Source organism: Scyliorhinus canicula, chromosome 13 (assembly GCF_902713615.1).
Source record: "Scyliorhinus canicula chromosome 13, sScyCan1.1, whole genome shotgun sequence".
Taxonomy (NCBI): domain Eukaryota; kingdom Metazoa; phylum Chordata; class Chondrichthyes; order Carcharhiniformes; family Scyliorhinidae; genus Scyliorhinus; species Scyliorhinus canicula.
In genome coordinates, this window is record NC_052158.1 from 85,172,202 (window position 1) to 85,316,380 (window position 144,179).

Here is a 144,179-nt window from a genome sequence, read left to right on the forward strand (position 1 = left end):
AACTTGTTAACTTCTTTTTTTTTAAACTTCTGAACTTTCCTGTTTAATTGAAGGTGATTAGTGCAACAGATGCTCCCAGGGAACCCCCTGCAGACTTTCCCCCACCTCTGCACATCAGGAAATTGTCAATTTCAACTCCGTGATTTTTCCCCACTTCTGGACACCTCGCTACAGCTTACTTGGAGTACTGCTTTCTAATAATTGCTTATGTCACAAGTAGGCTTCAATGAAGAGTTACTGGGAAAAGCCCCTAGTCGCCACATTCCGCCGCCTGTTTGGGGAGGCCGGTCCAGGAATTAAACCCGCACTGCTGGCATTGTTCTGCATTACAAGCCAGCTGTTTAGTCCACTGTGCTAAACAAGCCCCAGTGTGATCTTTTAAAAAAGTTTTAAAAACACTTTGCAGCAACTCATTGAATTTTTTTAACTTAAGTTCTGTTTTTTAAACTTAAAGCCAGAGCTCTTGCTTCACAGGTTATTTTCTCTTGTTTTTCTCTCTACGTTTCTTTCTAAAATGTTGACTCTGCTGGACAATTCATGATTGTTCTGCTACTCACAGGTTTTCCATCTGTCCCTCAGCCTCTCCAATGCACTGAGTCTCCCGGACTGCCTTGCCTCCTAGTCTACAATATAAGTGGAGATACGTTTCCACGCCTCACTCACCCTTTTGTCAATTCTGACTTAAAGGTCTTGCCGTGTTCTCTCCATTGCCCATACATCTTGTCCATCCTTTCTGATTCTACATTACTCAGGATCTGGCAATATCTCAAAATCTCCAATGGGTTTATTCGTCCAAAGAGAAGCATTCTGGTGAGTATATTTTTCTAGGGTTTCAATAAAACAGGATATTCACAGGTATCACACTAGGGGCAGTGTCATGATAATTTTATTCTCATTGTCAGATGTAATGATGCACTTCCACAACCTTCATTTGTCAACATAAAAAAATGTATTAATAAGAAAACAGCAGCCTTGTGGTTACACCATGTTCTCTATATATCTCCTTCTTAAGAGGGCTCCACCCCCTGGTGTGGTTGCCCACTCAAAGTCCCAAATGGTCACCCAAGACAGGTGACCCTTACTCTGCTGTGTTGCCCTTAAAGGAACAATCAATACAAACAACGCTCAATAGCACAATGGTTAGCACTGCCATTTCACTGTGCCAGGGTCCCAGGTTCGATTCCCGGCTTGGGTCACTGTCTGTGCGGAGTCTGCACGTTCTCCCTGTGTCTGTGTGGGTTTCCCCCGGCTGCTCTGGTTTCCTCCCACAAGTCCCGAAAGACGTGCTTATTAGGTGAATTGGACATTCTGAATTCTCCCTCAGTGTAACCTAGCAGGCGCCATAGTGTGGCGACTAGGGGTTTTTCACAGTAACTTCATTGCAGTGATAACGTAAGCCTACTTGTGACACTAATAAAGATTATTATTATTATTTGATGCAATGACGCACTGGGTGACTGGTTTTCTTTAAAAAAACAACTCAGCATCTTCCACTAAACTATCGTGAGGCTGGAAATGCCAAACAGGAAAGCTCAGCAGGTCTGGCAGAAGCTGTGGAGAAACTCATGTTTTGAGTCCAATGTGTCTCACCTTCGAAACACTTCAGAACTGTTCTGTCGAAGAGTCATATCAGACATTAAATGTTATATCTGCTTCTCTCTCCACAGATGCCGCCAGGCCTGTTGAGTTTTTCCAGCCCTTTCTGTTTTTATTTCAGATCCCGAGCATCTGCAGTATTTTGCTTTTATTTTACTGGAAATTATTTTGTTTTGTTAATTGTTCCACTTTTACCCCCTTTTAACTTTGCACTGTCAGCACTTTTGTCATTTAATTAATCACAACTAAGCACCCTATCACAGACATTCTCCTTTGTTCTTTCCATTCCTCTCCCTTCCCACCATCACCTCCAGACACTATACTGGCTTAAAACTATTAATTTTTAACATCTTGTTGTTCTGAGTACAAGCCCTCACTGTAAAACGTTACCTCTGCTTTTCTCTCCCCAAATATTGCCTGAATTACTAAGCATTTTCTGTTTTTATTTCATATTTTCAGCAGCAGGAGACTAATGAGCTGCTTCTGGCATTAATTGCATCAACTGCCCTGCAAAAGCTTGCCGTGATCTAATTGAATAGCAGAGCAAGTTCGAGGGGCTCTGTAGCTTAGTCCTGATTAATTTTATATTCTAACATTCTTAGATATCAACTTAGGGTCAAGCTGATGAACTCCCTGCTTTTGGGATGTGAAACATTTGTGGAAATTTGACACAGGCTAGTCCCATTTTTCCCTCTTTGTCAGACAGAAGAGTAGGGAGAAATTCTGGAGTAAGCCTCCGCATCTGGAATGGAAGGCCGAATCTTCTCACTTTAAATCCTTGTGAGGGCATTTTCAGGTTTGGAACCCAACTCTCTGACTAGCTTTTTGTCAGAGAAACTAATCATTATCCGGCTTTCCAACCAATTAGGGAGAGTGGGCAGGTTATGCCACCATTCTGTCAAAAGAAGTGTTTCTTATTACACTGTTTTTCTCCCTCTACATCTCTTGCCAGACCTGCTCCAAAATTTCCAGCAATTTTTGTATTGATTTCTAATTAAAGAGACCATGGCATGGCTTACATAAGCTCACCAGCACTGAGATATTTGAGGCTTCAACAACTACAAGAATGAGGAGAAGACTTGGGAAGGCTATTCTCTTGGACTATCACAATTACCTGGATGGCTTGCTGAGAGACGACAGTAGGAGGAGCTCTCCCCAGGATGGTGTGTATAGAAATTACTGGGGAAGCCGGAAGCTGGAGTGAAGTGCCTCCAAACCGCAAAGGATCTAGGACTTCAGGAGGATGGGAAAGATGAGTAGCTTCCAGATGCCGAGCCCCACACTCTGACCTGGCTAGCATGCTACTCTGCAGCATAACTCAGGCCAATGCTTGTTTCCCTCATCCCTCTCTGAAAAACCAACATTCACACTCATCAGTAATGGGCAGCACGATAGCATTGTGGATAGCACAATGGCTTCACAGCTCCAGGATCCCAGGTTCGATTCCGGCTTGGGTCACTGTCTGTGTGGAGTCTGCACATCCTCCCCGTGTGTGCGTGGGTTTCCTCCGGGTGCTCCGGTTTCCTCTCACAGTCCAAAGATGTGCAGGTTAGGTGGATTGGCCATGATAAATTGCCCTTAGTGTCCAAAATTGCCCTTAGTGTTGGGTGGGGTTACTAGGTTGTGGGGATAGGGTGGGGGTGTTGACCTTGGGTAGGGTGCTCTTTCCAAGAGCCGGTGCAGACTCGATGGGCCGAATGGCCTCCTTCTGCACTGTAAATTCTATGAAAAATTCTATGATCAGCAACCTAATGCATCTCACACCCATGACTCACAATTGCCATCTACAGATGATGTCCTTCTCTCCTCTTCATGAAAGGATTCAGGGCTAAATTGGCTCCTCGCTGGCTTTTCAAACTTCAACGGCTTTTTAATTACCTGACAGATTGCTGGGAGCTCTTTGCTCTGTGTCAAGGTGGCCTCAGGCAAAACTGGAAGAGAGCGGGTTCATGGTGGCATCCTGGTCAGACATCAATCTCTGCCCTATTCTGAACCTGTCTTTACTAGGATGGGGAAAAATTTGCCGGGAAAGTCTTAAAAATTCCCTGTTTCAGTTCTCAGTATGTAAAGTGATTGCTGATCTTAGCTCGGGACTGGCATACGTTCCTAAGTCAGAAAATGAAAAAAATCAGCCAAGTTGTCTTCTCCTGATTACTATCCATCTATGTGTGTGTGTGTATGTACATGTGGGTATGTACATGTGTGTATGTACATATATGTGCGTACATGTTTGTGTGTACATGTGTGTGTGTACATATGTGTACGTGAGTGAGTGAATTGTGTGTGCATATGTATTCCTTCTGACATACTAATCGTATAGATTGTCAGAATTTATTATCAAGGATACTGTATGACTAATGCATATTTGGGCAAGTTGCTGAAGGTTGCCTATGTCATCTGTGCTCAGCTTCTGAGAATAGAATACAATGTAATGCGATACAAAGAAACAGAAGTACTATTTGCCTCAAAATGAGCAATCGGTGGATTGAAACCCCTCTCGAGATTTCAGCACATCATTTAGGTTGATACCTCAATATGTACTGTAGAACTACCATATTACTGGAGGTGTCACACACTGAGACCCTGTCTACCCTCTCAGATAGTTGAAAAAGATCCCATTCCACTATTTTAAGAGGAGCAGAGGAGTTCTCCTGGGATATATTGGCCATTTTAACTGGCTATTCATTTATAATAATAACCTTTATTGTCACAAGTAGGCTTACATTAACACTGCAATGAAGTTACTGTGGAAAGCCCTAGTCGCCACATTCTGGCACCTTTTTGGATACACAGAGGGAGAATTCAGAATGTCCAATTCACCTAACAGCACGTCCTTCGGGACTTGTGGGAGGAAACCGGAGCGCCCGGAGGAAACCCACACAGACGCAAGGATAACGTGCAGACTCCGCACAGACAATAACCCAAGCCGGGATTCGAACCAGGGACCCTGGAGCTGTGAAGCAACAGTTCTCTTGCTATTATTGGAAATTTGTTGTGTGTAGATTGTGGGCCAGGCTTACTTACGTAACGATAGTGAGTAAACATGAAAAATAATTAACTGACTCTGAAATGCATTGGGGATGTTCTGAGGATGTAAAAGTTAATATATAAACGTAACTTCCTGCAATTATTGAACTAAATGTCAGTGTAAAAATAAACAGGGGAGAAAGAGGGAGGGAGGGAGGTTCATTGGGGGAAAGACTGTACAGAAAATAAGAAGCTGTAGGGCGCAATTTAATGCAAACATTTCTGAGAATGATTTTGTGTGCAATAGGGTGTTTATTGACGGCGGATTGGCGAGATCATGGCCCCTAATTAACGGCACTTAGTGCTGGGTATAAGCCCCGATGACTGGCTGTCTCGCCATCTGATTCACCAGACTTGTGCCTCAGTGTCTCGCCGCCAAAAAGAGGGAGCTGCTGTTAAACACTCCCTCACCACTCATTCCCAATCAACAGTCAAGCATGGCAGTGCAAAGACCTGCTCCTTGCTTTGGAAATGCCGACCTGGCTAGGATTCACAACATTGTCAATGCGAGACGGGACCTCTTGTTCCCCTGAGGGGGTCGGAGGCCCAGCAGCAGGGTCAGCAATGCCTCCTGGGAGGCAGTGGCAGCGTCTGTCAGTGCAGCATGTCGCAAGAAGACTAATGACCTCCACCCAGCTGCAAGGGTAAGTTGTAACCTCTCTCCTGGCATCTGTTCCACCCGTCACCGCTCAGAGTCCCAAACCACCCCCCACAAATCACTGGCTGACACCTCACACTTTCCCCACATCCGAGGTGACATTCTCTCCAACCTGGCGGGGCGGGAGGTCCCGGCATAGCGGAGTGGCGCCAACCACTCCGGCGTCGGGCCTCCCCAAAGGTGAGGAATTCTCCGCACCTTTAGGGGCCAAGCCCTCACATTGAGGGGCTAGGCCCGTGCCGGAGCGATTGGCACCACACCGACTGGCACCCAAACCGGCTCCAGCGGCCTTTGACGCCCGCCACCTGGCGCTGGGGCTGGCCGAATGGCCTTCGCTGGTTCGCGCATGTGCCGGTGCGTCAGCTGCAGCTGACGTCACCACCGGCGCATGCGTGCTGGGGGATTCTCTTCTGCCTCCACCATGGTGAAGGCCATGGCGGCGGCGGAAGAAAAAGAGTAGCCCCACGGCACTGGCCCACCCGCCGATCAGTGGGCCCCGATCGCGGGCCTGGCCACCGTGGGGGCACCCCCCGGCGTCTGATCGCCCCACGCCCCCCAGGACCTCGGGGGCCCACTCGCGCCGCCGATCCCGCCGCCATGGTTTGAACCACCTCTGGTGGCGGCGAGAGGCCTCCCAGCGGCGGGACTTCGGCCCATCGCGGGCCGGAGAATTGCCACAGGGGGCTCGCCGATCGGCAGGTGGTGTTTCCTGCCCCCGTCAATTCCCGGGTGGTGGAGAATTTCTGCCACGGTGGGGGCGGGATTTTTGGCGGCCCCGGGCGATTCTATGACCGTGCGGGGGGTTGGAGAATTTCGCCCCCGATCTTCATGCATGCTCTTCAGAACCCTCTGGCACCCACCAACACAACCCCTTCAAGTCCAGGTGCAGTGCTATAGACCCCCTGACCCATCAAGCGTACGGCTCACAATGCTCGCTCTTTGTCCCCACAGGAGAGGATAGCCCATAATAAGTGGGAAAGGGTCAAGACGGGGAGGGGTGTGGGGATGTGAGGGGAGATGATATCCCAAGGCTGTCCTAGGAGGGAGCAGTCACTAACAGCGAGGTTGGCCTGCCCTGCAGAGGTGAGGATCCACTGTCCCTTTGCCCAGGTGACCTGTCTCAGGTGAGTTGTTCATGTCAGACAAAATGGTCCTTCCCTCTCACTGACCACCTGTCCAGGACCTCCATTTAATGGGGCCAGGCCATCCAAAGTCGGAGTCATAACCTCCCTCCGCCCCCCCCCCCCACCCCCACCCCCCACCCAAGAGACCACCTGGGGGGAAGGAACTGAGAATGCCACCATCGAGAAGTCACAGCTATCACACGTACCTACACCAGCACAGAGATGGGACACAATCTGGTGAGCAAAGTGTCTAATACAGGTCTGGTGCGGACTTTTGAAAAGTAATCATTATCTTTTAATTTTAAATTCAATTTTGAGTCGTTGCCCTGCCCTTGACCAGCCCTTCCCAATTGGGGTCCATTTTCTTGCTTCTGGAGGCTAGTGTACCTAAAGTGTACCTAATGTGATTCAACCTAGCAGCCTCTTCATTATTCCAGTTCCTGTATAGGTCTGGTATGTGAGATTTCCCACTGTAGATTTGCCTGTCCCTTTTATGTCACCAGCCCTGTAAAGGAAGGACAAAGGCTCAACACCTTACACGGCTGAGCAGCAAGCCCTAATTCAGATGGGGTTCAAATATATATGAGTCCTGGCCTTTCTTTGTACCATTCTGCCTGGCTCCCATCAGAGTTAGAACAGAAAATTGATGGAATGGTTGAAGAAATTCAACCCCAGATTATTAGTGTTGGAACCTACTGCAGGGTATGACAAAGGCGACTGTTTTAGCAGGAACTCTGGGGATAGATGCCTGTAAATTAAAGCACTAAACTATTAATTTTCCTGAGTTAAGGCAAATACACATTGTTCAGGAAATGCACATTTTGGCCATTAATTCAAAATTTAGTTCCTTAATCGCTCCACCGTTGGTGGTTGTGCCTTGAGCTATCCAGGCCCTAACCTCCTGAATTTCCTCCTTAAATCTCCCCATGTATCTGCCCTGCTTTCCTCCTTTAAGATACTCCTTGAAACCTACTTCGTTGACTATAGTTTTGACCTTCGGCCCTAGATTTTCCTGTGTGGCTCAGTGTCAGAGTTTGTTTCAATTGCAAGTTGCTGTTGTATCAATGCTAGACTGCACTTGTCATTGTTAATATATAACGTACCTGCTTGTAATCTGCACCATATTGCATTTAAATAATGCTCCCGCCATAAAAGTGAGATATGAAGGGTATGAACTTTACAATAGGTAAGCATTTGTAATCAAGAAACTTCACCCAAAGTCTTAAGCTGTATCAGCCATCGGCTTTGCAATGAATAGTCATTTTCCTTACTGCTCAGTCTTTAAGTTTCAGGGTGGTCACTGCTTCAACAGTAAGAAAATTATGGTGGCATTGCGCAAAAGTAAAACAGAGTTTTCTGTTCAATTTGAGTTATCTTTGCCTACTCTTGCCTCACAAAGCTCGATTTAAGATGCTACGTGGTTAACAACTGCTATCTGTGTACAAATGATGCTGCTGATAAAGCAGGTAAAAGTGAACTATGTTCGCAAAAGTACTTTGTCTCAAGTATCCTGACTCCAAAGGTTACAGATACGAGATTGAAATATCACTAATCATCGAAAATTTTAGATAACATAATGGCTAAATTGTTTTGTCTTTCGCAAACATGTATTGATTTGTTAGCAGTGCACAGGCGTTAGTCTTTGATGCAAGTAATACACTTTATTGTCAATCACATTTCGCTCTCAATATGGTCCATAAATATAACAGGCAACTCATGGGAATACTGAGCTTTTAACACCTTGGAGACCTGTGTTTACTTCTCAATCAAAAAGGATGAAGATAATGGTCCTGCCACCATTTGCAAGCATTAGCCAAACATACACATTACTCTGTGCAGCCCGGTTGTGTGGAAGACCAAGGCTGAGATGGTCGCAAGCACAAAGAAGACTGCACCAAGGTTCAACAATGACTCACTTGACACTTTTCTTCATGATGTGTGCCAGCACTAGAATATCCTCGACCTGCGGGGTCATTCCAGGCAGCCCACAACCTCACCTTGCCAGCCTGGGAGGCATTTGCAAAGGAGGTCAGTCCCGCAGGCACACACGCGAGAAATGCGCAGGATGAACAAAGAGGATAAATAATCTCATCGGCACTATCAGGGTAAGTCATCATTCAGCTCACTAACTCCAAACACACGGCGCGATTTAACCAAATGTGAATTATGTCCCATAGCACGCACTTAGCCACATGTTTCCTGGCGCTCACAGCGGCGAGAAACACAACGCTATCTAATCTGACTCCGGTTAGGTACGGAGTCTCAGCGCGAACACATGGCTGTATTCCGTATACTGCATTGAAGAGCCCGGTTCGCCAAAACTCTTCAGTATAGGGAGAATTTGGGATGCCATTTAAAAATGGCATCCCGATCTCTCGAGCCCCCTCCCCCAAGCCCCAACTCACTGTAAGGGGGCTCCCTGGGCTCCGCTCACCCATGCTGGTCACCACCCCACCCAATCACAACCGCATGAAAAATGCCAGTGTGGCACCTTGGCACTGCCAGGCTGGCACCCTGGCAGTGCCATCTGGATGCCAACCAGACACCGCCAAGGCACGCAGGTGGCACTTCCAGGCTGGCACCGCCAGGCTAGCATCTAGGTGGCACTGCCAGGGTGCCAGACTGGACACTACCAGTGTGCCCAGATGGTACCAGCAATGCTAGGGTACCACCCTGCCCAGAGTGCATGCACTTGGGGGCCTCCAATCCACTGGGAGACCCCCACGAGTGTAATTCCGTCTGATCCCCATTTGTGGAGACCTGTACTGCACAGCATTTACCCAAGGTCCGTGAGGCAAAGGGGATAGATCCCAATGCCTAGTTACCTCAGAGATGGAATATATAAGTGAGACCACTGTCTCGCTCTGATATGCAGATTTGGCAAAAGGTGATACCATCCACAATATGTTAGATCTCATGAGAGATGGCGAGCCGGGTAGATCCCGGGAGTGGGGTCACCCGTCATTTACCAGCCACGTTGCACCATGGTGCACTGATTTCGGGCGCAGCATAGCCGATAGATTGCGCCCACATTCTCAGAAAGCTGCCACAAGGAGGGCTTTAATTTCCACCCATAGAATGGCTACAGCACAAAAAAAAGGGATTCGACCTGTCACCTGCATGCTGGTGCTGTGAAATTAATTTTAGATATTTATTTTGGCGTCAAAGGCAAACAAAAGACAAATCATTCTGCAAACTACTGGGCAGATTTAAACCCTTCAATCTCTGGGGAAAAATTAAATACAGTGATACAGCCACAATGACCATGGAGGATCAATAATGGATCTTCCTGTGGGGCTCGTGGAGTATGGGTTTCCTTGGTAACAGACAGAGGCCAGGCCAGCTGGGACTCATGAACTCAGCCCTTTAAACACTGGCCAAACCGGGATCGACTATTCTAGTAACCTGAGGTTTGGGGTTTGTTGTTGTAGGCCACGGTGGAACTTTACTTTTGAGTTAGAATTTACAGTGCAGAAGGAGGCCATTCGGCCCATCGAGTCTGAACTGGCTCTTGGAAAGAGCACCCTACCCTCCACCCTATCCCCATAACCCAGTAACCACACCCAACACGAAGGGCAATTTTGGACACTATGGGTAATTTAGCATGGCCAATCCACTCAACCCGCACATCTTTGGACTGTGGGAGGAGTCCGGAGGAAACACACGCACACACGGGGAGAATGTACAGACTCCACACAGACAGTGACCCAAGCCGGTAATCGAACCTGGGACCCTGGAGCTGTGAAGCAATTGTGCTATCCACAATGCTACCGTGCTGCACTTAAATGAACAAAGTTAACTTTCAAAGCTATAAATAAACAAAGTTAACTTTCAAAGCCCTTTCTCCTGGATTCCTACACTGGCGACCATCAACAAGAACAAGATTCGAGAAAGCCTCGCCTTAAGTCAATTCCGGCAAGAAAAGACAGAGAAAATCCAGAAATGCCGCTATTTGGCGAACTAGAGCCAAATGATGTGGGCGTGGAGGATTGGCCCCAGTATGCCGAAAGAATGCAATATTTATTTTGGACAAACGGGATAGAAGGCGAAAATTGACAGAAGGTGATCCTCCTGACCACTCGCGGAGTCGCAAAGTTATAGCGAACGCTATTGTCTTGGGGGAAATAGTAATTGATTCTCAATGGATGCAAGTTTCAGCCAAGTCTGGTTTCTTTGCACAATACACAGAGGCTGTGTACCTGTCTGTGTTCCAAATTGACCGTAATTCCCATGGTCCTTTGCAGGTGGCCAATTTACATGGCTACCTTCCATTCTCTTGATCCTGAACACGAAGCGTGGTGGATCACAGTCTTGATCCCGTAGTCTACCTTATCAAGCCGGCCACTGGTCAGTCAGTTCAGGTCCTACTCTACTCTGTCCTAGACTTCATTGTACAATTTTACCTAATACCTTATCACATACATTTATTGAAACAATTCACTACAACTGGCTATTTTATATCCAAATTAAATTCATATAAATTAATTAAACTTAAATTCATACTAAACAGTTGGTTGCTAATTAAATTTTCTATGCTACGCTCATGCTGCTGTTTTTACATAAAGGGCGAAATTCTCCACTCTTCACGCCAGGTGGGAGAATCGCGGGAGGGCCAGGCGACTCACGACACGCGATTCTCCCACCCCCGCTTGGATGAATCTCCGCTCGCCATTTTCCACGGCGACCAGCAATTCTCCGGCCCGGATGGGCCGAGCGGCCTGACGTTCCGGACCGGTTAACGACGGTGGCAACCACACCTGGTTGCTGCCGTCGTGAACATGGCACCAAAGTTTCGTTTGTGGCTTGTGGGGGGCAGAGAGGAGAGTGAGCACCACGGCCGTGCTCGGGAGGGGATTTGCCCGCGATCAGTGCCCACCAATTGTCGGGCCGGCGTCTCCAGGAAACGTACTCTTTCCCCTCCGCTGCCCTGCAAGATCAAGCCGCCACGTCTTGCGGGGCAGCGGAGGGGAAGACGGCAACCGCGCATGCGCGGGTTGGAGCTGGCAGCCGTCGTGACGTCAGCCGCGCATGCGCGGGTTGGAGTTGGCCAACCTGCGCATGCGCGGCTTACGTCACTTAGGCGCCGCCGTCGCGTCATTCTCGGCGTGCCGCCTTGACGCAAGCCTCAAGGCCCGGCGGCCGAGATTTACGGAGCACCGCTCCTAGCCCCCTGGGGGGTGAATAGGGTGCGAGGAGCGGCCACCGAGGCCGTCGTGAAACTCGGCCGAGTTCACGACGGCCTTCCCGATGCTGCGCGGGAGCGGAGAATTCCACCCAAAGAACCTATCTGCAACACAAAATCTACAAAACTTAAAAAGCAGCACCACATTCTTCCTTCTTATCTCATTTCATCAGTACAGAGGCACAATGGGTCCATTTAGCAGCGGTTATCAGAGTTTTTTTTGTAAGTTGTACATTCTTAGTAGAGCTCTATTGGATTCCAAGAGGGGGTTCGAACTGTGTATATAGTGGTCCGAGAGGCTTTTGCCTTCCATTTATGGAGTTTGAATGTGAGGACTATGTGGTGATCACAAGTTAACTAGATGCAATACAACTGAGCAAACACTAGAGGGGGCACGGGAGAGCCATATAAATAGACGGGGACAGGAAGTGAGGACACACTTCACTAAGGGCAGAACTTGGAGCAACACAGATACAAGACACACGCCAGCTAGGAACACTGAAGGTCACCTTAGGAAACAGCTCTGAAGAGTGAACGAACTCATAATAAAGCATCTTCTCCACATTTGAGACTACGAGCTTTATTAAGACACGAGTAACAACACATGGTACCCAGGAGTGGCTTCAGACGCTTACTACAGGACAACTCGGTGGCAGATACAGAAAGCTCAAAATGGCATGGAAATCTCCTACTGGACATTTGACTTGGGAAGACATCGCTAATTCGAGGATGTGGATTGGATACCCAGCGCAGCTAGACCTGACTGGCAATGTAAGAGGTGTCTGGAAAAGGTTTAAACAACTGTTTGATTTTGATCTCCTAGGTAATGGGGTACAAGACGCCTCCGACAACATTAAAATAGCAATTCTCACCGCAGGGCCTGTAAATAGGAAAGTGTATAATGGATTTAAATACTCAAAAGATGAAGACAGAAACAGCTTACAAACGTTACTAAACAAATTTGAAGAGTACTGTGAGAAATTTGAACAGCAAGACATACTCAGAGTCCAAACTGCACAGAGACTGAGTGATGCAAAACTTAAAAAATCACGAAAAGAGCAAGAAATCGCGAATGAAAAGTACAGATCAAAAAGAAGAAATAAAAAGAATTTCTCACAAAGCCAAAACGCTGAAACCCTGTCCAAATCGGGAAGAGAAGATAACTTACGAATTTTGGAAGCCCAGTCCTGGTGGGGTAGAAAAATCGCTGAAATCCGCGAAAAACGGCAAAAAATGGCGTTGGAGCACATTTTACAGTCTCCGGTAAGCAAAGAACTACAAATTGCATCTGCGCATGCGCCGGAACCAGAAGCCGCGCATGCGCAGTTTGAAAAAGATCGCGGTGCCGATCGTGATGTCATGCGCAAGCCGCGCATGCGCAGTCAAAAGAAGTTTTGGTCGCGGATCGTAATGCGCATGCGCACGCCGCGCATGCGCAATGGAAACAAAATCGCGCAGTGAAGGAGGAAGGCCGATTTGCGCATGCGCAATGCATTCCTGCGCGTGACGTCATGACGTCTGAGCATCCCGACCACGCCCACTTAAAAGGGAAATGCCCGAAAATTGAAAATAAGACACTTAAAGTGGTAAACACAAATTTTCTTGCCTCAGAACACAGAAAAACGCCTGAACTTACACCAACAGTTAAAGACAACTTGCACAACACCCTGAAAAAAGCAGTCTGCACCACCCAAAGTGAAGAGAACAAAAAGAATTCCGAAACAACAAAAGATGATTTGTTTTTCGAAGAATACTACTCAGACACAGCTGAGTCAGTCGGATATGCTTCTCACAGCATCAGCAACACGGTCGCAAAGTTCAACACGAATCGACTCGTGGTAGAAGAAGCCAACGAAGATGAAATGGGTATCAAGGAATACTACTCAGACATGGAGGAGTTATTTGGACATGCTGATCACAGCATCAGCGACACCGTTGCAAAGCTCAACACGACTCTACTCATGGTAGATGAATCCAACACCATGAGGCCATGGCAGCTCGTCGATACATTGGATGACAGCAATACCCAAGACGAAGACGACGCCACACAGAGAGCACAGGAAGACTCCACAGAGCGAGCGATGACAGGCTCCACAGTGCGAGAAATGAAAGACTCCAAAAGGGATGCAAGCAAACACTCCCTGGCGAACACCATGCATGAACAAGACCATGCAGGTAAACCCGCAGTATCTGAGCAACCGCAAGCAGACTATGACAGTCTACCAAGCTCACAGGAACAAGAAGAAGACAACGTACATCTCACCACTGACACCATGCATGCACAAGACCATGAAGGTCAACCCGCAGTATCTGAGCAACCACAAGCAGACTATGAAAGTCTAACAAGCTCACATGAACAAGAAGAAGACAATGCACCTCTACCCACTGCATGCGAAGACAGTGACAAGATGATCACACTCGACGTACAGGATCACAGCGAGACTGACAGTTCTCAGCTTGTCTGTACCGACGCACAGAGCGAGGACAGTAACAAGGTGATCGCACTCGACGTACAGGATCACAGCGAGACTGACAGTTCTCAGCCTGTCTGTACAGAAGCACAGAGTCGGGCCACCCAACAGTCCAGAGCGACGATGCCGAAAGAAAACATGCAGATTTTGACTCCAGAAGAGGAGCACCTGGAGTCCAGAGAGACCAAGCCAGAAGAAACCATGCAGATTTTGACTCCAGAAGAGGAGCACCTGGAGTCCAGTGAGATAACATCAACGGAAATCATGAAGATTTCAACTCCAGAAGAGGAGCGCCAGAAGTCCGCAGACATCACGTCAATTGTAATCATGGAGGTTTTGACTCCAGAAGAGGAGCGCCAAGAATCCAGAGACACCGCGTCAAATGAAATCGAGGAGAATGTGACTCCGGAAGAGGAGCACAACAAAAGCAAAGACGAGGAATCCAATTCTCCACAAATGATTGAGGTCACCTGCACCGATGCAACATCAGATCATTCGCACCACTCTCGAGACGAAATGCTCAATGACTCAAATTATCCACTCGGGACACGAATAGAGTATAACAAGAAAAACAAAAGTCAAAAGAAGCACAGCAGAAACGGGACAAACAACAGCAAGAACAAAAGCAACATGAAGCGCGACAAGACCAACAACAATAGCAAGAAGCACAGCAGAAACGAGAACGACAACAGAAAGAACAAAAGCAACATGAAGCGCGACAAGACAAACACCAAAGTCAGGCACAAAGATAGCGACAACGACAGAAACAAAAACAGCAACACGAACGGCAACGAAAACAACAAAGTCAGGAACAACGACAGTGCCAACACCAAAGACAGAAATGACAAAAACAGCAACAAGTACGGCAACGAAAACAGCAAAAACAGGAACGACAGAGACAACAGCAATGAAACAACGACTTGTACACAATGGTACTACTCGGCACATGAAGGACAATGCCACAGCACACTGTAAAACGATGACAAGACTACAAACATGTCATGGGATGACAACGAATCGCACAAACTCACGTCTGCTCCAGAACGAGCAAGCACACCAGCATCCAAGGCGGATGAGACAATAAATCAACACCACAAGCACAGAAAAAAGGCCATGCCAGTCAACATCAGTGAGGTGACCATGCAAACACCTCGGGATGATGCATTGGGTACTTAAAATAACAAGGAACACCAACAACATTCACAGCGGACTTGCAATATCAATATCACCACGTCATCAACAACAAAAAGAAAAAAAGCTCTGAACAAATTCATCAAGTTTGGACTCATAAATGTTTTTATTGAGATTGGACATATAACTACATTGGCTTTGTAAAATATGCAATAGCACCATCACCTGTGTAGATACGCATATCATAAGTAACTGTTTTCTACAATTTTCTTTAACGATGTACAGCAAATATGTAAAGAGAAAAAGGGGGATGTGGTGATCACAAGTTTACTAGATACAAAACAACTGAGCAAACACCAGAGGGAGAGCTATAAATACACCGGGACAGGATGTACAATTTTCTTTAACGATGTACAGAAAATATGTAAAGAGAAAAAGGGGGATGTGGTGATCACAAGTTAACTAGATGCAATACAACTGAGCAAACACTAGAGGGGGCACGGGAGAGCCATATAAATAGACGGGGACAGGAAGTGAGGACACACTTCACTAAGGGCAGAACTTGGAGCAACACAGATACAAGACACACGCCAGCTAGGAACACTGAAGGTCACCTTAGGAAACAGCTCTGAAGAGTGAACGAACTCATAATAAAGCATCTTCTCCACATTTGAGACTACGAGCTTTATTAAGACACGAGTAACAACACAGTAACAACACAGACTACACTATAGGTTACTGCAATCAGGAGGGGGGTCTCTATTATGTATGAGTGGGTTCCTTTGCAATGCCTTCTCACAAGTGGTGGTTTCGGTCTCTATCTCTAACAGTTGTTGTGTGGTATCCTGCCTGGAGGTGGTCTGTGGGATGGTGTCGCTTGGGGCTGCCTTAGGTCCTCCTCTAATTACGTGTCTTGCCAAATTACCTTTAGTGGGTGTCCTGGGGCAATTTTGTCCGATTCTTATTGTGTTCCCTGTAATTTTATTTAAATATCGAATTTCAGGGCACCCTTCATTAGTACGTTCCTACCAATCTTCTGATCCAGTTGTGCTTATGTAACATTCTGATGTGAACCCGTTGGGCTTTCTGGAAATTTTCCGCTGGTTATTGCACCCAAATATGACGCTTGTGTTCTTATGCAACCATAGGGTGCCACTCTCACATTCCCCTGCATCTGGGGGACGGTACCACAGACCGCCGGGCTGTGGAAAGTCTTGGGTATCTTGTGCTCAGAGTCCAGTAAGTGCGGCAATTATCCAGACGAAGATCATGGATGCTGGGTTCATCCTGCGGTGTCTGGTTTCTGTGTAATCCTAGGGAATCAAGCATAGTATCATGTCAGTATCGTTGGTTAATATCTGTGTGTGTTAGTCTCTCTCTTAGTTCCAATTTCCCTTTATGATTGTCACCATGTGTAACTCCCCCATTTCGTTTTAAAAAAAAGAAATTTGGAGAGGTACTAATCCAAATGTCTCAATTCAAGTATTCAAGTGTCTCGCAGTTTGTGTGGTCGAGGCAAGGAGTGCGTGGATGCTTTCTTCGATCATTCTCCATCTTTACCAGCAACCAAAGGAGGTTGAGGCTTTGCTTAACCAGCCAAATTTCAGGGTGGCCAGTTTTATAGAGCTTCATCCTAGGGGCTCAAAGGTAGCAGCAGTGATGAGCAACCAGTGTTTTAAGTGTAACTAGCATTTGGAGGTGACCCAAAGGGATCGGAAAGAACAATAGAAGAAACAAGGGTTTAGATTTGGAGTGGAAAGGAAGATTCAAGACCTACCCAAAGCAGCAAAGGGTGTAGTAAACCATTCCAGAGAGCATGATGAGAAACGTGGGGTGCGTGTGGGCCGCTGCAGGACAAGAATGTGTGGGATCCCCGGGTAGGGCGGGGATCAGTGCCGTGACTCCCTACCTGGGTGACTGGGATGAACAGGAAGAATTTGTAGTTGTATTGTAGTGCATTCAACTGCCATTGGTCAGTAGACCGTGTCTGATAGTTTAATCAGAAGAGTAATTATGACTGCATAGCAGAGTGTTGGCCCGACGCAGATTAAAACCATGTTTTGGAGAGAAGAGGAGGTTAAAACAAGAAGACAGGCAGGCTCCATCAGAAATTTGGACACCTTGGGCGCGATTCTCCGCTGCCCACGACGGGTCGGAGAATAGCGGGAGGGCCTTCCCGACATTTTTCCTGACCTCCCGCTATTCTCCCCCCCCCCCCCCCCCCACAGCCGACCCCATGACACGAATCGCTGCTCGCCGTTTTTTACGGCGAACAGCGATTCTCCCCAGGCCGATGGGCCGAGTTCCCAGGCCTTTACGGCCGTTTTCACGAACGCAAACACACCTGCTCTCACCGTTCGTGAAAACGGCCGCAAAGTGCTGTCCCGGACAACCATGGCACCGATTGGCACGGCCGCACCACGGCCATGCCAAGGGTGGCATGGGCCCGCAATCGGTGCCCACCGATCGCGGGCAGCGGGTCCGATACCCGCGCACTCTTTGTTCCTCCGCGGGGCGGTTGAGGGGCATGACGGCCCGCGCATGCGCGGGGGACGTCATCGTGCGCGTCAGCCGCCGTGACGCTTGCCGCGCGGGCTTAGCGACGATCGCTAAGGCCGCGATGCCGTGCTTCATGGGGCCGCGCTGCTAGCCCCGCCCGGGGGGGAGAATCGGGTCCCGGGAGGGGGCGCGGAGGCTGCCGTGAAACACGGGCAGTTTCACGGCAGCCTTTACGACTCTCCGCATTTGCGGAGAATCGCGCCCCTTAATTCTTAGTTGGTGTCTGTTTCTCATCATCTGGACACCTCAAATATTTGAGTGCATCAGTTCCGTTAAGTCATTTCGCAGAAGGGGCTCATCGCTCAAATCATCACCTTCTCCTGGTTGCCAGACTCGTGTCTGCAACTTCGGGGCGATAGCCATGTAGGCCTGTGGGTGGTCCAATTTGCCATGTCTTACCAATCTGTAGGAATTGTCATGGTGCCAAAAGGGAGTATCAGGGTTATCGTGTGACGAAAGGGAGTCAGCAACTGGTGTGCTGGAAGTGGAAGCAATGTTGCTGGGAGTGGGCGTAGGAAGAGTCATTGGGCGGGGACGGTCGTACAAGGGGTCGGAAAATCCAAGGTGTCGTTCTGGGGGCTAGGGTTGCTGATGGTGGGAAGGTCACTGGGGATGGTAGTCAAATCCGAGAGGTTCTCATCAGAGTCACGTTTGAGGTTGAAACCTGTGATTATGGGTGGAGATGATGGGAGAGTGTTGTCCGGAAGGAGGGAGAGTTGGAGTGGGCATCGGGCTGAGTCGTCAGTGGGCAGAGCGTCATCCTCTCCCATTACCAAGGCTAAGTGGTGGGTGTGGCTATGTTTTGATCCGTAATTTGAGTTGGTTGATGTGGAACCAACCAGTCTTACCGTTGGGGTACGCTATCTTGTACACAGAGGGGCTTACTTTGTCAGAGATGGAGTAGGGGCCTGCGAATTTAGGGGCTAGGAAGGAGCTGGGGTTGTGCAGCGAGATCATAACTTGCTGGCCGACTGTATACTCTATGGGGTGAACCTTTTTGTCAAAGCTGGCTTTACTCTGCTTTTTCCTAACGCCTAGTCGGACAGCAGCAGCTAGTTGTGCCGCTTTAATGTTTTCTGTGACCTTTTGCACAGGTCATGGGTGAGCGCGGTTACTGCGGGATTTGCCAAATTGAGCCCGAATAAATATTCAATGCCTTTCATGGGTCTCTCTGACATAAGGGTGTGGAGGGTGAAACCTGTGGAACTGGAAACTGTGTTTCTGATAATCATGAGAGCAAAGGGTAGTACCGTGTCCCAAGTGGAATTGTTCCGCTGTATCGTTTTCCTAATGGTAGTTTTTAAAGTGCGGTTCATGCGCTCCACTACGCTGCTGGACTGGGGGTGGGGGAGAGGGGAGTTGCGGTGATGGCTCTTTACTTTAATGAGAGAGTAGGGGTTTTCTGTCAGCGGATACAAAACCTCGAGATTCCCATTGGGGAAAGAATTCTGTTAGACTGCTGCAAACATACAAGCTGTCTGAGTGTATGTCTGCAGGCGTTGGAAAGGATTCTGGGTGATCAATTACATAAGCTATGGCTGCCAGTTTGGCTGCCTGCGAACCCAGGTGGCCGGGTAATTTTAAAGATTCCTTTTCTAGTGGGCGTCCCTGTGAGTCCTCCATGTAAATCCCCCATTCTGTGATTCTTACTCCATCCCCAACAGTGGAAGAGCCATCTGCATAGATCTTTACCGTGTCCCCTGCGTCTTGGGAACTTTATGTCTCACCGTTTAAGCGTGGTTGTAGCGATTTGGGAACAAAGAGTCCTTTGGGGTGTGTGGCTGCAATTATCTGACGTGTGGGTCTTGGTGCGTTTCACAGAAATATCCCTGCCTTATAATAAGAGTGTCCAGCGAGCTGCTCTGATCTGGCTAACTGAACCATCCTTTAGTTTGCCATCTAACAACAGTTGGGTGGGGGTGTGCTCGGTTAATATTGTGACTGGATTGAGGCCTGTAATGCAGGCAAAGTACTGGACTGCCCAGAAGACTGCACGCAAGTGTCGTTCACAGGCAGAAAATCCTTGTTCTACGGGGTCCAAAACTCTAGAGGCATAGGCTACCCGTCATAATCAGTCGTGGCGTTCCTGTAGGAGCACTGCGGAGAGGGTTTGGTCGCTGGTTGCTACCTCTATGGTATAGGGCAAGTCGGGGTTGGAGACTTGTAAAGCGTGAGCTGTACCTAGGGTGCATTTTAAATTGTCTATGGCATCTGTGTGCTGGGGAAGCCAATTCCATGGAGTGTTCTTTTTCAGAAGCTCTGGGAGCGGGGCGGCATTGGTGGCAAAACTATCGATATAATTTCTGCAGTATCCCACTAAACCTAGAAATGAGTGGAGTGCACTTACATTACGGGGCAGGGGCAAGTTCACAATGGAGTCAATTCGTTTTTGTTCAATTTCACGTTTATCGTGGGTAATAATGGTGCCTAAATAAATTACCTTTTCCCTCAATATCTGTCTCTTTTTGGGGTTTACCTTACATCCGATGGACTGGAGCAGGGTTAGTAATTGAGCCAATAGAGCCACGTGCTCTTCCCTGGAATCGGTTTGGAGGAGCAGGTTGTCAACATACTGAATTAGGCATTCGGGGTGCGAGAATTTGGAAAGACCAGCAGCTAGCTGTCTGTGGAAAATGGAGGGGAAATTATGGAAGCCTTGGGGGAGACACATCCACGTGTACTGTTGTCCTTGAAAAGTGAATGCGAATTTATACTGGCAAGCCCGATCTAGGGGAATGGACCGAAAACCATTGCTGCTAGCCAGCATGGTGAAATACTTTGCTTGCACTCCCTGCTTAAGCATAGTCGCGGGACTATGGCAAAGGTGACGGCTGTTAATGAGGTAACTTTGTTTAGTTTGCGATAGTCAATGGTGAGTCGCCATGAACCATCTGGTTTATTCACGGGCCAAAGCGGGCCATTATTAGTGGAAGCTACGGGTTGAATCACTCCTCGTTTTAACAGACTGTTAATTACATTTAAAATTTCACCCTCAGCCTGCTGTGGAAATCCATACTGTTTCTGTGGTTTGGGGTCGGAGCCTGAGATCATAATCGTACCTGGAATGTGCTCGCAATCGTGCTTGTGCTGGGCAAACGCACCTTTGTGTGTGGCTAATACCCGTCGAATGGTGTCGTCTGTGCTAATTGCCGAAGGGTTAAACCAATAGTCCCCAACTGAGCAAATCCTGTCTTCGTAATCTCCTACTGAGAGCATGGTGGGGCCTCTAGCTGCCTTGGACATTCGCCAGACACACTTGTTTACGGGGTCGAAGGAGAGGTTATGGGAGTTCATAAAGTCTATGCCTAGGATGTGTTCTGCAGTCAGGGGTAGGTCTACCTGAACAACATAGAACATACAGTGCAGAAGGAGGCCATTCGGCCCATCGAGTCTGCATCGACCCATTTAAGCCTCACTTCCACCCTATCCCCGTAACCCAATAACCCCTCCTAACTTTTTTGGACACTAAGGGGCAATTTAGCATGGCCAATCCACCTAACCTGCACGTCTTTGAACTGTGGGAGGAAACCAGAGCACCCGGAGGAAACCCACGCAGACACGAGGAGAACAGCGTCCCCTTAGTGTTGGGAGGGGTTACTGGGTTATGGGGATAGGGTGGAGGTGTTGACCTTGGGTAGGGTGCTCTTTCCAAGAGCCGGTGCAGACTCGATGGGCCGAATGGCCTCCTTCTGCACTGTAAATTCTATATTTCTATATATATCTATATATATCTATATATCTAACATGCAGACTCCACACAGACAGTGACCTAGTGGGGAATCGAACCTGGGACCCTGGCGCTGTGAAGCCACAGTGCTATTCACTTGTGCTACTGTGCTGCCAATGGGGTGGGTAGTGGCTACATTTCCTAGTTGGATGGATATAGGGGCTGTGATGTATCCCTCTTGCATGTGGCCTGTGAATCCACTGAGTGTGATGGTATCTGTGGTGATATTTTTTGGAATAGGTTTGCGGAGTTTAATGTGGTTCGGGATCCTCCTGCGTCCCAAAGCAAATCAACTGTTGTCCCTGGACTGTGCCTGTGACTACCGGTCTTCCGATGTTAGCCCAGCACATGTCACAGACCCATGTTGGAGACTCTGGACACCATCAGTCTAGGGAGTTACAAAGCAAGGTTATCTGATCGGGCGTTTACGTTATGCATGGGGCGAGCATTGCCTTCCAGCTGTCGCGGCTGGTGATCGTGGTCTGGCCTATTGTTTCTGGGTGGGGGGGGGTTGGTCTGTTGGGGTCGTTGGTGGTATGGGGGATTTTGTCTGCAATCGCGGGCAAAATGTCCTACTTGTTCTCACTTGTAACATGAGCCTCGTGGTTCGTGGGCTGGGGCTTGTGCTCTGGGGTACTGTTCTCGAAGGCAATGTTCCTCTCTTCTGCCCTCATTTATCCAGGCGGGTTCCTGGCTAGTTCTGACTGGGTACATTGTGGCTTCTAATCCATTGCGGTCCATCTGATCCTGAAGTGACTGTTCCCATGCCCTGGATAGGTGTCTAAGTACCCAAATCTCATTATGCGTGGTATCTGCTGGGTCATAATTTGCGCAAGCCCTTTTTCCTGCTTCCGTGGCATGCAAAACTAAGGTCCGGGACCATTTCGTGGTTTCTTCCTCATCTAGGTGAGCGCGGTTTAAATTTCTGTACACTGCCTTGAAATGTATCCAGAGGCGACCGGCAAAGGTGGTCGGATGTTTCCCTTTCTTTTGCCTGCATTTGTTCAAACCCTCTACCGGATCCCCTTTGTTGTATCCAATAGCATCCAATATTGCGGCCTTCATTTCCTCTAGGGTTCCTCCTCCTACGTTTTGCGAGTCTGGCAAGGCTGACCGTATGGATTGGCTGAGACTCATTGCAATCAATTTTACTTCCTCCCTCTCATCTAATCCGTACATGACCTTTTGCTGGCGCACCTCCTCGAAGAAGCTATGTGGGTCTGCGGTGGGCTGAAATGGAGTAATTTTACTGCAAGTGTCCCTTAACTGTGTTACCGAAAGTGGGGTGGTGTAGGTGATATCTGGACCTGCTCGGTCTCTAATCCTTCTCTCTGTGTTTATCGGATTCATGGGTGTCGGGACAGCTGTGGGAGTTGGTGCGACCTGTGCAGCCGGTGCTGCCGGTGCCTTTCTTTTTGGGATGCATGGCAGCTGCTTTTGACTTTCCGTTCCTTTAACATACATTTGCGCGCTTTCAGTTAACTCTTCCCAATTTGCCATCTCTTCCTCATCTGTCTCGTCTGTCCCAAAGGCACACATAAACCATTCTGAACTGAAAGTAAAGACTGGAGCGTATCTATCTTCCGCTGGCATTTAACGTGGTCAACGGTGCTCTGCCTTTGTTCTTTAGTGGACTGGTGGAGTGCTCTTAAAGCTGCCTGTAAATCGGCGCGTTTCTTTGTTAATTGGCTGACCTGGTGTTCAGCCTCCGCTCTTATCAAGACTGTGTGTTGTGTACCTTGATAGGCCTTGTCTTACTGGGTCTGGAAGCTGCTAAGGTGTACTATGCAAGACTGGTGGGCGCGTTTCACATCGGCGATTTCCCTGTCTTCAGCGGCTAACCCACGCACACATGGGGAGAATGTACAGACTCCGCACAGACAGTGACCCAAGCCGGGAATCGAACCTGGGACCCTGGAGCTGTGAAGCAATTGTGCTATCCACAATGCTACCGTGCTGCCCTTAAATAAACAAAGGTAACTTTCAAAGCTATAAATAAACAAAGTTAACCTTCGAAGCCCTTTCTCCTGGATTCCTACACTGGCGACCATCAACAAGAACAAGATTCTAGACAGCCTCGCCTTAAGTCGATTCCGGCAAGAAAAGACAGAGAAAATCCAGAAATGCCGCTATTTGGCGAACTAGAGCCAAATGATGCGGGCGTGGAGGATTGGCCCCAGTATGCCGAAAAATGCAATATTTATTTTGGACAAACGAGATAGAAGGCGAAAACTGACAGAAAACTGATCCTCCTGACCACTCGCGGAGTCGCAAAGTTCGGCATCATTAAAAGCCTGACATACCCGACAGCCCCAAACCTGAAATTCTTTAATGAACTGATACGCCTAGCAGCGAACAATTGTGATGCTAAACCATCTGTGATATTGCAACATGATAGATTGCTGCCTTTTTCCTTTTATGTGAACCACAAGCTGTTTCTTATATTGACCAAATGACCACACAACCAGTATGTTAACTCAAAAACATAGTTTATTAATAACTTGTATCTCTATGCAGTAATACATGCGGTTCCATACTAAACGACACCTAACAACTAAGATGACCTTTACTTAACTTCGAGTGACTGGCGCTGTGCGAGATAAGGCCTTTATCCAGGTCCACATGGTCGGTTGGAAGTCGTCAGGTTTGTCTCGGCTGGGTTTGTCCTTCAGGTAGCGATCGCGGGTCCTTGAACTTGGCTAGTTGATATGCTTCAATTGGTCACACACAGGCCGGTCTAGAAGAGAACGATCTCTAGTGCGCAGGACTTTTTATCCTTCGTCTCTTTCGCTCCCTTTTGGGCGGTCCTTACTCCAGGTCCAATGGATCGATAGGGTTTTCAATCACCCTCATTAATCTCAGCCAATTCGGGGGCAGATACATCGATGGCTGGGCGGGCCCTAGCTATCATTGTCCCAGGCACGTAGGCCTTTCCAAATAAGGGGCGTGACGCCAGTTAGTCTGCTGTCATTGATGGTCCTTAATGCGAATGCTATTGTCTTGGGGAAAATGGTAATTGATTCTCAATGGATGCAAGTTTTAGCCAAGTCTGGTTTCTTTGCCCAATACACAGAGGCTGTGTACGTGTCTATGTCCCAAATTGACCATAATTCCCATGGTCCTTTGCAGGTAGCCATTTTACATAGCTACAAGATTCAACACAGCCAGAAGAACCCCTGAAGAATCAGTAATGAAATTCCAGACAAGACTTCAAAAACTGGTGGAACACTGAATATGGGCAGTCCATCCCAGAGTTGCTGCGGGATCGATTAGTATGCGGGATAAATAATGTCGTGAGGGTGAAGAAGCAACTCATCAAGACAACGCATATTAACATGGGATGCTCCTCTTATGGAGTAGGAGCGGTATTATCTCACTGATTGGATGATGGCACTGAGAAACCTATCTCCTATGCATCCAAGACCCTGGCAGATGCAGGGAGGAGATACACACACATTGAATAAGTGGGATTGGCCGTAACAAAATTTCACCAGTGCATCTACAGATAACACTTTACCATCATCACAGACCACAAACCTCAATTGGGCATCTATACAGAAGATAAAGTGTTTCTTCCCATTGCCTCATTCGGGATCCAACACTTGGCACTATTATTGGTGGCATACAAGTCCACTTTTGAGCATCATCCAGGGACGTAAATAGTGAATGTAGAAGTCACCTACCGCTGTCCATGATCCTGCTTCCCGTCCTCATCTTCTCCCTCACTACCGTCAATGATGGACAACGTCATTGTGGCTCTAAATTTCATGGATACCCTGGGCTGAATTTTCTGCCCCGCCGCGCAACATTTCTGCCTTGACCCACCGGTGGGATTCTCCGTTACGCCGGAATAACGGAGAATCACGCTGGTGGAGAATCTTGCCCTCTGTATGTGCCAAAAAGATCCAGACATGGACCCAAAAGGGCCCTAGGCTGGCAAAGCTGAGCCACATCACCCTAAGTCGTGGAGTACAAGGACATCCCACAGAGAAATAAAAACCCTTCCTCACAAAGCACCAAGAACTAAGTGTGGAAGATGGCATTATCCTGTGGGGAGCCTGAGTGATCGCTCCACACCTGATATTACAGGAGCTGCATAGTGGCCATCCAAATGTCTCGAAAATGAAGATGCTGGCAAAGAGCTACATCTGGCAGCCTGGACTTAATGCGGACATTGAGAATGTGGTAAGACAGTGACCATTCTGCCAGAAGAAATCAGAAGAGCCCACCGTTGGCCTCAATGCACCCATGGGAGTGGCTCGAGAGACCCTGGGTCGGGAGCAGCACAGACTTTGCTGGGCCATTCAAGAGTTCTATGTTTTTGATCTAATTTAAGTCCACTCGAAATGGATGGACGTGCATCGGATGTCCTCCACTACCACCATAAAGAGATGCTGATAGTCATTCAACACCCATGGAATACCGGAGATCCTCGTAACGGACAATGGGACCCCTTCACCAGTGGGGAATTCCAGGCATTTATGAAGACTAATGGAGTGAAGCACATGAGAACGGCACCGTCTCACCCATCCTCAAACGACCTAGCTGAACGGGCTCCAAACATTCAAGAGCGACATTAAAAAGCAAACCACAGCCTCACTCAAGACAAATTAGCACAGTTTCTCTTTAATTATAGGACTGTGTCCCATATTAGAACTGTTAGTAATGGTTCGGTGCTTCTGGACTAAACTCAGCTTAATGTTTCCCAACTTAAGTGAGAAGGTAGATTCGAAGTCAAAGGCCCAGAAGAGAATCCATGACAGCCGGAGAGCAGATATGGCCTTTGGCCAGGCAACACTGTCCACATCCTGTAAGTTCAGAGACCACAGTCCTTGAATCATGGAGGTCGTAATTAAGAAAACAAGACCCATATCATATAAGGTCAAAACCAGACAGAAGACCTTAAGAAAACAAGTAAACCACATCAGAAGCAGGGAACCCTCTACTGAGGAAACTACTCCTAGCATAAGTGCCTTCAACATCCTTCATACCGGCTTAGAGACAGGGGACACAACCCATCATGGACTTAAGACTCAGTCAAGCAAGATGGCGCGTACTCGGGCTCCGAAATGGAAGTAGAGGTGACTGAACCCCAGCCAGTAATCACTGTGAGGAAGAAACCCCAGTAGCGGCCCTTCAACGTTCATCATGGTAGAGATGATCCCCCACCTACTATGCGCCCCCCCCCCCCCCCCCCAACCGGCCCCACTGCCAGTTGACACATGACCACATACAAAGTAGCAGAGAAGGTCCAGTGGTCATGGGAGCGAGGGAGAATAGTCGGACTTGGGGGGGGCGGGCGGTGATGCGATAAAGGGAACTAAGAGGAGCAATAATAGACTGCCCTGTGGAGCTCATGGAGTACAAATTTCCCTGGTAATGGGTGGCAGCTCACCAAGCTGGGACTTGTTAACTCACCTCTTTAAATGCCGACCCAAACCTGGACCAGCTAATCTAGGAGCTCTGGACTGAATCTCTATTGTTGTATGCCACGGCAATGGATTTACCTTTGAGTTATAAATAAACATTTTAACATTCAAGGCCGCGTCTCCTGGATTACTACTCATCCCATTGTCTGTTCATGAAAAGAGATACCACACAAAACCTAAGAGCATTAAAAGCCCTCCGCTGAGTAACATTGATTCACAGAGTTCCATTTAAAAGTTTGGGCTATTACATATTCTATATTTCATATTTCTTAAGTTAGAGCCGAGTATTTCTAAGTCTAATCTTTGGTGGTTTCGATGATCGTAGCAGGGTCACAGATGAGGAAAGCTAAAATTATCCTCCATGATCCAGAGTTAGTGAGGTGGAAATCAGTTGTCTTTCAATACTCCTGATCACCAATCAGTGACTTGTGCTGAAAAATGCTTTCCTGGGGACAAATGATGAAGACGAGATCAGCTCGCTGCAATGTAATGGGCTAGCGTGCTGGTTATCACTGTCTAATATCGAATGACCAATTGGCTCAAGTAAGGAGGGCTGTCGACCTCAGTGGAAATATAGCCTAATGAGAGTGTCTACATTCAGCAAGATGGGGAAAAGTGACTCCATAGTACAGGATAGTTCACTCGTATTACCTCAGTTGTTACAATAATAGCTGCTATTTATAAGGTGGCTTCAGTGAAGAAAAAAGTTGCAAAATGCAGCACTGGTTGAGATGCCAAGCCGAAGAAAAGAAGTGTATAAAGTGAGTGATGGGGTTTATGATGTGACCAGACGTTTGGTCAAAGAGATAGGAATTAGGAACAAAAGTAGGCAATTCAGCCCTTTGAGCCTGTTCCACCATTGAATCAGATCATGGCTGATCTCTTCCTGGTCTCAAGTCCATCTTTCCACCTGTTCCCTTTATCCTTTTATCCTTTTTTTTAAATCAGAAATATATCTATCTCCTTCTTGAAACCATTTAATGACACCCATTCCACTACACTATGGTTCAGTGAGTTCCCCAAATTCACCACACTCTGCGAGAAGTAGTTAATTTCAATTAAAATTTCACAAAAAAGGGTTCTGTTATTTAAATTGCTTAAGTTAAATTACAGGACCATTCAAATCTTTTCGACAAAAAATGCCTTTGACTTCAAACATGTAAATCAGCCAGCAGTTGTGTCTATTTTAATTTAAACAAATCAGCAGGCATAATAGAGCTATAAAATCCAAGCTGGATAAGAATAAAGTACAAAGTCTGCTGAACGTTTGTGTCCATTTTATAAGCTGAAGTACCTTTCTGTTTTCTAATGTGTGCCTGTTTTAGTACAGCAGTACATCAATAAGAATATCCCGTTGGTGTTCTGCTGGGTGATGGATCCCTCTGCTGGTATATAGTGGTTGTACATCATTGAAAGCACGGCATGTAAATCTGCAACTTGTATGTCTGCAGAAATGATCATACACATTTCAATTGAGGATGAATTTGCTAATGGGACTGTATGGTGGTTGGTGTGCAACATCCACATCATGTTAAAAGAATCCACGCACAGGCATCTTCCAACCTGACCCCACTCCGCGCACCCAAATGAATTTCGGGACCTCGAACATCAGGGCCTTCATGGACAATCCCAAAAACAGTAGACCTGAACGTCACGTTGCAATCATAGCCCGGGAACACCAATGCCATAACATTGACATCACTGCCTCGAGTGAGACACGACTGGCAGGAGGTGGCCAGCTTAAAGAACAAGGTGACAGATACCTTTTTCTGGAAATGCAACTCATAAGACGAACGCCGTCTATACGGGTAGGCTCTCCGTAAAAAACAAGTTGGTTGAATGTCTCAACGAACCCCCTGTGGGGTGAGTGAATTACCCATGACCCCACATCCTGGCTCAGAAACAGCACATCACAGCCATCAGTGGCTCCGCCCCAACCTTAGATGCAACAGTTGAGACAAAAGAGGCATTCTACTCCAGCCTCGACCAATCTCTGTCCTGCATTCCGAAGGAAAACAAGCCGATTCTCCTTGGTAACTTCAATGCTAGAGTCGGGAAGGATGCAAACCTTGGAAAGGCATGTTCGGCAGGGAAGGTGTGGAGAAACCAAAGGCCAATAAAGTCCTCCTCCTGACAATGCAGTCTTTGGCACTTGAGGAACAGAGTATTTGAAGACCGAGACCTCAAACCCAGGACCAAGCTCATGGGCTACAGAGCAGCCATGGTTCCTGTTTTCATCAAAAACATGGGCAATGTACAGCAGGCACCTCAAATCCTTGGAGAGATATCAGTAATGCTGCCTCCGCATAATCCTGGCAGGATAGGCTTACCAACGTGTGTCCTTTCCCAGGCCAATATCCCCAGTATGAGGCACTGGTCATGCTTGACCAGCTGTGATGGGCAGGCCACATTGCCCACATGCCCAACATAAGACTCTCAAAATATGTGCTCTATTTCGAGCTCTGCAATGGAAAGCGACCACTAGGAGGGCAGAGGAAATGTTAGAAGGGCACTCCGAAAGCCTCCCTAAATAAATGCAACATCCCCACCGACACGTGGGGATCACTTGCCTTAGAACGCACAAGCTGGATAAAAAGCATCCGCGAAGGTGTCAATCACCTTGAGTGTGGTAGGATGGAACACGGGGAGGCCAAGCATAAACAGAGGAGGGAGAGCACAGAATCCAGAGCATCCCACCCACCCAACTCATCAAGCACCACCTGCCAACCTGTGGTAGAGTCTGCAGATCCAGGATCGGACTTTTCAGCCACCGTGGAACCCACCTCCCCGGAGTGGAAGCTAGTCATCCTGAACACTGAGGGAGCGTCCAAGAGAAAAAGATTTAAAACCTTTTTGTATTCAAAATAAAGATAGGTCCAACCATTCTGCAGTTCTACAATCCCAGCATAAGTGCTATAACTTTGTTTGCACTGAATGCTGAATTTGGGTGCATTTGACTGCTACAGTGAGAGTTTGGTGACTGAGGGAGTTAGGTGAGGAGGGAGCTCCTTTCATTTCATTTCCTACATTTTCTCAAAGAGCGTGAAGGGAGCCGGGAGTTTACAGAGAGTGCAGCTGACTGGGATTGGAGTCGGAGGGCGGAGTTCCTGTTGGTCCACAGGGCAGCTGCATTCTGTAAGGTAAGTGTTTTTGGGTTTTTTTAATTTTTAATTTTTAAAGATTTTTTTGTTTGTTTTGTTTTTTGGGGCCAGCAAGCTTTCATTCTTTCTTTTCGCAGAATCATCAATTTTCGATGGTTTACTTGGGAGAGTAACAGCAGTATATATAATATATATACACATATTTTTTAAAGGACCTAACGGGTGTTTCAACTTTCTTTTTTTTTTTCTCCCTTTAAATCACTTTGTGAATTTAGATCAGAGGGGATGGAGGCTAGGGCAGTTGCATGCTCCTCCTGTAGGATGTGGGTGGTGAGGGATACCACTGGTGACCCGCTGACTATACCTGCGGGAAGTGCACCCAACTCCAGCTCCTCAGAGACTGCGTTAGGGAACTGGAGCTGGATGAACTTCGCATCATCCGGGAGGCAGAGGGGGTGATAGAGAGGAGTTATAGGGAGGTAGCCACACCAAAGGTATAGGACAAGAGTAGCTGGGTTACAGTCAGGGGAAGGAAAACGAACAGGCAGACAGTGCAGGGATCCCTCGTGGCCATTCCCCTTCAAAACAAAAGTACCATTTTGGATGTGTTGGGGGGATTGTAGCCACCTGGGGTGGCCACTTCCCGATTCCAAAATGGACACTCGCAAGGAGTGCAGGGAAAAATGGACAACACTAGAGAAAACAAGCAGGTGCAAGGTTTCCTGTATATTAAGATTTGCAGAACCCAAACAGAACTGAAACCAATAGCCATTAGCATATTAATGAGCTATCTCCAGGGACAAAAAGAAACATTGAAACAATCGAGACCAGGACAGACTCCCCGGCGCCAGTGGGAGCTAAACCAAAGGCAGGCCAATGGCCACATAGGGCCCGCCCAACGATCAGGGAACACCTCCAGTATTGGAGAAAATCAATACGAACGATTGGGACATGGTCCAATTAATTGGGACCAAGTCCACGGCCCACCCAGAAGGGCGCGAAACCCCTGGGGACTATAAAATAGAGTCCCTAAGTTCAGTTCGCTCTCTTGGGGGCTCTTGGAAGCTCGTGGAAGATCTCTTCACCTTCACCTGGGCTTTTGGCTCTCAGCGACGAGAGGCCCGCCAAACACCAACCAAGTAAGTCTAAGGTCAACGCACGCTACGAGATAGACGCTCCTAGCTACTATCCTATCCCAGTTGGAAGCCTGCAGTATCAGAACCGGACAACGGCCATTGTTCCTCTGACTGAGTGGGCCACTCGAAGCTAAGTATAGGCTTTAGTAGTAGTTGTAGTTTAGCGAATAGAGTTTATGCATGAGTAATAATTGACTGTGTGTGTAAATAAATGTGTATTGATTTCAAACTTACTAACTGGTGTATCGAGTCATTGATCAGTGCTTTGCTTTGAACCCTGTGGTGGTATCATAAAGATACCTGGCGACTCTTGAGCAAAGGTAATTAAAACAGAGCAAATTAAGGGAGAGCATAATGAGCAACAGGATGTCTAACCATGGGAAGGCCCTAGCGGCCAGGTCCCTGGCGCTGAGTCTGGCTCTGTGGCTCAGAAGGGAAGGGGGAGAATAGAAAAGCAATAGTGATACGAGACTCAATGGTTAGGGGAATGGATAGGAGATTCTGTGGTCGCGAGTCAGACTCCCGGAAGGTATGTTGCCTCCCAGGTGCCAGGGCCAGGGATGTCTACGATCGAGTCTGCAGGATTCGTAAGGGGGCGGGGGAGCAACCAGAAGTCGTGGTGCACATAGGCACCAACGACACAGCTAAGAAAAGGGATGAGGATCTAAAAAGTGATTTTTGGGAGTTAGGTTGGAAGCTAAAGAGCAGGACAAGCAGAGCAGTGATCTCAGGATTGCTACCGGTGCAAGTGAGGCAAGGAACCAAAAGCGAGTGCAGCTGAACATGTGGCTACAGGGCTGGTGCAGGAGGGAAGACTTCAGATATGTGGATCATTGGGATATCTTCTGGGGAAGGTGGGACCGGTGGCTCAGAAGGGAAGGACAGATTGCACCTCAACTGGAGGGACACCTATATCCTGGGTGGGAGGTTTGCTAGAGCTCTTCTGGAGGGTTTAAATTAGTTTGGCAGGGGGATGGGAACCAGAGCTGTGGATCAGAGGATATGATAGCTGTTGAACAGGCAGAAATAGTATGCAGAAAATCTGTGTGGAAGGATAGACAGTTGATAGGGCAAAGTTGCACTCAGTGGAATGGGTTAAAGTGTGTCTGTTTCAATGCAAGGAGTGTCAGGAATAAGGAAGATGAACTTAGAGCATGGATCAGTACTTGGAACTACGATGCTGTGGCCATTACGGAGACATGGATTCACAGGGGCAGGAATGGTTGTTAGATGTTCCAGGGTTTAGATGTTTTCAGAAGAATAGGGAGGGAGGTAAAAGAGGAGGGGAGTGGCAGTTAATTAGGGAGTGCACTACAGCTGCAGAAAAGGAGGTAGTTGAGGAAGGTTTGTCTTACTGAGTCAGTATGGGTGAAAGTCAGAAACAAGAAAGGAGCAGTCACTTTATTGAGAGTTTTCTATAGATCCCCCAATAGCAGCAGAGAGATAGAGGAACAGATTGGGCGACAGATCTTGGAAAAGTGCAGAAGTAACAGAGTTGTTGTCATGGGTGACTTCAACTTCCCAAATTTTGACTGGAACCTCCTTAATGCAAATGGTTTGGATGGAGCAGATTTTGTCAGGTGTGTACAGGAAGGATTCCTGATTCAATATGTAGATAGGCCGACTACGGGGAAGGCCATATTGGACTTGGTGCTCGGCAACAAACCAGGCCAGATGTCAGATGTCTCGGTGCGAGAGCATTTCGGTGGCAGTGACCACAACTCCTTGACCTTTACCATAGTCATGGAGAGGGCTAGGAACACACAGTATAGGAAGGTATTTAATTGGGGATGGGAAATTATACTGCTATTAGACAGGAGCTGAGGAGCATAAAGTGGGAATAATTGTTCTGGGGAAATGCACAACAGTAATGTGGGGATTGTTTAAGGATCACTTGCTGCGAGTGCTGAATAGTTTTGTCCCACTGAGACGAGGAAGGAATGGTAAGGTGAAGGAGCCTTGGATGACAAGAGAAAGCGTGCTTCTAGTCAAGAGGAAGAACAAAGCTTACGTAAGGTTGAGGAAGCAAGGATCTGACATGGCTCTAGAGGGTTACAAGCTAGCCAGGAAGGAACTCAAAAATGCACTGAGGAGAGCTGGAAGGGGGCATGAAAAAGTCCTGGTGGGAAGGATTAGGGAAAACCCCAAGGCGTTGTACACTTATGTGAGAAATAAGAGGATGATCAGAGTGAGAGTAGGGCCGAGCAGGTATAGTGGAGGGAACTTGTGCCTCGAGTCTGAGAAGATGGGGGAAGCCGTAAATGAATACTTTGCTTCAGTATTCACTGGAGAGGGGGACCTTGTGCTCATGAGAACACTGTGAACCAGATTAATAGACTCGAACAGGTTGATATTAAGAAGGAGGATGTGCTGGAAATTTTGAAGAGCATCAGGATAGATAAGTCCCCTGGACCTGAAGGGATATACCCAAGGTTACTACAGGAAGCGAGGGAGGAGATTGCTGCACCATTGGCGATGATCTTTGCATCCTCAATCTCCACTGGAGTAGAACCGGATGATTGGAGGGAGGTGAATGTTGTTCCCCTGTTCAAGAAAGGGAATAGGGAAATCCCTGGGAATTACAGACCCATCAGTCTTGCGTCTGTGGTGAGCAAAATAGTGGAAAGGATTCTGAGAGATAGGATTTATGATTATTTAGAAAAACGTAGTTTGATTAAAGGTAGCATGACTTTGTGAGGGGCAGGTTATGCCTCACAAGCCTCATTGAATTCTTTGAGGATGTGATGAGACACTTTGATGAAGGTTGTGCAGTGGATGTGGTGTATATGGATTTCAGTAAGGCATTTGATAAGGTTCCCCATGGTAGGCTCATTCAGAAAGTTAGAGGGCATGGGATGCAGGGAAACCTGACTGTCTGGATACAGAATTGGCTGGCCGAAAGAAGACAGTGAGTGGTAGTGGATGGAAAGTATTCCGCCTGGTGGTCGGTGACCCAGTGGTGTCCCACAAGGATCTGTTCTGGGACCTCCACTCTTTGTGCTTTTATAAATGACTTGGATGAGGAAGTGGAATGGTGGGTTAGTAAGCAGTGAATTGAAGCATTGTAGGTTAGGTTGATCTTAGATTAGAATAAATGGTCGGCACAACATCGTGGGCCGAAGGGCCTGTACTGTGCTGTACTGTTCTATGTTCTAACTTCCACCACTTCCACCACTTAGGGCAGCATGGTAGCACAAGTGGATAGCACTATAACTTCACAGCGCCAGGGTCCCAGGTTCGATTTCCCACTGGGTTCCTGTCTGTGCGGAGTCTGCACATTCTCCCCGTGCCTGCATGGGTTTCCTCCGGGTGCTCTGGTTTCCTCCCACAGTCCAAAGACGTGCAGGTAGGTGGATTGGCCATGCTAAATTGCCCTTAGTGACCAAAAGGGTTAGGAGGGGTTATTTGCTGGGATGGGGTGGAAGTGAGGATTTAACTGGGTCGGTGCAGACTCGATGGGCCGAATGGCCTCCTTCTGCACTGTATGTTCTATGTAACTATGCTCTATGTAATCTTGGAAAGAGTAAATGGGGTCAAGGGGGTGTTTTCTTGATTTAATTATTTCTGTTGGGTCCCATTCCATTATTGGCACATCTCTTTCACATACCTTTACAGAGGATGTGGCTAGTAAAACTCAAAATAAAGGTGGAAAATTCAATACTTCTCAGGCAGAGCTGATATCAGTGGACGCTTTTCGAGCTGGAGGAGAATTTGTAGTGGAGTTCCCCAAAGGTTGTATTGGGAACATGTTTTTCCTGATGTATATTAATAATCTAGATCTTGGCGTGCAGGGGACAATTTCAAAGTTTGCGGATGACACAAAACATGAAAGTATTATAAACTATGAAGAGGACAGTTTAGAATTTCAAATGGACTCAGACAGGTTGTTGGAGTGGACAGATAAGTGGTAGGTGAAGTTCAATATGACGATGTGTAAGGTGATGCATTTTGGTCGGAAGAACAAGGGCAGGTAATAGAAAATAAGATGAACAATTCTTAAGGGGTGCAGGGACCTGGGTGTGTATGTGTGCATAGATCATTGAAGGTGTCAGGACAGGAGGAGAAAGCCATTAATAAAGCACATTGTATTCTGGGATTTATTAATATGAGCATAAAGCACAGGAGCAAGGAGATTAAGCTGAATTTATACAAAACACCAGTTAGATCTTGGAATATTGTGTACAGCTTTGGGTGCCACACTATAGGAAGGATGTGAAAGTATTGCAGAGAGTGCTGAAGAGGTTTACAAGAATGGTTCCAGGGATGCGAAACTTCAGTTGTGAGGATATATTGGAGAGGTTGGGATTGTTCTCCTGGAGAGAAGAAGGCAAAGAGGAGATTTGATAGAGATGTTCAAAATCATGAGGGTCTGGTCAGAGTAGATAGGGAGAAATTGTTCCCGCTCATAAATGGATTGAGAATGAGAGGTCACAGATTTAAGGTGATTTGCAAAAGAAGCAAATATGATTCGAGAAGAAACGTTTCCACACAGCGAGCTGTTCAGGTCTGGAAAGCACTGCCTGGATGTGAAGTGGATGCTGGTTCAATTGAAGCATTCAAGAGGGCATTAGACGATTATCTGAATAAAAGCAATGAACAAGGGTACGGAGAAAAGGCAGAGTAATGGCAGCAAATCATGATCATTTGGAGAGCTGGTGCAGACACGATGGGCCAAATGGCCTCCTTCTGTGCGGTAACAATTCTGTGATTCTGTGTCTGTGGACTGGAAAATCTCTTTGAAGGGGTGATACTGTCACTGAAGCAGAAGAATAAAACTTGCAGACTCTGAATCTCCTTGATGAGGGGACCTGAAGCATTTTTGTTTGCAAATATAATTCGGGGTTGGTGCCATGTCCCGAAAGCAGCTTTGAAACCTTCGGGCTAGCAAGCCAAGATGTTCCTTCATGTCTGGCATGCAGGTTGTCTGACGGATACAAGGTTGCAGTCATGGAAACTCCCAACCAAGTAACCATGCGTCATCTGATAAGGGTAGCCTTGTTTGAGGTAGGTAGGATTCTGCCCTATAAAATGGCCCAGGACTGCTGGCAGGGATGATTAAAACTGGCTTAATTTTTAGGCCTTCCTGTGAAATTAGCGTTGCCAGCACTCAGATTTTCTTGGAGTCTCTAGGAATTCAAGTTTAATACCGATGCATTGCTGCAAGCAGCTCAGATGAAAAGTTCTTGAGGAATTGTGTGTATTTTATTTATTTTCTTTGACACTTCTATTTCGTAAAACTTGAAAGACTGGCATTTATTTAACATCTTTTATGAATACAGGCATCCCAAAGTGTTTTACATCCAATAAAGTACTGTTTAAAGTGTGGTCATAGTTTTAACATAAGAAATGTGGCTTTGACTGGACCTAGGTCCCACAAGCAGAAATGTAATAATCTCTTTTCAGGCATTGTATAAATCAGTGTTTTTCAAAGTTTTTTTCCAGGGACCCACTTTTGTCAACTAGCCGACTTTTGGGACCCACACCGACCAACGTTCGGGACGCACGTCAGCCGACCTTCGGGACTCACCCGGCCGACATTTGGGATCTACACTGGCCGACCTTCGGGACTCACGGCATGTTTGCTAACCCAGTCTATCCTGATTCAAGGCAGTGTTTGAGACACTAAAGTTCTCTTGTCCAGACAAGGGAAGGAAAATAAATGATCTAATTTTCCTGTTCTTACTCACTATCCAGTAGCTCCTGGTGCATTGAATTTATGGCGACAATAAGTGAGCACAAGATCATATATGCCTGTGATGTCCTCCATTCTACAAAAGTTCACTCTCCAGGGTCACATGTGAAGAATAGCCACTTATAAGAGATACTGCAGAGATGCCAAGACATGTGAGCCTACATTCATCATGGGACACTGCCTGGAGGAAAAAGACTGAGTTGAGGAGAAGAAAGAATGACTATCAGTGGGAGAGAGCCATATGTGGTTCTTGTAAATAATGCAGCCATAAGTTGGTGATAGTAAAATCTTGATTTATAATTGCCTTAAATGCAATTCAATTATTTAATGCAACTTTATTCAACTTCAAAGTCCACTGTTGGAAAAAAGTCAGGCTATCCCTTTGGGGAGGTAAAGTATCCATTTTTAACATGATCCTAGTTCACAAATATTGATGAATGCTGACAACACTAAAACTGATCCACAGACAACTGACAAACTAACTGTTCTGGTTATCATCAATCAAACAAAATATTCATTACCTTTTCACACCTTTTGTTCTCTCTGGGGACTGCCATTCGCACTCTTTCCCCTTGGTTTCTGTTATTAGCATCCCGTTTCCCTGGGTTTCTGTGGCTATGACTCATCTTTCATTCTCACTCCACAGTATAAATATTTCCCACTTTCTCTGTCTTCCCTGTGCATTGTGGATAGCACAAATGCTTCACAGCTCCAGGGTCCCAGGTTCGATTCCGGCTTGGGTCACTGTCTGTGCGGAGTCTGCACATCCTCCCCGTGTGTGCGTGGGTTTCCTCCGGGTGCTCCGGTTTCCTCCCACAGTCCAAAGATGTGCAGGTTAGGTGGATTGACCATGATAAATTGCCCTTAGTGTCCAAATTGCCCTTAGTGTTGGGTGGGGTTACTGGGTTGTGGGGATAGGGTGGAGGTGTTGACCTTGGGTGGGGTGCTGTTTCCAGGGGCCGGTGTGGACTCGATGGGCCGAATGGCCTCCTTCTGCACTGTAAATTCTATGATAATCTATGATAGCTTTGACAAAGGGTCATCTGGACTCGAAACGGTAGCTCTTTTCTCTCCCTACAGATGCTGCCAGACCTACTGAGATTTTCCAACATTCTCTCTTTTGTTACATTTTCCTCCAAGTCATTTATACATATTACAAACAGCGAGGACCCAGCTTTGATTGCTTGTGGCGGCCTCTTGTTGATTTGGTCGCCCTGGGGCAACTTAATAACTTCAACCAATGGGGGGCTCCATTTAACTTGTCACAAATCCAGTCAGGGATGGCAGCCAGGAAGCCTATACCTAAATTCTCTGAGGGAGCCCTCCCCAAACTACTGGATGGTGTGTAGCAGAGTCAGGACCTCGTATATGCATGTTCCCTCAGATATTCATCCAGCAAGGTTATCCTCCCCACTTGGGAAGCTGTGACAGCCTTAGAGGTGTAAGCTGTCACAAGGTCCTCCCCCCCCAACCCCCTCCCCAGTCTCCATGCTCTCCCCCAGTATCTACTCTGCTCCTCACATCACCGCTCCCACTTTTGTCCCACACATGCCACTCCTTACGAACATCTGAGCTGGCAGGACTCCCGGTTACACACTCCCCCTCACACCAGGACAAACCCGAGCATAACAGGCGTGAGTGGACACAGCCATTTGGAGTAATGCACAAACTTTGTAGAAAGAGACCTTGAGCTGGCCGGGGAGGAGCAAGACTGCGCATGTACAGGGGGAAAAGTGGGGACTGCAAACAAAAGTGAGAACCCTCAGGACACAATCATTTCTCAAACCTCACGTGAGGAAATATTGTAACATAATTTATCCTTATAATATATATATTTTTTTAAAATAATTTTTATTGAAAATTTTTTACAAAATATATACAAAAGAGAAACAATAAATTAACGGCCGTCGTTGGCAAAAAACAGATATTCAACCCAAAACAAAAACAAAGAGACAACCCCCCCCCCCCCCCCCCCCCCCGGTTGCTGCTGCTGCTGACCTTTTGTTTTTACCGTTCTGCCAGGAGATCTAGGAATGGTTGCCATCTCCTGAAAAACCCCTGCACTGACCCCCTTAGGGCAAATTTCATCCTCACCAATTTAATAAACCCCACACCATATCGTTCACCCAGGCCTCGACACTTGGGGGCCTCGCATCCTTCCACTGAAGAAGAATCCTCCACCGGGCTACTAGGGACGCAAAGGCCAGAACACTGGCCTCTTTCGCCTCCTGCACTCCCGGCTCCACTGCAACCCCAAATATTGCGAGTCCCCAGCCTGGATTGGCCCTGGATCCTACCACTCTCGATACCGTCCTTGCTACACCCTTCCAAAATTCCCCCAGCGCTGGGCATGCCCAGAACATGTGGACATGGTTTGCTGGGCTCCCTGAGCACCTAATACACCTGTCCTCGGTCCCAAAAAACTGGCTCATCCTTGTCCCGGTCATATGAGCCCTATGCAGTACCTTAAACTGTATGAGGCTAAGCCTCGCACACGAAGAGGAGGAGTTCACCCTTTCTAGGGCATCCGCCCACGTCCCCTCCTCAATCTCCTCACCCAGCTCCTCCTCCCATTTATCTTTCAGCTCCTCCACCGAGGCCATGTCTACCTCCTGCATCACCTGGTACACTTCCGAGATCCTCCCCTCTCCAACCCATACCCCCGAGAGCACCCTGTCCTGAACCCCACGTGGCGGCAGCAGAGGGAACCCCGCCACCTGCCGCCTGACAAACGCCCTTACTTGCATGCACCTAAAGGTGTTCCCCGGGGGAAGCCCAAACTTCCCCTCCAGCTCACCCAGGCACGCAAACTTCCCATCTATGAACAGGTCCCCCAACCTCCTGACACCTGCCATGTGCCAACTCAAGAACCCGCCATCAATTCTCCCCGGAACAAACCGGTGGTTCCCCCGTATCTGGGACCCCATCGAGGCCCCCACCTCCCCCCCGTGCCGCCTCCATTGCCCCCAAATCTTGAGGGTAGCTGCCACCACCGGGCTCGTGGTATACCTCGTCAGAGGGAGTGGCAGCGGCGCCGTTGCCAGCGCTTCCAGGCTCATGCCTACACAGGATGCCATCTCCATCCTCTTCCATGCTGCCCCCTCCCCGTCCATTACCCACTTACGCACCATCGCTGCGTTGGCAGCCCAATAGTACCCACAGAGGTTGGGCAACGCCAGCCCCCCCCATCCGTGCCCCGCTCCAAGAACACCCGTCTCACCCTTGGAGTCCCGTGTGCCCACACAAACCCCGTAATGCTCCTGTTAACCCGCCTGAAAAAGGCCTTTGGGATAAGGATGGGGAGGCACTGGAACAGGAACAGAAACCTCGGGAGCACCGTCATCTTAACTGACTGCACCCTACCTGCCAAAGACAGCGGCAGCATGTCCCACCTCTTAAACTCCTCCTCCATTTGCTCCACCAGCCTTGTAAGGTTAAGCTTATGCAAGGCCCCCCAGCTCCTGGCCATCTGAACCCCCAAGTACCTGAAGCTCCTCTCTGCCCTTTTCAGTGGGAGCCTCCCAATCCCCCCCTCCTGGTCCCCCGAGTGTACCACAAACAGCTCACTTTTCCCAAAGTTAAGCTTATACCCTGAGAAATCCCCAAATTCCCAGAGAATCCCCATCACCACCGGCATTCCCCCCACCGGGTCCGCCACATACAACAATAGGTTGTCCGCATAGAGCTACACTCTGTGCTCCTCCCCACCCCGGACCAGCCCCCTCCAATCCCCCGACTCCCTCAGCGCCATAGCCAGGGGTTCAATTGCCAGCGCAAAAAGTAGGGGGGACAGGGGACACTCCTGCCTCGTCCCTCGGTATAGTCGAAAATACTCCGACCTCCTCTTATTCGTGGCCACACTCGCCATCGGGGCCTCATACAACAGCCTCACCCAACTGACAAACCCCTCCCCAAACCCGAACCTTTCCAGCACCTCCCACAAGTACCCCCACTCAACCCTATCAAAGGCCTTCTCCGCATCTAGCGCCATCACTATTTCCGCCTCCCCTTCCACCGCCGGCATCATAATAACGTTCAAGAGCCTCCGTATATTAGTGTTCAGCTGCCTCCCCTTCACAAACCCCGTTTGATCCTCGTGGATAACCTGCGGCACACAATCTTCTATCCACGTGGCTAAAATCTTTGCCAACAACTTGGCGTCCACATTCAGGAGTGAGATCGGCCTGTATGACCCACACTGCAGGGGATCCTTGTCTCGCTTAAGGATCAAGGAGATCAGTGCCTGAGACATCGTCAGGGGCAAAGCCCCCCCCTCCCTCGCCTCGTTAAAGGTCCTAACCAACAGGGGGCCCAGCAGGTCTGCATACACCTTGTAAAATTCAACTGGGACCCCATCCGGCCCCGGCGCCTTCCCTGACTGCATGTTCCCTATCCCTTTAACCAGCTCCTCAAGCTCAACTGGCGCCCCCAGACCCTCCACCCGTCCCTCCTCCACCCTCGGGAATCTCAGCCGGTCCAAAAAGCACCCCATCTCCCTCTTCTCCGCCGGAGGTTCGGACCGATATAGTCTCTCATAAAAGTCCCTGAAGACCCCATTGATGTCTACCCCACTCTGCACCACATTTCCTCCCCGGTCCTTAACTCCACCAATCTCCCTGGCCGCATCCCGCTTACGGAGCTGGTGTGCCAGCATCCTACTCGCCTTCTCCCCATACTCGTACACCGCACCCTGAGCCTTTCTCCATTGAGCCTCCGCCTTTCTGGTGGTCAACAAGTCGAACTCAGCCCGAAGGCTGCGCCGCTGCCTCAGTAATCCCTCCTCCGGGGCCTCTGCGTACCTCCTGTCCACCCTCCCCATCTCCCCCACCAATCTCTCCCTTTCTCTCTGCTCCCCTCTCTCCCTATGGGCCCGCATTGAGATCAACTCCCCCCGAACCACCGCCTTCAGCGCCTCCCAGTCCCCACTTGGACCTCCCCATTATCATTGGCCTCCAGGTACCTCTCAATGCATCCTCGAACCCACCCCCTCACATCCTCATCCGCCAGCAGCCCCATCTCCAAGCGCCACAACGGGCGCTGGTCCCTCTCCTCCCCCAGCTCGAGGTCCACCCAATGTAGGCGTCTACTACCCCCGCAATCAGCGCCCTACTCATAACAAAGAAATCGATCCGGGAGTAGGTCTTATGCACATGGGAGAAGTATGAAAATTCCCTGGCCCTCGGCCTCGCGAACCTCCAAGGATCCACCCCCCCCAATCTGGTCCATAAACCCCCTCAGCACCTTAGCTGCCGCAGGCCTCCTACCCATCCTGGAACTGGATCGATCCAGTGGCGGATCCAGCACCGTGTTGAAATCCCCCCCCATTATCAGGCCCCCCCCCCACCTCCAAATCTAGAATCCGACCCAACATGCGCCGCATGAAACCCGCATCATCCCAATTCGGGACATATACATTGACCAGCACCACCCGCTCCCCTTGCAGCTTGCCGCTCACCATCACGTACCTCCCACCACTGTCTACCACCACACTCGACGCCTCAAACGACACCCTCTTCCCCACCAGGATCGGCACCCCCCCCGGTTTTTTACATCCAGCCCCAAATGAAACACTTGGCCCACCCACCCCTTCCTCAACCTAACCTGATCCGCCACCTTCAGGTGCGTCTCCTGAAGCATAGCCACGTCCGCCTTCAGCCCCCTCAGGTGCGCGAACACGCGGGACCGTTTGACCGGCCCATTCAGTCCCCTCACATTCCAGGTGATCAGCCGGATCGGAGGGCCACCATCGACTAGCCATCACCCTTTCGTAATCCGCCACATGCCCGCGCCCCCCCGCTCAGCCCGTTCCCCACAGCGACAGACCTCCCATCCCGACCCCCTCTGCACGCTTCAGCTCCTTCTTGGCCATTCCAGCAGCAACCCTGTATCCCCCCCCTCTTCCCCCCTCCCCAACCCTTCCCCCCCCAAGCTAGGGCCCCCCCCTAGCTGCGTAACTCCGGTCATTGTACCTCCGTAAGTCAGCCGACTCCTGCTGACCCCGGCTGCTCCCACCACCCCAATTCCCCTCCCCAGTATCCCCCAACCATTCCCCCAATGCCGACCCCACCCCCTGCTTCTCCAGCACGGGAGAGAGGCCCGCGGCCCCCATCCCAAGCCCCGCCACCCCGACCCAAAACGCGGTAAGACAGGCACATGACCCAACAGGGCTGCAAACCCCACCCAAACACCCAAGTAAACAGATAACAGTCCCGAAAAGCAGAAAAGAAAAGGCAAGACAGCAAAAACAAACATCATCCAATAGAACCAAAAAGGGCGAAAGGATATCAAGGAGGACAAAGCTGTGTACAATGTTCCCCAGCCCCCAGCCCTCAGTTCAAGTCCAGCTTCTCTGCCTGGACAAAAGTCTAGGCCTCCTCCAGGGAGTCAAAATAAAGTTGGTGGTTTTATAAGTGACCCACAGGCGTGCCGGCTGTAACAGGCTAAACATGACCCCCTTCTTGTGGAGCACTGCCTTCGCCCGGTTAAACCCAGCCCTTCTCTTCGCCACCTCCGCACTCCAGTCCTGGTAGATCCTGATCTCCGTATTCTCCCACTTACTACTCCTCTCCCTCTTCGCCCAACGAAGCACACACTCACGGTCGACCAAGCGTTGAAATCGGACCAGCACCGCCCTGGGTGGCTCGTTCGGCCCGGGCTTCCGCAGCCACACCCGATGGGCACTCTCCAGCTTCAGGGGTCCCCGGAACGACCCCATGCCCATCAGCGAGTTCAGCATCAGGACCACGTAGGCCCCCAAATCCGAACCTTCTAGCCCCTCTGTGAGGCCCAAAATCCCCAGATTCTTCTGGCAGGAGCGGATCTCCAACTCCTCCATCCTCGCCAACCATTTCTTGTGAAGCGCCTTGTGCGACTCCACCTTCACTGCCAGGCCGAGGAGTTTGTCCTCGTTCTCCGAAGCCTTTTGCTGCAGCTCCCGAATCTCCACAGCCTGAGCCGTCTGAGTCACCCCGAGCCTGTCCAGCGATGCCCTCAACGGCTCCAAGATCTCAGCTTTTAGTTCCTGGAAGGAGCGCAGCAGCAGCTCCTGCTGATCCCTCGCCCACTACTGCCACGCTGCCGGTTCCCCGCCCGCCGCCATCTTGTCCTTTTTGCCTCGCACCTTCTTCTGCTGCAAAATTGATTTTCTGGTCGCTCCACTTCTAGTCCAGCCCATCCACCGGCCACCAAGCACAGAGGCTGCGTTCCCACCCGGGGGAAAATCCAATCAGCGCCGTTGCGGACCCTTAAAAGAGATATTTTCCCAGTTGTTCCCTCTGCTGCTAGAATTCAGCTTTCATAAAGGACTTAAAGTCAGTTTGAAGCCTTTAACTCCCCCTTTCCCCCCCCCCCCCCCCCCCCCCCCCACCCGCATGCTGGAAGAGGCTTTTGTCTCTCTGCTGTAGCTCCAGCCAAATCTTTCACTGTTTCTGCGGGTCTGGTAACCAAGAAATATACCATTCCTGGGAGAAAGTACTCTTCCAACATTCACCTATGCTTTTTCATAAAAATTCCACCCCATATTGCTTAAAAAAGAGCTCTTTTCTGTAACCTTGGGCAGGAGCTGCCTTTTGTGTGCACTTACTCCATGGTGCACACTGGAAGTCTCCCGAATTCCTTGAAAGTTGATGGTGACACAATGAGATGAGGTTGGTACATAGAGACTGTCTGCTCAGCAGGTGATGGCAGGAATCTTCCAGAGAAACAGAGTTGGAGGAGGCTTAGACTTGGTGCAGACTGTAGGTCAGCCTGGTGTCCTGCTTTAATGTTTTCAGGCTGGCTGTTCAACAGCAGAGAGAGTCTGGAGTCTAAAAATGTAATTTTAAGGCATTCCAAAGATCAGAAGCTTTGGTCATGTGGTGTTGTGCATTAATGAGGCAGCTGCAGGCTAACAAGCAGTTTCTATGTCTTTGGTTAAAACCCATTGTTCACCTTAGGAGATAAATGGTGGCTTTCAGCACCTCTGCAGGTATAATGACTTGCAATGGCTTCATCTTTGTTCTAGGATCAGGCTGAGGAAATGGATCATCCCCTGGGGACTGATTATGGGCGCATTCTAACCAAACAAAATCTGGGCGGGATTATACCTGGCACAGCAAGCGCTATCTATCGGCACTCTGTTGCTATTCCGGTCGCCCCCCCCCCCCCCAACCAGGCCGCACGTATGAGGAACATCAGCGAGAGGTGCTCCTCAGTGCAGGAAGAGGTCGGGATGGCATTTTTAAATGGCGCCCCGATCTCTAGACTCCCCCCCCAACCCCCAACACCTCAACTCACCCTGTCGGGGGTCTCCAGCCCCTCTGCACCCCACCACATACCGACAGGGCACCCCCAGGTGATCCGTGGCATGGGCAAAATGCCAGGCTGGCACCCAAGTGGCACTACCAGGGTACCCACGTAGCACTGTCAGTGCCAAAGTGCTTGCATGGCACCAGCAGTGCAAGCGTGCTAGCGTGGACAAAGGCTGACCACGGGTCTCTGATCACCTGGGAAACCCCACAAGTGACGGCATGCCTGGTCCCCATTTGTGTGGACCGGTGCTAATGAGTATCTGGCTGGGGTCTCCTCGGTGAGTCTGCTAAATGCCAGATAGCCTTTCGATCTGGCGTCAGCACAACTAAGTAGGTTATTGAACTCACTGAACCATACGAAACTGGATGCCGCCCATTGTTAGATCTGGTTAGATCTCGCGAGGCATAACGACTGTCGAGAATCCTGGGAGACGCCGCTCCCGGGATCTAGCGGCCCGTTCTGGCAGGACACGGCCTGTAAATCACTTTATGCGCCCACACTATGAGAGGTGTGAGATTAATAGTTGCACTTTTGTCCTGTAACTGCTATTGGAAATTTCCAGAAACTGCAGCAGACAACTTTATGTTCAGCAAGGTCGACTTTTTAAATAAGCAAAGTAGTAGGGTTTGATTTCACAGCTAATGATCTCTTTCATGTCTTAGGGACATGGCACTTGTTGCCAATTTGCACCGGAGACGCTAATAATGTTGCCAAGTCTGGGGTATCTATTTTAGTCAGATATTAATCTGACCGTTATTAATGAGGATATTGCTTTGAGAGTCGCAAGGTTCAACCGGATATTGATCAAAGATCCAACAACCAGTCAGTTAGTTCAAGTTCAATAATAGTTTATTTACGCACAAGATTAACTCACACATGCAACATAAAAACACTACAAGCTAAATTATACCTAACACTACAACAACCTGTACTTAACCTCAGGCACCCGGCTTTGGCAGAGGAACAAGGCCTTTGTTCGGATCTGGAGTATCTGGGTCTGGAGAAGTGACTTCGCTTCTGCTGGGCTCATTCGTCTGGTAGCGATCGTTGATCTTGAACTTGCTTCTGGTCGTGGTGCTGCAGTTGGCTTCAGTATAGGCCGGGCCAAAGAGTGCCAGTGTGCCAGGGCCAAAAGAGATCGAACACATGGCAGTGTCTCTTTTTATCCTTTTGGGGTTTAGCTTTGGACCCAATAATTTGGCAGGCTTCGATCACTGCCTTCGATTTGAGCCAATAAAGGGGCAGGTGCCTTGATGGCTGGGCGTGTCCTGAGCGGTCATTGACCTAGGCTGTTTGGGCTTCCTGGGTGAAGGGAGTGGCACCGATGTCTGGAATTGTAACTGATACCTGAGTACCAGTCCTTTGTCCTGGGGAAATGGGCCATTAGAATGCAAATCGGCTTGGGGTTTCGATACTGTCTGGTTCTCTGTTAGCAAATATACATTTAGGCTCGGGGTTTGGCTGAATCCTGTATTGGCCATATTTCCCTTGAGTCTTTGCAAGTATCCATGTTTCCTTTGTAAGTGGCCATCCCAGATGGCTACACACTCTGTGATTAATTATCCTTAGATGATCAGAACATAGTGTTCAGTGTTACCATTATTAGTCACTCTGCCTGCTGCATGCAGATGTAATGAAAGAAAGGCAAAACCTACAGTTAAACCGCACCTTTCACAATGTCACAAATTGCTTTACAGCCAATTAAATACTTTTGAATTGTAGTCACTGATATGATGCACACCAGCATCTCCCAAACTGAGTTCCGCAGAACCCCGGGATTCTATAGGAGACATCCAGGAGTTCCACAGTAGCTCAGACCATTTGAAATTTTTTAAAAGCTGTCTTCCCAGCTTCTCCAACTGAAGACAGTTTTCAGACTGTGTTGGATACTGATGGGCACACTAATCAACCTATCAGCTGCCAATGCACTGAGAATCTGGCTACTGATTGGATGCGTTTGAAATATTGGCCCAATTAGTATTAAAGTCCCGGAAAAGGGTGAGAGCAAAGATGACTGTACTAGAGAGCAAGTGGCGAAGTGAGGTCGGCAACCACCATGGAGGAGAAACAGCCTCGGAGGGTGGAAGGAGAAGCGGCCACAGAGGGCGGGAGGAGATACGACCATGGGAAATGCGAGAGGGGAAGTGGCCATGGGCGGCAGGAGGGGACGCAGCAACGTAGGGCAGGACTGGGAGCAGCTTCAGTGGGCAAGAGAGGAAGTGAGTTCAAAGGGCTGGATGGTGGGGATGGAAGGGAAGAGCAATGTAGAGATGGGTGAGGTAGTGTGAGAGAGAGGGAGTGATGAGTGTATGCGCGTGAATGGGCGTCAGAGAGATAAGTGTGTGGATGTGAGAGGTGAGAGAGTACAAGTGTCTGTGAGAGGTGAGAGTGCGAGTGTGTGTGAGAGAGAGAGAAGTGAGAGTGCACGTGGGTGAGAGAAAAGCGAGAGTGTGAGAGTGCGAGGGAGAGGTGAAAGTGTGAGTATGTGAGAGGAAGAAGTGAGAGTGTGTGTGAGAGAGGTGAGAGTTTGTGTGTATGAGAGAGGTGAGAGTGTGAGTATGTGTGTTAGAGAGGGAGAGGTGAGGGTGTGTGTGAGAAAGGGGAACATGTGTTTGAGAGAGAATGTGTGTTTGTGTGTCTGATTGGAGAATCAATCCTAGAATTAAATATATTTAGTGTCACCATGTTTATATGGTGCAATGTACAAAACATGTTAAAGAGGCCTGAGTCAGTCACCAAAATCAGTGTTACGATCAGCATAGTGTTGTAAATAACTAATGGAATATTTCCCTGTCAAATTAATTATATTGCGCAATATATTCATAGAATTTACAGTGCAGAAGGAGGCCATTCGGCCCATCGAGTCTGCAGCGGCTCTTGGAAAGAGCACCCTACCCAACCGCACATGTCCACCCTGAGGGACGAAACCGGAGCACCCGGAGGAAACCCACGCACAACGGGGAGAAAGTGCAGACTCCAGCAGACAGTGACCCAAGCCGGGAATCAAACCTGGGACCCTGGAGCTGTGAAGCAATTGTGCAACTCATGATAGAATCCCGACAGTGCAGAACGAGGCCATTTGGCCCTTCAAGTCTGCACCGACCCTCTTAAAGAGCACCCAACCATGGTCCACTTCCCACCATATCTCCATAACCTCATCAAACCTTTGAACACGAAGGAGAAATTTAGCAAGGCCAATCCACCTAACCTGCACATTTTTGGACTGTGGGAGGAAACAGGAGCACCTGGAGGAAACCCACACAGACACAGGGAGAAAGTGCAAACCCAAGGTCGGAATTGGAATCGAACCCGAGTTCCTGGCATTGTGAAGCAGCAGTGTTAACCACTGTGCTATCATGCCACCATACTGTTAAAGTAAAATTTGTACTTTGTGGTTTACATAGAACATAGAACAGTACAGCACAGAACAGGCCCTTCGGCCCTCGATGTTGTGCCGAGCAATGATCACCCTACTCAAACCCACGTATCCACCCTATACCCGTAACCCAACAAGCCACCCCCCCCCAACCTTACTTTTAAGGACACTACGGGCAATTTAGCATGGCCAATCCACCTAACCCGCACATCTTTGGACTGTGGGAGGAAACCGGAGCACCCGGAGGAAACCCACGCACACACAGGGAGGACGTGCAGACTCCACATAGACAGTGACCCAGCCGGGAACCGAACCTGGGACCCTGGAGCTGTGAAGCATTTATGCTAACCACCATGCTACCGTGCTGCCCTAATTTGTTTGATAATTGTGGCGGATCACCTGTAGATTGCACACAAACTACCACTACATTATAGTGTTGCTGCTCTTAATATTAATGAACGATTCTCTCTCTCTATATATATATATAGAGTAATATCTGTATCCAGTTGTCAACAGTGAGCCTGATGATTTTACAAGTAGCTCTGAGATTGGTGAATTGATTGGTGAATCTTGAAAGAGTGAAAAGTATCAAGCATGATTGAGGGTGAGGGTTAATGAGGAGGAGGCAGTGTGAAATACAGAGAAGAATTGGGGCTTATAATTTCTCTCCCGGCTCTGGAAATTACACAAACTCTCCTTTATGCTCCTCATTGTTCCTTCACCACCAGCTTTTTGATCCTTCATAGAATCCCTACAGTGCGGAAGGAGGCCATTCAGCCCATCGAGTCTGCACACCTGTGCCCCGCCCTATCCCAATAACCTCGTAACCGAATCTGCCCGTCTTTGGACTGTGGGAAGGAACGGAGGAAACCCACGCCAACACAGGGGGAGAACGTGCAAACTCCACACACAGTCACCTGAGGCTGGAATTGAACCCTGGTCCCCGGTTCTGTGAGGAAGCAGTGCTCGCCACTGTGCCGCCCCCTGTTCTCCTCATCCTCTCTCGTTTTTCATGTTACTTTTTTTTGCTCTGGTTTCTCTGCTTCGCTTTGTTTGTTTTTATCTTTCTTCCTGCCCCCTCCTACATTTTCCCCATCCCCATTTATTCTGGTTCTGCCTGTTTTCATCAATCTTCCTTCACCCGGTTCTCCCCATGTCACCCTCCTCCTTCTGTGACTCTTTGAACTATTTGCCCTTTTCTCACCCCAATTTATTGCTGCACTTTCGCTGTCCGGACGGGAGGCGCTGTGCGCGGAGGTCTCCCTATCCGGAGGGGGTGCAGTGTGCAGAGGTCTTCCTGTCCGTCGGAGGCGCTGTGTCTGGAGATCTTCCTGTCCAGAGGGGGCGCTGTGCTCAGAGGTCGTGTCTGGAGTGGTTGCTGTGTGGGCTATTCCTGTCCGGAGGGGCCGCTGTGCGCGGAGGTCCCCGGAGCTGGAGGGAAGGGGGCGCTGTGCGCGGAGGGAGCCGGGGGAAGGGGGCGCTGTGCGCGGAGGACCCCGGAGCGGGAGGGAAGGGGGCGCTGTGCGCGGAGGGAGCTGGAACCAGAAGGAAGGGGGCGCTGTGCGCGGAGGGAGCCGGAACCGGAGGGAAGGGGGCGCTGTGCGCGGAGGGCCCCGGAGCAGGAGGGAAGGGGGCGCTGTGCGCGGAGGGCCCCGGAGCAGGAGGGAAGGGGGCGCTGTGCGTGGAGGCCCCCGGTGCCAGAAGGAAGGGGGCGCTGTGCGTGGAGGGCCCCGTGAGTCGGGAGCCGCGGCCAGTCTCGCGCGAATCGGCCGAAATCCCGTGTTTCGTGGCCGAGGCGGAAGCTCCACGTCAGAGGATCAGTCAGTTCGGCCGGACTTTGGCGAGAAGTTTGAGCTGCTGCAGCGATGGTGGGTCCAGCAGCCTGACGGGCATTCCCGGTAGTGCGGGTCAATGCTGACTGCGAGCGAGGGACCGGGAGCGGGCTGCAGAGTTTCTCCCGGGTGGGAAGGCCGAGCTGTGTGGACGGGGCCGGCACAGGCCGAGCTGTGTGGACGAGGCTGGCACAGGCCGAGCTGTGTGGACGGGGCTGGCACAGGTCGAGCTGTGTGGACGGGGCTGGCACAGGCCGAGCTGTGTGGACGGGGCTGGCACAGGCCGAGCTGTGTGGACGGGGCTGGCACAGGCCGAGCTGTGTGGACGGGGCTGGCACAGGCCGAGCTCTGAGGAAGGGAGAGGAAGATGCACACCCTCCATCATCTGTGCTTTCAGACTGATTATCTGATATTGCCTTAAATGAGCTGTAACTTCCTGTAGCTAAACGTAGGAAATATCAAAACACTCCACATTGATCCCTGTCAGAACACTGTGCCCATGGCACTGATGCTTTTATGATCCAAACTCTCAGTAGTGGAGTGTTAAATATACACGGTATTGTTATTTTCTGTCACCAAGGAATTACAAATAAATGACTCATTTCTGCCATGGAAGTATATTGGGAAGCTAAAATAGTTACCAAAGGGGTGGCACGGTGGTGCAGTGGTTAGTACTGCTGTCTCACGGCGCTGCGGCCCCAGTTCGATCCCGGCTCTGGGTCACTGTCTGTGTGGAGTTTGCACATTCTCCCCATGTCTGCCTGGGTCTGATACCCCACAGCCCAAAGATGTGCAGGCAGCGCCGGCCCTAGGGTTGCTGGCGCCCCGGGCAAGCTGAACTTCGGCACCCTTGGGGGGGCGGGGCCGAGGGGTGGGGGGCGAGGGGGGCGGGGCTGAGGGAGGCGGGGCCGGGGGGGGGCGAGCGGGGCCGAGGGGGGGGGGGCGGGGAGGACCGAGCGGGGGGGCGGACCCGAGGGGGGGGACGGGGAGGACCGAGCGGGGGGGCGGACCCGAGGGGGGGGCGGGGAGGACCGAGGGGGGAGGCGGACCGAGCGGGGGGGCGGCCACCGCGCATGCGCTGGTTGGTACCGGCCCAACTGCGCATGCGCGGGACCCGAGTCTCTGGCGCCCCCCAGCACATGGCGCCCCGGGCGACTGCCCGAGTTGCCGGTGCCTTGAGCCGGCCCTGTGTGCAGGCTAGGTGGCCTTAATTGCCCCTTAATTGGAAAAAAAATAATTGGTTGCTTTAAATTTTCTAATAGAAAAATAGTTACTGAACGTTCGTATGCAGTGGATGGTGGAGTTTAATTATCAGTAGAATAATTGTTCCTGCTGGAAGGTTTAGTTTGCTTTTGCCCCTCTTGACTAGAGTGATTTACTACATATGGTTTAATGGAAGCTGATGGCCCTCTGGTATGATGTGCAAATCCTGTTCATACGTGAGCCTTCACTCTGTGTGGTTGGCTGTTGCAATGCCAAGTTTCAGATTGATCAGACGTTCTGAACTCCTCCAGTAACAACCTGCTACCTCAATTTAAGAAAGGAAATACCTTTTTTTTTTCATGTTTATATGGCACCTTTCACCTCAGAACATCCCAAAGTAGTTCATCTACGAAAACTTTATTTACAGAGCCTGACAGAGGCAAGTCTTAGAGCAGTTAACCCAATGACAGACCCATATTTTTGTGGGTCTATGAGGCTGAGTTCAGTCATGCTCGCAGAGATAGCATACAGCTGTTAAAGTCAAACAACTGTAACAGATTTTTGCTTTTATTAATTGATTCAATTAAAGTGTTCTTCTTCCTCAGAATTGGCTTCACTTTTGGGAGAACTTTGTTAACCAGAAAAGTGCTGTCTCTTTAACTTTACAGTTTCAGCATACATAATATTCTATAAAGTAAGAAGTACTAAAATTGTGATAAGGAAATATTGGAGTATATATTTGTCTTGTTTGGGAGTACAAAACGGGCAATAGCGATTTGGCAGTCACTTTATGTACTTCTAATGCCTTTATACCCCATGTGTTTAAACTCGACCAATGTGCACTGTTTTGAAGTATGCATTATCTGGAATAATATTAGTGCTGTATTCACTTTTGTTTTCCAGCCTTTGAGACTAGATATCAAACGGAAGCTGACCGCTCGGTCTGACCGAGTGAAAAGTGTAGACTTGCATCCAACTGAGCCATGGATGTTGGCCAGTCTTTACAATGGCAGTGTCTGCGTATGGAACCACGAATCTCAGGTACAGCTGCCTTTTTTCCTCCTCCAGTTCTCAACAGTGTTTAGCATTATAGAATTCCTACAGTGTAGAAAGAAGCCATTCAGTCCATCGAGTCTGCACCCACCCTCTGAAAGAGCTCCCAAACTAGTCCCACTCCCTCGCCCTATCCCCATAACCCCACCTAACCTGCACCTCTTTGGACTGTGGGAGAAAACAAGAGCACCCAGAGGAAACCCACGCAGTCACAGAGAACGTGAAAACTCCACACAGATGATACCCAAGGCCGGAATGGAACCCGGGTCCCTGGCGCTGTGAAGCAGCAGTGCTAATCATTCAGATCTGTTCACTGCGATTATACCATCCTGTCTTTTTCTGCCACCTAAAAAATGTTTGATGTTTGTATTCTTTTCCCACCCGTGCAGTATTCTCCTTTTCCAGTGGTGTACCAGCTTTCATCTTGTGAAACACAGTAAGGAACTGCATATAGAAGTCTTCCCATATTTTTAGTTTTCATTCTTGATGAGGGAATGTTCAACATGTAGTCAGATAGAAGTAAAATCACCTTGCATGGAATCATAATAAGTAAATTATTATCTTGCATATAATTCCCCAAATAATAAATATCCACATCTGCATTTTGTACTATATCTCTATGTAAAATTGATATACGTGGTGCTGTTGTGGTAATGAAACAGATTACCAATCTTCCAGTTCTGAGGGTCAAATCAGCACAGAATGTAACTTTCGTCTCCAGTAAATTAATTTGTTTAAATGTTTAATGGGTTTCTGCTGCAGAAGTGCCACAGTCACGAAACAGCTCAGAGCAAGTTTCAAAATTTACAGCGTCACTTATAGAGACAACGGTGGGCAATTGAAATATCTGAGTCTTTGAGGTTGTGTTAAGCAGTCTGTGTGTAACAGTTCACACATCCGACTTCTGATCTTATTTCATTCGCCAGACCAGATATTTATCATCTACAAAGCCCAAAATGTGACTAAATTGAAAACGTTTACACCATGATTATTCAAAGATGACGAGTTCCATCTTATGTTATTCTAATTTCTCACAATATTGTAGGTTTTATCTGGTTATGCTAATTAACATGCATTTACAGTATTGAAGTAAATGACTTTTCACAGCAGTGAAATGGTGTTTTGAATAAACTGGTCGCATTTATTTTTGAATAATTGTTTTTGTACTCTTCCAGACACTTGTGAAGACATTTGAGGTGTGCGATCTGCCTGTGAGGGCATCTAAGTTTGTGGCACGAAAGAACTGGGTCATCACAGGAGCAGTAAGTATCTTTGACTGGGAATTTTATGAGTCTGAAGTTGCGATACAGCACCATTCAGACTAAAGAGTTATAGAAGTGATCCATGGTGTTTCTTGAGCTAGCTGATCTCAGTTAGGCAGTAATGGGGGCGGTGCTTTGCGCCTTTCAATCAACTGGGAAAACAACAGCTTGCAGTTATGTAGTTTCTTTAAAATAGTGCAACATTCCAGGATATCTGACAGGCACGTTATCAAGCAAAGTTTAAGAAGGGTAAAACCAGGCATGCTTCCATCTCCCAATCATCTTCGAATGTTCCCAATTAAAAGTTCATGTGTTGAACATTTTTTGAGGAGCTACTATCAGCCTAAGCTCCGATGACCGATCCATATTGAATAGCCAATTGTCACTCAGTGCCAGGATTCACATTTCAATCTTTAACCTGGTTGAGGCATAAGAGCGTTGCAGACAACTGTGGAACCAGTAAAGCACTTTAGAATGAGAATGTTTTTTTTATTCATAAATGGATTAATAAAGGAGAAAATAAATGTTTTTCTATTCAGACAAGTTACGTACCATAATAAAAAATTACCTGAGCTTTAATTATTTGGTGAGGCTGCCTCCAGATAACGATCTGCTTTAATTTGTTTGTGTGAGATTGCTTAGAGAACCCAGAGATGGTTGCCCATTCCCATCTGAGGAAGGCATGTATGAGTAGATTAGTCTCATGGGTACTTTGATAATATCTCTATTGCACATTACATTGTGCCAAGCAACAACTTGTCCTTCAGGAGAGATAACTGGTGAATTGAGGTTATGTCTTGGTGGATAACTGGTGAATTGAGGGGCAGCAGGGTAGCATGGTGGTTAGCATAAATGCTTCACAGCTCCAGGGTCCCAGGTTCGATTCCCGGCTGGGTCACTGTCTGTGTGGAGTCTGCACGTCCTCCCCCTGTGTGCGTGGGTTTCCTCCGGGTGCTCCGGTTTCCTCCCACAGTCCAAAGATGTGCGGGTTAGGTGGATTGGCCATGCTAAATTGCCCGTAGTGTCCTAATAAAAAGTAAGGTTAAGGGGGGGTGGGGTTGTTCGGTTACGGGTATAGGGTGGATACGTGGGTTTGAGTAGGGTGATCATGGCTCGGCACAACATTGAGGGCCGAAGGGCCTGTTGTGTGCTGTACTGTTCTATGTTTTGTGCTGTACTGTTCTATGTCTGCTGTTCATGTGCAAATGAGAGAAGTGATGGTGGATCAGGTGTTGTGGAGAGTTAGATCAACTGGACATTCGCCTGAATCAGTCTTTTGAATTTAGGATGTTATGAGATTGACGTTCATGTACATTAAATCTCAAAATTGGGATTGGAAATTTACAAAATTAATGATCTTTAACTATTGTAAATATAGACATAAAGAATTATTAAAGGAAAAGTGTGTCAAAAATGTCACATGAAGTTTTACAGACAAGTTCCAGCAAAGACACAATTTATAAATATATTGTAGTCACTTTAATCATTTGATGGTAACAGTTGTGCTTCCCTTCTCTCACTGCCATTTGTATCATGAATTATGTTGGTGTAATATGTAAACTGACTTAATTTATCAATGAATGTGAAGTTGCTGCCTCGTTGCGTTTCGACGTGTTCGTGAAAGTTGTCTTTTCTTTGTATTGACGTGAGGGGAAGACTATCTTAAAAATCATTGTGTATTATTGTGATTTTTAGTTCAGATGTTTGTTCTGTCATTTTGAAGTAGTGGTCCACAAAAACCTGTACATCCTGAATTTACTGAGAAGTCTTGGCTGTTTTGAATTTGAGGAAGGAGCAGTGCTCCGAAAGCTCGTGTTTGAAACAAACCTGTTGGACTTTAACCTGGTGTTGTAAGACTTCTTACTGTGCTCACCCCAGTCCAACGCCGGCATCTCCACATCTTGAATTTGCAAGGCATAATCTCTTCTCTCTCGTAATTTAGGATGATATGCAAATCCGAGTTTTCAATTACAACACACTGGAGAGAGTTCACATGTTTGAAGCTCATTCAGATTACATTCGTTGTATTGCTGTCCACCCAACTCAACCTTATATCTTGACCAGCAGTGGTGAGTGTATATTACTTCAGATTTATTTTTTTAACATTTCAAGCTGACCAATATTGTAGTCTGTAAGTGTAAAATTAATAAAGCTTTTTATTTCTGATAAAATCTTTTGATATTAGTGCTCGTGAGTGCAAAAGTTTCTGCAGATATTGACTTGTATTGTTTTAGAATCTTGATCATTTATGTAATGGTTTCAAAAACTGGTAAATTGTTTCCTTGGTAGATGACATGTTGATCAAACTGTGGGACTGGGAGAAGAAGTGGACCTGCACCCAGGTTTTTGAAGGTCACACCCACTATGTTATGCAGATTGTCATCAACCCGAAAGACAACAACCAGTTTGCAAGTGCATCCTTGGATAGGACGATTAAGGTATGGAACAAGGTTGAAGTGTGGTGCAAAACTATTTGGAAGGAAGAGCTGAGAAGCTTTTTTTATAATAGTTAAAACCTTTCAGAGCAAAAAGGCATAAAGCTAAGTGACTTGTAAACAATATGGCTTTACCGCTCAGCCTAAAGGATGGAGACAAACATAATATTATGGTAGAGTGTTATATATTTAATTTAGGAATATTTGAAAGGGATTTGTATTGCATATTTTGTTCTTTTGTAAAGATCTTACATTGAGTAAATTGTGTGTTGGCAATTGTCAGGTGTGGCAACTTGGCTCATCCTCACCTAATTTCACCTTGGAGGGCCATGAGAAAGGAGTGAACTGCATTGATTACTACAGTGGAGGTGACAAGCCGTATCTGATTTCTGGAGCTGATGACCGCCTAGTTAAAATCTGGGACTACCAGGTAAAGAGAAATTATTACATTGGTAAGTAATTGCTCATGCAGGTTGAATAATTATGTAGGATTATTTAAGTGTGAAATGCAGTGGATTTTACTTAATGGTGAAGCTTAACTCTGTAAAATTATTTTAGAAATAAACATTGCTTCCAAGATGATATATAAAAACCTGGCTGTAGTCACTGTTTTGATTTGAAGGTCAAACTTAGCCATGTAGGTCAATCAATAGCTGACAAAAACACTGATCCAGCATATAAACAATAAACATTTTCACCTAAGAGAAAGTAATCTACTTTATATAAAGTTGCTGTTAATAGTTAGAAAAAGTCTGCACAAGTTGCAGCACAAGCCAGTTAACCTGATCCTGTTGCATGTTCCATTGCCAAATGTACTGAAAACGTTTAGTCCTGAGATAAACATTGTATATTACAACTGAAATAATTCTGTTTCGCTGTAGAATAAGACTTGCGTTCAGACACTGGAGGGCCATGCTCAGAATGTCTCTTGTGTTAGCTTCCATCCGGAACTTCCAATTATCATCACTGGATCGGAGGATGGTGCGTATTGCGTATGTTTCAAAAGTTGCTATTGATGCTTACTTTGCACCACTTCATGTACTAAAAAATCCAAGCAGTTACTTTTATAGGAAAAAGATTGTTGATTTATTGTCTTCAGAGATGCTTTGGAGCTTCCAAAAGGGCAGGAGGGAGATTGTATCCATAGCTGTAAGTTCTACCTTGCAAATATATAATTGTTTAATAAATTGGACACCCTGACTAGTCCAGTCTCAGCAGCTACTCGCTTTTCAAAAGAAACTTTGTGTACAGTGTGATATGGAGCAATCACAATTTGTATTTTATGATGGAGTGCTGAAATATTAGTGCAGTTTTCGAGCTCTGTAACTCTAGTAACTTCTTCCACAACTTTATTATCTTGTGATCGAAAAGGCTCTTCTCTTTCTAACTTCATAATTTTCACTTGTAATCTCTGATATTTAAATTCTTAATCGTTGTGAACAATGTGTCTCTTAAAGGTTGAAGTGTGAAATTTCAAATAATTATAGAACATTCCAAGTGACTATGTTAAAGATTGGATTGGATTTGTTTATTGTCACGTTTACCGTGTTACAGTGAAAAGTATTGTACGGCATACAGTTCAGACAGATCATTCCATGCATGAAAAGAAAATACAGAGGGCAAGCATAAAATATACAATGTAAATATATAGACATGGTATCGGGTGAAGCATAAGGAGTGTAGTACTACTCAGTAGAGAAGATATGTGAAGAGATCAGATCAGTCCATAAGAGGGTCGGTTAGGAGTCTGGTAACAGCGGGGAAGAAGCTGTTTTTGAATCTATTAGTGTGGAGAAGTTTTAAAGAAGGATTGAATGTATACGCTGGTCAGAGAAGCAGGGGTAATAGTTCTAGAATCTTAATTAATTAATTTCATTAATTAATGATTTAAAAACTAATGAGACATTTGGAAGAATAGGCTAGATAATCCAATTGTCTCCTGTCTAAATAATACTGTGTTGCTATGTATGTAACAGACCAATTGCATTTATATCTTTAAAGGTACTGTCCGTATCTGGCATTCAAGCACTTACCGTCTAGAGAGCACCCTGAATTATGGAATGGAACGGGTTTGGTGTGTGGCAAGTCTGAGGGGCTCCAACAACGTGGCTCTTGGCTATGATGAAGGCAGTATCATCATTAAGGTATGTGAGCTAAATTACGTCTGTTTGAATATCTATAATCTGCAGTATGAAGGTGTCATTCTTTTATGCACACTAGTCATTAAATGAGAATTTGAATAGTGTGAATGGTTTCTTGATGCACCATTGATATAGTTACACAGATTGACTTGTATTACCCTCTAACTACTAAACATATGTGTGAGTGCATTTTATCACGTCTGTTTCATTAATAAAATATCACCATAATCTGTTGACTTTATCATTGCTAATAGGTTTTAAAATAATGCACACTGTAAAATGTGTGGTGGGGGGTCTCTATTTCTGAATTTTGTTTTTGCGTGGCTAGAAGTGTCTGAACTGATTTATTGTTGTTTCACGTCCTGCACCTAGTGGTGCACCTAGTGGTTCATCGGTCCCATAGTGAATGTTTTCCTGGAACAGGTCGGTAGCCTGTTAACGGAGGATTATAGCTTGAGGCACGCCAGTCCACATCACGAATGGCTGACCAGGAGTCTCTCCTGCTCTTAGCACCTGCCTTCGGTCCGTTGGAAGGATTTTGTAGGTTGATACTCGACCTGCTCGGCTTCGTTATGAATGCATCTTCCTTGGCCATCAATTCTTAGGATGGAACTCGAACACAAGAGGCAGGGATGATATCCAGTGCACCACAAGACCTCCTGAGTTAATATAGGGGCATATTAATCTTTGAGAGGAAGTGTATATTTACTATTCAGAGAGTCATACCCACAATCCAAATTATTTCCAAAAGGCATTAGATAATGTGCACCTAAACGGTTACTTTACAAGATAAGAGCTCATAGTGTTGATATATTAACTTGGATAGAAGATTTGCTAATTAACAAGAAACAGAGAGTCGGGATAAATGAGTAATTTTCAGGTTATCAGGCTTTAACTGGAGTGCTGCAGGATCAGTACTGGGACCGCAACTACCTCCAATCTATATTAGTGATATGGATGAAGGGACTGACTATATTGCAGCAAAAACTTCTGATATAACAGTAGGCAATGTTATGACCTTCGAGACTGTGAACATTTCAGGAGAAATCGGAACACCCATTAGTTAACTGATAGAACAATGCCATAAGATTTCATTTTCTAACCCAAATCAAACTTTATTGTATGTATAAAGAAAATAAACAAAGCAAATGCTCCCAACTTAACAGTATAGCTTATAAACTTTGTGTACTACAAATTCAATTTATTTCTAGTCCCCCACCACCCTCCAGAAGTTCCCTTATCTTACAAAATCTCGAAGACTCATTCACTTTTCCTGGGACCAGCCCAAAGGTGTGTCTCAGTCCTCAAGAATTCACTTTAATTTCTCCTCAGTGTTCCATTATTCCCCAAAGTATGAAACCTCGTGGGGATCCTTTTAGCTAACTGATCCTACAACTCTTCTTCAAAACATTATGACTGTGAACTTCTTAGCTCAAACTTAGCTAACTCCTTATTTTCACTGTCAGGGTCACAAGAGATCACTTCCTCTAGTTCCAAGCTGGACAAACTTCTATTCCCTCATTCTCCCTCTAACTGTGAACTGCAACCTACATAAGACTTCTTCTGTGAGAACAACCCAGATAAATTAAGCAAAGAAACCTAACCCCACAGCCTATCTCCATGACAATGGCATGCTTTGGGATGTGCCAAAGTAGGAATACAAACTAATTATGTTCTACCCTCGACATAAATCCTTGGTTGTGGCCCATATAAATAGTTTATATCTCTATTGGATATGTTTGCCCTCGCTCCAGATTTGTTGAGTCCATCAAATAAAAATCCATGTTTACTAACTACCTCTAGCTCCTTGCCATAGGGTTGTTTATCAGTTTCTTAGCCAGGCTTGTCCAGTCTTGTTACGACTGTACAGTGTATTAATGAGACCCACACCAAGAGTACTGTTTGCAAGTTTGGTCTCCTTACTGAAAGAGCGATATACATGACTTGAAAGCAGTTCAGAGAAGGTTCAGTCGTCTAATTCCTGGGTTGGAGGGGTTTCTTTATGAGGAAAAGTTAAGCAGATTGAGCCTATATGCATTGGTGTTTGGAAGAATGAGAGGTGATCTTATTGAAAATTAAGATTCTGAAGGGGCTTGACAGGGTAAATACGAATGTGATGGAACAGTCTTGTACTTGACAATATTTATGCTTATTTTTTTAGCTTGGTCGTGAAGAACCTGCAGTGTCTATGGATGCTAGTGGTAAAATTATTTGGGCCAAACATTCTGAAGTTCAGCAGGCTAACCTCAAAGCAATGGGAGACACTGAAATAAAAGATGGTGAAAGACTGCCCTTGGCTGTGAAAGACATGGGAAGCTGTGAGATATATCCACAGACAATTCAACATAATCCCAATGGAAGGTAAAGCTTTAACTTTCCCCAGCTTAAAAGAATATTTTGACAACTACTTGGTGCAAAATAATTTCGGATTAATCTTTAGTTGTATTGGGGCAAAGATGGGGCATAATTTCACTGTTAAGGGGCTGTTACTTAAGGGACCCAGAGAGTGGTGAGCTTGTGGAATTTGCCAGCACAGAAAGCAGTTGAGGTCAAAACATACGTTTTCAAGAAGGTGTTAGATATAGCTCTTGGAAGTTAAAAGGATCAAAGGATATGGGGGGGAAATTAGGAACAGGTTACTGAGTTGGATGATCAGCCATGATATTGAATGGCGGAGCAAGCTCGAAGGGCCAAATGGGCGACTCCTATTTTCTATGACTGTTATCTTAAAGTGAGCTTTTTTAATATAGTAATTTACTGTGCATAATTTTAGTAAATTATGCTTGATTCCCCAATTAAAAATAGCATATCCTTGAAGTCACTTGCAATATTAAAAAAAGTTAATTTTTAGTAAAGTATTAGAACTGTGATTATTATCGGCAGCCTTCCATCTTGCACCTTACTGGTCAACTCAGTGTTAAACTTTAATGTGGTTCAGGAACCCTACTATGCCTCACAATTTGTCTTCATTTGCTACAAATAAAAACAGTAGGCTGAGAAGTTGCAGGGTTTGCTGGCCTCTGTTTTCTCTGGACCCTATACTTGCACAGCTGAGTTTTCCACTTCTTCCCCCCCCTCTCCCAATACCCCTCCAAATAGTTGACCTCCAGAGGTTGTGGCCATTAATGACTGTCTCCCAGTTGTCTGTTAATGTCTGCCACCTTCATATCTCGCTTTCAATTGTTCTTGTGGCAGAGGTATGGAAGCCTGGAGATCATGACCCAGGGCCAGTTCACCGTGCAGAGGGTCTTTGGTCATCATGGTCATCATCCATCTAACCAATGTCGTTGACCATTGCAGGCGTTGTTGGCTTAGCAAAACGTGCATGCTGACCAAATTAGCTGGTGAACCTTGGCCTGCCAAGAGATGCAGGGGATATATCTGAGACAGCGAAGGTGGAAACTGTCAGTTTTTTCTCCTGTTTTGCATGTTGTCTGGTTCTCACTACAGTAGAGGAGTGCTATTTTTGGGAATATTAATTTTTTTATTAACACATTCATTTCAATTTTTGTGTTTAGGTTTGTGGTCGTCTGTGGTGATGGTGAATATATTATCTACACAGCAATGGCTTTAAGAAATAAGAGCTTCGGATCTGCACAGGAGTTTGTATGGGCACATGATTCTTCTGAGTAAGTAAATTTATAAGTATGTGATTTTAATTTATCGTCAGGAAACACTTGAATAACCAATTGATGTGCTTTTATTTTCAGATATGCAATCAGGGAAAGCAACAGTGTGGTGAAAATATTTAAGAATTTCAAAGAAAAGAAATCATTTAAGCCAGATTTTGGAGCTGAAGGTAATGGGTTTTGGTTTACATACTGCCAACTGCATCTAAGAGAGATAAAAGCCAGATTTAGCAAATTATATTCATTTGTGGGATGTGGGTGTTGCTGGTTAGACCAGCATTTATTGTCCATCCCTAGCTGCCATTTAGAAAGTGGTGGCGAGCTCCCTTCTTGAACTGCTGCAGTCCCTGAGATGTAGGTACACCTACAGTGCTGTTAGGAAGGGAGTCCCGTTTTGACCAATGACTGTGAAGGAATGGCGATATATTTCCAAGTCAGGATGGTGAATGATTTGGAGTGGAGCCTCCAGGTGGTGATGTTCCCAGGTATCTGCTGCTCTTGTCCTTCTAAATGGTAGTGGTCGTGGGTTTGGAAGGTGCTGCCGAAGGAACCTTGGTGAGTTCCTGCAGTGCATCTTGTAGATTGTACACATGGCTTCCACTGTTCACCACTGGTGGAGGGACTGAATGTTAATGGGCAGCACGGTAGCATAATGGTTAGCACAGTTGCTTCACAGCTCCAGGGTCCTAGGTTTGATTCCCGGCTGGGCCACTGTCTGTGCGGATTCTGCACGTTCTCCCTGTGTCTGTTTCCTCCGGGTGCTCCGGTTTCCTCCCACAGTCCAAAGATGTGCAGGTTAGGTGCATTGACCATGCTAAATTGCCCTTAGTATCCAAAAAATGTTAAGTGGGGGTTACTGGATTACAGGGATAGGGTAGATGCGTGGGCTTTAGGGGTGCTCTTTGTAAGGGCCGGTGCAGACTCGATGGGCTCAATGGCCTCCTTCTGCACTGTAAATTCTATGATTGTGGAAGGTGTCGCAATCAAGTAAGCTGCATTGTCTGGGTGGTGTTGAGCTTCTTGAATGTTGTTGGAGCTGTACTCATCCAGGAAAGTGGAGGGTATTTCATTACATTCCTGGCTTGTGCTTTGTAGATGCTGGGCAGGCTTTGGAGCAGTTCAGGAGGTGAGTAGTCACTGCAGTCACTAGTTTCTGGTCAGTGGTAACCCTCAGGATGTTGATGGTGGGAGATTCAGCAATGGTATTGCCATTGAATGTCATGGGGCGATGGTCGTTGTCTGGCACTTGTGTGGTGTGAATGTTACTTGCCAATTAAACATGGATATTGTCCAGGTCTTGCTGCATTTGGACGTTGACTGCCTCAGTTTCTGAGGAGTTGTGAATGGTGCTGAACATTGTCCAATCATCTGTAAACATCCCCACTTCTGACTTTCTGATGGAATGGAAGTGATTGATGAAGCCACTGAAGATGTTCGGGCCCAGGACACTACCCTGAGGAACTCCTGCAGTAATGTCCTGGAGCTGAGATGATTGACCTCCAACCACCAAAACCACCTTCCTTTGTGCCAGGTATGACTCTCAGTGGAGAGTTTCCCCCCCTGATTCCCATTGACTCCAGTTTTGCTACAGCTCGTTGATGCCACAGCCAATCGAAGTCTGCCTTGACATCAAGGGCAGTCACTCTCACCTCAACTCTGGAATTCAGCTCTTTGTCCATGTTTGAACCAAGGCTGTGGTGAGTACAAGAGCTGTGATCCTGGTGGAACCCAAATTGGGCGTCCATGAGCAGGACATTGCTAAGGAAGTGCCGATTGATATAGCACTGTTGATGACCCCTTGCAACACTTTGCTGATGATTGAGAGTAGACTGTTGGGTTGGTAATTGACCAAGGTGGATTTGTCCTGTTTCTTGTATACAGGACATAGCTGGGCAATTTTCCACATTGTTAAGTAGATGCCAGTGTTCAAGCTGTACTGGAACAGCTTGGCTAGGGGTGCGGCAAGTTCTGGAGCACAAAATTACTATTGCTGGAATATTGTCAGGGCCCATAGACTTTGCAGTGTCTATGTCCAGTGGCTTCAGCCATTTCTTGATATCACATGGAGTGAATTGTATTGGCTGAAGACTGATATTTGTGATGCTGGGGATCTCCGGAGGAGGCTGGGGATCATCCATTCAGCATTTCTGGCGAAGATTGTTGCGAATGCTTTAGCGTTATCTATTGCACATAGTGCTGGGCTCCTCATCGTTGAGGCTGGGGATACTTGGGGGAACTTCCTCCTCCAGTGAGTGTTGTAATTGTCCACCATTCATTGCCTTGAGTGGACTGAACTGCCGAGCTTAGATCTGATCTGTTGGTTGTGAAATCGCTTAGCTCGGTCTATTATTTGCTGTTTGGTACGCAAGTAGTCCTGTGTTTTAGCTTCACCAGGTTAACGCCTCATTTTTGGGCATGCCTGCTGTTGCTCCTGCAGAATTGCAGGAATTGTTGCTCTCTTTGCTGCAGAGTTTTGAAAACTGCACACTGTCCATTTTATTATGGACAGGAAATTGAACACTCCATTCCAGTTCACTCAAAAAGATGCACTTGTCTAACATTTTGTCTAAATTTAAATCACAAAAATAACACGATTATGCTGACAATGTTTTGGTAGATTCAGAAGTTTTCGTACATTGGGAACAAAAATAGAGGAAACAGATTTGACTATTCCTGTCTGTGTATTTAAAATCAGAATGTTTTCTTGGAAATGTTTAAAAGCTTTTCTAGCAAATCTGTAACTTACGTGAAATGCAATGTAGCTGGAGAGTTTCAAGAAGGTTTTTTCTGCTGGAAAAAGACATTTTTTGCTAAGCTTTTCATCTTGCACTCATCAAGGCATTCGCAAGAAGACAATGCAAGGGAAATCAATAAATTTATACAGTATGATAAGAGTGCCGAGTGCTGATTTGTTGGCAAGTGGACTCTGATTGGTAGAGCCATTCCCATTGTGGATAAGCCAGTTGCTGGTGACTGACTCTTAACCGGCAGGCATTGTTTTAAATATAAACAAGGCAGCTTGACTCCAGTCATGAGCCATGAACCAGTGAATGGAGGTCACTTATTTTCTTTCGCTGAAACAGATGCAATGCGTATACATGTTCCTCCTGTCTGTAAAGAACAGGGCCTGCACTAATATACATAGCTTCCAGAATACGTAAATGCACAACACTGAGCCTGACTGACAATCTTAAATTTATTGTCAGCATAATTCTTAGCACACAGGATTATTTAACAAATTTTGTCCAATCGCGGAATCACATCTAATATTGGACACTGTGAATATCCTGATGAATGGGCAGCAGGGTAGCACAGTTGTTAGCACGGTTGCTTCACAGCTCCAGGGTCTCCGGTTCGATTCCCGGCTTGGGTCACTGTCTGTGCGGAGTCTGCAGGTTCTCCCAATGTCTGTGTGCGTTTCCTCCCAGTCCAAAGATGTGCAGGTTGGGTGAATTGGCCCTGATAAATTGCCCTTCATGTTCAAAAAAGGTTAGATGGGTTTACTGGGTTAAGGGGATAGGGTGGAGGTGTGGTCTTAAGTACGGTGCTCTTTCCAAGGGCCCGTGCAGACCCAATGGGCCGAATGGCCTCCTTCTGCACTGTAAATTCTATGATTCTTTGAGTGCAGGCCTCAACAAAAATGTTTTTCTCAATCAGTGCTTAAGTTCTGTACTAACAAACAACTAAGTTTCTTTTAGTATTTACATGTAAGATGGATACTTTTTAATAAGCAATACATAATTATATAACAGCTTGAACTGCATTTTAAATAAAAGATGTTCAAACATTTGAGTCACATGCTGCAAGATGTTAAGGGACATCTGTTTTGGAATTCAGAACTAAAATGCTAGCCAGATATGTTCTCCCTAATGATAAATCAGAAAGTAACTCTGTGCTTTGAAGTACATAAGAGTAGAAAGTGAGTAGAGACCTTGTTGTGGACGGGAATTAGAAAAAAGAGACAGCTGGAGCATAAGTAGACCACAGTAAATGAGGGAGATGGATGGGATCAAAAGAAAAGAACAAAAAAGAGAAACAAACAAGGATGAGAGGGAAGAAAGGATCATCGGGTATCATGTAGATCTTACCGTTTTGATTCACTTAATTTTTCATGTCACGGTTGATTCACAAGAATACGATGTAGCGAGGCTATGAAGGCAGATCAATAGTTTTCAGTTTTGTGGAACATGTACCAGATTAAATTATTTTTAAAGTCTGAAGATTAAGTTCTGGAATGATGACATAAGTACTTGTTATTGAAATGCTTTCACAATGCAATAATTTATCTTATTTTGCTTTTTGGTTTCGTCTGACACTCTTATTTGAATGTGATAACTTTAAAGATTTTGATGTTTGTAGGCATCTATGGTGGGTTCCTTCTGGGTGTCCGCTCAATGAATGGCCTAGCATTTTATGACTGGGAAACCACTGAACTCATCCGCAGAATCGAAATACAGCCCAAACATGTAAGTGATATAACCTGCCGATTAGTATTCCACCAAGGGAGAATAAATTAAGAACAGAATTTGATTTTTCAGTACCCATCTCGATTTGGATAAATCACCTTTTCTAGAATTTTAAATTGATGAATTTCCTTCAGGAATAGTTTACTTCTAGGGTGTTCTTAAAAATGCACATTTGTGCGGCTTATGACTCATCATCTGAGCTAATGATTTTTGTATTTTATTACTAGTTCTTTGATATCCTCCCATGGCAAATAACTCCAGTGGAAGAGGAGTAATAGTATTGATTAATTGTTAAAAGCTTTTCTTCAGACCCTGCATTCTACACATCCTGTATATATAGTAGGATCTTGCTGTATACTGTGGCTTACAATTTCTAGCCATGATGCTGATGGCAATCCATTTAAAATGAATGGTCTACCATTTGTGTTATGGTCAGAAAACCTAGTACGTGATTGGAACTTGCTGTAAAGAACCTGTCTATGCGGTTGGGAATTGTGGAGAAGGAAGCGCTGGGTTCAGAGAAGTGATTTAAACCTAAAGAAAACAAGCTGAATTGAACTGAAGAGTATTTTTAAGGGACTGCTACTTAGTATGGTTAATACAGCCTCTTGTTGAATGTTTGTTTTATAAATTATTCCAGGTAACAGGAATAGAGGGAATTGTGATTGGTAGCAAGGGATTAGAAATAAAAATGGCCTGATTTCTGCATAGATTTAAATAATGAGTTAATGGCCTTTTCCAGTGCTTACTCATGAGAATAGGTATTTAGGGCGCGATTATCCGCTGCCCACGACGGGTCGGAGAATAGCGGGAGGGCCTTCCCGACAATTTTCCCGGCCTCCTGCTATCCTCTCTCCCCCCCCCCCCCCCCCCCCCCCCCGACATGAATCGCTGCTCGCCGTTTTTTACGGCGAACAGCGATTCTCCGCAGGCCGATGGGCCGAATACCGCGGAGTTTACGGCCGTTTTCACGGCCGCGATCACACCTGCTTTCAGCGTTCGTGAAAACGGCCGCAAAGTGCCCGTCCCGGACAACCATGGCACCGATTGGCACGGCCGTGGTGTTCTGCTATCTAGGGAATTAAAGCAAAGCCTGATCTAGTTTTTGCACATGCTGTTTCCTCGTGGGATGGTGATCGGGCTCTATATCCAGGCTATGTTTACTCCTTCCCAAACCCATTGGCACAGAGATCCAATGAAATGCCTGGACCACCATTCCAAACAAGATCGAGCTGTTCTATGATCTGAAACTAAATTTTGCAATGCATTTGTTGCAGCAACGGTAATCACCAGAGCACCAGATAACAACGTGGGTACTCTTTTTACTTGCAGATATTTTGGTCAGACTCTGGTGAATTGGTGTGCATTGCCACAGAAGATTCTTTCTTCATTTTGAAATATCTTGCTGAGAAGGTGGCTACAGCACAGGAAACACATGAAGGAGTTACAGAGGATGGCATTGAAGATGCCTTTGAGGTAAGATGAAAGCACCCAGCGAATCAATTGAGTAGTTACTTTGAAGAAACTGAGAACATAGAAATCATAGGCTGTAAAAGTTGCTTGAATAGAACCTGCCTGACGGACGTGATGGGCCAAATGGTCTCCTGTGCTGAAAATGTTTCAGTCAGTCGGTTGTAATTATGCGGCTCCATCCGTGACATTTTCTGATGGTGTGTTTTGATACTAAGTTACTTGATTTGTTTAATTCTTTTGGACGTATTTATTACCAGGTTCTTGGTGAAATTCAGGAAATTGTTAAGACTGGATTGTGGGTCGGAGATTGTTTCATCTACACAAGCTCTGTGAACAGACTTAATTATTATGTTGGTGGCGAGATTGTCACCATTGCCCATCTTGACAGGTGAGTGGGAGAGTGATGGAAAAATCACATGACATGCCTATGAAACTCAATATGAAATAATTTGGCAATTTGTTTTTAGTTCATTGGATGGTAACATTGTGGTCCAGCATTTATTGTCCTTGGAAAGTGGGTGATGAACTCCCAATGATTTGCTGGTGGTTCAACTTGATTCATGTACTTGTATATTTTAAAAAAATCTACATAATTGAAACTGCTATTTTTTATTAAGGACCAATATGAAAATGCCAAAATTTAAGTTCTACCATTATTTTTTTAGGACTATGTATCTCCTGGGTTATATCCCAAAAGATAATCGACTATACCTGGGAGATAAAGATTTGAACATCGTCAGCTATTCTTTGCTTGTCTCTGTACTCGAGTACCAGACTGCGGTGATGAGGAGGGACTTTTCCATGGCTGACAAGGTTCTTCCCACAATTCCAAAGGAACAAAGGACAAGAGTAGCCCACTTCCTGGAGAAACAGGTTAGATGAAATATAGCCACTTGTGATGAATGCAGGGTTTTAGAGATATTGGATTAAATATTTGTCAAATTATGGGTTAAAAGCCTGGGTTTGAGTGTGTTTGACTGCAGTAGTCATGTTTTTAAAAGAATCTTGTTTTGAAAGATTAGAAAGCTTTCAGAAGCCAGAGTGAAATTGTAAAAGCCTAGCTTAATGCACTGTAGTTTGATTAGGAGTTAGTGTTTACATTGCGGGTTAATCTAAGATATTCAGACATTTTGAGAGAGCTTTTGAGTTGACTTCTGATCTGGCTAACACCGAGTCCACAAGAAAGGTTAGTTAAAAAGATTTTTAAAAGAATGCAGTGCAGACTTGTCCGAGAATATGGGGGTAAGCCGAAACAAACCAGTTGATATAGCTTTTTGAAGGCATCCAGCCAGAGACTGCACGGATTCTAACAGGAGCCAAATTTGTTCTGGAAAGCAAGTATTACTCCATGCCATTTTGATGTAGGATGGTTTTGAGAGCTGTATGTTTTTTTCCTTTCTTGGGAATAATTGGAAGTAGAGATAGTGATTAAGGGTATTGTATTTACTGCATTTAGTAGTATTGATTAAGAGGTAATTGCAAGCTATTTTCCGGTGACAGGTTAAAGATTTTAATATTGTGCTAAGTTTTTTAAAATACCAAATCATTATTTCCTTGTAAAATCGCTGCTGGAATGAGGTATTCTTTCTACACAGTCTTATAAAATAAAATATTGGGGGTTCGGTCCAGTATCCTAGCCACTGTTGGTGTCTGATCTGGGATCGTAATGCACACTATAAGTCAGTCTTTGTAGATGGTTTCTTTGAACAGAGGTGTTTCTCAGCACAATTGATCTGCAGTTTTCAGTCTCAGCAATATATAACATAGTATTTTTTTTTAAAAAGCAAGCAGTTAAATTACAGTTCTTGTTGAGCACTTAAGCAGCTGATAATCTCATGACAAATAACATCAAGCTTTAACGCTGACTCAAATACTTAATTTTTGGTAGTAATATTTCTTAGCTGGTCTGAATGTAATGATACTGCCTAATGTTCCTTCAGTACGGTGAAAGGCTACAGAATTCCAAGTTTCATTGATTGTCTTATGGTTAAAGAAAACCTTTGTGTACCCAAGGACATCCCAGTTTAATGCACGTTAGCTGTGGCAGTTAAAAATGAATGAAATGCTTGTTTGTATCCATCAAATTTTTAATGAATGGTTTGGAATATGGAAAGCTAGGTATGTGTAGGAGATGAAAATTGAATTCCACTGGTCCTATGATCCTGGGAAATATTGTTTAGATATTGAACAATAGATTCAGATTGAAAGAAATGGAAAAGGAAAATACAGTAGTCCCCCGTTATAACGCGGGTGTTGGGGTCCAAGACAGCCACCCGCGTTGCATCCGAGCCGCGGATATCCACGATGGGGGTTTTAAATTTATTTAAAAATCTATGCATGCGCTTCCCATTGTGAGTCTACGGGGGGGCGGGGGGAGAGGTCAGACCCCCGTAGACTCACGATGGGAAGCGCATGCATAGATTTTTAAATAAATTTAAAACCCCCATCGTGGATCTAATTTAAAAAAGCTCTCTGATTGCCACAGAATGAGGCTGGGAGTTATTCCAGAGGGAAACCCACAGAAACTTACCAGGAACTCTGGTGGGTTTCACCAAACTGGAGGAAAGGATTGCCTTTCAAAAATATGTTCTGACCGCCACCGGTTTAAAGAACCTGTCTGCTGTGCAGGGTTGAGGCAGCTGTAGCTCTGCACTATCCACTTCCGGACGCTGTGTGAGCTGCTCCTCTCTCACTGAATCTCCCTCCAATCAGCCGGCAGTGTCAACTTCAGCGGCCGGCTCACTTTGATCCGGAGAGGGAAGCTGACAGTTGGGGTCCATAAGCCCCCCCGCCGTATATCGCGAACCGCGGTATTGCGGAGCGCGGTATAACGGGGACTACTGTAATTTATAGTGATAATAAAATCAGTGCTCCTGGCTGCAGTATCCTGAGTGACATTTTCTCTGTACTTTTTATTTATCTATATATCTGTATATTTTAACTCACAAATAATGATAAGTACTTGCAGCAGAAGCAATTTCTCCTGTACTTCCCTTCATCAATATTCATGCTTTACATTGGGGCAGTTTTGTAGGTAATATATTCATTACTTTCTGCACTCAAAATGTTGTATGACCACATAGTTTGCAGAATTTTTTACATTGTTATGTTTTATTTTTTAATAAAAGGTTTACTCCTTAACTCAGATTCATCATTGCCACTTTTGTCTGCAGAAATTGGGAGAAATTTAGTGTTTTAACCCATGGTTGGTTTGAAATCAATAAATGAAGTTAAATCTTAGTGGTTGAACATGAATGGTAGTATGGTTTACAGGAGAATGTGTGGGCAACACAGTAATAAAGAAAATGTAAAGTCGATAAACTTGCCACACTAAATCACAAACAAACTAAATTCATGTTTTAGTTTTCCTTTACAATTTATTTTCACCAGTATTATCGATTATGGAGATGTCGTTTTTCAAACTAATTACTCTTGTGAATGGCCTTGCAAGTCCCCCGTTTTGAAGCTGCTGTGAAAATTCAAGTTGCTGTTGTAGTCCTTTGGGAATGTGGTGACTGTTGCGATAAGAATCATACTTAAGTACTGTGCAACAGATTTTGGGCGCAAAGGAATAGACTCGTGTACCAGTAGATCCAGATAAGGGCCAACAAATCTGCTATTTTCAGCCTGCCAGAACTTGGAGTGGTGGAGTTTATATAAGTGATTCTCATTGCAATAAATCCAGGCTGCTGGATTTTCTCCTTGGCATCTTGGAAAAGCTGAAAGAGCGAATGCATTTTTTTTTTACAAGAATCTTTAAGGTCTTTCCTTTTCCACATACAGGGTTTTAAATCACAGGCTCTTGCAGTATCCACTGATCCAGAGCACCGTTTTGAACTTGCACTGCAGCTTGGAGAGCTGAAGATTGCGTATCAGTTGGCTGTAGAAGCAGAGGTAAGCTTGTATTCATAATTTCTAATGTCTTTGGTTTAAATATTAAAACTGGGGAAAATTACATTTTGGGAAATGTGTTTAAATGAGTTAGCCTTGCATAAATTTATCAGGCTATTTCACACAAACATATTTCACTGGTCATATGTTGGTTGTCCTTGGGACCCGCTCCCAATTTGTGAATACCAGATATCGAAGTAAACATAAATCCTTTTAAGAAATGTTTATCATGCCATTTGTATAATTTTAAAGTTACCTCCTTCAATTTTTTGCCACGTTTTTACATAAAGTGATATTATAATTTGGTCTTAACTAGACTGCTCCTTACAAATTCAGCTGTACTCCGCAGACTTGATTGGCAAACCATGTTTCAGAAGCTTGAACAAATGCAACATTTTACTATGAGCTCTCACTTGTTTTTTGTTTCGGGGAGGGAAAACTATTCAGTGCCATTATAAAGGAAACAGAAATTTCTGGGAACACTTGGCAGATGAGTCACCACCTGTAGAATGGACAGACAATTTAACATTTCCGGTGTGGACCCTGTAATAGAATGGAAAGTTATTTCAGATGAATGGAATTTATAAAGGAATGGAACAAAGAGGGAGGGCACAAAAAGTTCTGCACATGCAAGAGGAAATATGGATCTAAAGTATAAAACAGGAGATGGTTTGGGATAATAGGGTAGGGCAGCATAATGAGAGTAATTAAAGAAACATTGATAAGGCACACAGAAGGATAAGGTCTTGGAGCATGCAAGTAGAATAAAATATGTTGATAATAAGGATGCAGACCAGTGTTCCCATGTGGTGTTGTCACCTCAATCATCAGCCCCCCATAAAAATGTAGCTTTAAGTCGATAAGTCTGAACGTTATCTGAAAATGTGTGCAAAATTGTATCAGAATTCAAAAAACTTATACGTTTTCTTACAAAATATCTTTTTATTCCCAGTCTGAACAGAAATGGAAACAGTTGGCAGAGCTTGCGATTAGTAAGTGCCAGTTTGCCCTTGCCCAGGAGTGTTTACATCATGCACAGGATTATGGTGGATTATTGTTGCTAGCTACTGCCTCTGGCAATGCTCCAATGGTTAACAAATTAGCTGAAGTCGTTGAAAAAGATGGCAAGAACAATGTGGCTTTTATGACTTACTTCATGCAAGGAAAGTAAGTGCTTCAGCTATACACCTTTTAACTTCTTTGAACAGACTGTTTCTCAACTGCAGTACTTTCGACATTGATGACTGCATGTACTTTATTTTTAAAACAATTATTGAGTTATGTGTTTTGGGGATATCGTTTTCATAGTCTGGTTTCCATGGCAATTTGGTTTCAATTTTAAGATCCTCGATGCTCCTACCAGATCAAAAAGTCCATTTCCACCTCCCTATTGAATCCTTTAATGACATAAAACATCTCAATAGATGACCACTAAACTGTCTATAGTCGAGGGAATACAAGCCAGGTTTATGTACCTGGCCTTATAATTATACCCTTTAATCATTCTGGTGAATCTACATTGTTTCCATTCAAGGTCAGCATAGGTTTGGTGCCTAAAACTGACTAATATATTACAGAATATACTGCACAGAAACAGACCTTTTACCTGATACTTGAAACACTGATCTGTACAATTCCCTCCCCATTCCGGCAGTAACATAATATTGATCAGTGGTGCTGTGAATTCAACAAGTAGATATTTGATTTAACTTTAAAACTATTTTATCTTTTTTTTTAAAAAATGTATACAGGCTTGACAATTGTCTGGAATTGTTGATAAAAACAGGACGTCTTCCAGAAGCTGCCTTTTTTTCCCGAACTTACTTGCCAAGTCAGGTCTCCAGGTACGAGTCGGCAGTTTCAATTCTATCATGGCATAGTGCAATCTTGTGTTTACGTACATAAATATGCACATGTGCATAAAATGACTTACCCTTGGATTCTAACTTTTCCTTTCAGAGTTGTGAAACTCTGGAGAGAGAATCTCGCCAAAATAAACCAAAAGGCTGCTGATTCACTCGCTGATCCCACAGAGTATGAAAATCTATTTCCAGGCCTAAAGGAAGCTTTTGTAGCTGAGCAGTATCTGACACAAACCAACATAACTAAAGAGAGACCTGCCAGGGATTATCCTCTTGTCACTGTAAGTAATAGCATCCTTCTGTGTTATATTGATGCTGTGAATTTGGATTTGAATGGATTTGTTAGTGCTAATCCTTTTTTCCTACTATTTTTGATTACTAGCCAAATGAAGAAAGGAATATTATTGAAGAATCAAAAGACTTTGCATTGTCTCTCCATGAAACATCAATGAAGGTAGCTGACTGTTATGAAACACATCCTTAATGTCAGAGCTGGAAAGCTAACATTGTAATTTCAATGCGATGTAATCAAAACCTCCAACACTGTTGGCAATGGATATTTGAAAGAGTTCAGAGACCTAAAACTTGTATGTCTAAGTTGAAATGCTCAGTCCTTGAATTCTACCATTCGGTGGACTTGTGACACGCTCAGCGAGGACCTCTGGTGGCAGGATCTTGGCCCTGCAGCATTACAAATGCAAACATAATTGATAGAATCATATAAAGAGTTCATGAAAATTAGTGTTTGTTCCCAGACCAATATAATGAAAGAAAAAACTTTCTACCTACTTCCAGATGAATGTAAAAATAGTTGTTGGTTATTTAATCAAAAGGTTTCAGCATTTCTAAATGATTTAAACTTTTTGACATTGTAGAAACCTTCTAGTGATGAAGAGGAATCGGTGACAGATGTGTCAACACCAACTGCATCAGTAATAGCAGATGCAAAAGCAGTATTAGAATCAGCATCTGCTTATGTGGCAACTGCAGATGATTCAGAAGTAATGGATCTTCAAACTAAAAAGGTATTTAGCTTGAGCAGCGGATGCACACTGTTCGTTTAAGCAAATCCATGTACAGATGGATCGGGCCAACTTCAATCATGCATTCCAGTACATACACGTGAAGATTCGTGGCTAGTGCCATGAGAACAATGCCAGGACAATTAAATATAAAACATTATATTGTCTTTATACAAGGACTTGGTTAGACCTCATTTTAATTTAATTTGATAATCTTTATTCTCACAAGTAGGCTTACATTAACACTGCAATGAAGTTACTGCAAAGAGCCTCTAATCGCCACATTCCGGCGACTGTTTGGGTACACAGAGGGAGAATTCAGAATGTCCAAATTATCTAATAGCACGTCTTTCAGGACTTGTGGTGGGAGGAAACTGGAGCACCTGGAGGAAAGACACGCAGGGAGAACGTGCAGACTCTGTAAAGACAGTGACCTAAGCCGGGAATCGAGTCTGGGACCCTGGTGCTGTGAAGCAACAGTGCTACCGTGTTTGAATGCGGTGTCCAGTTTGAGTTACTCAAGATGCTGGGTGAAGTAGATGAAGGTTCGGGCGAAGGCCGCAAAATTGAATACTAGTTTTAAAGGCCTTTAGATCCCACAGACGGCTTAAGAGTGCTGGAGTTTTGTTTTACTTGTGAGGGGATTGACTGAGTTATTTAAATAGTGAAAGGATTAGATTTACTCTATATGGTAAGGCTAATTTGAGTTGCATAAGTTGGGATGAGTATAATAACAATAATAATCACTTATTGTCAAAGTTCTATGAGCATAGGATTGAGTTAGAAATCAGGAGATATCTTTTGGAGTCATCGAACATATTGAACAAATTAAAAGATTTCAAAAGGGAGCTGGACAAATTCTTGAATATGGGTAACATGTAGGTTAATGGATGTAAATAAAAAAAGTGCCTCCCATCACTGATTGCTTGGAACTTGATTGTCTTTGGGACAGACGAGCAATTTCTTATTTAACTCCTCCACCACCCCAAACTCCTCATCCCCTTCCGACTGGACCTTCCCTTGCAATCACAGAAGGTGTAACACCTGCCCCTTTACCGCTTCCCTCCTCATCATTCAAGACCCCAAACACTCCTTTTAGGCTAAGCAATATTTCATTGTACCTCCTTCAATTTGGTCTACTGTATTCACTGCTCCCAATGTGGTCTCGACATTGGGAAAGCTAAACGCAGACTGGAAGGCTACTTTGTGGAACATTTGCTCAATCCACAAGCATAACTCCGACCTTCCTGTTGCTTGCCATTGCAAATCAGCATCTCATGCCCTTGTATGTCCTTGGCCAACTGCAATGTTCCGGTGAAGCCTAACGCAAACTGGAGGAGTAGGACCTCGTCTTCTGATTAGGCATGTTACAGCACTCGGGAGGCAACGAGTTGAACAACTGGAGACTACTGTTACTTATTCTCAAGTTTGCTTTCACTGAGTACTGACCTTGGTTCTCCTATTAATACTTACTGCTATCTTGCCTTAATGCACTATCAGCACCTTCCGTAGTCCTTCACACTGCCATTAACACACCCTCTGTCTGCTTTACACATTTTTGTTTCAATCTCTACTAGCTCCCACCTATCACTGACATACTTTGCTTCAACTGCTCCATCTCCTCTATACAGTATAAAATCCCTCACATTTCTCCCTCTTGGAACTCTGAAGAAATCATATGGACTTAATGTTAATTCTATTTCTTTCTGCAGAGATGCTGGCAGACCTGCTGAGCTTTTCCAGCATTTTCTATTTTGTAGACTTCCAGAATCCACAGTATTTTGCTTTTAACTTCTTACTCAAATGGGCTTGTTTTTACCCTGCCGGAAGATTGCATGGCTGCCTTTGTTACCTCTGGACTTGAATATTCCACTGGCTTACGCCTGTCATCCAAAACTCTTCTGTTTGTATCTTCATTCGCACCAAGTCCAATCAACTATTATCCCTGTGTTTGCTAACTTACTTTGGCTCCTGGTTCAGCAAGGTCTTGATGTTAAAGTCCCCATCCCTCCCTATCTATCTCTAATCTCCTACAGCCCCACAACCCTCTCAAGATATCTATGCTGGAGTCACCTGATTCTGACCTTTTGAGCAACCCAGGTTTTAATTGCCCCATCATTGGTGACCACGCGTTAATTTGCCCAGGATCTAACCACTGGAATCCCTTCCTTAAATCTCTCTAACTCACTTTCTCCTTTCCAGACGCTCCTTAAATACTACCTCTTTGTTTTATTGCACTAAAGGCACTGTAATATAATTTTTCAAAGGGAATCATTAGCATCCTACAATGCAGAAGGGAGGCCATTCGACCCATTGAATCTGCACTGACCTTCTGAAAGAGCACCCTACCGAGGCCCCAATCCCTGAAACCCACTCGGGGGCAATTTAGCATAGCCAATCCACCTAACCTGCACATCTTTGGACCTGGGAGGAACCGGCACAGCCAAAGAAAACCCACGGGGAAACATGAAACTCCACACAAACAGTCGCCCAAGGTTGGAATCGAACCTGGGTCCCTGGCCCTGTGAGGCAGCAGTACTAACCACTGTGTCACCGTTACACCATGACATAGACCAGCTCTGTCTGTATTAAGTACCATAACCTTTTGAAAGCAAATATGTAAGAAATTGCCATGCTGGAAATTAATTGTCTACAACAAAGGGGAAATATGTGTGAAATGAATCAAAGATATGGAGTAAATTTGTTAGTTTCTGCAGGACTGACAAAATCAATGAGCCACAGGTCTTTCCCGTTCAGCTTGATTTGATGTGCAAAACATCCTTGGTCTAAAATGTTATTTTCTTAATTTCAGTCTCTGACTGATCTTGACGATGATTTGGATAACTTGGAGCTGGATGACATAGACACTTCAGACGTTAATTTGGATGAAGAATTCCTGGATGATTAAATTGAAAACCAAGTATATTTAAATGTGACCAAATTTCTATTGAATGAGTGAATATTCAGCCTTTGCTTCTGTAAAAGATGTTGCAATTTATTCAACTTTGGACAGTTCTAGAGTAGCAGCTGATCGGGCAGCAAGGTGACATTCTGAAGTGCATTTTGTACCACACTACAACAGGTGGCGCTGTTGCCAAGTCAGCAGATAAGATTACATGGCTGCCATTGACGTATCTGTAAAGTAAATCATGGAGTTAGTGTTTCATAACTGAATAGAAGTGCTCGTACTGTTGTGCTGTATTAACTCCAAATAAAACCAGTAACATTTTTATTATGACTCTGGCATGTGTTCTTTAAAGTGGGCGAGCCACACTAAACCCAGAAGCCGATTAATTCTTCATCTGCAAAGTGCCCAATAACATATCTTTCACGCAGAAAGATTAAAACTAGTGTACTCATAATCTTTTGTTTTATTTTAGCATGAAAAGTTTGACACCAAAATTGCACTTTTGTATGAATTAAGTGAAAATTAATTTTTATATCAACAGGTCAGAAACTACATGTTTAATGTTTTATTGCAAATTTGGTTCAAATAAATTTAACAGGTTTATTGGAGCATCAGCTTACTGGTCTTTATTAAAATAAATTTACAGTACCAGCAGTGCTAACCACTGCACCACCATGCTGCCCAGATTACTCGTCTGCGTAGTTTTTCTAACACACTACTACTGCTGTCATGATTTTGAGGACAATTGTTTGCTTCTACTGTGATTTTATTGCAATGCGAAAAGTAGGACATGTCTAAAAGCACTGAATATAAAGCCAATGTTTAGTTGGACAATCTCAATTTCTCCCTATAATGTCTACATACTGAGGTACACATGGAGGTACTAAAATTAAGCATCATTCAAAGTAAACATTTTGAACTCACATTTCAATAACCAGTATTTGTTTCCAGGTGGAAGAAATCCAAAGGATAAATGAATCATGAACAGTTTAAAAGCTTCAACTCACCATTATTAAAAATGGGACATGCCAGTCCATTCACAGTACCTGAGCCATATTCCCTAGAACGTTATAATGTATTCAAGGGGGCCGAATGGCCTACTTCTGTTTTGTATTTCATATTACATTAAATTGCAAGGTAACCAAATCACAATATGGGATAGATTTGCTCCGTCAACACTTGGCAAAATCCATTTTCTTACCATTAGGTTTAGACAAGATTGGGCTCGACTGTGATGTCACCCACAGTCAAATAGTCCACTGACTAATGTCGAGGCTTGCACCAAAAAAAAGATTACTCAGACACTCGACCATGGAGCCATAATCCAGCATTAAATCTTAACTTTTGCGGTAGAAGTCCAAAGATAGCGTGATTTTCCTCCCTCCCCCTCCTCTCATATTCCAGGTTACTAGTTTTCTGATAAATACCCTGGAATTTTTATTTCAAAATTCCAAAAAGAAAATGTTTGGTCACAATGTGATGTTCCAGTAACTTATTTTTCCAAACAAGAACCGATGGAATAGGAATAAAGTTTTGGTTCTACTGTCAAGTTCTTAACACAAGCCAAATTCTGAACTGTTGCATTAAGTTAATTGTTTAATTTTGTTCTTCATTCTTGCGCAGATCTTGATTAGCAGAGCTGTTGAGTGCTTCCTGATAAACTTGCAAAGCTAATTCAATGTAGCCTCCCTTCTTGGAATCAGTATGAGAAAATATCTAGAAAAATAAACATTTAGAGTAAGATGAAATATCTATCATTCATTGAAGTCTAATTACCAAAAAAATGCAGGATTGAAATCTCAGGTAAAATAGCCGACTTCTACTAAGCTGTTTTCAATACATTTTTTCTACAATTACCTTTTGAATTTAAAAGTTGTGAATCCAAATTTGTGAGGTAAACACAAAGCGTTTTCATTTTTTTATATTTTCAATGTATACTTTGACCGCCACAAATAACTTGTGCAATCTGCAATAATTGGACATTCCAAGAACTGGGTCAGGTGTCTGGTTCTGAATCGCCTCCCAGAAAAGACTGAACATGTGGATTTTACTGTGTATGCCCATGTCCAATCCAGCAACTGGAAAATGCAAATGAACATTCCCTTTCTACATCCCTAACCCTAATAATGTGCTTTAAATCTAACCCATGTGCACCACCTCCTGCACTATCACATTACATTTTGCAGATCCTTAATTTTAGTGAATCTCCTTTTAAAAAGTACATTTTAACATAGGTCTCTTAATTGCGAGCAAGGAGAGGCAACTTGGATCTAATTGATGGAATTAAAAATTGCTGATCTGCCTACCCCAGAGTTAAATAGGTCACCAATGCCAGAATTCTACGATTATGAGCAGGTAAAATTTGAAACTTATGTATGCATTCTTAAAGAAAGCAAATGTAAATTGTACCTTAATGAGGTCAATACCCTGGGCTTGCTGTTGGCTTGCCTCCTTAGATGACTGACACTCTGGGTGTAGCCTGTGATACAGCTGAAGCACGTTTATAGCATCATCCATTCTGCAAAAATAAATACGGGTGTTTTAAGATGCTAACTATAAAATAAACCTCCGAATAGTCTCAACAACAAAATAGTTTGAAAGCAAATTATACATTCTAGGTCCAAACTCAAATTGCTAGCAATTAATTTGTTATCCTCTTATCCTTCCCCCACCCAAACAAGGTGATGGTATAAATTGTTAAGAGTCCAGCTTTTGTGGTCGGCATAACAGTGAGGCTATCCATATTCACCATGATCACATATTCAATAGATAGCATATGCAGACTCAGGAAACTGCTCTCATAAAATGGAGATTGCTGTCCAATTTGTGTTGCTCCTCTATCACTACGTCAATAAATTTAAAACATGAAGACCATGAAATTATGGTACTGGTCCTCTGAATCACCAAACAAAAAAAGGTTTGGGCTTGATCATTGAAGTGTAAGTACATTTGTAAAGCTACAATTGAACAACCTCTCTGGCCTTAACTTTACATTAACAAATGTGGAGTCACATACCATGAGATTTTATTTTTTTACTTTGTCTCACCTATTATCGTTTATCACTCATCTTTCACTCTTTATTTTGCTAGAATATGAATTACATATTCTAACTCACACTGCCTGGTTTAGACTTTGCATGCCAAAATCTGTTTGGCTGAAGAGATGCATGAATGTTTGCCCTGTTCACACACATCTCCGATCTCCGCTTTATCTGACATTCTGACTGAAATTTGCAATGTAAAAGCCCATGACATGTCTGGGGGCAGTTGTCAGCATTTTAAATTGAGAGTGCAAAATCTGGGCCAATACACAATTCTATTTAGTAAATATTTACAGTCCTCCCAGTAATTGGTGCTGTTGCTTTTAAGTCATTGGCCTTGAACTAATGCATCCCTTTAAGCAGGTAGCAAGTGAGCATTCGAAGTCAAAAAAATACGCTACACGTGTTGCTGCATTTTAGTTTCACTAGCCTGCATCTGTGTATGTAGCTATCGATTTTGATTAACTTATTTCAAAGCCAGTCCAACATTTGTTTACACTTTTAGCCATCTCCATTAGTTACAGGAAACAAATTAAGACCACCTCTTACATCATAACTATAACACATTCAGTAAGACTGAAAAAAGGGACAAGGTGGCATGTGGCACAGTGGTTAGCATTGCTGCCTGAGGCACTGAGAACCTGGGTTCGAATTCCAGCCCAAGGTCACCGACCATGTGGAGTTTGCACATTCTCCCAGTGTTTGCTGTATGTTTTACCCCCACAACCCAAAGATGTGCAGGTAGGGGGATTGGCCAGGCTAAATTGCCCCTCAATTGGAACAAAAAAATAATTGGGTACCAAATTTATATAAAAGCAAAAAATAAGGCTGGTGATCATTATTGTACAGGCAAGGCCACTACTGGTTGTACAGTTTTGAAATACAAACTGACAAAAATCACTGGATGATTGGGTAACCTGTGTGACTGGGTAACCAGATTCCTAGTTTTCTGTCTGATCCCCTATTTGTAAACAGTGCCCCCCGCCCCCATAGTTCTGGATTCTCCCACAAGAGGAAACAACCTCTATATCCACCCTGTCAAAACCCCTCAATCTAATATGTTTCAATCAAGCTACCTTTTGCTCTTCTAAACTTCTGTATTCAATTCCCCTTTGTTACAATGCAAGTTGATGTTATAACTGAACTGGAAGATCCTAGAATGGAACACTGCCTCAAAAGGTCCTAATTTCTACTTTCTTTTTTTTTAAACATGGAGGAACAGAGTCACAGGACCACAATTTCATTTTATTTAATTCAAAAAATTGAATTACACTGAAGTAAATCTTAAACTACAATAGTCACATGAACCCACAGTCCCTTTTTAAGAACCCAAGATGACCAAGGTAAGGCATATTCCTCTCTGAACCCAAGTCAATGTCTGGATCTCCTCAAACTTTCCCCAGATGATTATACCATGAGCCACCATGTCTCACTGAACTCCGGCTGAAATGAGTGTTTTCAGATTCTGCTTTCAAAAGTCACATTTTTTAATTTTCTAAAATTATGCTTTCTCTCCACTCCTATCAAATTTTCACTTTCAGCTTTATGCCTCTCCCTTCAGGTTCTCTTTGTCTTTTTTTTCCATAAATTCAGAGTACCCAATTATTTTTTTGTTCCAATTAAGGAGCAATGTAGCATGGCCAATCCACCTAACCTGCACATCTTTGGGTTGTGGGGGTGAAACCCATGCAGACATGGGGAGAATGTGCAAACTGCGCACGGACAGTGACCCAGGGCCGGGAATCGAACCCGGATCCTCAGCGCCGCAGTTCCAGTGCTATCCACTGCGCCACACGCCGCCCCTCTTTGTCTCAAAGACTGCACAAACTGCGAGTTCCAGCCATCAACGTTCACAATTATTTCAAATAATGCCTCCCAAATGGTACTAATTTCTCATCAACCATAACAATACTGGTCACAGCACCCTGGACTAGTGTGTGGACAATTCCAGCCCCACTTGACCCAGAGCCACAACACAGTGAAATTAGATTGTACTTAAAATACCCAAGGTCCTTGGTTGAGCCAAGTAAACTACAGTCACCAGACTTGTAGCTTTAAAACACAAGTAACCTTTTATTATGTACAGTATTATAATGGACTGAACATGTAACTGACTACTACCCATTCCACCCCCCACCACACACACACACAGAGGGGAAAAGATGGTGGAAAGGGAACAAAAATAAATAAAAGGATAAGTATCTCTGATGCATTGGGGTGACATTCAGTCAATGTCTTTCTGAAGTTCAGCCTTTTGTTTTGGTACTTCTTCCTTCTAGGTTTACTCTGGCAAGGCTGTCTACTTTCTCTGCAGACGCAGCATCATTTCAGGTTCACAGCATAGGATGTGCCAGCATTCAAGGTTTTTAGAACAATAAAGCAGTTCTTTCACTTCAGCAAGCTGGAGAGCGTATAGGGGCTGCACGGAGATGCAGTGGTTAGCACTGCTGCATCATGGCACCAAGGACCCGGGATCTATCCCGGCCCCGGGTCACTGTCTGTAAGGAGCTTGCACACATCGCCCTGTGTCTGCGTGGGTCTTACCCCAACGATCCAATGAAAATGTGCAGAGTAGGTGAATCGGCCAGGCTAAATTGCCACTTTTGGGGGGGAGGGGAGGGAAGTAATTGGGTACTGTAAAAAAAAAATTTTTTTAATTTTTAGGTAAGAAGCTGTTCCTTTCACTTCCAAAGTCTAAATACTTCTGCTAAGTTGTCGCAAAGCCTCGCGCTGAAACCAATCACTGACCGTTGTCAGGCAATTCACTTCCTGACCAACCCACAGGATGCCAGTTAAGCAATCGAAAGATCTCTCCAAAACTGGTTCCTAAGATGCACTAGGTAACAAAGAGTCTGGTTTCTCCCCCCCCAAAAACACAAAATCTGGGAATACAGTGTCCTGGCAAGCAGACTGCTTCAACTTTGAATCTTCTGCTTTAAGGCACATCCCGATTACGGGCCCAAAAAATAAAATAATAAAATAAAATAAATTCGAGCAAAGGAAATAAACAGGAAGGACTCTTGCGCTACTGCAGATACATTTCTTGCCTCTTACAACTCAATGTCTTTTCCACTCTGTGACTTTACTGAACAGTAATCTCTGTTATCAACTCCAAACTCATTGGGAATTTCTCTAGTTTCCTTAATTAGCTGGACTTTAGGTTTCCGGCATCTGTTTTCTTAACCATTACTCTACCGTATGGCTTTTCTTCTAGCAAGGCTGAGAGGTGTTCTCTCATTAGCCTTCTAAAACCAATTTCTAGCGGATTTGTGAGGGCTGTCTTCTCTCTCACTACCTATCTCCAACAACAATCAAATTAGCTGAACTAAAACTTAAAAGCTTCTCAGCCATACAAGGTCCTAGTTACTAAGCAACCACTGCTGGTTTATTTACTCTTCACAACATAACCCCCCTCTAAGTTAATTTGATTGCTGTTGTAGATAGGTAGTGAGAGAGAAGACAGCCCTCACAAATCTGCTAGAAGTTGGTTGGAATTTAATCAGCCTCTACACATACACACACCTTTGTCCAGCATGAATCTAATTATAGGTTTTACCCTTCCGGGCACAGAAACATTAAATTAAACACACTTACAATTATACCTTGTTTCTAATGTTTACCAATACAAACAGAAATCCCTTAAAATACTGTGTGGAGTCTGCACGTCCTCCCCCTGTGTGCGTGGATTTCCTCCGGGTGCTCCGGTTTCCTCCCACAGTCCAAAGATGTGCGGGTTAGGTGGATTGGCCATGCTAAATTGCCCGCAGTGTCCTAATAAAAAAAGTAAGGTTAAGGGGGGGGGAGTTGTTGGGTTATGGGTATAGGGTGGATACGTGGGTTTGAGTAGGGTGACCATGGCTCGGCACAACATTGAGGGCCGAAGGGCCTGTTCTGTGCTGTACTGTTCTATGTTCTAAAACTACTTCTGTTTTCCTAACACCTCACAATAAAGGTAACTATATTAGCTCTCCAAATTACGTGCTGCTTGTATGTGTTCCAACCATACATGCTATTACACAAGATATTAGATGTTCTGATAGGCTAAAGTTGATGAGCATTCAACTAATGGACTTCACCTGATTAAACCATAGCCAATCTATGAAGAGACTGAATTTATACATTTCAATTGGCACTTCCATCTCCGAAATTTGTGCAGCATCATAGATGCTTATAATGCTCTGGGGACAGCATTTAAAACCCTGTTCCTAGTTACGATACCCCATGCATTATTTTTAGGCCAGGGTTTACAGGATCTTGTAATGTCACCAAACTCTGCAAAGGGAATGATGACTGGCAACATAGAACAAACAGTGCAGAAGGAAGCCATTTGGCCCATTGAGTCTGCACCGACCCACTTATCCCTCAGTTCCACCCTATCCCCATAACCCTATAACCCCTCCTAACCTTTTTGGACACTAAGTGCAATTTATCATGGCCAATCCACCTAACTTGCACGCCTTTTGACTGTGGGAGGAAACCGGAGGAAACCCACGCAGACACGGGGAGAACGTGCAGACTCTGTACAGACAGTGACCCAGCGGGAAATTGAACCTGGGACCCTGGCGCTGTGAAGCCACAGTGCTATTCACTTGTGCTACCCGATGTCATACATGCCATGGAGCTAAGTAAAGTGACACATTAATGATCTCACATTTCCTCCCTTGGCTCAAACCAGAATGTCTAGGGTTTTGCATGGTTTCGTACTATGCCAGTGATCTCTTTCCCCACTACATTAGGCAGATCCTGGATTCCTGCATACCATGGAGACATGCACTAAATGTAAAGTTGAATTCAATGTTTTAATAATATTTATGCATCTTGAGCCATTTACACTGAAGCTGGGATTTTCCGCCCCTTCCCGCAAGCAGGATCTTCCGGTCCCACTGAAGGTGCAACCCTCCCCTCCCATCCCCTCCCCTGCAAGCAACAAAGGTGGCCGTTGACTTTGGTGGGAACTTAACATCCCGAGGGAAAATCTGCCACCGCAGGAAGGTAGGAAAATCCCAGCCAGAATTTCTTTGCAGAATTTATCCATGAAAGAGTCAAAAGTATTCAAAACTATCCGACCCAAAAGGCTAGAAAATTCAAACAATGCAATGCTCCAACAAACGAAACACAGAAATTCAGTTACCAAGGCTTTGTGCCCATGGTTCCAAAATTACGCTTTGAATAATTGTCCCAAATCATGGTAAAGAGAAGCTAGAAGTAATTTTTTTTTTTTTTTTTTAAATCACATAAATCTACAAAGTTAATTTCAAGCATACAACATAAATCTTGAAGGTCTGGAGAGAGAAAATGTAACTGTATTTACAATTATACTTACAGGTCTTTTTGAATCATGTCTATTAGTAAACCATCAATTTTCCTCCTGTTGACCAGATACCAGACCAACCCACCAAAATGTCTCGTTGAACGCAAAAGATCGTATTTGCCATGTTTATCAATATCTTCGTATGTTTGCTGGTGGACCTGGTAAAGAAAGACTTGCATTCATCCAGTGCTTTTCTAACACCAGACATCTCAAAGCACTTTACAGCCATTGAAATATTTTTTGAAGGAATGAAGGGTTTGAAAGTCAATTTATCAAAACAATCAAGTTCTTAATCCTTAGAAGCAAACTGACTAAAATGTCTCAGGAACTACAGGGGTTTATAATCAAACAGTGGCAAGGATACCTTGCAAGTTCTTCCTCCTGTGGAATTAATATAGCCTTCTTCTCCAGGCTACAAGTAACTGCAGCTTGAGCAGGCGGTCTACTTAGACGTGTCCTATATTGTAGTCACTTTGGTAAATGGGAGCAGCCCGAGGGGCTACAAACACACACACAAAATGGAGGTACACAGACTCAGTTATTCCTTCCTTTAAGCATCACAGCTGCTATTGGGAGATCAGTAATCACATGTGACTCAGCCTCTTTGAGCATAAATAGAAAAGCTCAAAGGCAGAGATATAAAATAGCACATAGAGTTAAGACTTTTAGGCTCCAATGAGCAGCACACTAATCTTCAAAATTTGCATAATGTTTCATGAAACTGGTGCATTTACTAAATTGGAAGTGCTTTGGACTTGCATGGTCCTAAATACATTCAGTACCTATTTCATCGACTGCCCTCACTTAGTCTAATTTGAGGTGTACTCACCCTGATGTAATCAGCAGAATCTGGCTCAAATTGATTAAGACAGAGATCAAGAATATCTTCATGACGATCCTGAGCAAAAACAACCTGAAATGGGCAACATTGATCATATCAAAATACAATACAATGGTAATCTGATTGAAACATTAACATTGGTAATTCAAGAAAGAAAACAATTAGTTTGGAACACACACGGAGCAGAATCCCAATTAAAAAAATTACAGGAGGATGAATGCAACGATGTGATGGAAAGAATGCAGCTTTCCAGATACAGCTGGACCTGCACATTTTTAGTTGGGCATTTAGTTGATCCTTTTGCATAGCTTACAACATGCAATTTATGTAGAGTTGAAAATGTTAACAATACTGCACCACATCCATTTTCCAAATCAGTGTAACTGATTTGGAGTTTGGACCAGTTGAGAGGGCAGAACGTTTCGCATCAGCCTGTTTCAGAACTTTAAATGTCAGCCTCAATTTAATAATTTCAGCAAGCTTCCAGCCCATTTTAAATGTGCCACTGGAGGCTTGCCACAGGGATGTTGACAAAGAGATACTAGGAAAATCTAAAGGGATGTGGCTGCATATTGAGGGGAAAAAGGGTTGTTCTACTCTTCAAAAAGGCTGCAAATATTTTCAGTTATTATTTCAGCTTTCTCAAAGGCTGTTTTCCTTGCTGATGCCCACCTTTATGAGCAGGAAATGTGGGTTGTAGTAACACTGCCATTTCTGCTGTGGTGCTGGCACATCTCTCCATTATTCCCCTTTTAAGATTGTACAGCTCAAACCATTATTTCTAAAAAGGCAAACCCAGCAGCAATTTGCCAAAAGGCACTAAATATAGTTTCCATTTCCAAACTGCGGTGCGCTCGGAGGTAGCGTGAGAGATCTTGACAGCTCCTGCTGTCTTTAAGAATCTTTTATTCTGCTAAACTTGGAAAGAGTTTCAGTACAGCTTTTCTGTGATATTGGGAACAACGGATCAGCTGCTTTTCATTACAAGAATATTGGCACCATGGTCTGTCCCAGAAAGCTCAGAAAATGATATGCAGAATATTTACCAAAAAATATTCATACACCCCAGCTGCAAAGTGAATTTTGGTAGAGTAAAATCCCCCATCCGCAGAGGTTTCATTCCCGCAAAATCTTGCGATGGGTGAAATCGAAATGGTGAACGTACCTTATAATGGGAATGAATTAGCTCACAACAGCTTTCCCATGATGGGCACCTGGCAATCAAAACCTCCTGGTGAGTACAGCCCCCAAGTGGAAGATGATCATGCCCAGACAGTACTCTGGTACTTCCCCTGGCATGACAGGGGCAGTTCAGTTCCATGGTGTGGGGGCTTTTCCATTTTCATTTACATTGGGGTAGCCTTCCTTTTAAAAGCCGAAGTTACTGGTGGGGTGGGCTAATTTTATTTGGAAAATTGTCTAAAAATACGGCAGGAAAAGCTGACAGTGCAGCCGGCGAGCTACCCACTGCTTTTCCTACCCGAGATGACACTTTGCCAGAAAATGTCAAAATTCTACCCGATGAGTAAATTTTACTGTAGAAATTGCTTGCCAATGCAAGAAGACAAGAACAATGTAAAACTTGTCAATTACACAATATTCCAAATTGCAGTTCATTACTGTAAAGGTAACGCACTTTACCGGAGAGTGGAGGTAGAAGTCGTGAATGACCGGATTGATACAAGCGTTGATGTGAACGAAAAGAACAATGTTGTTATTGACTGTTTTGCCTTCTGTTTTTTAATTTTGTAAAGTTCTCGGTAAGGAGCAATGCCTGCATCAATCATTGTACAAAAGGTAATGCCATACTCGCATCATTGTCTGTCGCCTGTTTTTTCAAATCTTCAGCTGATCTTGTGAGATCTGCCGTTATCTTTGTTGAGCCTTCTTAGGCTCTTCTTCCTCGTCCTGCATAGGCTCATTTAATCTCATCAGTTCAACCATTGAGATTTCATCTTGATAAAATGGAAGCAACTCATCCACTTCAGCTCTGGTCATGTCTTCAAATTCCTCCCCAACTGGTTTTACAAAGTCAACAATCCTAGCCACTTCAGCATGGGGAACCCTGTGAAACCATTCCCAGCCTCAGGCCAAACTTTGTTCCCCGCAGGCATTGATAGCTGAAGCTCTAACTTCATCCCATGAGTCCTTCATTTTGCCTACTTGCAGTGCGGATTTTGAATTCCTTCCAGCAATCAAGGACTTTGGTTTAAGGGTCTTCTTCCAGAAGATGAAGGATGTGGTTCGAACTTCATCGGGTGCAGCAAATTTTGAATGAGGGAATGAGCTTCTGGCCCATTGATTGGAAAAGTGAGGTCGCATTGGGGTAAAAAAACCAAAATGTCAACATCTGGATGGTTCTCTGCAAGAGCGGGTGGATGCCCAGGTGATTTATCAAGGAATAGTAGGACATTGAAAGACAGGTTCCTTTCCCTCAAATAAGTGCGGACCTCTGACGGAAAGCAATTTACAAACCAGTCTTTTAAAGACTGCTGCTGTATTCCAGGCAATGCTGTTTGCCTTCCAAAAGACTCACGGATTAGATTTAATTTTCCCTTTGAAAGTTTGAGGAAGTTGCATGGTCAGCTAACGCAGCCTCCACCAGCAACTTCACATTACGCATCCCAAAACGCTTTTTGAAGCAATTCAACCATCCATTGCTGGCTGAGAATCCTTTGGAAGTTGAAGGAGTGACACCTTCTGCACCATCTTCATTGTCACTGCTAACACTAGCCTCTTAACTACTCTTTCTGTGTGGGTACAAATCAAGTGGTTTGTTTAGAATTATCGGACCATTGACTGGGGTCCTCCTTTGCCGCTAGTGATCTATCCAGATGGTGAGTAACTTCTTCATGCGGCACAACTACCAGGAAAAGTAAACACTGGCCCTCACTTTTTCTTCAGATTCCCGTACCAGCCTCCCTGAACAGGCGCCGGAATAAACTAGGGGTTTATCACAGTAACTTCATTTGAAGCCTACTTGTGACAATAACCGATTTTCCTTTCATGTACATGATTGTAGGTTAATTCACAGAGTAATCCCTGATTAACATGACAACACTTGCACCATTTTTCAGTCAACCTAAGATTGTGACTTTTTGCTCGAGTGTCATCACTTCCCTGGAACGTTTTCTGCTTGGCTCGGTCTCATTCATTTTTAGTAAGATGCTGTACATTATCTGTACTGTAAAATACTGGTCAGGAGTTATTCTATCCAGTAAATCTCAGCAAACTATGTGCAGTTGGATCCGGCACATTTCTACATGTGGAAGACAACAAGTAGTATTTTGTATGCCCTCTAAATTCAGTGTTTTATTAACCTTTCGGAACCAACATGCATTTAGGGGAGATGTTTAACATCTTAAAATAGCGGATGAGCAAAGTTTTGGGGCTGGGGACCGCAATTGGATGCACAAAATCATTTCTGTTGGTAAACAAATTTGCAATAGAAGGGATTGCGAACAACGGGTGTTGATTGTACTAAATATGACCAGCAGCAAAACAAAATCTAGCTTTTTTGATTTATAGCCTGTCATAAGGAGGTTGGGGGGGGGGGGGGGGGGGGGGGTGTCAAAGAGGAAGTTTGAAAGATGATTCCTTAATTCCCTTAAGATGTTTTTGCCTTTTCTGGGAGTTGAGAGAAGGACAAAGAGACATGATGGATGATGAGATCCATCAAGAAATAGGGAAAGCAAGTATGGGCCTGATATAGTTATGTGTTTCTCTTGTCTCGAGTATGAGTGTCGTTTAAAGAGAAAAAATACATTTAACAGATTAAGCAAATATATTTAATTTTGCCCCCTTAAATTGGGACTTTATACAGCTCGTCTTTAATGCTTAGCTTTCATGTGTTGAAGTACAATTGAGTTGAATTCTCCCCAGCAACAGAAAACAAACAGGACATGCTGACTGCTCACTTAATTAGGCTGCCACTTAAAATAACTAGGAGTGCCACACACAGTTGTATAACACTAGGAAACCCAGTGGGGCTCATTTTCACCAGAGTTGAAGTCTGGCTGCTCAACACCCCATACAGCCACCCCCCAGTAGAAAATCAACACGAATATCTCCATATCCTTTTAAGGGAAAGACAATGTTTTAAAGTCCATCTTTTCCCTATTCTTGAGACTCCACAGCACCTTTTGTGGGTGGATGTAGGATTTGTCAGGTCTTTGAAATCTGCGGAGGTGGGTCAATGCACAAGGCCATTGCCTTCGCAGGACTGGAAGACCTTGCTGGCAGTCAATTGCAAGCCACCACTGCCACAGGAAAACCCGCCGTACGGGCGGGGGGGGAGGGGCGCAGAAAATCTTGGCCTGTATTTCAGGTTTTACCAACATTTTATTTTTCCAATTCAAGCAAAAAACCTATAGAAGCTGCACTTAACTATTGTGTGAATGGAGGCTTTAAAACTGCAAATAATGGTATGCTAAGGAATTAGTCTAAGCATGTTACACAGCAAGGTGGCACAGTGGTTAGCACTGTTGCCTCACAGCGCCAGGGACCCGAGTTAGATTCCGACCTCGGGTGACTGCCTGTGCGGTGTCTGCATGTTCTCCCCGTGTGCGCGTGAGTTTCCTCTGGGTGCTCCGATTTCCTCCCACAGTCCAAAGATGTGCAGGTTAGGTGGATTGGCCATGCTAAATTGCCCTTTAGTGTAGTGTTGTAGGAACAGTGCAGGCGATTGGCCTAGGTAGGGTGATCTTTTGAAGGGTCGGTGCAGACTCGATGGGTTAAATGGCCTCCTTCTAAACCGTATGATTCTATATTTTAAGATTCAAAGACAGCACGCAAACGGCAGTCAGTCAGTTTAATTGACTGGATTACAGTTCTTTTGTTATACTTGTCAGTTTCTTTAAGAAACTGAATTGCAGTAGTGTGGTACGATATAGTCAGTTACAAATTGACACGGCAGACAAAGGGACGAGTTCATTTCGTTTTTGATAACTAAAACAATGAGAAAAAGGATATTTAAGAATGAATAGAAGAGTGAGTTGTGATTCTATTGTAAGCCATTAAAATTTACAATGTGCTCTTTTCAGAATTCTTGCTGACACTCTGGTATCCTTGTTGTAAAAAGATACCAGTCTCACCTACAGCTACAGCTGTTGATAGACCTCTATGATACACTCAAAGTACCAGCATCTAGGAACAGATACGCGCGCACACACACACAAACACACACAGAAAAGCGCTTTGAACTGTCATGTTGCTCATTTATTGTGAAAATTTCAGGCCAGTTTTCAAATGAGTTCAGTAGCTAAGTGATCTAAAGGATAACTGGTGTATTGTTTAGGAGATGCTATTCCATCTTAAGATCTGGAGGTCGGACATTTGGCTATCAAATGATCAATGTATGGAAGTGATGACATGCAGGCACTGTAAATAAGACAATATTTCCATGTAATTTACCAGTCCCTGCATAATCAATGAGAACAAAGCATACAAGCCAGTCACATCGAGATAGGCAGAAGCTTGTCGCCAGAAGCATTTTGTCTGCACTGCTTCTTTACTGGAATGAGGCTAAAAGTTGACAACACATCCAAAACCTGGGCACACCTGCTGTATTTAATCGGCATGAGCTTCCTCGTGTGTGGTGTATTTAAAGACCACCAGGAGCTGCTCCAGAATATTGTGACTGGAGAAGTAAATGCAGCTTCATAGGACAAATGACCCAGAAACTGCTTTTATTTAGTTTGCCGCCATTTTATATTTTCAGAGCTGACAACTGAGCCATATTCAGAGTGAATTTAATAAGTTAACAAGCTCTAAGTTAACAACGCTGCAAGAGGTCTACAGCAATGACAAAGAACAAAGAAAAGTAAAGCACAGGAACAGGCCCTTCGGCCCTCCAAGCCCATGCTGCCAGTCGAAACTAAAATCTTCTACACTTCCAGGGTCAGTATCCCTCTATTGCCATCCTATTCATGTATTTGTCAAGATGCCCCTTAAATGTCACTATCGTCCCTGCTTCCACCACCTCCTCCGGCAGCGAGTTCCAGGCACCCATTACCCTCTGTGCAAAAAACTTGCCTCGTACATCTCCTCTAAACCTTGCCCCTCGCACCTTAAACCTATGCCCCCTAGTAATTGATCCCTCTACCCTGGGGAAAAGCCTCTGACTATCCACTCTGTCTATGCCCCTCATAATTTTGTAGACCTCTATCAGGTCACCCCTCAACCTCCGTCGTTCCAGTGAGAACAGGCAGCACGGTAGCATTGTGGATAGCACAATCACTTCACAGCTCCAGGGTCCCAGGTTCGATTCCGGCTTGGGTCACTGCCTGTGCGGAGTCTGCACATCCTCCCCGTGTGTGTGTGTGGGTTTCCTCCGCGTGCTCCGGTTTCCTCCCAAAGTCCAAAGATGTGCAGGTTAGGTGGATTGGCCATGATAAATTGCCCTTAGTGTCCAAAATTGCCCTTTTGGGTGGGGTTACTGTGTTATGGGGAAAGGGTGGAGGTGTTAACCTTGGGTCGTATGCTCTTTCCAGGAGCCGGTGCAGACTCGATGGGCCGAATGGCCTCCTTCTGCACTGTAAATTCTATGTAACAAACCAAATTTATTCAACCTCTCCTCATAGCCAATGCCCTCCATACCAGGCAACATCCTGGTAAATCTCTTCTGCACCCTCTCTAAAGCCTCCACATCCTTCTGGTAGTGTGGTGACCAGAATTGAACACTATACTCCAAGTGTGGCCTAACTAAGGTTCTATACAACTGCAACATGACTTGCCAATTCTGATACTCAATGCCCTGGCCAATGAAGGCAAGTATGCCGTATGCCTTCTTGACTACCTTCTCCACCAGTGTTGCCCCTTTCAGTGACCTGTGGACCTGTACACCTAGATCTCTCTGACTGTCAATACTCTTGAGGGTTCTACCATTCACTGTATATTCCTGACCTGCATTAGACCTTCCAAAATGCATTACCTCACATTTGTCCAGATTAAACTCCATCTGCCATCTCTCCACCCAAGTCTCCAAATGATCTAAATCCTGCTGTATCCTCTGACAGTCCTCATCGCTATCCGCAATTCCACCAACCTTTGTGTCGCCTGCAAACTTACTAATCAGACCAGTTACATTTTCCTCCAAATCATTTATATATACACTACGAACAACAAATGTCCCAGCACTGATTTTGATCATGAAGAGGCAAACAGATGAGCTTTAGAAACAGAAAACCCCTACCCGGGTATGAGTTATTTTTCTTTTATTAACTCCCAGCATTAATTGTCCATAACTAGTTACCCTGAGAAGGCGGCAGCAGGACTTACTGAAGTGTTTGCTGGGCTGCTTCATATGCAGTCCAGTGTCAACCACATTGGTGTGGGACAGGAGCCACACCCAGGCAAGATCCAGTAAGGGCAGTAGGCTTACTTCGCTAAAAAGGACATGATTCATAAAGTTTATAGGTAAATTCTCTGGATCTTATAACCCAAATAATTGCAGTCAGCCCAAAACATTCAAATACGCTTTGCATAATATTTCTGATGGTTGTGATGAAACAAGCACAAGTAGAAGCAGTGGGTAACTACACCCTGTGTGCAATTCTCCCGATTGGAGACTGAAGTGCTCCCACCGCAGGGAAAACCGGAGTGATTCCCGGTGGCGCGAGGAGCAAACCCGACGTGCCATTCAATGGCATTTAGAATTTTCTTTACCCAGGGTCAAGGTTTCCATGCCATTCAATGGCACATTGGGGTTGGCACTGGATCTCAGAGGGGTGGGACCTAATCTCTCAGACAGGTCCCGCTCCTCAGTGATTGGGCCGCCTTTTATAAAGGGCATCTCGATCACAGAATGTTACTGCAGCCTCCCCCCCCATCCATGGATCGCTGGTAAGCCCCCACCATAAATTGCTGGCAAGTGCAATGAAATTGACTGAAAAAACACTTCAAAGGTTTCCACCACATTTTATCTTCATCTGGTGGATCTTTGAACTTGGCATGCTAACAGACGGTTTAACGGGTTTAAGGCAGCAGATGGGAAGGCCAGCCAAACAAACCCATCCCAGAAAAGACCTCCGAACTGAGCCCCTCTAGTACAAGCCTCCCTACCCCCCAACTCCCATGATAGACTCTCCTCGGCGCCGTGGAGGCAACTGTAGGGAGGATACTCACCCCACTGGAGTGCAAGCTGCCAGGTCATCATTTCTCAGGCCTTGCATCAATTCACATTAGTGGAACTCCCAGTTGGGGGTGGGGAAAGGGGGGGGGGATGGGGTGGAGCATCCCAAGAGGCTGGTGAATCGGGCATCCTGCCCTTAAATGACATTAATATTAGGGTTAATTACCACTTTGCTTGCTTCGCCGGGTTTGGGCAAGAACGTTGTCAAGACTGTCGGAATCCTCGGCAGGGCGGGCAGGGAGACACGCAACAGGTTAAGTCGATTGGAAACGCGCCTTAGTGTGTTCAAAAGATGTGCAGGTTAGGTGGGGTTATGGGGTTGCGGAGATAGGGCGGGATAGTGGGCCGAGGTAGGGTGCTCTTTCAGAGAGTCAGTGCAGGCTCGATGGGCCGAATGGCCTCCTTCTGCACTGCCGGATTTCTATTGGTTTCAAGGTTGGCGTGAAACCAAATTTTGCCCGTCGCCCCATTCACCGCGATCAAGATTCCCACAACTGGCCCTGGAGAATCCCAGCCCGTGTTAATACAGTCTGTTTAATCATATACTTTAATCGAAAGAGCAAAATCTTACTATCGTGCTCCAATTGCTAAAGTATAGAACATTACATGTTTTCTTGTCTGTTGAGATAAAGTAACTATTTTACCAAAAGATTTTCGTTCTTAAAAATTGGCGGTGGAATGACCCTGCGACCATCGCGAGGGAAGTAGACCCGGATCATCCTATCACGCTCTTCCCAGGTTGCTTTCCGCAACATCCCATTAGGTTCTCTTACCACAATAAATCGTTCCTTGGAAAAAGAACAAAGGGAAAATTTATTTTTAAAAACGGCAGTCAATGAAAAGACTCTTGAACCAATAATAGATGCTGCACTCTTAATTGTATTTGCTCAGATCTTAGTGCAAGGCACAAGAACAAGTCCACTGTGTAAAAACAACTATAATTACTAGCTGATCTCCTGTCAGACACAAAATGCAAAAATATTGAATAGAATCCGGTATCTGTCATTTGCTTATTGTTTGGTCTCTGTACCTGACATTCTGTCTGCTAAGTCTTTTGATATATTGCTGGTTAAATCCAGAACAAAGACCACAAGTGTACACTTCAAGGAAAAGGGGGTTTTGAGGGTAGGGATAATTAGGCCAGGGTGTTCAAACGCAATTCACGCTCCACGTATGTCATACATACTGCTTTTATTAATTTATGCTTTGACACAGAGCTATATCTGTAATTCACTTCCAGGTTTTGTGGTTAACCAGACACGGTGTCAACATTCAAGGTGAGGCTGGGGAGGTGGATGAAGGGATAAGTGAGCAGGGCTGTTAAATGTGATTACAACTATTTGCTCACAAAGAGGATGAAGGCTAATCCAGACTGGTTGGGGCAAAGGGCTTCTGTGTTTTAATTTCTATGTAATTTTATGGATCAGGCTATTTTTATTCTCCCATATCAGATGACTACTGGGAGTTGAGGCAAGAAGGGTACTCTCCTCATTCTCTCATCATGTCCTGACATATAGACGTTCAGTGCTGCGGACTTTGAAAACACAAGGATAACCGTCAGTCCTGCAAATGCAGAAAGACCAAGCTCAGTGCCTGTCCACAGGAGAGCAGGCTAGCATAATTGCTGAAAAAAAAAAGACCCCTTTGGTCATCATCTGATATGAGAGAATATTTGTTTAAAATTAATCACTTGGGTGAAGGGATGGACTGGATAGTTGCCATATTTGTTGTTGACACAAGGATAGGCAGGAAAATAAGTTGTGAAGAGGACATAAGAAGGTAACAAAAAAATATAGATAGGCTAAGTGAGTGGGCAAACATCAGCCAAATGGAGTATAATGTGGCAAAATGTGAAATTGTCCATTTTGTCAGGTAGGACAAAAGATAGGCAGGCATATTATTTAAATGGTGAGAGATTGCAAAACTCTGAGAAGCAAGAGAGCAGAGAGATCTGGATGTGTTAGTAAAGGAATCACAAAAGGTTAGTATGAAGGTACAACAAATAATTCTGAAAGCTAATGGAATGTTATCATTTATTGCGAGGGGAATTGACTAAAAGTGTAGGGAGGCTATGCTTCAGTTCTACAGAGCACTCATGAGACCACATCTGGGGGTACTGTTTACGGTATTGGTCACCTTATTTAACAAAAGGATGTAAATGCAGTGGAGGCAGTTCAGAAAAGGTTTACCAGACTAATACCTGGAGTGGGCAAGTTGTCTTATGAGGAAAGGTTGGACAAGCGAGGCTTATATCCGCTGGGGTTTAAAAGAATAAGAGGCGACTTGATTGAAACATATCAGTTCCGGAGGAGTCTTGATAGGATGGATGTGGAGAGGAAGTTTTCCCTTGTGGAAGAATCTAGACTTAGGGGTCACTGTTTAAAAACAAGGGGTCATCTATTTAAAATGGAGACAAGCTGAATTTATGTTCCTCAGAGAGTCGTGAGTCTTTTGAACTCTTCCTGAAAAGGCAGTGGAAGCAGAGACTCTGAATATTTTTAAGGCAGAAGTGGATAGTTTCTTGATGCCTTATTTATATTTCAAACAATGCCTGGCCATTAACTGTCAGTCACCATCAACTGGTGTATTCTCCCTTGGCAACTCTTCTACCAATCATAGTCCACTCCCCAACCAATCAGCACTCTCTTACATTATAAAGTTTTTGTTTCCACTTAGGAATTTTCCTGATGAGGACAAGATGAAAAGCTTTGACAAAATATCTCTTCTTTCAGTAATACTCAAATCCTGTACTACCAAATGACTACTAGCATAATTCTAGTTAGGAGCTACCATTCTGGGCCCATACCTGGAGGGTCAATTAGCACACACCATGGGCGAAATTCTCCGACCCCCAGCAGGGTCGGAGAATTGCCTGTGGCCGCCGAAAATCCCGCCCCCGCTGTGGCAGAGATTCTCCGCCACCCGGGAATTGGCAGGGGCGGAAATCGGCGAGGCCCCTGCGGTGATTCTCCGGCCCGCGATGGGCCGAAGTCCCGCCGCTGGGAGGCCTCTCCCGCCGCCGAGGTTTGAATCACCTCTGGTGGCGGCGGGATCGGCAGCACGAGCGGGCCCCCGGGGTCCTGGGGGGGGCGCGGGGCGATCGGACCCCGGGGGATGCCCCCACGGTGGCCAGGCCCGCGATCGGGGCCCCCCCTATCAGGGGGCGGGCCAGTGCCCTGGGGGCACTCTTTCTCCTCCGCCGCCGCCACGGCCTCCGCCATGGCGGAAGTGGAAGAGAAACCCACAGCGCGCATGCGCCGGTGGTGACGTCAGCGGCAACTGGCCGCTGACGTCACCGTTGACACATGCGCCAACCGGCGAAAACCTTTCAGCCAGCCCCGCTGCCGGGCGGCGGGCCTGAAAGGCCGCTGGCGCCGGTTTTTGCGCCAGTCGGCATGGTGCCAACCGCTCCGGCGCGGGGCTAGCCCCCAAAGGTGCGGAGAATTCCGCACCTCTGGGGAGGCCCGACCCCGGAGTGGTTGGCGCCACTCCCCTACGCCGGGACCCCCCGCCCCACCGGGTAGGTGAGAATCCCGCCCCATATCTTCCCTTCCCCTGCCTGCACAGCAATACATGAATATAAAATCACTACAGTGCAGTAGGAGGTCATTGGCCCGTAGAGTCTGCACCGACCCTCTGAAAGAGCATTCTACCTAGACCTACTCCCCAGCCTATCCCCATAACACAGGAACTCCAACTCACCATTTGGACACTGAGAGACCATTTAGCATGGCCAATCCACCTAACCTGCAAACCTTTGGACTTTGGGAGGAAACCGGAGCACCCAAAAAAACTCACGCAGACACGGGGAGAAAGTGCAAACTCCACGCAATCACCCGAGGCCAGAATTGAACCCAGTCCCTGGCACTGTGAGGCAGCAGTGCTAACCACTGTGCCACCATGCCCACCTGATGAACAAATTCTGCTTTTCCCATTAAATGACTTGTGGATCAATTTCCAGACTATCTCCAGATAGTCATGTCAAGATAACCAAATGTTGCATTACGTAATGCTTAAAAGCAATGTGTAATAGTTAAATAGGATTTTGCTTCTTCAAAAATTGAATATAAGTTTTTGGATAAAACAAATGATAACTAATACACAGGAACTACACATGTCAGTGGATATCTTTAAATACAAGATTGTAAAATTGTCTTTGTTCCAGTTTTGACATTTGCATTAATGTTTACAAAATCCTTTTGTATTAACTTACTAGATTTTCAACCTATGAAAAGGGGTAGAAACACGATGAATTACATACTGGGAGAACGGACTGAGGCAGAATGGAGAGTCAGTGACAGGGAGAGATCGGCAAAGATGTAAAGGAGCTGTTAATGGTGCCAGTGGGGACTGGAGAGTGTTAATAGTGGCAAAGGTAGGATGGCAGAATGTGTTCAAAGGAAAACAGATGTCAGTTGTCAGGAGTAGCAACACTGAACAACTCATCCCATTTCTATCAGTTCTGTAGAAGGGTCAATGGACTTGAAATGTTAATTGTGTTTCTCTTTTCCACAGCTGCTGCCAGACCTGTTGAGTTTATCCAGCAATTTCAGATTTCCCGCATCCATGGTATTTTGCTTTTATTTAGGTAGTTGATAGAGTGTTGAGCCTATTTGGACTCTGGAATAGTACTTACTCTGTGCGGAATGTCATATGTTATATCTGTGAATACATATTTCGCCGTTTCCAAACCATCTAGAACCTTATCTTCTGCTAGAACATCATTAATTGGTTCCCTTTCATTTAGTACTGGTGGCATTCGGAGATAAGCTTTAGCTGTATCCACTGCTTTACATCGAGCCTGAAAAGACATGACACATTTGCTTCAAACCAATCGCAGCCATTTTCTGTTCATACCAAATCCGTGTCATCATGTGAAACTGGTGAATGTGTATTGCAAACTATTTTATCAATGAGATTTTTAATACAGTTGAAAACCAGCCCGAGACTCAGATTTCTCCAAAGCAAACTACAAAGAAATTCAATCTGATAGTGTTTCTGCGTGCCTGATCCTTCTAAACTCCAACACGTACAGACCCAAAGTCCTCAAACGTTCCTCATACGACAAGTTCTTAATTCCAGGGTTCATTCTTGTGAACCTCCTTTAGACCCTTTCCAAGGCCAGCACATCCTTCATTAGATATGGGGCCCAAAACTGCTCACAATACTCCAAATGGGGTCTGACCAGAGCCTTATACAGCCTCAGAAGTACATCACTGGTCTTGTATTCTAGCCTTCTTGACATGAATGCTAACATTGCATTTGCCTTATTAACTGCCGACTGAACCTGCACGTTAACATTAAGAGAATCGTGAACAAGGACTCCCAAGTCCCTTTGTGCTTCTGCTTTCCAAAGCATTTCCCCATTTATAAAATAGTCTATGCCTAGATTCCTCCTTCCAAAGTGCATAACCTCACACTTTTCCACATTGTATTTCATTTGCCACTTCATTGCCCACTTTCCTCGCTTGTCCAAGTTCTTCTGCAGTCCCCTTGCTTCCTCAATACTACCTGTCCCTCTACAGATCTTTGTATCATCTGCAAACGTAGCAACAGTGCCTTCAGTACCTTCTTCCAGATCATTAATGTATATTGTAAAAGATTGTGGTTCCAGCACAGACCTCTGACGCATACCACTAGTCACCGGCTGCCATCCTGAAAAATAACCTTTTATCCCCACTCTCTGCCTTCTGCCAGTCAGCCAATCCTCTATCCATGCCAGGATCTTACCCTTAACACTGTGGGCTTTTAACTTATTTAACAGTCTCCTATGCGGCACTTTTTCAAAGGCCTTCTGGAAATCTAAATAAATCACGTCCACTGATTCTCTTTTGTCTACCGAGTCTGACAAGTATGAAATAAAGCAAATACTTGTCCAACCAGATTCCCCCTACCCGTCAGGGCATTGCGCTACGCAGCAGGAGGGAAAAACCTGAGCCTGCATTTTATAGGTCTACCCTGTTGTGTTTGCTGGTGAATCTCAAATGTGCTTGGCAGTGCTTTTGCCCCACAAGGTTCAGACAGTGGATTACCGATTCTGTATGAAATATGAAGTATGAAATAAAGCAAAAAGCAAAAGAATAAACCACCCAAGAATGAATTCTGTAACAACTATTTCAGAAGCGTTTTCTCAATAAACTAACACTCAAATCATTTCAATCATCTGGCTTGCAGAGAAATTTCCAAAACAACTGATTGGTTAATATCTAAATGGGCAAGAGAAAGGATTAACTTGGTTTCTCCTCAACAAATATTTTTGTTGTCTAAACAGCAAATGTGTTTAACTTTGTAATTTATTGCGGCGGCACAGTGTGGTTAGCACTGCTACCATACCACGCTGAGGACCCAGGTTCGATCCCAGCACCAGGTCACTGCCCGTGTGGAGTTTGCACATTCGGCGTGGGTTTCACCCCCACAACCCAAAGATGTGCCGGGTAGGTGGATTGGCTATGCTAAATTGCCCCTTAATTGGAAAAAAAGAATTGGATACTCTAAATTTGTAATTTATTGAAGAGTAATGGAAGAACACATTTAGAAACTAGCAGTAAATGTACCTCTTCAAGCTGCTCATTTGTCATCAGTTTGTATGTAGGTGGTTTTAGTTGCTGTTTAACAGGTTTGAAGACCTTCTCAAGATCGAGGCCTGTTATTCTGCTAAGGACACTCTGGACATCATCATCCATAAACTGGGGTTTTCTGGTACCAGCTGTTTTTGTGCCTGCCGAGCAAAGAGAGAGCGAGAGAATGGAAATATTTAAAATCAGAGAAAGATTTACTCACATATAATACCGTATCAAACTCCAATAGAACATTGTAACGACCCTGTAAAATTCCTCATGCCAGACACCATGACGTCTAGATAAATAAATACCTGACCCATACACACTACTAATGTGCAATTTGCCCCCATTATTGTACAGTTTGTACGTTGCATGATCAAAGGATAGAGTTCCTTGGCAAATGTAGGTACATGTTAATCAGGATTCAGCTGCTACACACAATGTTATAAAGATTGCTGAATGAAAATATCATCATGAACATTGCCAGAATATCATAAAACAACCCAATAAAACTGGTTTTCCCGCATCTGTCAGGAAAGAGAAATGGCCACCTCCACGGCAACACCAGTTTCTTGCTACAAGGTTAATGCCTTGCAAAGCATAGTGCACCTTTTCATTCTTTAAAGAAGTTCAAGAAGGCTGTCCACCATCAGTCTCACAAAGTTACTGGGGCCGAGCAATAAATGTAGCTTATTAATGATCTTCAATTTTACAAACTTACCTGTTGGAGACGGAAGTAGCTGAAAACACACATAATTCATTCCGAAAATGTAATTTAGTGGTACGCTGGAGTTTTCCTGCACTGTATACAAACTTAGGCGACACTGTAGATATGTCTCAAACTACTTGAGTTCAGTGTGCTCAAGTGTCAGATCCTAACAACCATGTCCCGATACTTTCACTTTTCAGATCAACATGCATCCAAAATGCTTTGCATTGGTTGGTGGGAGGGGGTAGGATTCTAACTGGAGCTTAAATTGCTGCAACTTGTAAGTATTCCCCTCCATGATCCAACGTTTTTACTGCTCCCCATCCCGAAAGAAAACCACACTAAAACCCACCACGGAAAACTGGTGGTCACCTCCTAAATCCCTGCCCATCTTTCCCAGGACCCCACATCTGAATCCCTCCAATCAGATTTCTGTTCTGGTCACTGGACCTAAACAGCTTTTATCAAAGCCACAAATGACATTCGAGCTGTCTGAGACAATCTTAAACTATCCCTGTTTATTCTTCGCAAGCTGTCAGCACCTTTAACACAGCTGACTATGCCATCCTCCTCCATCCGTGGGCGAAACTGCAATACTTAGATTCCTATCTATCCAATTACTCAGAATCACAGAATAATACACTGCAGAAGAGGCCCTTCAGCCCATCAAGTCTGCACCCACGCATGAAAAACACCTGACCTACCTAATCCCATTTGACAGCACTTGGCCTATAGCCTTGAATGTTGAGATGTGCCAAGCTCATTCAGGTACTTTTAAAGGATGTGAGGCAACCCGCTTCTACCACCCTCCCAGGCAGTGCATTCCAGACCATCACCACACTCTCAGTAAAAATGCTTTTCCTCAAATCCCTCCTAAACCTCTTGCCCCTCACCTTGAACTTGTGTCCCCTCGTAACTGACTCTTCAACTAAGAGGGAACAGGGCAGCACGGTGGCGCAGTGGGTTAGCCCTGTTGCCTCATGGCGCCAAGGTCCCAGGTTCAATCCCGGCTCTGGGTCACTATCCCTGTGAGTTTTCACATTCTCCCCGTGTTTGGGTGGGTATCGCCCTCACAACCCAAAGATGTGTAGGTGGATTGGCCACGCTAAATTGCCCCTTAATTAGAAAAAATTAATTGGGTACTCTAAATTTATTTTAAAAAACTAAGAGGGAACAGCTGCTCCCCATCCATCCTGTCCATGCCCCTCATAATTTTGTACACCTCGATCAGGTTACCCCTCAGTCCTCTCTGCTCTAGTGAAAATAACCCAAGCCTATCCAACCTCTCTTATGTTCCATCCCAGGCAACATCCTGGTGAATCGACTCTGCACCCGTTCCCGGCCAATCACATTCTTCCTAAAATGTGGTGACCAGAATTGCACACAGTACTCCAGCTGTGGCCTCACCAAAAGTTCTATCCAACTCCAACATGACCGCCCTGCCTTTGTAACCTATACCTTGATTGACAAAGGCAATTGCCTTTTTCACCATTCTATTAACCTGCCCATCTGCTTCAGAGATCTATGGACAAACACGCCAAGGTGTCTTTGTTCCTCAGAACTTCCCAGTGTCAGGCCATTCATTGAATGCTTCCTTGTCACATTAATCCTTCCAAAGTGCATCACCTCACACTTTTCAGGGTTAAATTCCACCTGCAATTTTTCTGCCCATTTTATCACCTCGTCTATATCTTCTTGTAACCCAAGGCACTCACCTCACTGTTAACCAATCTTTGCATCATCCGCAAACTTACTGATCCTACCCCCAACCCCCACATAGTCATCTATGTTGTTTATGTAAATTACAAACAATAGGGGACCAAGGACAGATCTCAATGCCATTGGCTTCCAGTCATTTCTGTCATCACCCTGTCTCCTACAGCTAAGCCAATTTTGAATCCACCTTATTAAGTTACCCTGTATTCCATGTGCATTTGCCTTCCTTATAAATCTCCCATGTGGGACTTTGTCAAATGATTTCACTGAAATCCATGTAAACTGCAACAACTGCACTACCCTCATCTATACACCTGGTCACATGCTCAAAAAATGTAATCAAATTTGTTAGGCATTACCTCCCTCTGACAAAGCCATGCTGACTATTGCTGATCAAACCTTGCCTCTCCAAATGGAGACTCCAATAGTTTTTCTAGAGCTGGCGTAAGACTCATTGGTCTGTAGTTCCCTGGCTTATCTCTACAACCGTTCTTAAATAGTGGGACCACATTAGCTGTTCTCCATTCCTCTGGCACCTTTCCCGTGGCCAGAGAGGAATTAAAATTTGGGTCAGAGCCCCTGCAATCTTTTCCCTTGCTTCCCAGAGCACAATTCATCTGGACCTGGATTTTTGTCCACTTTTAAACCTGCCAACACGTCCAATACCTTGCCACTCCCTATGACAATTTGCTCAAGAACCTCACAGTCTCTCTCCCCGAATTCTATATCTACCTCCTCATTCTCGTGGGTGAAGACAGATACGAAGTATTCATTCAACACCCTATTAATGCCCTCTGGCTCCACCCACAGATTTCCCCGTTGGTCCCTAATAGGGCCTACTTTTTCCCTGGTTATCTGTCTTCCCACTGACATACTTCAAGAATATCTTGGGATTTTTCTCTACTTTTACCAGCCAGAGCTTTGCTCTCCTAATTGCTTTGTTACGCTCCATCCTGCACTTTCTGTAGTCCCCTAATGCCTCCGATGATTTGATCCCCTTGTACTTGCTAAAAGCCTTTCTTTTCCTTCTTATCGCATCCTGAATGTCTGTGGTCACCCATGTCTCTCTGGGCTTGTTACTCCTTCCTATTACCCTAGAGGGAACATATTGAGCCTTACCCTCCCCATTTCCTTTTTGAACCCTCCCCCCACTGCTCTTCTGTAGATTTCCCCACAAGTAACTCTTTCTATTCTGCCTCTTTAGATCCTGCCTTATTTTACTAAAATACCCTCTCCAAAACTTTGTTTTGCAACTTGTCCATTTCTTTGTCCATTACAAATTTAAATTGTACCATGCTGTGGTTGCTGTCACCAAAATGCTTCCCCCACCAACACATCAAACATCTGTCTGGTTTCATTCCCCAGAATTAGGTCCAGACCGCACCGTCCTTTGTTGGATCCTCTATGTATTGAGCTAAAAGTTCTCCTGTATACATTTTAAGAACTCCACTCCATCTAAGCCCTTAGTACAGTGATTACCCAACTAATGTTGGGAAAGTTGAAATCACCTAAAATAATTACCCCATTCTTAATTTTACAAACCTCTGCGAATTGCACTCATATTGGTGGCTCGAAGGGCCAGATGGACTACTCCTACTCATAGTTCTTATATTTCCTCCTCAATTTCCCAGTGACGATCTGGGGATCTATAACAAACATCTAGCAAATTGGCTTTCCCATTTTTGTTCCTAAGCTCTACCCACAAAGCTTCATTTGATGCCCTCTCCACAAGATTTCATCTCTCCTTACTGCAGTAACTGACTCCTTAACTAATAATGCAATGCCGCTTCCTCTTTTACCCCCTCCTCTGTCTCTTCTGAAGATTCTATATCCCGGGATGTTGAGCTGCCAATCCTCCCACAACCACGTCTCCATGATGGCTGCTATATCACAATTCTATGTGTCAATCCTCGCCCCTATCTCATCCATTTTGCTTGTAATATTCCTGGCATTAAAGTAGAGGCCACCCAGCCTGGTCTTACTCCTTGAAACTTACTACCGCTGTATTCCCTCTGACTTGATTGCTTTTCTGTGTTATGCTGTTCCCCTATTCTGCTAACAGTCTGCATCCCCTCCCTCCCCTGCCAAATTAATTTAAACTTCTCCCAACAGCACAAACAAACCAGCAAGGATGTTAGTCCCACACTGTCCCGCTTGTATAGATACCACCTTCCCCAGAAACCGTCCCAGTAGTCCAAGAATCGAAAGCCCTCTCTCCTGCACCAACTTTTAAGCCATGCATTCACCTGCGCTATTCTCCTATTTCTGTATTCGCTAGCACGCGGTTCTGGGAGTAATCCAGAGATTACAACCAGAGAGGTCCTGCTTTTTAGTCTACTACCCACTCTCTGAATTCTTGATGCAAGACCTCATCCCTCTTTCTACCCATGTTATTGATACCAACGTGTTCCATGACCTCGGCCTTATCACCCTCCCCTTCAGAATGCCTCGTGCCAGAGACGTCTTTGACTCTAGCACCAGCGAGACAACATACCATCCTGGATTCTCTTTCATGTCCACAGAAGCGCCTATCTGTGCCTCTGACTATAGAATCCCTAAATATAACTATTGCTCGTCTGTGCTTTGACCCTCCCGACTGCCAGTGAATTAGGTGCAATGGGTTCTCTAACTGATCCCGTTACCTCTAGTGTCACGCAAGGATCAATCTTTGGCCTCCCCTCATCTCTCATCTCCATTCTGGTCCTCGATATCATCTGAAAAAAAGCGTTCCAGTGTCCACACGTATGCTGGCAACAACCAGCTCTATCTCACCATCGCCTCTCTCAACCACTCCACTGTCTCAGAGTTGTCAAGACTGCTTCTCTGATATCCCAGTACTGAATGAGCAGAAATTTCCTCGTTAAATTTTGGGAAGATCAAAGCCACTGTCTTTGGTCCCCATCACAAACTCTGCTCCCTGTAGCCACAAACTCCATCTCTCTCCCTGGCAACTCTCTGAGGCTGAATCAGAGTGTTCGCAACCTTTGTGTCATATTTGGCTTCAGGCTACATATCTATGCCATCATTAAGACCAACAATTTTTAAACTTAGAAATCACCCAACTCCTGATGTCATGGAGCCTCCGAGGGTCGGAAATGTGATGAGTGGTGTGACTGAATTAAGCAGGAGCTAAAATTTTGATTGCCCCCTTGGCAGATGTAGCGATTAAGTCAACGGCATGTTTGTGGCGTTCTCACATCGTCATGTGGTGGGTTCTCACTTGGAATACTTTTTTGCATGCCAAGAATACTCATTAGTTCAAAATATTTTTAAAATGATGTCCTCCCTTTAAGATGTCAGTGGCGCACGGGAATCTCGTGGCAAACCATTCACATTTAAATAAGGGTGGCATGCAACTGTCGGCCGTTTTGCGTTGTCCTAGATCAGTGGAATGGCCTAGCATCCTGGGTGTGGTGGGAGCAGCCAGTCAAGGTAAGAAAATGAGGAGCCTAAAGGACGGTGTTAGTACTGTCCACATGTGGATCCATCTCAGGGTGTGGTCTAGCAGCGTACTTACAAGGCTTTTAGCTCATCTACAGCAATTCAATAACCCCTCTAAGAATGATCTCAGGCAATGTCCTTTATAACATATAGAAGGGAAGGCCAGCTGATCCTGCAAGTTTGGCCATGTCCTACAGAGTGGCGAGTACAGCACTAAACACCAACATGAACATTCAATAAAGAGGGAACAAAACACAACATTGTTTCTTCCACAATAAAAGGAAATGTCCCTAACTGCCCTGTAACCATCAATGCGTGCCAACCATGAGGTATAGAGGGCATTTAGCTCTCTGACTAAAACTAGTCTCAACAAATGACAATGATGCACACGTGAATAAAAGTGAAGTCAATGTAATGTGAAATATTCTCAGGTAAAATTACATTTGAAAAACACCTGAGACACCTTTGTGCTCTCAATAATTTTTATGTTAGTAAGAATGGAATTGGGCAGGAATGTTGTGGCCGTTACGAGGAGCATCTGTTTGTCTGCATCAAATGACAACAGGTTTCACATTCCAGCATTTTCTGTTTGATTTTGCATTTCCCTACCGTACGATTGCATGTCTCCCGTGCATGTGGCCCGCACTTTAAATTTTAATTGTAATCAATTAAGGGAATTAGCAAAATGCAAGAGAGTAGTAGGGGCGTCCACTTCCTGTTCTGCCGTCGAGAATGGGACACCACTGTTAAAATTCTGCCCAAGCTGTTTCAACAGAGGGTCCGCATCGCATTAGAGGGGCAAAACGTATCATTCTGCACTGTAAATTCTATGCCACCGATTGGAATCCACACCAGCATTTTGAAGCACAATATCACGGTTTATATCTCTTGGCGGGACAAACCGTAGCCACGGTGACACTTGCAAGCAATGTTTGGAACCATGTCTATTTACTGGTTTGATAACAAATATTATCTCCACTACCCCATTTACGGATGAAATGTTTTAAAGCTTTTCTGGAATTTAGCCAGCTTTTTATCAAAAACCTTATCAGTTACAACAATGGCATTCAGACACATTCTGGAATCAGAATCCATTGCTGCTCCTTGATTTATATTATCTAACACACAATTATTAATGCCCTACAACTTTCTAAAACATAACGGGTGGGGCTAAATACCAAGAAAACACGAGTAATAGCTTTGTAGCGATCTTAGCTGTGCCCAGATCAGATACCAATTAAAAAGTTGAAAGACATGTCATTAGAACATATTTCTTCATTTACTGTATCCTTTAAACAGAGCATTAAAATAGCTGTGTTTGAAAGCACTAATTGGCTCATGCTTAAAACTTCACATATAATCTTTATAATGATAGGATAAAATGGATACTCCAATCCACTCTCCTACTGTTAAAATTAGTTGCAAGCAAAACAGGTCACGGCGCTCTGTGCCAGTCAGATTATGGTAAGTCTGCAGTCTAAGAAGAGTCCACTGGCTGTATCAATAATTGGAGCCCAAATCAATGACCACCTACTTTTATTCATTGGTGCCTTTTGTGTTTCAAAAACAAAAGGCACATAGGAACAGGAGTAGGCCATTCAGCCCCTCGAGCCTGTCCTGCCATTCAATTAGATCATGGCTGATCTGTGACCCAACTTCATATACCTCCCTTTGACCCATGTCCCTTAATATTTTTGCTTAACAAAAATCCATCTATCTCGGATTTAAAATTACCAACTCATCTAGCTTCAACTGTTCGTGGGAGAGAGTTCCAAACCTCAACCACCCTTTGAGTGAAGAAGTTCTTCCCAACATCTCTCCTGAATGGTTTGTTTAGTCCTAATTTTTAGACTATACCCCTAGTTTTAGAACCTCCAACCAGTGGAAATAGTTTATCTTTAACTACCCTGTCTTTTCCTATTAATATCGTGAATACTTTGATCAGATCACCCCTTAACCTTCGAAATTTTGCGAAAACAGGTCCAATTTGAGTAATCTCTCTCATAACTCAACCCCTGTAATCCAGGTTTCATTCTTGTAAACCTACATTGCCCTCCTTCAAAGGCCACAATATCCTTCCTAAACTGTGGTGCCCAGAACTGCTCACAGTGCTCCGTGTGGAGTCAAACCAGGATTTTATATAGCTGCAGCATAACCCCCGTGTCCTTATATTCAGTCCTGTAGATATAAAAGCTAGCATTCCGTTAGCCTTTCTGATTAGTTTTTGCACTTGTTCCTGGCATTTTAAGAACCTATTCACCTGAACCCACACGTCCCTTTGGATGCCACAAGGTTCCCCATAAATATTCTGAAGGAAATGTACACCATGTATTCCAAGAATGGAGATTATGAAGGTAACTAAAAGGTTGATCAAAGAAATGGGTTTGGAAACAATTTCCACAGGTGGCAAGTGATGGAGAGGCAAAAGGTTTAGGGATGTAGTTACAGAATAGGACTGAGATAATCTAAAGGTTTGCCACCAATCGCGGGTGAAGTGAAGAGGAAATACACAGAAGGCAAGAGTTCGCAGAGAATAGTGTCTTTTGGGAGGATGCAGGGCTAAGAGAGTGAAAAGGGGGAGAAGCATCATACAGCAAGTACTCGCTAATGGGTGAAGTACCGTGGCTGTTGGACATTTATCCTGAAACAATAATGGTCTTCTGAAAATAGTTACATATTATAATTACAGGCATCTTTAATAAAATGACAACAGCTGCAGTGCACCCCCAACAAGGGGGAAGGCGACAGGCAGGGGATGGGGGGGGGGGGGGGGGGGGGGGGGGGGGGGGGGTGGAACACCCGTCAAAGTCGGGAGAGCAAACGGGGACAGGAATAGGGGAAAGAGGGGCAAGAGGGGTATACGGGGGAGGAGGGAAAAGGGAGAGACCGGGGGGGGGGGCACACAGGGAGTGAGAGACCGGGGAGGGGGGATGCAGGGAAGGAGGGACAAAAGAGGCCAGAAAAGGAACAGGGCTACAAAGTGCCACAAACAAGGGCTCAAAACAAGGAACCGCTGCAAGCACCCACCCAGTACGGTCTTTGGGCGAAGGGAGACCCTAGAGTGCAGGGGACTACCTGCGTGGCGGACACACAGTGGACGGCCATGGCGGGTGCCCCCGGGACAAAGGGAAACCCCGGAGAGCAGAGACCCAACCGCATGGGGAGAGCAGCGAGAGCGGCCAACCTGGACGGCTCCCTAACAAAGGGAAACCCCGGAGGGTAGGGGCGCGTCCACCAGATAAGTATGGTTAATCCCACAGGACCGAGGGGGCAGAAGCTCCCCACCAGGATAGTCACCTGGAACGTAAGGGGACTTAACGGCCCAGTGAAGAGATCCAGAGTCCTCACCCACCTCAGAAATATGAGGGCCGACATAGTCTTCCTCCATGAGACGCACCTGAGAGAGCAGGACCGACTGCGGGTAAGAAAGGGCTGGGTGGGACAAACCCACCATTCCTGCTATGGGACAAGGGCCAGGGGGGTGGCGATCCTGATCGGCAAGAGGACGATGTTTAGGGCGACAAAGATGGTTACAGACCCGGGGCGCGGCGGTACGTCATGGTCAGCGGGGCCCTGGATGGGGCACCGGTAGTTCTAATCAATATGTACGCGCCCAACTGGGACGACACGAGTTTCATCAAGAAGACCATGGCAGAAATCCTGGACATAGCGACGCATCGACTAATCATGAGGGGGGACTTCAACTGTGTACAGGACCCAAAGACGGACAGATCAAACCCCAAAATGGGGAAAACATAGAACATAGAACAGTACAGCACAGAACAGGCCCTTCGGCCCTCAATGTTGTGCCGAGCCATGATCACCCTACTCAAACCCACGTATCCACCCTATACCCGTAACCCAACAACCCCCCCCCTTAACCTTACTTTTATTAGGACACTACGGGCAATTTAGCATGGCCAATCCACCTAACCTAAACCTCAAGCATGGCAAGGGAACTCGGTCACTTTATGGAGCAGATGGGAGCGGTGGACCCCTGGAGGTTCGCCCACCCGGGGGAGAAGGAATTCTCCTTCTTCTCCCCAGTACACAACGTATACACCAGAATTGACTTCTTTGTGGTGGGAAAAACGGTGCTTCCAGGGATAGACAAAGTGGAATACTCCGCAATTGTGATATCCGACCACGCTCCACACTACATGGACATGCGGCTAGAGACGGGAAGGGCCCAGCGCCCCACATGGAGGTTGGACGGTGCCGTACTAGCTGACAAGGCCTTCAGCGAAAGGATAGTGCGGGCCATAGCAGAGTACAAGGAGAACAACCAAAACGGGGAGGTCTCACCCTCCACGTTCTGGGAAGCTCTAAAGGCCGTACTAAGAGGGGAAATCATCGCCTTCAAAAGCGCAGAGTTAGGGAGGAAAAGGTGGCTAGGCAGCAGCTGATCGACTCCATACTGGAGGCAGACCGTAAATACTCCGAGGCCCCAACCGTGGGACCTCGGCGCCGTGAGGCTGCAGGGCTAACCCACTGTGCCACCGTGTTGCCCTATCTATAAAATGTTTAATAGATGTATTTTTGTGAACATGCATTTGTACATTTTAATCACATGTATGAGACAAGAGTATATATATAATATATATATATAGTGCCTTTCATGACCACAGAATCCCCCAGTGTGTTTTATTGCCAATGAAGAACTTCTTGAAGCGTAGTCACAATTGTAATTCAGGAAGTGTGGCAACAAGTTAGTGCCCAGCAAGCTCCCACAAACAACAACAATCAGATAATCTTATTTTCACAGTATCTTCATTCCAGTGTTAATATAAGCCTACTTGTGACACTAATAAAGATCATTATTTTCTGATTTGATTGAGGAATACATATTGGCCAGGACACCAGAAACAGCCAGACAGGGAACACAGGAGATCAGCCTAATATCTAATCTGAAAGACAGCGCCTCCAGCAGTGCAGCACTGCATAACCTTAGATTTTTGTGCCTCAGGCCTGGAGTGGGGCTCAGAACCCACAAACTTCGATTCGGAGGCGGGAAGGTTATCAACTGGGCCACAGCTGCCACTCCACAGCAAGCTTAGTCACATCTGCATTTGACATCCTGATATTGACGAATGAAGGAAACCACAGATATGGGGGGGGGGGGGGGGGGTGTTACACAAAGTTACACAAATTTTGAAAGTCTGGATCCCTACCAGCTTCATTATTTGAATGAAATAGTGCAGTGGGAGATTGGATGTGTGCATTCCCATTTACCTCCAGGGTGACCCCTTCCGTTGTCATTACTGGTAACATTTAAAAAGCAATCTTGACAATGTTTCCTTGCTGGTGATAAGCCTTGAAACTGAAACAGTACATTTCAAACAAGATAACGTGGTGGTGGGGGGCGTTGCATTGCTGCATTTAGGGTAGGGAAGGCAGCGCAAGGAGAAATTGCCCACTCACCTGGATCCCCGGGGCCGGGGTGGGTGCAGAGGGCGCGCCGACACTGCCCGCCTGTCCCCGCACAGGGGGGCTCGGCATTTGCAACAGGACGCGAACCCCGCAGGACACGCCGTGCAATCCTCAACGCAGCCATCTTCGCTTCTGTAAAGGAGAGGTGACCTTCCGCTAGGAGCTGCTGTAACCCAGAACTCTGGGAGATGGAGTTCTTAAACCAAATCATTTGCACAGACAAATCTGTACTGTGAGTGCAATTCACCTTTGTTGCAAAATCATGGCCACGCAGTGGCTTAGTCTTCATTTATATTTGGCAGGTAAATTAGCAAATCCACCCACCATCTGCAGAAAATATATACCAAACCTTGCGATGACGCCAAAGCATTTTTGAAATCTGATTCCCCAACATAAAACACTTAAAAGGCCGAGAAAGATATAAAGGCGAGAATTGAATAAAAGTGTTTTTTTTAAGCGCACTGATACAGATCTTCCACATCTGCAGAACTGGAGTAACAACCTGCATTGTAACATCTTTTTTAAAAAATATATCAAGAGGCTTCTGTGGTGATATGCATCACTGTAGATACACAAGGGGTTAATGTAAGTACACATGGACTAGATAGACACTAGAGGGAGCACCAGAGAAATGGCACACAGACACTCAACCAATAGATCAGTAAGATAGGACAGGACCAATGGGCATTCACGATACACACAGAGGGGACACTACCACAGGGGGGCCATTACACCAACCCATATATAAAGGACACAACACACATTATCTTCCTCTTTCCAGTAGAGACACTTAGTGAGTACAGACACAGGGTTGATTCAACATCACACCCACCACGTGGATTGTAGCAGACTGGTTCATCAGTCTGAGTAGCTGATTAACAGTAAAGGCGAATCAGAGTAGGAGAATTGTAAATAGTTTAATAAACGTGTTGAAGTTATCTCCATGTTTGAACCTTCCTTTGTCAGAGTGAACATCAAGGAAGCAGCTTATGCTACGCCAAGAGCATAACAAGACATGGTACCAGTTAAGTGACTGTTTCAATCCATATAGTTACAACTCAGCAAGCAGTGACAACCAGCAACAACAGCCAGGCAAGATGATGTTCGGGATTCCGGTTCACAACAGCTCAGGTACTAAGGGAATCTCAGTGAAAACTGGCGTTAGTTCAGGCAGAGATTCGAGATTTACCTTGTAGCGTCCGACCTAGATGGCGTGGTGGATGCAGAGAAAATAAAGTTCTACTCACCATTGTGGGTCCAGAAGCAGCTGAAATCTTCCAGACCTTCAAATACTCAAAAGGGGCAGAACAAGAGCGATTTCCAGGCAGTCCTGGACAATTTCCAAGAATTCTGCGAGGAGAATACAAGAAAAAATGGTAAAAGAAGCACCAAAACACACCACGAGGTAGGCTTGCAGCAGAAATCTGCAATTTTGAATTGCAGCCATCTTGGTAAAGGTGCTGCACATACGCGGTTGAGAAAAAGGCCCCACGTAAAGAAACAGCGATCTGAGTATGCCCAATCGCTTCCTACGACCTACATCACACACGTCATGATGTCAGAGGCCCCAGACCACGCCCAATTAAAGGGGAAATGTCCCAAAACACGAAAAAAAATGAAAGCATAAAACCTTATTCTTTCACCTGGGACGACAGCACAATGCCTAAATTCAACCAATAGCTGAATGTAACCTCCGCAGAACCCTGCAACAAGCAGTTAGCACCGCCCAAAGAGATGATAGAGTCCTTGAATACTACGACTCCGACCTTTATTTCTTCTTTGGACATCACAAGCCCAATGCCAGCTCCGACACAAAAAGTGATGATATGGTCCTAGAAGACTACGACTCATGAAGGTTTCATCATTCGAGATGGCAACCCCAGTACCAAACCGGAACCGCAACGAGATGTGTTCTACAGTGAAGAATCCGACACAGACGCGGATGTGTTCTTTGGATTTGAGGATCTTCAGCCCAGCATATATGACATCCCGAATCGTGAGTGCAGGATTATGCTGCGGCCTGACACCGAGAGACAGAGAGCGGTACAAGCCCACAGAGAGCGGCCTGTTGCCACACAGAGAGTGGTCCACGCACCGCTAAGAGTTCCTGACTCCACACAGAGAGTGGTCCACGCACCACAAAGGGTCCCAGCCTCTACACGGGAAACGATAGAAGAAACACAAGGCTACACACCGCAGTCCTTGGATGATCAAGAAGTGACTCGAGAGACACAAGCCTCCACAACGAGCTTGTGGACAGCCTCCATGATAGAAGCTACGCGAGACTCCAAAGTGCAGTCCTTGCATGAACAAGACCATGAGGGTCTAGCAACATCCTCTGAGCAACCAGCAGCAGACGATGCAAGTCTGCCACACTCAAGTGAACAACAGAAAGACTATGACAGTCTACCATGCTCCAGTGAACAGCAAGACGACTATGACAGTCTACCACGCTCCAGTGAACAACAAAGCGACTATGATAGTCCACCCACATTGTTTGGGCCACCAGAAGAAGACTCTGACAGTCTACCCAGCCTAAGTGAACAACAAGAAGCTACTGAGGCTCTATCCACTGTATGTGAGACAAGTGACGGCAGCATCCCACTTCCCACACAAGATGTGCAATGTGACAGACCTCAGCTAGTGTGTACAGAGGCACTCGACGATCACAGTGAGACCACTGGTGACTCCGGTGACACCACATTACTTCAAACCTCATTCGCTCGAGCCTCTCCACAAGCAAATGCATTCCTGAATGTTTTAACTCCAGACATGGAGCATCAAGAAATCTCAGCCGACTCCAGTGAACCTGCTCCAGACGGGGAGCATCGACAAACCAACACTGACTCAGGTGAAACAGACCAGACTCCAGATGGGGAGCAACTGTTGCTCGTTCTGGTGAGTGCGCTTTGCACTCAATTGGCTCTGTTTTATTACTTAGCTCTAGAGTCGCCAGGTATCCTTATGATACCACCACGAGGTTCAAGTTCCGATCAATGACTCAATACACCAATTAGTAAGGTTCAAAACAAGATACTTTTATTAATACACAGTTATTCGCAACTCATGCATATAATACTAAAAGACTAAACTATTCCTACCACTAATAAGCCAATACTTAACTGGATAAGGGAACCTGCCGGATCAGGGAACAATGGCCTCTTGCTCTGTACTGGATCTACAGGCTTCCAGCTGGTATGGACTAAGGGGTCAGGAGTGTCTATCTCGTAGCGTGCGTTGTATGACACTTACTTGTTGTGCAGGAATCGGCCAGGCCTCTCCTTACGGTCAAGTTCTTCGAGAGCTGCTAAGGTGTTCTGGGAGGGCCGGCTAAGAGAGTGAACTGAACTTGGCACCTGTCTTTTATAGGTCCCAGGGGCTTCGCGCCCTTTTTGGCGGACCCCGAGCTTACTTCCAATCGATTGGATCCCATACCAATCGATTGGTTTGAATTTCCCAATACTGGGGCTGTTTCTCGATCGCTGGGCGGTTCTTTCTGGCTTGTTTGTCTCCTTTGTTTCGGACTCCCGTTGGCACCGAGGAGTCTGACTTGCTATTGAGTGTCTTAAATGTAGCTAATTGTTGTAGCTATTGTTCCCGGAGATCGCTCATCAATATGTATAACTGCTGGTTTCAGTGCTGTCTGCTTTCTTTGCAGGCAGAATACACAGGAACTCTGCAAAACTGCTTGTTTGGTTAGACTGCCCATTTTTCCCTGCTGTCTTTGTGTTTCTCCATTTTGTTTGGGGAAGTGGCCAACTCAGGTGGCTACACAACCAAACGCCAAAGCTGATTCAAGTAAGCCGGACATGACTCCAGACGGGGAGCGCCGCAAACTCAGTGATTGCACGCTCAAAAAACAGCAGATGCTACAAAGCACGCTGACACAAGTAACTGTGTGAGGGACTCGTATTATCCACAGAGTGTGGTCCTTGAGCCCAGCGAACACATCACAACATATGAAAACTATATCAAAGACAACGACACGACACGTAACAAAGGCAACATCATCGACAGCAAGCACGACAAAGACTACACCAATGGAACTACGACTGGTACGACATGGTACAACTCTGCCCATGAGGGACACTGTTACTGCTCAGCTCAGTACAATGACATACCACGGCAGGACGATCTTCCCAATTCACGTGTGCTACACTAACAACAGGCAACCTGGCTTTCTGGACAGATGCCATCCAACTTCGCTATCACAAGCATCGGAAGAAAAATGACTCCAAATCAGACAACAAAGTAATTTGACCACTTCTTGGTTCCTGATGCACAGGGACACTGATGGCGTTCACAAGGCATGCCACCGTCAAAATCACCAACTCACCAACCTAACAAGAAAGATATTCGACCATGATAATTGATGGGCTTTGTACTCATACATATGAGTTGGACTTATTGTTTAATGACTGTTATCCTAACTTGTACTGAGCATCGCTTATCTGCCTGTTTTTTTTTGTTCAATTTTCTTTGGCAGTGTACGGAAAATGTGTAACACGAAAAAAGGGGGGATGTGGTGATATGCATCACTGTGGATACACAAGGGGTTAATGTAGGTACACGTAGACTAGATAGACGCTAGAGGGAGCACCAGAGACATGGCACACAGACACTCTACCAATAGGTCAGTAAGATAGGACACGACCAATGGGCATTCAGGATACACACAGGTGACACTACCACAGGGGGGCATTATACCAACCCATATATAAAGGACACAGCACACATGATCTTCCTCTTTCCAGTGGAGACACTCAGTGAGTACAGACACGGGGTTGATTCAACATCACACCCACCACGTGGATTGTAGCAGACTGGTTCGTCAGTCTGAGTAGCTGTAGAAGGATTAACAGTAGAGGCGAATCCGAGTAGGAGAATTGTAAATAGTTTGATAAACGTGTTGAAGTTATCTCCATGTCTGAAACTTCCTTTGTCAGAGTGAACATCAAGGAAGCAGCTTATGCTACGCCAAGAGCTAACAAGACAGCTTCTTCACAGGAGCATTATGAAACATAATCTGACCCCCTAACCATGTACGGTCACAAGTTAGGTGACCAAATCTTGGTCAAAGAGGCAGGTTTTAAGGACTGACTGAAGGGAGGAAAGCCAGACGAAAGGGTTTGAGGAGGGACTTCCGGAGCTCAAGCAGATGAAGATATGTTCACCACAAGGATGGAACAATTAAAATTGGGGATGCTCAAGAGGTGAGAATTAGTGGTAAGATTAGAGGACATTACAGCGATAGGGAGGGGTCAGGCCATTGAGAGATTGAAAAATAAGGATGATAACTTTAAAATCGAGGCATCATTGAACCAGGAGGCACTGGTCAGCAAGCACAGGTTGAGAGGGGAACTTGATGCGAGTAAGACAAGGATGACAGAGCTTTGGATGACACCAGGCTTGCGGCAGGTGTGGAAGGCTGGCCAAAGTACATTGGAATATTCAATTGTAGAGATGATAAAATGTAAATGTATCCACAGCCCCAAAAGACGACAGGTGATTTCATCTGAGGATCACCACACCTCAGACAAGGGACAATGTTGAGAAAGCAGAGCCTTCATGAACAACCTCAGCCAGTATGGGAATTAAACTCATGCTGTTGGTGTTGCACTACATCATCAACCAGCCACCAAGCCAACTGAACTAACCGTTCAGATGGCTGGAAGCGCTATAGTTCGAGCAACACCAATTGAGAGCAATGGTCACCATCAGGAGTACAGGCAGTCCCACCATGCCAAGAAGCCCAGATAAGTCAGGGGGTCGTGGTAAAGGGGGAGAGATAAAGGGAGGATGAACTTGAGGGCCCAGGAGACCAGCTTAACATTAGCCTGCACAGTTAAAGCTGCCAGCCTTCCTGCAAAGCGCAGGTCTCTCTCCACAGGTAAAATATTGCCAAGTATTAGCCAATTCACAGCTAATTCACATCCTCAATAAGCCCAAGGGCAGGTAGGAAACACAATACCTCCCCTGTAAAACACTCCTGTAAAATTTCAGCCAGGTGGGGAGGCAGTGAGAAGGCAGCGAATTTTCAGACCTGCCCATAAGGGAGTGTAAAATTCAGCCAATCATTTTTGTCTTTGATAAGAGCCATTTCATACTGTGTCAGTGGCAGAAACCTGGGGCTGAATTCTCCCATTTTGAGACAAAGTGCAGTGGCAGGGGCGGGAACATAGAAAATTTCCCGTTGCGGAGGCTGACGGGAAAGCATATAGACATAGAACATAGAACAGTACAGCACAGAACAGGCCCTTCAGCCCTCAATGTTGTGCCGAGCCATGATCACCCTACTCAAACCCACGTATCCACCCTATACCCGTAACCCAACAACCCCCCCTTAACCTTACATTAATTAGGACACTACGGGCAATTTAGCATGGCCAATCCACCTAACCCGCACATCTTTGGACTGTGGGAGGAAACCGGAGCACCCGGAGGAAACCCACGCACACAGGGGGAGGACGTGCAGACTCCACACAGACAGTGACCCAGCCGGGAATCAAACCTGGGACCCTGGAGCTGTGAAGCATTTATGCTAACCACCATGCTACCCTGCTGCCATATTTGGAATATCAAATATTCCAACCCCAACCTCATTAATTATGCACCTGCATGTTTCACGCTGCATTCAGTGGTGGGACAGATCTGGATGGCGTGTAATCGGCTGTTGTGCCTGGATGCCATATTGAGAAGCCGTCCAACATCACTGGCCCACTGTTGAAGAAAGAAGGTGGACCTCCTGAAAAAGAAGATAGATCTCCGGGAACACTCAGATCAGAAGGTAGATCTCCTAGGAATGAAGATGGGTCTCCAGGAGTTCTGAGGCTGCAAGATGGACCCCCTCCACAACACCTAAACTGGAAGGTCCACCTGTAGATACCCCCCCCCCTCCCCCCCCCGATCCACTGCTGTGGTGTTCCATTGTTGAGGGTGGCCTTCAAACTGAACTGTGGAGGCGGCCCTAGGCATTGTCAGTTGAGTACTGACATCTGCACGCCACGTTGTTCCGACATTGGGTTAAATAATGGTACAGGTTTGACAATGTGGGGACAATGTGTTCAAGGACTTTGGAGAGGAAAGGTAGTTTGCAAGAACAAAGAACTCACGGGATTTTTTGAGGAGATGAAAGAAGGGATCAGTATTCCAGGAGAGAGAAAATCTTGAACAATAGCAGCTAACTTGGGAGCCAGGAGGGGAAGTTGTGCAGTCAAGTGCAAATAGGGTTGAGAAAGCAGTAGGTAGGCCTCGTGGATAAGAAGATAATTTTAAGTAGGTAAAAAAGGGGGGTGTGAGGTGGAGGGGAATGGGGAGGGGGGTACCTTTGCTTTCCAGGATGATCCTAGAATAATGAGTACACTTGGCCAGTTGAGAGCAGGACCCAATAGTGGTTTGTGTGGTTGCCAAATCTGCTGTACTATCTGCCTTCTAGTTCTAAGTGCAATTATCCAGCTAGTGTTTCCCTTTGGTATTCTCTTTTGAGAATGAAGCACATAGAAGTGTGTTTTTTCAGGCAGTTAACACATACTGAGGTCCAAATAGAATTAAAGACTCAAGCTTTGTTATTGTGGTTTAAGGTAATGTCTAAACCTTTTGATGTTTTATAACATGTTACCAGATGTCTGTTTAACTAACTGTAGCCTGTAACTGGAAGGCTTGGAGTCCTGATAATTCTGCTGATAGGTCGGTGCCAGTAAAAGTTACTTTGCCCTTTGATTAGCTGGTACACCAGTATGATTATTACGACGTTTGATAATATTGTATGTCTTTTTAATGACTGAGAGGCTAGCCATGGTTACAATTGTGGCAACAAAAGTTAAGTTTTACTATTCGTTGGCTGGCAGCCTAATAGGGGTTGTCTAAGTCTCTGTGACCCTGCAATGGGCATTGAGTAGTCTGATTGTACTCATTCCTGGACGAGCCCTGCAAAGCAGGGGCCCGGTTTAGCTCATTTGGCTAGGCAGCTGGTTTGGGATGCAGAGCAAGGGTTCAATCCCCATACCAGCTGAGGTTATCCAGGAAGGCCCCTGACTTCTCAACCTTGCTGCTTACCTCAGGTGTGGTGATCCTCAGGTTAAATCACCTCCATTCAGCTCCCCCCTCAAAGGGGAAAGCAGCCTATGGTCATCTGGGACTATGGTGACTTAAACTGTTCTTATAAACGCAAAATAGCTCAGCAATTTAAAAAAAAAACTTTCATTCAACATTTTTCAATAAATACAAAAGCATAAAACAAACATCCAAACACAGCAGCATCAACCCCACCCCCCCCCCCCCCCCCCCCCCCCCCAACAGCTGACGGTGACGAGCTCTTTAAAGAACATAAGATTGTAGAATCCCACTATTGCACCCCCTTAACTTATATTTAACTTTCTCAAGGTGCAAACACTCCATGAGATTCCCCAGCCTCACCGAGGCACTGGGTGGAGAAGCTGACCTCCACTCTAACAGAACCCACCTGTAAGCGATCAACGAGGTGAATGCTAGGACATCTGCCCCCGCACCTCTCTGCAACTCCAGCAGGTCTGACACCCCAAATATGGATGCAGGGGGACATGGAACACAATTGATTCCAATGGGAAACGGTACCGGATTTGTGAATTCGCAATTGACACTTGAAATGAAATTGTCACGAGTAGGCTTCAATGAAGTTACTGTGAAACGCCCCTAGTCACCACATTCCGGCACCTGTCTGGGGAGGCTAGTACGGGAATCAAACCGTGCTGCTGGCCAGCTTAGTCTGCTTTAAAAGCCAGTGATTTAGCCAAGTGAGCTAAACCAGCTCCCACTTGGGAGGCTGACAAGCTGCAGCCACATATACACACTTCACCCATCAATCGTGGAGATGCAGTCACAGAAACAGGGACTGCATGAAGGGTTATCAGTGAGTATCTAGCACCTGCAGGTGCAGGTGGAGAAGTCCAACCGTGTGCAGGAGCAGGAGGTGGAGGCATTGGGAGCGAAGGTTGCGGCTATGGGTCAGCATGTCCAAGGCCTGGGGCAATCTCAGCAGGCGGTGGCCGAGGACAGGGCTGCTCTCTCAAACGCAGCCATGTGCCAGAGCCACCGAGACATTGCAGCGGCACTCCTGAGCGTGGCCCAGTCACAGCGGGCCATGGCTGACAGCATCGTCAGAATTGCCCAAGCACTGGCTGAAGTAGCACACCTTAAAGGGAAATGGCCCAGTCCCAGAGGGCGATGGTACAGTCACTGGCTGATGTGGCACAGGCCCAGAAGGTGGCGGCACAGTCACAGCGTGATCTGGCGCAGTCCCAGACGGAATGGTCCACCCCCCCATGCTCCATGGCCACGACCATGCAGACCCCGATCTTGACGGCAGTGGGCCTTCAACAGTGGCAGTGCCAGGTGGCGGTGAAGCCTCAGGTGATAGCTGCGCTCGCACCCCCATCCCATGGAGTAGCCTGGGGCCCACCGGGCACCCCGAGGTGATGGGGACCGCGCTGGTGACTCCCAGAGGTGCCAGAGCATCGCAGCACATAGGACTGCCCCCCAACCCCCCGCATCCGTCCCCCCCCCCCCCCCCCCATCCCCCTCCTGTTCCTGGATCATCTGGTGGGCAGCGGCAGAGCAGGGTGGCACCGCACCACTTAGGACACCCGAGCAGGGGATGGGCCTATCCAGGCCTGGTTGTCCCAGAAGAAGGCCACCTCCACTCCTGCTGTACCATCAGGGGGCCCACCTACACATAGGGCCTATAAGGCCAGAAAAATAGACACCAGAACGGGTGATAGGGGTTAGGGAAAGTATCTGGATATATATTTCCACATTAAACACCTGTGCACAATGTTACAACCTTCCTCGGTGCTCTGTCAGAAGGGTGTGAGGGGTATCCCATCCCCATCCCACCAACCCCCACATTCTCCCACCCCTCCACTGTCCTTGCCTCCACCACTCCAGGGCTTCGATGGGACGGTGAGATGGAATGACCAGCTCGCATGCAGGGGTCACCCAGGTGGATTGTTTAAAGTGCTACCGTGGGCAGGAGTCAGAGGTTGTCCAATGATATGGAGCACAAGAGCTCATCGCAGAACTGGTTTATCATCACCCTCCAACCCATGGACTAAACCCGCTGTTACTGCCAACAGTCGCTCTCCATAGTGCAGCAGGTATGTATCATGGAGGAGGTTGCAGGTAGGGGGTGTGACCAGGGGGGGAGGGGGGGGGGGAGATGCGGTGTTCATGACTGATGCACTATGAATTACGACGAGACGAGAGTAGAATGTAATCAAGGCTTTATTACACAGAGATGTGTGGCCTCTTACAGCAGCTGACAAAATAGCTGCTGTACAGAGAGCACACATATTTATACTCTGCCTACTGGGCGGAACCAGCAGGTAGGGATCTACCCCCGTATCTGTAGTACAAGGGCCTTACTGTAAAACCCATATATTCAGTATAATACATCAGTGGTGACGACCACAGTGCCCCAGGCCAGTTTCCCACAGTCGGTGAACCTGGAAGTGATAAGTGCATCCCGTGCACATTGGCTCTGGCCCACGTGTTTTGCAGCCTCCCCTCCCTGCCCGGGCCCCATGTCCTGCCCATCTTCCCTCTCCCACACATCCTCCTCTTTGGGCCTGGCCTGGCGTTTATCCGCCTGCTCCAGCACATTGCCCCTCTTCTGCGCAATGAAGGGCGCCCAGGCCGTCACGACACAAGCCCCCCCTACCAGCGGAACGGCTCCCCCTACCCCGACTATGGTGGCGCTGTTCACAGTCCGCAGCCGCCACGCGAGGTCCCCGAAAGTTGTGAGGACACGCGCCCAACACTGTCGGGAACTCGGCCCATCGGGGGCGGAGCATTGGGGGAGGGCCTCAGATGGCGTCCTGAGGCCGTTCCGACAGCGTGCGGCGTACTCCTCGAGTACGCCTGTTTTGAGGGAGTGGAGTATTGGAAAAAACAGCGGCGCAATCGATTCCGGCATAAAAATGGATTCTCCAGCTGATCGGAGAACGCAATTTTGGCGTCAACAATCGGAGAATCCAGCCCTAAGTGCTCCCACTAGCGGAGACTTGCTCCAAGTCGCTGCTCGAACTAGGAGCAGCACCAATCCGCTCTCCTTTTCCATACAAATTTATGCATGGATCAGTGCTCGCAGGATTCCATTGCAATTCCGGTACCGGGATGCCATTTTGAGCGGGCAGCCCAGTGCCCAGGCCTGGCGATGGGCCCTCCTCTCTCCCAACAATACAAAACTTGCCCCTTGCTGACAAGTAGGACCACCCCCTCTCCAACCCCCCTCAACCATGGGAATAGCAGGTCATCCCTCTCCCAGTGCCATACTGGAGGGCCAGTCCAGAGTGGTCAAGGAAAGTGAACCGCATCTTCAGGAGGCCGAAGCACCGCTCAATCATGCTTCTGGTCACTGCATAGGCAACGTTGTAGCGGCTCTCCGCATCGGTCTGTGGCCTTTGGATAGGCATCATCAGCCACTACCGCAGTGGAAACCCCTGTCGCCTGGGAGCCAACTCCCCAGACGGGGGTGCATCCCCAAGAGGCCAGGAATCATCAATTATTATTGGCCAGGAATCATCATTATTTTTGTTCATGGAATGCTGTGCCAGCATTTATTGCCCATCCCTCATTGCCCTTGAGGGGAAGTTAAGAGTCACTTATAGGCCAGACCAGATAAGAGCGGCAGATTTTCTTCCCTAAAGGACATTAGTGAACCAGATGGGTTTTACGAAATGGTTTCTTGGTCATCACTGGACTTTTAATTCCAGATTTCTATTTTATTGAATTCAAATTTCACCATTTCACCATCTGCTTTCCAGGATGAAGGCCTAAAGTCAAACGACAACACCCCCCTTCTCCCTTCTCCAACGGGGTAACAGAAAAACACTCACATGTCTCCAGATTTAACTGAAATGAAATGAAATGAAAATCGCTTATTGTCACAAGTAAGCTTCAAATGAAGTTACTGTGAAAAGCCCCTAGTCGCCACATTCCGGCGCCTGTTCAGGGAGGCTGGTTCAGGAATTGAACCGTGCTGCTGGCCTGCTTTCAAAGCCAGCGATTTAGCCCTGTGCTAAACCAGCCCCTGCCAGCCCCTGAGAATGCTCCAAACCGCTTCAACAGGGCCTTATGCCACCCTGTTGTAAGGACCAGGTCCGAAATTTACAGTAACAGACCATCTGCATAGAGATGATACACAACCCCTCACCATCCCCCTCCACACACCCGAATTCCTCAACGCAATGATCGATGGCTCCATCGCCAATGCAAATAATACTTCGGCACTACACTACCGAAGGCTTTTTCCGCATCCAGCACCACAATGACCTCCTGCTCCCCCCCCCCTCTCCGGCAGTAATACACATTGAACAGGTGCCCCATATCAGGGAACAACTGCCTCCCCTTCACAAACACTGTCTGATCTTCCCCAATAATGCTTGGGAGGCACTCCTCCAATCTGGGCGGTAGCACCTTCGCCAGGATCTTAGCATCCACATTCAATAACAAAATCGAACAATATGACCCGCCTTCCATCGGGTCCTTCTGCTGCTTCAGAAGGAGGAAGATAGATGCCTGCATCATCGTTTTCGGATTGACCCCTGAGCCATGGAGTCCCCAAATGCCTCTACTAACAACGATACCAGCCGGTCGGCAAACTTTTCAAAAAATTCAACCGGAAATCCATCCGGCCCTGGCGCCTTACCCGTCGGCATATTTTCGAATGCCTTTTAAACTTCCTCCATACCCAATGACTCCTCTAACCCTTCCCGATCGTCCAGCCCACCTCCCATATTCTGAACTTGAACAAGCTCTCGGGAAGCTGCCTGCCATCTCAACTAGCCAACTAACAACGCTGGCCTTCTTCAAATACTTGTACATCGCCCTCCTCGTGCTCCGTAGCTCGTACACCACTTTATCGCCAGGTTAAACTACATCTGCAATACCTTCCGACTGGCCAACAGCTCCAGGGTGGGACCATCCGCATATTTACTGTCAACCTCCAGAATCTCACCAACCAGCCACTGCCATTCCTCCCTATCTTCCCTCTTTAGCTGTGCCTTTTATGCAATTATCTCTCCTTGCACAGCCGCCTTCAATGCTTCCAATCCACCCCCCCCCCCCCACCCCCCCACCACCAGGATCAGCTGATGTATGTCCATAGTCCAGGACTGCCGCCACCAACCTCTTCATGAGATCTACATCATCCCAATTTGGAGTGTACAAATTCACAAACACTACCGACCTACCGTCCAACACCCTCCCAGACCACAACATATCTACCCGCCCAATCCACCACCACCTTCTACATCTGGAACCAGACTCTTTTATTGATCAGGATTGCCACCCCTCGGGCCCTACTGTCAAAGCCCAAATGAAACACCTGGTTTACCCAGCCCCTACGAAGCCTTATTTGGTCCTTCACCCACAAGTGAGTGTTCTGCAACAGCACCACATCAGCCCTCAAACTCTTCAGATGGGCCCCCAAACCCTGCACATTCCACGTCACCTACCGAATCAGGGATCTCTCACCACTCCCCTCCCCTCTTTGAATCAGCCATCAACTCTACGGGGATGCACCCATCCCCCCAACATTCCTCAACCAGTAGCCCAAGATGGCACCTGGCCCAACCATCAGATGGAGCCAAAAAACAACTCCCAGTCACTGCCAGCAAACTACCCCTTCCCCCTCCCCATCCCATAAAACCCACAACCACTTCCTCTCGAAACTGCTCTAATCTCCACCATAGCCACACCCCCCACCATCCACACCTCCTAGGCATGCCAAAACCGCAGGCTGCAGGCTCTCCTCCCACCTCGCTCCCGTTCACTAGCGAACTGCAGTTTGACAGCAAGGTAGCCCCCCTCCTCCCATTCATTCTCAGTTCAGTCCAAGACTTCTGCCTTTGCAAACACCTCTGCCCCCTCTGCTGTCTCGAAGAAGTGGTCCCTCAAGTTGTGGGTGACCATCAGCTTTGCTGGGTCGACCGCTTGAAAATGCATTGCACTTTTGTAAAGTGCTGCCTTCGCCTTGTTGAAGGCTGCCCGCCTTCTTACCAACTCCACCGTCACATCTTGGTATGTCCGAAAACCACTGCCTTCCCACCTCACCTCACAGGTCTGCGTAGCCCATTGCAGCACATTCTCCTTCACTTGGTCACTCGAGAAAGCAGACTATCACAGCTCTAGGTGACTCACAACCCCGTGACTTCGGCCCGAGCGACCAATATGCCCTATCCAGTTTGAAGGGGGAGGGTTCTTTGTTATCCCCCAACAGCTTCCCAAATATTGCCGAAAAGTACTCCGTTGGCCTTGAGCTCTCTATACCCTTAGGCAGCCCCACATTCCGTAAGCTCAGGTCAAGGACCTCTTTTCCAAGTCCTTGACCTTTGCTCTCAGGCCCTTATTACTGTCCTCCATCTTCAACAGCTCAGCTTCCAAAGAAGTGAGCAGGTCACTGTGCCTAGAGAGCGCTGCCTCCATCCCCTTCAACACTTCACCATGCTCTCGCACCATCTCTGACGACTTCCCAGTCGCCGTCCTCATCGGGACCAACCAGTCGTCCACCGACTGCTTAAGACTATCCAGCATTTCCCTCCCATGCTACTCGAAATGCTTGCCGAACGGTTTCTCGAACTCAGCCGCCATCACCTCCGCCAGCGCTTCCAACGTTACCAGAGGGCCCCACCCCAGAGCCCAGGTCCGCCATCTTTCCTCCCACCGCACTCCTCACTGAGCTCGACCCAACTGGTGGACTAGTGCTCGCCCCTTTCTTCAAAGTATTCTTTCTTGGCTTTTAGACATCCTTTCATAGCTAATGTTCAATTGGGAAAGGTGTCCAATCAAATTCTCCTCAAAAAGTGGGCGAAGAAGGCCAAAGACTGAGGACTCTGGCGGGAGCTGCCCAACATGTGACCTCCTCCAATGTGTCACCACCGGAAGTCCAAAATACCCCAATGATGGTGCCGTGTTAACCTGGTCCATGCTGTACATGTCACAATAGTATTGCTGTTCGGAGAAACTTGGCTAAAGCTTAACAGAGCAACTTTAACCATGTTAAGCATGATGACAGATGACTCCCTGTAGTTTGAGATATGTGCAGGATTGAACAGATTTGATCATCCCCTGAAGTTGATACTTGCCCTGAGGCAGTTCCTCAGGAAATGTAGCTGACCTGCAGAAAACATCGGGAGTACTGGCAAAAAATAATAATCTTTATTAGTGTCACAAGTAGGCTTACATTAACACTACAATGAAGTTACTCAGCACCTTCTTGAGACAACGAGGAGTGGACAATGTAGTTGCTATTGTTGACATGTCCTGCAAATGTGTTTTTTTAATAGGATTTGTAGAAGTGCTATAATCAATCAATAATTTCTGGTTTTTCGATTGCAATTTCTTAATCCATCATAAAATTAAGAAGTTCAGAAGGTGAATAAATAAACCCTTCTGGAATAACTATCTGGTCAATCAGACTCCATAGTTTTTAATTTTTTTAAAGGAACCATTATGTATCTTTCAACCTGTCCCAATTTGTTTCTAGCTCTTCATAACTCCATTGCCTGACCATGAGAGAAAGAAGTCTATCCCTGCATTTCCACTTGTGTCCTAATTTCAGTTTACGAAGTACGGTATTTGCAGGCAACTGGAGCCAAAATTAATCTAAACAATGTCTTCCTTATGAACATTGCCTCACATTTGCTTGCCACCTTTTGACAACTCAGACAAGTTTGGGAGTTCTTGCTATGAGACCACAAAGCACATACAAGCTACCCAATATTCTCTAGTATGTTGTATAAGTCCAGCAAATTGCTCTGTTTCTCAATGATGTTTTGCATCCAAAGTATCCCAATTTTAAAATATTGTGGAGGAAACATGACTTCTTCTACGCCTGTGCAGATGTTCTGTTTTATCTTCATCCGTAATGTTCTGTTGATAACCTCATGCCCTTTCCTGCTGCACTTGACATAATCAATGTACACCTGTTTTAAGAGGTTAAAATTAAGACAGAATGATGCAACTAAAGCTCATATTTCTGTTCATGCCTGTCAAATGATGTCAAAGGAATTACACAAACGCCATGTGTCAGTATTTGACACATGACATTTTTGTTGGAAAATAAAAGGTGACCTCGAAATGACGATATATTTGAAGTAAGTAAGCATAAACATGTACAGAGGTGGAGGGAAAGGAAACCTCCAGAACTAAACTGATTAATGTGAAATTAATCCCGAGATTGCTCAGGTTTAGTTCATGTGCAGTGGGCCTCAAAATATCACATTAAATATTAATCAATGAAAATACCATTCTGTTACGCCCGATAGGTTGCTTTAATAGGTATTCTGCGTGAAGCTAGTTTAAGGAACATATTTCCATTAGTCAAGTTTTCTGTCATCTTTTTTAAGGTACTGACTTGCATCACTTGTTTTGATTTTCCAGTATCTTTCGTTCCCCTGATAACTCAGTGAAAGCTTCATCAAGTCAGTCTATTTGTATATAACTTACATTGTTACATGCTGGTGAAAATGTTGAAACAAGAGCAAAGAGCTGTATAGCCTTCTGTGTAACAACATTCTGTTAATTTATAATGTTTACACCATTTAAAAATGCATTATAATATTTTGCAATGAATACTTTAATGAAAAATCAGTAAGAAGTCTGACAACACCAGGTTAAAGTCCAACAGGTTTGTTTTGAGTCATTAGCTTTTGGAGCGCAGCTTCTTCCTCAGGTGAATCCTGAGACATTCACCTGAGGAAGGAGCAGCGCTCCGAAGGCTAGCGACTCAAAACAAACCTGTTGGACTTTAACCTGGTGTTGTAAGACTTCTTACTGTGCCCACTCCAGCCCAACACCGGCATCTCCACATCATGTTAATGAAAAATGTTCACCTGAATGCTCTTGTCTTCAAAATGGATGGGTGGATAATAGCATCAGTTTTCCTCAGTGCGGAATTGGGAAATATTATTATCGGTAATGGGAAAATAACAGAGATGGAACAACAATTCCTATAAAAAGAAATTTTAATTCGCAGTGACCATTTTAAAGAAAAGATATGACAAGGGGCGCGATTCACTGGAAAAACCTTCCAAGTCCGGTTTCAGGCGCATTTGGTGGGGTGCTTCGTGACGGCTGCAGTTCCAAGATTGACACCGCTATTCAACAGCACTTGGGCCTCGTGGAGTTTCTCCCCATCGAGGCTGCACTTTGAAAGTTTTCCGGCACTGGGGAGCTGAGCTCGCCAGCAGGACCAACTCCTCACAGATCTCTACATTCCCCCCCCCCCCCCCCCCCCCCCCCCCCCCCCCCCCCCCCGGTTTCAGGACCCACAGCTTTCAGGACACCTTTCACCCCCCCCCCCCTCCCCCCCCAGCTCTTCTACGGCACCCTCAACCCCTCCCACCCCATCATCTCCCTTTTATGGGCATGGCCCCTGCTGAGGCCTCACCCTTGGCAGTGCAGACCTGGCATTTGGGTACCTTGTCACTGCCATGCTGGCGCCCTGGCTGTGCCCCGGAACCCTGGCACTGCGAACCTCGCACCCTGGCAGTACCAGGTTGACACTGCCAGTGTGTGGGGTTGGCTGTGCCAGGGTGCCTGGTGGGCATTGCCAAGATGCCTGGGTGCCAGGGGGAGTGCCAAGCTACTACCCTGTTCCCGACCCGCCCAGGGGCTGAGAGCCCCCAGGTGCCATCTGGCCTGGTCCAAGATTGTGGAAATCAGTACTAAACGGCATCTGGTTGAGGCCTCGCAGGCGTAGCTGTTGACTTCCAGGCGCCGGGGAACGCAGCTTCAGGATATTTAAATGAGTGTAAAGCCTCATTTAAATATCATCATCTGGATCACGGCCAGCGACGGCGTGATCCAGAACACGTCGGGTGCCACAAGTCAAGTGACTCGTGCAAGGTTTCCCACATGGCAATGGCTGATTTGGGCCCGCCCGCAACTCACCCGTCGTGCCAAGTGTGGAGCCGGGTGCAGCACAGTGGGAAAATGGCACCAAACATTTTACATTTTAAGACTTTCATTGTAATAAACAAATTAACTGCACTTTAACATTTCTTAGTAAGCACCTAATAAACTGAACTATAGAAAATATATCCTTCTTAATCTTTTCATGCAACCTTTCTTACTTCACGCCATGTTTATCTGTTACACCCCACAGAAATATAGGGCGAATTTCTGATTTTCTGTATAGAAGGCTGGCTGAAGAGAGAAATCTGGCATACAGCTGGCTTTTGTCTCCTGAAACTCCAGCACTCACTAAAAACTGAAAGTGTCACCCATGCTGTCGCTCTGTCGGGAGTGGAGAGAAAAACCAGCAGCCAGGAATCCCAAGATCCAGGTACCATTTTTAAAGGGTACCCCAATCTCTGATAGGCAACACAGGAAACCACTCCTCCCACAATATACACACAGAGACTTACCATCTGCCCTCAGACACAGGGGACCGCTCCCACGGACAGGGTTGGTGGGGGGAACCCACTCCCCCATGGACATGGGGAAACCCCCCCACATGCAGAAAGGAAACCCCCAGCCAATTGTTAAGGAGCTAAAGGAGCCAAGGAGCAGCCAAAGGAGCTCCCCCTGACACTGCCCCAGGCAGATCCAGAAAATGCCAGGGTACTGCACAGGCATGTCCAACTCCCTTCCCCTGGGGCAGTCCATACCTGTGTGGCCTCAGCGGGTTCCCTTCACCTGGTTCCCATTTTTAAAAAAAGTAGTTGTAAACCTCACCTATGTAACATCAGATTTCAAGGGGAGAATTCCTAATTTGGGGGGACAATATAGCGGGGAAGCCCGTTAATTGTATTTAAAATGATTGAAATTTGGTTCCCGAACTCCCTGGGTGGGAACCTTATTGCATCACCAAAGGGGTGAGGCGTAATATTGGAACATGAGATCTCGCTGGCGAGATTCCCATTCCCCGAGTCTCGCAATATTTATATTTTGTGCCCATGTATTTTGTGCAAACGCAGGTGCAAAATCCAACAATGGTCTTTACAGGTACCAGTTCAAAGTTGCTCTCAGCATCCATTGGGCTCTCAGCTCCCCATTTCATGGAGTCATAACATCCAATGTCCATCAAAAGTAGTCTCTCAGTCTTCCGAAATTCCCCAGACTCCCAGCAGTAAGACCCACTCCATTGATTCCTTCTCCTGACCATGTCAGGGTGAATCTTCCAGTGTCCTTAAATCTCTGGCGGTTCCATGTCTTCAACCAATTTCTTCCGCATTCTACAGAACATCCTTTTCCCTGTTGCTTGCTAAAGCCACTATTTTTCTGTGTTCCCTCTCTCTCTCTCTCTCTCTCTGCCTTTTGACCCCTCTGTGTACAGGACTGGACATCTGAGTCAGTCATTCTTTTTGTGTTCCTGCGTTAAATCTAACATCTGGGTCTCAGTAGGACTTGACCTGGGCCCTCAGCCCCCATAGTCATCAGGTCACACCAAGCCTATTGCTAGGCAGAAAAAGTAGAAGGCCATTTTAAGTTTGACCAAAAGAGAGTTTGAAATATAACCATCTTATAAAACCTGGCATTTCAAACAAAATATTTTGTGTCTGTTTTCACAGTAGCAGACACAAATTACTTGCTAGAAATAGAGGGTAACCAAAAGACGGAGGAACCTAAAGACTGAGGATGTGGAGGCTTTGAAGAGAGTACAGAAAAAGTCTCGCAGGATGTTGGAGGGTATTAGCTATGAGGAGAGATTGAATAAACTGGGATTGTTCTCCCTAGAAAGATGGAGGCTGAAAAATGGTGACCTGATAGAAGTTTATAAAATGATTAGGGGGAGAGATAGGGCTAACAGTTGGAGGCTTTTTCCCAGGGCGGAAATGATAATTACAAGGGGACAGAAGATCACGGTGAGGTGGGAAAGGTTCAGTGGAGATGTGTAGGGGTAGTTTTTTACACAGAGGGTGGTAGTGGTCTGGAATTCACTGCCAAGTGAGGTGGCTGAGGAAGATATGTTAGCGACCTTTAAGACTTGTCTGGATAGCCACATGATCAGACGGGGTATAGAAGGATACAGGCAGTTGGTCTAGATAGGAGACGTGATCGGCGCAGCCTTGGAGGACCGAAGGGCCTGTTCCTGTGCTGTATTGTTCTTTGTTCTTTTTAAAGTAAATAATACTCCCCAGATTCTGCAATGATCCCAGTGATTAGAAGTTAGCAAATCTAACACTCCCATTCAAGAAAGAGGGAAAGAGGTAATAGAGAAACAAATGACAGTTAGTCTAACATCAATCATCAGGAAAGTTCTGGAATCTATTATTAAGATGCGCTTATGAATTTATATGATCAGATAGAGTCACTATGGTTTTATGAAAGGAAAATCATGTTCGCCAAATGTATTTGATTTTCTTTTTGAGGAAGTAACCAATAGGGTAGATAAAGGCGAGCCAATATGAAATGAAAATCGCTTATTGTCACGAGTAGGCTTCAATAAAGTTACTGTGAAAAGCCCCTAGTCACCACATTCCGGCGCCTGTCCGGGGAGGCTGGTACGGGAATCGAACCGTGCTGCTGGCCTGCTTGGTCTGCTTTAAAAGCCAGCGATTTAGCTGAGTGAGCTAAACCAGCCCCAGACGTAGTATACTCGGATTTTTAAAAGGCATTCAATAAGGTGCCGTAGGAAGACTGGGATTTTCCATCCCCTCCACTGTGTGTTTACTGGCAGTGGGGGTGGCTCACCATTGGCCAGTGGCAGGATCTTCACATCCCTCTTACGAAAATGGCCATTTGTATTGCTCATCCGCTCCATCGCTGCATAACCTGCCACAGGGGTCGCCTTTGGCGAGACTGGATGTTACCACCCTGGAAAATCCCATCCAAAAGAGAAAAACAGTGGCCAAACTACGGTTTAGATTTTAACCAGTTTTCACCAACTGAGGGTTAAAATATGCCATGTTATTTTAATTACTTTAGCCTGCAAAAAAATATGGACGTGTTGATGCCACGTTAATGGGCCTCCAGGCCCCGTTATTCTCCCCTTCCTCGGGGTCTAGAACAGCGGCGGAGTGCTGTGCGCTGCTCCGGCGCCGAAAGCTGGCCCTACACAGCCGGCGCGGGTACGAGCATGCATGCCACGGCTGTCTCCGCGCTGGCCCCCGGGCAACGGCGGAGCCCTACAGGGGCATGGCTCGGAGGAACATAGGCCCCACCGAATGAGCGCGCCCGCCGATCGGTGGCCCCCGATCGAGGGCCTGGCCCCCATGGAGGCCCCCCCCCCAGAGTCCGGTGCCCCCCCCCCTCCACCGGGACGGCCCCCGCAACCAGAACACCAAGATCCCGCCGGGTGGGACCATATGTAAGCCATGGCGGCGGGACTCGGCGCGATTCTCCGGGGATAAAAGAATCGGCGGCTTGGTGTCGTAGCGGCGTGGCGGGATTTTTGCGCCCCCCCTAGCGATTCTCCGAACCGATGCGGGCTCCCTGGTCTTGGTTTATTCAACCAATCTGAAAGTAGTGGCATTGTAGTTTGAGATTACACCAATTTAGTACACAGGTTACCACAAATAGTTTAATTTTCTGGTCTCCCAACTCTGCAAGGCCCAATTATGGATAATTTCCTGCTTCAAATCATGAGCAACATGGTCAACTTACAGGTAGTATTACGAAACTGCTTAGAAATGAATCTGTTCTCTGACAAAAAATTAACAGTGTGACAATTTGGAACCTTTCATATACCTCTGGAGCTATTTGTAAATCACCAGGGTGGATTGAGAGAAAGAGGTAAGCTCTTAGGCATAACTAGATTTTTGCATTTACTATTCACCATGACTATTTGAACGTTAAAAAAAGTATGCTTTTTTGTTTAACTATGAAAAATGTAAAGTCTTGCCAAAAGAGATGTATTTGGCTGCTCCAGTAGCATTAATTATAGAGACCAGCCTATGAGCCCCGGAGCAGCTCTTTTCCATACAGCAGGATTGCAACTTCCAAACTCCCTGTGGATCATTCCAGAACAATGTGACCGCAGACAATCATCACACTGCCCCTCGCTGTTTGCAATGCTGAATCGCTACGATTAACTTCATAACTGATATAAACTGGATTAAGCCAATTAAGTAGGATCGACCCCAGGGCTGTAAATTTATATTCTTTTAAAGAGAAATGGATGAATATATGTCAGAATGTCATTTTCTTTATGAGAGGGGAGGACAGTTTGAAGAACGTAAGCATAAATTTTGAGAAAAGTAGAAAGATTGTACTGCTGATATGATAATTTGCCAACAAGGTAATATTGTTTCTAGAATATGATTTTCCCTGATTAAAACCTGTCCAGGAACTTGTCCATGAGATCATAAGCCCTTTCTTTAATTGTAATAGTGTGGACATGCTCAGCTTGTTTTACATGATACAAAGCATTAGGTGGTGCTGATGTGTTTACAGTGACAGTAGCACTAGAAAATTCATTGGTTGCACTGAGTCCTAAGGACGGATCTGCACTACTGAGGCAGATAGAAATTTCCCAACTCACTGGACCTGTCTTGGTTAAAAAGTACCTGCAATTGTGTGATTCTCATTCCAGGGAAGGGAGGAGGGGTGAGGATGGGAGGGTGTCAGTGAGGTGTGGGATGGAGTTGGTCTTGCTGATCGGGAAACAGAATGCAGGTGGCCATGGGCGAGGGTAAATACCCATGTGCACTGGTTAGAAGGCTCGCCTCACATCTTTAAGAGTTTGTCCCAATTGTTTTGGAAGCTTTTAGACTCTCAGGTCCTCACCCCTCACACTCCCTCACCCCACCTAGTCTCCCATGGTCCCTCATACCCTCCAAGCCAAAACACCCACCACCCATCCTCTGCCCACTCATATGCCATGCCAACTCATATCCTCCATACTATCTCCAAAGCCATTAACCCACTGTGTACCATGGGTATACCTCAAGAGCCATGTGGAGATTTAATAATCTAATATATCTCTCCTACACACTTGAAAATGGGAAAGAAACACCCATTCATAGAACCCATTCAAAGCTCTTAAATGTCCTCATGTTTAATCTCTTATAAGTGCAAACCTCTATACAGACCACACATCAAAGAGAACTCACCCCTCAATAGCCTCCTCAAGCTATCGATCAAACTGTGAAATCAGAATCTCCTGCTGAGACAGTTGCAGTTTTTGGAACTCAGCCAAGTATTTATAATGACATAAGAATAACCCTTCGGGAAATGTCAACAACGTATTTTATTGAAACTGCATGACCAGATGCTACTTCTTTCTTCCTACCTGCAGAAGATGGTCCATCAATCAAAGCAGTCCAGCAGAGGGTATTCTTAAAATGTCAATGACAGTAACAGCTTGTATATAGTTAAAGTTTAATGAGCAGTGGATTTTTGTTTCAATCATGTCAGTCATATAGACCTTCTCTGCCCTTCAAAGTATTATTTATCAAGTTGTGACTCCCATACTGTGGGTTAAGATTGTTGCAATGGCAAAATTGGATGTGTTTGAACTCAGCACTAAATTCAAATGGCCCTGCTAAATTCAGATTTACTGCCTGCTTGAATCGTGCTTCATTCCCTTTCCACTACCAGCAGAAACTACCAGCAGAAATTGAAACTGTCAGCAATGTGGCTGAGATTCCTGCATTGGGTCTCACCCATCATTTTTAAAGATAAAGCCTCCATAAAAAAACAGCCCCTAACGTTTTCCATCGATAATAGCAACTTGCATTTCAAGGCACTTGACAGTAACCTAATAGGACTAAAATTGACACAGAGCCAAAGAAAATGCTCAGATCTTCTGGTCTCCAGATGGTCAGACACCAGAGGTACCCTGAAACATGTACTGAGGGACCCCAGGGATGTCCCAGTGCAAGGATTCTATGGGAATTGCCTGGGAAGTTTCAACTTCCACTGGGCAATTACCCTGCTTTTGGAATCATCTGAAACTCCAAGCTGGAGTCAGATACTTTGGATGGTTCTGACTCACTTACCAGAATAGTTACCCTGGATAAATAAGAAGGATTAAAGCGGTTTTAAATCCTGGGTAACTATACTACTCAGACCCACAACTCCCCAATGTACTACTGCAACCTCCCTCCCAACGCACCCAACCCTAGTACCCTCTGACCACCCGACCAAACCCCCAATCCCCTGACTACATCCCTAACTCCCTGATCAACCCCCGATTTCCCCTCCTAATCACCTGACTATTCCCCAATTCCCCCTCAACCCCAACTATCCCTTAACCCCGACTATTCCCCTGATCACCCAGCCACCTTGCCAAAGCCCCTCTACGCACCTACCCCCTCGCCCATGCACCTGGCATCGTACCCCCTTTCCCCACCCAACTACCATTCTACCCCATTCTACCCCCTCACCCACTTCCCTGCCATCCTACCCCTTCGCCCACTTACCTGGCACCCTATCTCCACACCAACTTAATTTACAGACTTACCTTTTCTCTGTAGCTTGTCAAAGGGACTTTGCGACATTTAAATTTACCCGTATACAGCAGCGGGTTACACAAAAAGTGGTCATGATTTGGCTTCCCCCAGTACTCCTGCACTATGAAGGATAGCTGCCAGGTGCAGGTACACCCATATCCATTTTGGAAGTCTGGACGAGAAATGTGGAGCGCCAGTGTACGGTAAGTAATTAAGAGTGGAATAGCAATCCAACGACATTGATTGCCACTCCCCTGGAAGCTTCAGCCCATGAATGTTTTGGAAAGGTGATTAAAAACTTGGTCAACGATTTGGGTGTCGAAGAGAAAGAGATGGAGAGGCAGAGTGGTTTAGGGAGGGAATTCAATAGCTGAGGACCTGGCAGTGGACAGCAGCGTCTGCTAACAATGGCACAAAGGGTATGGGAGCAAGCACAAGACACGGGAGCTGGAGGAATGCAGAGTTCATGAAGAGTCAAAGGGCTGCTGGAGATCATAGAGATAGCAAAAGGCAAGGACCAGGAGGGTTTTGAACAGAGGGATGAGAACTTTTAAATCGAGGCAAATGATGCCAATGTCAAATCAGTGATCACGGCCGTGACGGGTGAGAGGAAATTGGTGCTGGTTAGGATACAGACAGCAGAGCTTTGCATGAGCTAAAGTTTACGGAAAGTGGAAGATGGAGGCCAGCCAGAAAAGAACTGGAATAGTCAGGTCTGGAAGTAACAAAAGCATGGCAATAACAGATCACCTTTAAATTACTTCCTGCTGAAGTTAACAGGTGTTATTCATAAGTGTTGCTGTATCAAATACTCTGAGATCATGAGAGGAGTGCTGAAGTGAAATTAAGACTTTCTCTGTGTAAACCCAGATGAATAAACTATAAACAGGTTAAATTATTTGAAAAATATAACCCTTGGGTTCACTAGAAAAATGTGAATAATTTGAAGTTGCAGGGTTTCTTGGCTCAATTTTCCCACTACTTTAAATGCCACGTGCCTGAATTTTTGAGCTGAAAAATGTTTTTTTCAATGCCTAATTACCATTGAATCTTTGACTCGTGGTGACCTTTAACACTACATGTTGGCTTGCCTCCGGAAAAAAATTTGTTGTAACTTTTCTCCTGAAAGTTTTTAGTTCGGGAGCCAAATGCTCCCTTGATATAAAGTTATACAAAAGCATTCAGAGATACCAAGGGTTTAATTTACCAGCATCCCGAGGTCCAAAGCCACGTTAATATTTTCAAGAATACAGGGGTCAATTCTGGGCTGGGAATCGAGTGTGTAGCTGCCAAAGCCGGCAGCAATCTGTCTAGCCACCTGGAGTGCGAGGGCTGAATGATTTTAACATTCTGGCTTTGTTTGAATACCCTGAAACTGCCTCTCGCCTGAAGCCATTGAAATAATGTCAATGCCAAAGGGCAAGCATGGAATGTCATGGGTTGGCAGGCCACCATCGAGTGCCCGTAGCTAGGTTCCTGACAAGGCTGGTGAGACTGGAGGGATTTTGGAATGATCATGGCTCAGGGTGTTGCTGGGGAGAGGCCTGTGACGGGGAGGTGCAAGGTATCCTTGCAGAAAAATTGTTTCCCCAAACTTGCCTTGTCCTTTCCTATGGACTCCCACCACGGATAGGATTTATGGGATTGTCTGGTGCAGGACCTCTGATATATAGAAGTTCAATGCCAATATCATCATCAGGCCATGAGATTAAGATTTAAATTAAGTTCCCACCTGCTTGCTCTGGTAGCTATAGCCAACTTCTAAAGCAGTGAAGATGAATTGTAGCTGAGCAGGAGTGAAGCAGCAAGTGGACTTGGCCTGCTCTTAAGTCCTTCCAAGCATCATTCTCACTGGACAAAGGGCATTAAAATCGATCCCATATTGTCTGTATATGCCCCAATATTTTGAATATTTATATTTTAGTGTACGTTTGACACATGATGCGGAAGCTTTTGCTCTTGTCCTGAAAATCAGATGGTGAAGGATAGAACCAGAGCCAATATTTGTACAATTAAATTTATTCACAGAGTTATATAATGCAAACATACACTTCCCAATCTACCAATGATGTTTGCAGTCTATCTATTTAGAGGGGCTTAGGTGAATCTCCAGTTTATGCCCTCCATTTACTTACAATTAAACACAAATAACACATTTTACCAATCGAAGACTGGCGTCCAATGTGTAGCTGGTCAGCATAGTTTATACTGCTGACCACACAAACACATTGAATTTTGCAACAAGTTTTGAGTGCCAGATGGAACTGTGAGATTTCTCGTGATGTTAAAAGTTTGAGAAATCATGCTTAGAAATTTTCAAATAGGCCCAAAGCCCTGGTTGAAGTTATAAAGTTCACTTTTGCAGAACACAAGGGTTATACTGCACACTTTCAAGTCTCCAAACTGTGAGGGATAGGTTCCCACCTCTGCCTCGGAGTCTGACTAATGATCTAACTCCTGAATTATACTTCAACTTTTGCATTAATTTGTTTCTTATGCTGCTTCTTGTCAACCTGAAAATGGCAGCATGACTGTAGCCTCAGGACCTTATAGCATTAAAGATGCTGGCATTTTGTTTTCATTGATTCATTTCATAATATGTTGTAAAGTGCAAAAATATTCAATGAAATCTTGTTGTGCTAATCTAAGTCTTCACTTTCAATTAAGCGAAAGAATGGGACATTTTTCACGCCTGAAATTTAGTATTTAGAGCTGAAGTAAATTTTTCATTTCCCGGATGTTTCTGACCTGTGATATTATTTTGTTACCAAAAGTTATTCTATCTCGGGGTTGAAAAACTGCAAAAATTCCTAACTCTTACTTCTTCTTATAATCACCAATTTTAACAACTCCAAATTTGTATGACCTATATGACTGTTTTGCACTTTTTTCAGTATAGGAGTTATCGGGCACTTTTTAAAAATTCATTTTTTACATGATGTGGGCTTTGCTGGCTTGGCCCATCCCTAGTTGCCCTTCAGAATGGGGTGGTGAGCTGCCTTCTTGACTTCACCATGCAGTCCATGTGGTGTAGTTACACCTACAGAGGGAGTAACAGGGGTTTGACCCAGTGACAGTGAAGGAATGGTGATATTTTTTCAAGTCAGGATGGTGAGTGATTTGGAGGGGAAACTCCAGGTGGTGTAGTTCACATGTACCTGCTGCCTAAGCACTATGGTCCAGAACCTTCTATTTAGGTTGCTCAATTTAAAAAAGTGAACTGTGAGATGTTTTGTTTGTATTTGATTTGAGCATTAAATCAGGCAATATGGTTTCTTTCTTTCCTGCTTTTGCTGTTTTAAGCTGCATGCAGTTCTTCCTCTATCCTCTTTTTCAATTCGCAAGATTTTCCGGCTGTTGCCGAAGGCGCATCCCCACCCCGGGTTTCCCTGCGGCGTGGGGTGAATATCAATTGGAAATTCCATTGACAGCAGCGGGACCAGAAAATCCCGCTGCTGGCCAATAGCGGGCCACCTCCCACCGCCAAGGAACATGCTTCCAGGAGGCCAGAGAATTTCACCCAATGTCTCTCTTTCTCTTCACCTCTCCCTGACACTTTCTACTTTCTTTTTCGGAATCACCGACTCTTTTTTTCATTTTCCTGGTTTTTCTTGATTTGGAGATGATGGGTAGTATGGCCTGAAGTAGTGGGAAAGGGTGTCACTGATGGCTGTAGGCTACATTTGGCGTCTGGTTGAAAGGAAAATGTGTTTCTCAGTGGTTCCTTTTCCAGTCATTCCTGCTCCCTTGATCCCATCCTGCCCTGTACCTCTTAATGTTTGCATTATCTCTTCCCCTTCCTTTCACCTCCTTACCTCATTGTTTCTCCTAAATCTTCTCCTTTGAATTGGTAACTCAACCTCTTAGTTGCTCTGCTGTGACTTATCTCATACTTACCCCTTCACCCACTCCACCACTCCCATTTCTCTGATGTTAAAATAGTAATTCTGTCTCAAAAGTGCAAGCAATAATTAGCTAAGTGTCAACAAAGACAGGCAAGATAATAGATATGGGATGTTAATTACAAGGCAACATGTTGACATCGACAGTTTCAATTATATATGTGTATATTCTGGGCTAAATTGAGAGGAAGTAATCGGAGATTATCCACTAACATGGAACTAAGACGGTAACAGGGCAAGATTTAATCATGCAATTTTCTTGGCAGATAAAACAATTTGAATTTATAAATTTCAATTGGGATTATAGGATTAAATCTAATGTATAAGGTCCGATTACACCAAGATAATGCTGCAGCACCTATGTTTTGTTCTCTATGTAGTAATTTAAAAAAATAATAATTAACGGGATGCGGGCGTTATTGGTTAGGCCAGCATTTATTGCCTATCTCCAGTTGCCCTTCAGAAGGTGGAGGCGAGATACCTTCTTGAACCGCTGCAATCCCTAAGGTGTAGGTACACCCACTGTGTTGTTAGGGTGGGGGGGGATTCCAGGATCTTGACCAAGTGACAGTGATGGAACGGTGATATATTTCCAAGTCAGGGTGGTGAGTGACTTGGAGGGAAACCTCCAGGCGGTGGTGCTCCCAGATATCTGCTGCTCTTATCCTTTTAAATGATCATGGTTGTTGGTTTGGAAGGTGCTGACGAAGGAACCTGCAGTGCATCTTGTAGGTGGTACACACGGCTGCCACTGTTCATCAGTGGTGGAGGGAGTGAATGTTTGGGGAAGGGGCAGCAATCAAACTGGCTGCTTTGTCCTGGATGGTGTTGAGTTTCTTGTGTGTTGCTGGAGCTGCACTCATCCAGGCAAGTAGAGAGTATTGCATTACACTCCTGGCTTGTGCCTTGCAGATGATGGACAGGCTTTGGGAGGGTCCAGAGGTGAGTTACCTCCACAAGATTCCTAGCCTTTGACATGCTCTGTTGCCACAGTATTTATATGGCTAATCCAGTTCACTTTCTGTCAATGATAACCCCCAGGATGTTGATTGTTGAGGATTCAGTGATGGTAATACCATTGAATGTCAAAGGGGAATGATTGGATCCTCTCTTCTTGGAGATGGTCACTGCCTGGCACTATTGTGGTGTGACTGTTACTTGACATTTGTCAGCTCAGACCTGGATATTGTGTCAAGTACTTGGCATCTATAATCCCTAATGTTGAGAATTTAGGGAATATCGAGGTGGATGTGACATGGTGAATAAATTGTGAGAATAAATAAATCCCACAATTTGAGGAGAGATTTAGTTTTACTCATATGAAAGCTAGGGGTGAGGAAAAGGAAAAGAAAATGTACAAAGTGAGGTGAAATAAATAAGGGGTGCAATTTAGCAGACTCAAGTTAACGTCTGCTGAACGGTGCAGTTAGCGGGGTGTTTCTTGACGCCTGCAGTGCGGAGAAAGATCCTGCAGCATTTTGCCTTTTTTTTGGCCTCAATGAGGAACTCCTTGTCGAAGCAACTCTTTTTAAGTGATTTCCTGCACAGGCGAGCTGAGCTCGTCAGTGCAAGAAGACTACTCGTGGATTGGGGCATCATTTCCAAAGGCAGCCCCGATCTTTTGACCTCCCTCTATGGCCTCAGGACCCCTCACATCACCCCCTCTCACCTCTAATGTACAAGCACCCTCCTCCGACCCGACTCTTGGCATGGGCAACCTGGCACCTAGGCACTGTGAGCCTGGTCCACTGGCAGTGGCCCAGCCTGGTAATACCACCTGGATACCCTGTCAGTGCCAGGTTGGCACTGCCAGGGTGCCAGGTTGGCACTGCCAGGGTGCCACCCTGTCACGTGCACAACCATCCGTGGGCCTCAACTCCTCAGTGAGACCCTTAGGGTGCCACTATGACTGATTCCCGACGTTGTGAACCAGCACGAAATGGTACCCGGTTGAGGCCTCGCTGGTGAGGCTAGTGAATCCTGGGCCCCGGGTGAGTTTGGCGAGCGCACATTTAAATGAGCCTTATGGTCTAGCGAGAGCAAGGTCCAGATCGTGAAGTGCCGCGAGATTCTGTTGAATATCGCAAGACGTTTTGAGCATCACGAATCTCGATGCAGGCCTCTCGTGGGATTCAATGGTCTCGTCCCTACACTAAGTCGAGCGCGACAAGGCTTTGAATCGTGCCCAATATCTGTGAGATGTAAAATTTTCTTCTGATTAGTCCACAGGCTATCTTTGAATTAAACCTGTGACAACACCGGTTAATCTGTTTTTGTGCATATCTCATTGCAGATCAAGGCTTCAAGAGCCCTGACAGCTGGAACAACACCTGACTGAACAGAAAAAAAACCTCATGAAACTGAGCCAGTACACATCATAAACACGAATTACTTCAAGGTTAGAAGATAACCAGTTTCAGATGACGCTTTTGCTCCTCATTCATGGCTTATAACATCATCTTAACCTGTCAATTAGAATACTGCTTAGCAATACCCTCCTGCGAGATTTACATCTAAAAACAAGCCTTTACCAGCTTCTTGGAGTATAACTCAAATCCAGTGTCGAATATGTGGGGCGCTCGAGTTGAAAGAAAGAGGCAATGGCCCATAATTTGAAGAGACATTTGATTTGTCTTCAAAGAAAGCTTTCAAAAGTACTTGGCAGATCTTTTGGGCACGTTACCAACTTTGCAACATTGTGTTCAGTCTTTTTAATGTTATGAGAAAATGGAAATTGCTGCCCGAACTCTCCGAACTTGATTGTGGAACAGAGTTCGGCCATTGAATCCCACGAGAGTTCTGCACAGGGACAGGTTTAACACTCTTGTGATTACATTCCTTAGGCAGGTTGTATAATATTACTGTAGCCTAACGTAATGCAGTTGCACGTCACAATGACAATATCACATTCTGCAGGGTGACTTGCATTGCTTGACTTTAAGGCACTTGAAAGTTACATCAAGACGGGTCATTGGCATTGGTATTGGTGTTGGAGGAGACCACAGAGGCTAAAAATGGTGGCCGCCGATCACTTCTGCCATGGCCCGT

At 45.8% G+C, this 144,179-nt stretch overlaps 2 protein-coding genes across 2 annotated transcripts; one reads left to right on the forward strand and one right to left on the reverse strand.

The window, feature by feature from the left end:
• The first annotated feature begins 50,211 nt into the window (after positions 1-50,211).
• On the forward strand, positions 50,212-77,999 carry copb2 (COPI coat complex subunit beta 2). The gene is made up of 22 exons (XM_038817608.1): positions 50,212-50,366; positions 52,437-52,574; positions 53,762-53,848; positions 55,791-55,917; positions 56,138-56,286; positions 56,567-56,713; positions 57,165-57,264; positions 58,285-58,427; positions 60,586-60,785; positions 61,943-62,053; positions 62,135-62,223; positions 66,413-66,519; positions 67,852-67,995; positions 68,250-68,380; positions 68,658-68,865; positions 71,776-71,886; positions 72,836-73,050; positions 73,635-73,727; positions 73,843-74,026; positions 74,128-74,199; positions 74,621-74,770; positions 77,580-77,999. The coding sequence occupies exons 1-22, from the start codon at positions 50,364-50,366 to the stop codon at positions 77,673-77,675; spliced, it is 2,805 nt and encodes a 934-aa protein (XP_038673536.1). The 5' UTR covers positions 50,212-50,363; the 3' UTR covers positions 77,676-77,999.
• A 424-nt stretch (positions 78,000-78,423) lies between these two features.
• Positions 78,424-113,010, reverse strand: mrps22 (mitochondrial ribosomal protein S22). The gene is made up of 8 exons (XM_038817609.1): positions 112,847-113,010; positions 101,554-101,717; positions 99,636-99,800; positions 95,644-95,787; positions 86,857-86,940; positions 86,040-86,185; positions 80,085-80,193; positions 78,424-79,391 (listed from the first exon to the last, which is right to left on the reverse strand). Exons 1-8 carry the CDS (start codon positions 112,977-112,979, stop codon positions 79,272-79,274), a joined length of 1,065 nt encoding a protein of 354 aa, XP_038673537.1. The 5' UTR covers positions 112,980-113,010; the 3' UTR covers positions 78,424-79,271.
• Positions 113,011-144,179: the final 31,169 nt, after the last annotated feature.

Excerpts from the sequence above, each read along its gene's own strand:
- copb2 (XM_038817608.1), top strand. Across the intron at positions 52,575-53,761 it reads TATGGAACCACGAATCTCAG|ACACTTGTGAAGACATTTGA; the intron begins GTACAGCTGCCT and ends GTACTCTTCCAG. Across the intron at positions 74,771-77,579 it reads TGGATCTTCAAACTAAAAAG|TCTCTGACTGATCTTGACGA; the intron begins GTATTTAGCTTG and ends TCTTAATTTCAG.
- mrps22 (XM_038817609.1), bottom strand. The coding sequence starts at position 112,979 with ATGGCTGCGTTGAGGATTGCACGGCGTGTCCTGCGGGGTTCGCGTCCT. Across the intron at positions 101,718-112,846 it reads CCCCGGCCCCGGGGATCCAG|GCACAAAAACAGCTGGTACC; the intron begins GTGAGTGGGCAA and ends TTTGCTCGGCAG. Across the intron at positions 95,788-99,635 it reads CATATGACATTCCGCACAGA|GAACGATTTATTGTGGTAAG; the intron begins GTAAGTACTATT and ends TCTTTTTCCAAG.